This window comes from Phalangium opilio, unplaced genomic scaffold (genome assembly GCF_054372755.1).
Source record: "Phalangium opilio isolate 3A_F unplaced genomic scaffold, DU_Popi_V2 ptg000390l_1, whole genome shotgun sequence".
In the NCBI taxonomy this organism is placed as follows: domain Eukaryota; kingdom Metazoa; phylum Arthropoda; class Arachnida; order Opiliones; family Phalangiidae; genus Phalangium; species Phalangium opilio.
In genome coordinates this window covers 1,248,186-1,392,364 of record NW_028324234.1, presented here as the reverse complement: position 1 = coordinate 1,392,364, position 144,179 = coordinate 1,248,186, and the positions used below count along the sequence as shown (strand labels likewise).

The 144,179-nt window shown below is 39.0% G+C and overlaps 2 protein-coding genes, 6 long non-coding RNA genes and 2 other non-coding genes across 12 annotated transcripts; 7 read left to right on the top strand and 3 right to left on the bottom strand.

Moving 5' to 3' along the window:
- Positions 1-13,727: 13,727 nt before the first annotated feature.
- Positions 13,728-14,225, top strand: LOC149594195 (uncharacterized). The gene is made up of 3 exons (XR_016379343.1): positions 13,728-13,852; positions 13,913-13,982; positions 14,079-14,225. It is a non-coding gene; the product is annotated as an uncharacterized LOC149594195 (long non-coding RNA).
- Positions 14,226-14,249: 24 nt separating this feature from the next.
- Positions 14,250-15,106, top strand: LOC149594194 (uncharacterized). 2 transcript variants are annotated; one of them, XR_016379391.1, is made up of 3 exons: positions 14,250-14,439; positions 14,500-14,658; positions 14,733-15,106. It is a non-coding gene; the product is annotated as an uncharacterized LOC149594194 (long non-coding RNA). The 2 variants fall into 2 exon arrangements; XR_016379390.1 differs by having other exon boundaries at positions 14,497-14,658.
- A 38,039-nt stretch (positions 15,107-53,145) lies between these two features.
- LOC149594193 (uncharacterized) lies at positions 53,146-53,447 on the bottom strand. Its single transcript, XR_016379446.1, has 2 exons — positions 53,297-53,447; positions 53,146-53,227 (listed from the first exon to the last, which is right to left on the bottom strand). It is a non-coding gene; the product is annotated as an uncharacterized LOC149594193 (long non-coding RNA).
- Positions 53,448-65,184: 11,737 nt separating this feature from the next.
- On the top strand, positions 65,185-65,257 carry TRNAV-CAC (transfer RNA valine (anticodon CAC)). The gene has a single exon. It is a non-coding gene; the product is annotated as a tRNA-Val (tRNA).
- A 65-nt stretch (positions 65,258-65,322) lies between these two features.
- On the top strand, positions 65,323-65,395 carry TRNAV-CAC (transfer RNA valine (anticodon CAC)). The gene has a single exon. It is a non-coding gene; the product is annotated as a tRNA-Val (tRNA).
- A 20,173-nt stretch (positions 65,396-85,568) lies between these two features.
- On the top strand, positions 85,569-136,931 carry LOC149594186 (D(1) dopamine receptor-like). The gene is made up of 2 exons (XM_089861324.1): positions 85,569-86,253; positions 135,683-136,931. The coding sequence occupies exons 1-2, from the start codon at positions 85,618-85,620 to the stop codon at positions 136,370-136,372; spliced, it is 1,326 nt and encodes a 441-aa protein (XP_089717450.1). The 5' UTR covers positions 85,569-85,617; the 3' UTR covers positions 136,373-136,931.
- On the bottom strand, positions 89,708-90,894 carry LOC149594190 (uncharacterized). Its single transcript, XR_016379352.1, has 2 exons — positions 90,698-90,894; positions 89,708-90,632 (listed from the first exon to the last, which is right to left on the bottom strand). It is a non-coding gene; the product is annotated as an uncharacterized LOC149594190 (long non-coding RNA).
- On the top strand, positions 95,464-97,347 carry LOC149594189 (uncharacterized). The gene is made up of 2 exons (XR_016379351.1): positions 95,464-96,357; positions 96,423-97,347. It is a non-coding gene; the product is annotated as an uncharacterized LOC149594189 (long non-coding RNA).
- Positions 107,896-117,444, bottom strand: LOC149594188 (NFX1-type zinc finger-containing protein 1-like). Of its 2 annotated transcripts, none has more exons than XM_089861320.1 (3): positions 117,300-117,444; positions 115,821-115,902; positions 107,896-115,398 (listed from the first exon to the last, which is right to left on the bottom strand). In XM_089861320.1, exon 3 carries the CDS (start codon positions 115,370-115,372, stop codon positions 108,989-108,991), a length of 6,384 nt encoding a protein of 2,127 aa, XP_089717446.1. In that variant the 5' UTR covers positions 115,373-115,398; positions 115,821-115,902; positions 117,300-117,444; the 3' UTR covers positions 107,896-108,988. The 2 variants fall into 2 exon arrangements, with proteins under 2 accessions (XP_089717446.1, XP_089717447.1); XM_089861321.1 differs by having other exon boundaries at positions 107,896-115,393.
- Positions 118,110-122,414, top strand: LOC149594187 (uncharacterized). The gene is made up of 3 exons (XR_016379354.1): positions 118,110-118,431; positions 122,175-122,211; positions 122,275-122,414. It is a non-coding gene; the product is annotated as an uncharacterized LOC149594187 (long non-coding RNA).
- Positions 136,932-144,179: the final 7,248 nt, after the last annotated feature.

Below are 144,179 nucleotides of genomic sequence, written 5' to 3'. Positions count from 1 at the left end.
ACATGCCTAAAATAATTGAAATAACTTTCGTTCTATATGTTTTAGTCGTTTTACAACACTTTGAATAGTTTTTTTAGTTATTTTTCATCACTTAACTACACTTTAACCAAGTTTTAGTCATGGAACGACACTTTCAGCCACTTAAAAGTCATTTATCAACACTCCAACCATTTCTCTCATTAATCGAAACTTTTAACCACTATTTTATCTTTTGTTAACAACTTTTTACTCAATTAACAACAATTGTTTTTCATTTAAAAAGAGTTTAAAGCACATATTATTCAAAAAGCAGAACTTCTTATTGAAATTGGTTATACAACCGAATTTTTTTAATAAAAATTTGTCATCTATCCGCGCTTTTTAATGAAATTTAGTATTTAACAACGTTTTCAACCATATTTTAATGATAGAAATCTTTAACGTTTTCATTTCCGACGACTTCATCACTATTTAAATTAGTGATGTCAGGTGGACGATGCCCATCAAAAAGAAACATTTTCACTCTTTATACAAAATATCTGATCAGAACTGATTAAATCGATCTCGACGTTTATAATTACGTTAATGTACATAGAAGGGTGATAATTTACAGGTGGTTAAGACAAGGCTTATGTAAAAATGTTATAATGTGACACTTAAGGGCGTGGTACAATGTGGGAAAAGGTAAAATATAATTTAGAGTAAATTGGTTCTCATATGACCTATTTAGAAATCTTGAGGGCAATTTGAAGAATTGTAAAAAGCCTTATCTTTGGATCTGAATCTCTCTATGATACGATAAATTCGACACGCTGTCGTATCTTCTTATCCGTATATTCTATGTCTTGAATCATGGTAGAATTTTCTCTTATTTATGTTTTTGTTTCTTATTACACAGAACCGAAAATGACGGAATTTCTTAATTTAACGGGCTTTTCGTATCTTTTACACATACAGCTATGTTCAGCGCCAGAGCCCAAGGTAGGACATTTATCAATTAATCGCGCTGTAATTATTTAACAACACTCTCAAACCTCTCAGTTTTCTTCCCTTTAACAACACTTTAACCTTTTTTAATCATCTAGTAACACTTTCAATTTGGTTATTTATCAACACTTTCAATCACTATCTGGCTATTTTGCAACACTTTCAATCACTATTTGGTTATTTAACAACACTTTCAACCACTTTTAAGTCGTTCAACAAAATTGTCAACCACTTGTTTTTACCTTTGAACAAGATTTTCAACTTCTTTTTATTCATTTAACAACATATTCAACCCTCTTTAATTCCTCTAATGACACGTTCAACCACTTTTAATTAATTTAACGGCAATTGCAACTACGTTTTACTCACTTAACGACACTTGCTACTACTTTTTACTCATTTAACAAACCTGTGAACCAAGTTTTAGTTTTTAAACAACATTTTCAGGTAATTATTGTTCATTTAACGACATTTTTAAAAACATTTTATTAATTTACCGACACATTCAACCACATTTTGTCATTTAACGACACTTCGAACCGATTTTCAGTCATTCAGCATCATTTTCTTTTATATTATAGTCATTTAACCACATCGTCATTCATATTTTAGTTATTTAACGACATTTTCTTTAAAATTTTAATCATTTAACGACACTTTCAACAACATTTATAGTCGTTTATCAACACACTCATCCATCATTTTCACATTTATCAAACTATCGACTTTTCATTCATTTAACAACAATTTCATCCAAGATTAATTTAATTAACAATACTTTGATCTATTTTTACTTTTAACAAAACTGTCAACCACTTTTTAGACCTTGAACAACATTTTCAAGCACTTCTTTTTCGTTTAACAACACAAGCAACCCACTTTTATTCAAATAATAACACTTTCCCCCACATTGTATTCATATAATAACACTTTCCATCACATTGTATTCATATAATAACACTTTCAACCACATTGTATTCATTTTATAACACATGCAACTACGTTTTACTCATTTGACAACACTTTCAGGCACTCAATGTTCACTTAACTAAATTTTCATCAACTTTTTATTAATTTAACGACACTTTCAACCCCGTTTTGGTCATTTAACGACACTTTCTAACCCTTTTAAGTCATTTAACAACACTTCAAAGCGCTTTTCAGTCATTTAGCATCATTTTCTTTAATATTATAGTCGTTTATTCACATTTTCATTCATATTTAAGTCATTGAACGACACTTTCTACCACTTTTTAGTCATTTGACATAATTTTCTATCACACTATAGTCATGTAACGACATTTTCATTAATGTTTTAGTCATTTAACGGAATTTTCGGCTACCTCTTAGTCATTTATCAACACATTCATCCATATTTTTCTCATTTATCAACCCTTTCTAAAGACTTTTTATTCTTTTGACAACCCTTTCTAACGACTTTTTATTCTTTTGACAACACTTTCAACCAAGATTTAGTAATTTAACAACACTTTCGACAACGTTTTACCCTTTTAGCAACTCTTTTTATTTGTTTTAAAATAGTTTCAAATCTTCGCGTATCTTACGGGTTTTTTTTAATCTTTCCCAGCGTTGTTTATGCCTGGTCATCCTTTCCTAATTTTCTCGTTGGCTAAAAATATTGTCAACCTTAACAGTGTCTTTCTACGTGTGTTTTCCAGGTTTTTAAGTTTTTACGTCGCAATATAACACAGTATTACGGAATTCACATTGACGTCATCCGTCTCACTTGGTTCAAACTTGGTGTAATACGAAAAGAGCATCGTATTTGTATTGAGGTGATTGACAACTTCATCCCAAATCGGATTACTTTCTAGGTACTGTAAACTCAACATGGTTCCTCGACGTGTCAACTCCCTCTGTCAAAACTACGCTCTACTTTAATAAAACCAAGCAACCCCATCTTAAACCATAGTAATAGGTATGATTCTCTTAATACCTTGCCCATCGGCGGGCTACCACCTGATTTCCAAGCGTGATATGTGCCATAGATCAAGGATGTTTAACCTCTCGGTCGAGAAGTTAAATCGACATGGGAAGTCTAGCTGAATGATGACGTACGAGGCTTCGTCGCCAAGGTGGTTCGAAACGAGGGGTCGGATATGTACTATTTCATGTACTATTTCATGTGCCATTTCTTTTGAGTTATCAGTATAATCCGAACTAGTGAGCGACCACCCTGTGATTACACCTGATTTCTTACCGTTTGAGGGTTTTTTAGGGTTTCCGAAAGAACCCAGTGATTCACAGGCAAGGGGACGATTTTGAATATTTGGCCACAACGTTTTTTTCACTCCTAGAGTATAGTTAAATTTTTTTTTTGTAGAAAGATAGCTAGATCATGGTCATGGAGAAATTAGCGATGTCGGATTAGTTCCCAGTAGAAGAATATATTAAAGCTGAGGATATAGAGAATATCGTACTTGATATTAGTGACGATGAGAGCTTTATTAATTTTACGGATGCGGTTAGTGATGAGGGTGAAATTAATTTTTTCGGTGAGGTTAGTGATGAAGGTGATTTAAATGTCGGTGTTAACGGGGAAAATGGATTCAATGTTGTGGTGGAAGAGGTGGAGGAAAACAGCGTGGATACAATTCCAATTTTGAGCGTGGGAGACTTGTAAGTGATTTATATATAATAATATCGTGATACGCGTTATTTGGGTTTGATTTTATTTTGAACTTAATAGAAATTCATTAGACGATTACACCGGAAACCCTACGCCACAGTTTAACGCCAGCGTTATGAATTGTGATGGGTTTAAGTAAATAAACAGGGTGCTATAATTGGTGTGATAAATAGTACTAATATAATTGCAATTTTAGAATAACTGCCTTCATAAGGAATTTACTGTTAACAAGCATACTTGTTGAGGGTTTATTTCTTAAATCATAATTCACCCTATCTTCATACTCCAATGTATGTACTTCTACATCCGAGAATCGAACACGCTTCATTGACCTGTCAATCAAAAACACCCCTTGCAGGTGCGGGGATGAGAGGGGTGAGTCAATGATAAACGCCCTCTTACCGGTCTGGGAGAGGGGTGAGTCAATCAAAAGGTTCACGTTTTCTCTCCCGCCATCTTACAATCCTCCTCAACATCTCGGTAATAGTTAGTATAGGGTGCTGTAGGTTAGATGTGGCATAGGGGCTAGCCACCACCCCTCTATGCATTGTAAAGGGACCCACCTGTAAACAAGCCACAGACTTAGTGTGGAAATCCCTTCGTAGGCAAAGCTCAGATTATTATTATTATTACTTTTTTCACAGCCTAACTTTACACCACTAGCAAAGGCTGAAAAGGTATTGTATCTCATTTCTCGTAGTGTAAGGTTAACTTGGCCTTTTTGTATAGGTTTCAAAAAAAATATTTTTAAACCACGCGCTAGCTCACGCGCCAGCACGCATTGCATTTCAATAAAAGTTTCAATTCAAATCTCGCGCTTAATTTCACCATTTTGATTCTCTAATTAAGTTCACGTGATTTTTTTAAAACTCTTTGGGCCTATTTCTTGTCTTTCTAAGCCTAAGGTTAAATGATTACAAAGAAATAGTTGGAGAATTTTTATATTTTTCAGATGGTTTCAACGAATATTTAGCATAGTGTGTTTTTATACAGTGCATTGTATTATCCGACCATTCCAATTTCCAAATGTAAGTTACGATTTAGTGAAATACTATATAATTAGTCTTAAAAAATTGGACGATTGAGTTTGACTATTCCAGAACTAATTTATTCCCAAGTAACGTTTCTCCCCAAAAAGGGACAGATATTATACAAAAACGAGTTTTGCTTCGCAGTCCTTAAAAAACTGCATTTATACACAATCCGCGACACTTTTTTAAACCCACAAAGGGCCAGAAACTAAAAATTATTATATGTGTTGCAATTTTAAATGAAGTTTAATCGTTATGAGAAATTTGCTTTTAATTGCGTAGTTCAAACATTTGTTATGATTAGAAATTTTACAACAAAAACGGGTATAAATGCGGCGTTTTGTTTCAGGAGTAGTAAAGCGAAATTTTAATCGAAATAGGTGTTTTTCTTATCTGTTCCACTCTTAAAAATTGAAATGCTAAAAGCTCATTTTGTATATGTTCGCCTTAATTATTTAACATGGATACGTTTTTACAATTTCGTACGTGAAAATCTAAGCTTTCTTTATCTTTTTCTTAAACGTCGCATTTATACCCGTTTTTGTTGTAAAATTTCTAATCATAACAAATGTTTGAACTACGCAATTAAAAGCAAATTTCTCATAACGATTAAACTTCATTTCAAATTGCAATACATATAATAATTTCTAGTTTCTGGCCCTTTTTGGGTTTGAAAAAGTGTCGCGGATTGTGATGCAGTTTTTTAGGACTGCGAAGCAAAACTCGTTTTTGTATCATTTACATATCGTTCAATGGATGGTTAATGCTACCCCGTTGTAAAGAAACAAGGATGGTTAAAACACGAGGAACTGAAACAGTATGTAGTCACAAAAAGTACTATTTAAAGGTAGGGAGGATTAAGAGTAATCACTGTTGTTAGCCAGGTTATGACCTCATTACGGAAAGGATTAAGAGTTTTCTAAATCCTCTGGCAGAGAATGAAATTACAGTCATTGATGACTAGAGTGGTGAAACGGTTTTTGATTGGCGCTCGTGCCCACCTTTGACTTCCTTGTTTGAAGGAAAGGCCTTTGGTATGTGACAAAGAGACGGGAGTGAAATACTCCATAATGGCGCTGGGAGTGAAGCTATGCTCAAATTTCCAAGTCCCTATTTACATCTTCGTATCGATGCTCAAACATTCCCGTGGCTTTCCATTGAGCAATAGAACGGTATTAATAATATCAATTCAAACAACTTCCACATAAAAAATTCAGCAATACTTCAAAAGAAAAAAGCTACAGTCGCTAAAATTTCAACAATTTTCCAATTGGTCCATGTTTTAAAATTACAATGACTTATCAATGTCCCTAAGCCGTTTAAATTTCACTAACCAACCTTATGACCTTTCAACTATAATACCCGTAACATTTCTCGGAATTTAATTACTTGACCTTCACTCATTTTCCACAATCCTCAAACATCCCCAAGATTTTAGAACAAACAAATTTAATTACCGTCTAAAGGACGCCCGATATTTCAATCCAATTAAAATCGCAAATTAAATAACCAGAGAAATAATCTAAAAAATACTTACGGCGCAACAAACAAGCTTCGCCTGTCCCGTTGAACCACGCAAAACTGATAAAACCGTTAATGACTTCATCGGCCGCTCGACGAGACAACCGCTAAATTCACCACAGAGAGAGGACATTTCCCGCAAAAAAGGCCCACACACAAATAAGGCGGGAAATTAAAAGAATCCCGCCAATTTGAGAAAGAAATTTAATTACACCGAGAGCGGCTGCAAAGGGATTCTGAAGTTTATCTTCAAGATATTCTTTATTCTTTAAGCGCACTAAAAGCCAACTGACATTGTTGTGCAATTAAGCGTAACTATTCATTGAAGGAACAAGTTGGGAAACCAAAATAAACCTCTCCGAGCCGAGACGAATTTACTTTCCAAAAACAGGTCCGCCAGCCAATGAGACAAACCGGAAATACATAGTTCTAATCGGCGAGATATTGCCATGATCATTTGTAATATTTAAAGCGTTTAATAATTTCCTGCGTATCCTCAATAATTCTAATGAGGACCTAATATTTATCACTTAAATGTGTATTTAACTTTCGGCTCACTCTGAACCGTTAAGACCTTCTATAAGAGGACATGAAACAAGGTCAAATCTGGTTTAAATCTAGGTTTATCTTATCTCATAGACCCAGTCGTTTCAACACGTATGGAGAGGTGAAGTATTAACATCCTTATTATTTAATTAAGCTAAAAGTTACGTTTACACTATATATAAATGTAGTAAAGGTGAATTAAAAAGTAAACACCAAATTTTAAATGTTAATATCAAAAGATGTTCTTGGAATATTGAGATGAAACAGGGCTTTATAGCTACACAACTACTAAAAGAATCGTAATGCCGAAAAATATTTAAGTATTTCCATTTAACATTCTGCAAAAAGAAAATGTTATCGTTTTGTAAGAGATCTTTTCATTCTACTCGCTTTATATTAACTTTGATATGCGTGTAGTGTTTCGATTCAGATGCAATCTTCATTACTCGTTCTATATTAACTCTCACTTGTGTCAGTACATAATAAGTTTATCTTAAATAATTAATTAAATATAAATGATATTAATTATTTTAATCGCCAGTTAATAACTTTAAAAATAGTTAAATCGTTTAAAATAAAGTTCTTCCTATTATCTTTCGAAACTTTGCTAATATTGACGTTTAAAGTGAAGGGTACCCCTCTTGCCCGCTTTCTTCAAATTTTGGGGTATATATACGCTTCGTTTCCATTATAATAATAGATAAAAACGCATTCGCGTGAACCGATGGTGGAAGCCCTAAAATTGGGAGGCCAGACGTTTCTCGTAACCCTAGCCGCTCGCCGCGTAAATCTTAAACCTAACGACGACGACGATGCAGTAGAAGCCAATGTTACAGATTGGTGTCTATGTGGTATAGACGAAAGACCAGTAGATGGTGGTGGTGTTAGAAGCCATGGTTGCAGATTGGTGTCTATGTGGTATAGACGAAAGACCAGTAGATGGTGGTTGTTAGACGCCAATGAGGATAGATTAGTGTGTATGTGGTATACACAAACTAGTGTCCATGTGGGGTGGACGAAAACGAAAACTGGTGGTGTGGGCACTCAAGTAGAATAGCCAGCGGAGACAAACACAATTTTCCAAATTTCCGTGAACTGTCAATGCAGTCCGGAAATTGGGAATACGTTTGCTCCGATACGCAAACTGCGAACGCGGTCACGTGGGGTGTGACAGACAGACACACAGACAGACACACACACAGACAGACAGACAGACACACCCACATGTCCAGTGTAATACCTCTCCGTGACATACGTCACTCGGAGAGGTAAAAAGGAGGTGATAGATTTTCATAGCCTGTAGCTAACTTATATTAAAGAAATAATCCATAAGGAAGAGAGACCAAATAAACTTAACAAACTGTTTATTACACGAGTGAGTGAGTGAAGTGAGACTGATTGAAATTAAAACATAACATTGCTATTTATAGTAGTTACTAAAAAAAAACAGTATTAAGATATTGTCGTGTTCGCATAAAAAAACATTACCCTAATCTGACCTATTATTGTTATCTAATCTATTATTGACCTACTATGAAGTATATAAGCTATAGCCACAATATCTAATCATGTCAGTATCCCGGTATCACTCTATCATGTTAGCTATCTTTTAATGATGTAAATCAACGACCATAATTTATGTAATAAACTATTTTAATCGTATACCAAGTCGGGTTATCGTTACTTGTTGTAAACACAACAAAATGGCGACGGAGGCGAGATACAATTGAACGATAAAGTACCGCGAGTTTCTACACTGCCATCACAGTATCCATACGAAGGCCGATCAGAAGATTGTCAGCTAGCTGCAAGGACGACAGACGGAAAATCATGTCAGTCACCGCTCACTATAGTCCTTTCGATGAGGAAACAGATTCATGGACTCTGTACGCCGAAAGACTTGAACAATACTTCATTGCCAACGAGATAACTGATGACGCTAGGAAGAAAGCTACACTGTTGACCGTAATTGGCCCGGCAACATACGCTACTCTTAGAAACATCGTGGGACCCGACAAGCCGACTGACAAAGGGTATGCCGACCTAGTCGCAGCACTGACAGGATATTTCAATCCCATACCGTCGGAGATAGTCGAGCGCTTCAAGTTCAACACCAGGGATCGCAAGCAAGGCGAAACCATAGCTAAGTACGTGTCAGAACTTAAACGGATGAGCGAATTCTGCAATTACGCAGCATCTCTGGACAATATGCTGAGAGATCGACTTGTCTGTGGATGTAGAGACGATTCCTTGCAGAAAAGGCTACTGGCTGAAGACAACTTAACACTCGCCAAGGCCATGTCAATAGCGCAGGCCATGGAGCAAGCCATGCAGAACGTCCACGCCATGAAAGGACAACCGAATCAAGAGCCATCCGAAAAAGTACAAGCAGTCTCGGTACTCTCGAAGAGAAGACGCCCAGCTAGAAATAGCAAACATCAGACTAAGAGCCAAGCGTGGTCGAAACCTATTCATCAATCACGGCGAGACCAAACTCAGACAGCAACATGCTCACGCTGCGGTAGTCAAGATCATGTTCCTGCCACATGTCCGTTCAAGGAGTCCACATGTCACTCCTGTGACAGGAAAGGCCACATTGCCAGAGCATGTCGAAGCAGACTACAGAAAAAGAACGATCAAAGAACGCACTACGTAGCTGAGAATGATGATGATCAACCGGAGTACGAAGTCTTCGCGCTATCTGCTGCCACAGTACCCATCAAACTCAAAGACGAAGACGTCTACCATATACCAGCACGAGTAGAAGGCGGAGAATTGCCCAAACCTTATAAAATACGCTGTCAAATCAACGATGTCGAGACCACCATGGAGGTCGATACAGGATCCGCCGTCTCACTGATCTCAAGTCACGATGCTGTCGCAATTATCAAGAAAGAAGCCATCAAGAAATGCGACATACGGCTCAAATCCTTCTCCGGACATCAGATTGAAGTACAAGGCGTCACACAAGTGATCGTGAAATACAAAGCTCACACGGAAAAGCTGCCGATCATCATATATAATGGAAGAGGACCCACACTCTGTGGAAGATCATGGGTGTCATCGTCGCTACCAATTCTGCAAGATGCTGTTCTACCTCAAGTTGACGCAGTATCTCATATCGCAAGTTACGACGAAACTCTCTCAGCCATTCTAAGCAAACATAACGCCGTTTTTGACAAGGAGCAGAAAGGATGTCTGAAAAATGTGAAAGTCCATCTCCACCGGAAGTCCGGAATCGAGCCCAGATTCTTTAAAGCCCGAACAGTACCATATGCTTACACCGATAAAATCGACGCGGAGCTACAACGTCTGAAGGAGGCCGGCATAATATCGCCAATACCATATGCCCAGTCAGCAGCTCCCATTGTTCCTGTCATGAAAGCCAACGGAGAAGTCAGAATATGCGGTGATTTCAAGTTGACAGCGAACCAGCAAGGCGAAACCGAAAAGTATCCGCTTCCAAGAGCTGAGGATATTTTCGCTAAACTGGCCGGATGTAAGATATTCACAAGACTCGACATGCGAGAAGCATACAGCCAATTGGAGCTAGACGACGAGTCAAAGGACTTAGTGGTCATAAATACACAGAAAGGATTGTTTCAATACAATTACTTACCATATGGAATCTCGTCCGCATCCGCGGTGTTCCAAAAGCATATGGAGGCTCTGCTGAGGAATCAACCGGGCGTTATACCGTTTCAAGACGACATCTTGCTAGGAGGACAAGACAATAAAGACCACCTGAAGAGACTGGATTCGCTGCTGCAAGTTTTCGAAGACGCGAACCTCAAACTTCGTCGCGAGAAATGCCAGTTTGCAAAAAGTTCCATCGACTTCTTGGGGTACCATTTGGACGGAGAAGGACTCCATCCTCAAACAACGAAGTTAAAAGCCATTTCCGAAGCTCCGGAGCCGTCCAACGTAGAGCAACTGAGAGCGTTCTTGGGCTTACTAAACTACTATGCCAAGTTCATCCCAAACTATTCCACTCAACTTACACCACTATATCGCCTACTGGAAAAAGCCTCTTGCTGGAAATGGGAGACCGAAGAAAGTCAAACCTTTGAGAAAGCCAAGAAGCTGCTGACCGAATCGAATCTCTTAGTACATTTCGACCAAACCAAGGAGATACGACTCGCCGCTGACGCATCACCTGTCGGAATAGGGGTCGTCATCTCGCACAACATCGAAGGGGAGGAACGTCCAATCTCGTTTGCCTCACGCACGCTCTCGCCAGCTGAAAAGAACTACTCGCAACTTGAGAAAGAGGCATTGGCGCTGATATATGGAGTCACCAAGTTTCGCGATTACCTACTGGGGCGACGCTTTACTCTACTTACCGACCATCAACCTCTGGTCAGCCTTCTCTCGGAAAACAAACCGATACCACAGATGTCTGCAGCCAGATTACAAAGATGGGCGCTAGTACTATCAGCTTACGACTATCACATCGAATACAAGAAAGGGACATTACATGGAAACGCCGACGCCTTGAGTCGCCTACCCTTACCGGTACAACACACGGAACCACCATTGCCAACGGAATACGTTCTTTTGACGGAGAGAATTGACAGCAGTCCTACAACCACTGCAACTATAAGAAGAGAAACAGAAAACGATCCACTACTACTAAGAATTCTCGACAACGTAATGAACGGATGGAATCGTCACGACAAAGAAGCTGCGGAAATGAAGCCTTACTATACCCGACGTGACGAACTCTCGACTATGCAAGGCGTACTCATGATAGGACAGAGGGTAGTCATACCGGAAAATCTCCGAACGCAAATGCTACAGCAACTCCATGAAACCCACGAAGGCATCGTTCGCATGAAATCTCTGGCACGGTCCTTATGTTGGTGGCCAGGGATAGACGAAGATATCAAGGAAGTCAGCGAGCAGTGCACTACATGTAGATCCCACGCACCAGAACCCCCGAAAAAGTTTTCGCCATGGCCAGATCCTGCGGAACCGTGGAAAAGAGTTCATTGCGACTTCGCTGGTCCAGTGGAAGGCAAACTGTTACTGATCACTGTGGACTCTTACACAAAATGGATCGAAGTGGACATAGTAGCTTCAGCTTCAACGGAAACAGTCATCAGAGCACTAAGAAGTAAAATGGCCCGTTTCGGCATCATGACCACGCTAATAACGGACAATGCCACATGCTTTACCAGTGATCGATTCAAGGAATTCGCATCCAACAACGGAATCACGCACATGACAATCGCACCGTACCATCCGCAATCAAACGGCCAGGCCGAGAGAACCGTTCGAACCATAAAGGGATCGCTAAAGAAACTGTCTGGAGGCAGTAATGACGCTATCGACACACTTGGTGAGGGCCTGAAAACCTTCTCCAAAGGTCCACTAGAGCAGAGACTTGCTCGCATCCTGATGCGCTATAGACGTACACCTCTAAAAGGCGGAAAGTCACCTGCCGAACTCATGCTTGGGAGAAACATCGTCACATGCTTAGATCTTTGTCACCCACGCAACCAACGTAAAGACATAGAGAGACACGTCACAAATCCATCCGAATTCCAAGTCGCAGATCCTGTGTTTATACGAAACTACCATCGTGGTCCAAAATGGATTCCCGGCGTAATTGACAGACGAATAGGCAAAATGATGTACCAAGTGACCAGTGGCCATCTAACTCTTCGCAAACATCAGAATCAACTTAGAAAGCGGCACGCCACACCAGGAGACAGATCAAGGGCATCAAAACCTCCGACACCTACGTGCCTTGAAGACGACTGGTTCCCTATATCATCGCAGATAACAAGTAACGCACCTGGTCCAGAAACCTCGCTCTCATCCAAGGACGCAACCCGGCCGACATCGCCAATCACAGAAGCTCCGAAAGACGCACCTCGACGATCAACGCGACAACGCAAACCCGTTGAAAAATTAGGCACATAAAAAAAAAAAAAAAAAAAAAAGGAGAAAGTGATGTCGTGTTCGCATAAAAAAACATTACCCTAATCTGACCTATTATTGTTATCTAATCTATTATTGACCTACTATGAAGTATATAAGCTATAGCCACAATATCTAATCATGTCAGTATCCCGGTATCACTCTATCATGTTAGCTATCTTTTAATGATGTAAATCAACGACCATAATTTATGTAATAAACTATTTTAATCGTATACCAAGTCGGGTTATCGTTACTTGTTGTAAACACAACAGATATTAACCGGTTAAAAAACATATCGCCTTAATTAAATTACAGAGTTAATATGTTCCGAGTAGATAGGAGTCGCTTTCTCCAACACCCCTTCTCGACGAGTATCGGATAATCCGGCTTTGGACATCAAGTGCTTTAGTTTTTCTTTGGTTAATGGTTTGGTTAACATGTCAGCGGTCATTTCCTCGGTTGGACAATAGGTGATATCGATGATGTGGTTTTCTCTCATATCCTTGAGGAAGTGGTATCGTACGTCAATGTGTTTCGTCCTAGCGCTGATCCGTTCGGAAAGACTCATCTTGATGCATCCTTGATTGTCCTCAAATAGGTAGGTTGGCGTGGTAGCCGGGAATCCAACATCTTCGAGAAGCTGTCGTAGCCAAATGACTTCTTGGGCGGCATGAGCTGCTGCGACGTATTCGGCTTCTGTCGATGAGAGCGCGACAGTTGATTGTTTCCGACTTGACCATGCGATGGTTCCCTGTCCGAATTGGAATAGGTATCCGCTCGTTGATTTCCGGTCTTGATGATCACCGGCCCAATCTGCATCAACGTAGCCGACAAGTTCTGGTGTTTCCTTCAAAGCTGGGAAATGAAGGCGGACCTCTTGTGTTCCTTTGAGATAACGCATTACTCGTCTGACGGCCGTCCAATCTCTTTCTCTCGGCTTTGAGACGCTTCGGCATAGGTAGCTGATGCTAACTGCAATGTCTGGTCGTGAAACGGTAGCGATGTGTAGAAGTATTCCAATTGCTTCTCGATATCGGTTGTTGTTAGGTAGAATATCTTCGTCTCCAGACAATTTTGGATAAGAAGGATCCATAGGAGTTTTGGATATCTTCGCATCTTGCATGCCGAAGTCTTCGAGCATGAACGCTATTTTAGTTCCTTGATGGATTGTAATGCTTCCGTCAATTCCTCGCTCAATCTGGATACCGAGGTAATACGAGGCGTTTCCTAGGTCCTTTAGCTCGAAGTGCTTATTTAGTTTCTCGTACAGATTGTTGATGGTGGCTTCATTCTCGTTCAACACCAACAGATCATCTACGTATAGTAGGATATACGTCCAGGTACCGTCTTGTTCCAATTTCGAGTAAAGTCCTGGATCGGCTTTGCTACGATTGAATCCTTCATCAAGTAGAATTTGATTGGCTTTGGCGTTCCAGGCCCTTGCAGATTGCTTCAATCCGTATAAGCTGCGCTTGAGTCTGCAGACCTTCTCTTCATTTCCAGGTTGGATGAAACCCGAAGGCTGTTCCATATACAGGTCCTGGACTATGTCTCCATGCAGGAACGCGGTTTTGACGTCATAGTGTTTGACCAATAAGTTCTTGGCTGCGGCGATACTGAGTAGAAGTCGTACGGTCTCGTACTTCACGACAGGTGCAAACGTCTCGTCAAAATCTTCGCCAAACTTCTGAGAATAGCCTTTGGCGACTAATCGGGCTTTATATTTGCTGAGTGCTCCATTTTGATCATGTTTGGCTTTGAAAACCCAACGACAACCAATGGCCTTTCGATTTGGTGGTAGGTCTGTTAACTCCCAGGTGCCTTTTTCATGCAAAGATGATATTTCTTCTATAGCAGCATCTGTCCAGTTCTTCCTTTCTCTCGGATTTAAGTCGGCGAGTTCCTCCCATGAGCTTGGTTCGCGAGGATATTGAACCGTTGCCTTGTACGTCAATCTCTTTGGTGGAATGCCCTTATTATCCCTTTCCGATCGTCTTGGAAGAATAGGAACTGATGGTCTTTCTTCAGATTCTTGTTCTCCATCAGATGATGATTCTGATTGTTCCTTTTTCGGATGTGACGTGATCAAGGAGTCAGCTGAATTAGTCTCCTTTTCCCCTTCTGGCTCTGATATGATGCTTTCTTCAAAGGTGTTGTCTCCTGTTCCTTCGTCGAAAGTGACAGAACGACTGAAGTGGACTTTGGCAGTCTCAGGATTGAGAATACGATAGCCTTTCGTTGCTAAGCCATATCCGACCAGGACTCCTTTAAAAGCTTTGTCTCCGAATTTTACTCGTTTCTCCTTGGGAATGTACGAATAGGCTTTACTTCCGAATACACGGATGTGTCCAATACGTGGCTTTGAACCACTCCAAAGCTCATAAGGTGTTACGTCAATGGCTCTTGTTGGCAGACGATTTTGAAGATAGGCGGCGGTCGTGACAGCTTCACCCCAGTAACGGTTCTCGAGCTGTGCGTCTAAAAGCATGCATTTGGCCATTTCCGTCAAGGATCGATTCTTGCGTTCCGCAACTCCGTTCTGTTGTGGATTATACGGTACGGTCAACTGGTGTTCGATGCCAAGTTCCTTGAGATAATCTTCAATTTCATGGCTGATATATTCTCCACCATTGTCTGAACGAAGAGCTTTCGGGTATCTTCCGAATTTGGTCCTTACGGATGCAATGAAATCCTTGAATGCAGTTAGAACGGAGTTCTTGGTCTTCATCAGATAGAGCTGTGTAAATCTTGAGTAGTCATCGATAAATGTTAGTATGTATCGATTACCGCCAGGTGTCACTGTCGGCATCGGCCCGCATACGTCCGTATGGATTAGTTCCATTGGCTCCTTGGTCTTCGATGTAGATGTTGGGAATGGTTTAGCTGTCATCTTTCCCTTTAGACAACATTCGCAAATAAGCTTCCGTTGACATTCGGATAGCTTGATACCATCGGCAAGATTCTTCGATGAAAGAGACTTCACGGCATCTATGTCCCGATGCCCTAGCCGTCTATGCCAGAGGTGAATGCAATCGGCTGTATGCGAGTTGCTGGCAACTTTTGCTATTTGCTTGGTTTGAAGTCGATAAAGGAATCCATCCATCTTGGCGAAAGCTGCAACGTTTTGACCTTCCATGATTCTGCATTCGTCGCCTTCAAAAATGACAGTGTGTCCTGTCTGCGTCAAACGGTGTACAGAAATTAAGCTGCCTCCTAGTTTTGGAACATAAAGGATGTTCTTCACAGCTATACTATGTACTTCTCCGTTTGGAGCGAGGCAATCAATCATGCCATCGCCAATCCCTTCCGCCATTATGATTGAGTCGTCGGCGAGATGAATCTTCTCTGATTTCGGCGTTATGAATTTGAAATTCTTCCGATCGCTGGACATGTGACTGGTAGCCCCTGAATCCACATACCATGAGTTCGCTTGTGAGCCATTCGAAGCCTTGAAGGCTGTATACTCCCCGCTCGTTCTCTTTTCTACCGCTGCTTTACTTCGCTCACTTCGGGATGCAGCATGTTCTCGATCCAGCTTATCTTTGTAGCTTCGGCAGTCCTTCATATAGTGCCCTGGCTTGTTACAATGATAACAGACTCTGCTTGGACGACGCCGTTGATTATTGAATCTTCGACCTTTGCTTTGACTTGAAGTCTGCAACGCTATGTCATTCCTAGAGGAAGCTGCTCTAGTCTCTTGACGTCGATTGAATTCGTCCAGTAATTTCGCTTTCACTAAGTCTAGTGTCAGATCTGCTTCCGGTCTCACTTCGAGGGCTGTGACCAAGACATTGTAAGATTCCGGTAGACTGCAGAGTAGCATGGCAGCGACGTGTGTATCAGGCAAATTTTCTCCGATTCCTCTTAATTTTTCGACGATCTCCAACATGGACCCTATGTGGTCTTGCATACTTTGGTCATCGTCCTTGAAGCGCATTTGATGCATCTTCCGTAGCAGGAATAATTTGCTAGTGATGTTTGCTTGTTCATGTAACTTCTGAAGTGTTTTCCACATGGAACGGGCAGTCTTCTCGTGAACGATATGAATTAGTTGATCGTCTTCCACAGACAGTGCTATAGCAGCTTGGGCTTGCTTGTCTCTCTTATCCCAGTCAGCAGGAGGTTCCGACGTAGGTTTTGCTTTCTCGACGACTTCCCATAGATTGTCTCTGGTCAGTACCATCTTCATTTTGAATTTCCATAGTTGATAGTTAGTATTGTTCAACTTCGTGACAAGACATTTAAAGTCGCTTGAAGCCATCTTGTACGTGTTGACCGAAGACTAAGTCTAGTTATACTACTATACTAACTGGTACCCGACTTTCCTTAACATAAGTATTTATCCGTGGCTGAGCCCATAACCTGATAGATTTTCATAGCCTGTAGCTAACTTATATTAAAGAAATAATCCATAAGGAAGAGAGACCAAATAAACTTAACAAACTGTTTATTACACGAGTGAGTGAGTGAGTGAGTGAAGTGAGACTGATTGAAATTAAAACATAACATTGCTATTTATAGTAGTTACTAAAAAAAAACAGTATTAAGATATTAACCGGTTAAAAAACATATCGCCTTAATTAAATTACAGAGTTAATATGTTCCGAGTAGATAGGAGTCGCTTTCTCCAACAGGAGGTTTGCTTGGGTGGTGACGGAGGGGGGTGTATGGGGTCAAGTCACCACCGGGAGGGACAGACGGTACTGCCACCATGTGTCGTATTCCTCCAAACTTTGTCGCCCAGAAGTTTGGCTTACAGGAGTGCGTAACACTCCCGACAAATTCGAGATAATTAAGTACACGTGGCTTTGTGGCGCCACACGAGCGCCCGGGGTTAAAGTTCACTACAGAGAGATAGCGCCCTGATTTTTTAGAATGGTTAAAAAATAATTGGGTGGGATTAAAATCAGTCTTTGGAAATCCCCCGTTGTTATTTGGAATAGGGGGGAGGAAATAGGTGAAAGAATAATAATGCCAAATATTGGTTTTTTTTTCAAGGTTACCAAAGGTCAGGGAAAAATCCCGTAAAGGTCGCAACACGTCACGTGCTGCAAGAAAAAGCGTGAAAATAAATGTCAGAAACGATTCAAATTAATATAAATTTATTAATGAAACATTTTGCGTAATTAATTTTCGTTTGTTAATATTGATTTCAAGTTAAGCAAAAAAATAGTACAAAAGTAAATATGAACTAGATATAAAGACGCGTACAGTTTCGATTGTGTAATAAGTGTTTAAAGAAAAGCCTAAAAGAAAATTTTCCACCCAACAGTTTCACGTAAACCATATTTGAAAGCAAGAATTTAATCAAAGTAGAATTTAACTTCAATTAACCTTGATTATATTAAGATTAACTATTTTTCAAAAATAAAATTAATATCAAGAAATTTAAATTTATATTTGTGATTGTACCATTAGTTAAGAAGGTTAATTTAAAAAGATAGTATAGCGTTATGAAAAAATCATTAAATTTTTGTATTCAAATATTTAAAGCCCATATTATAATAAAAATAAAGCATTGTAATAAAAAAAGAGAGTACCAATTTAATAAACAAAATTAAATTTCGTATTCCATTTTTTAATTTTAGAATTTAATATAAAAAGGTTAGTACATAAATCAAAAAATTAAGTCGATATTCGTGTTTTAAACATTCAAAATATCTAGAAACAATTGAGAACTTTCGTCGGCAAATTTGCTTTAAAAACCAATAAAAAAGTATATCTTTTAAAGTGAAATATTTTTTTTCAAACAAGTTGGAAAAACCAAAATTTTACCTCTCCGAGATATAGAATTATTTCTCTTTTTTGAAGTAAAAATTTACGAAATATTAAAGCAGTATTTCAAGCATAGCGAATATACAGTAAAGCAGACGACATTTACATGCAATAAAGATATGTCTTTGACACATTTAAATCAGTAAATGGGAAAAAAACAGGAAATGAAATGTATAAATTTTGGATAGATATAACCTTTATGTGTTTGAAAAGGCCCAACTGTCAACGCCTCAACTGATAACCCTATATTCTTATAGCTACATCAAAGAGGGTAGAAAGAGGGGGAGTAGAAAGTTACAGCGTTGCTAAGGCATTTTGGGTGTTCTCGCTTTTCTTTTTTATTTATTTCTTGAATTTTCCTCCTAACATCCGGTTTATCGCGATTGGCTTATACTCAACCAATTAGAGGACAGAAAAGTTGCGGTCTGCTTGGATGGAAAAAGTTGTCGTCTGCTTATTGTGTAGGTGGTGGTCGTTTAACATTTATCACTAATTATCCAAGTTAATTTTAAATTTAAGCGCGCTTAAACGTCTTCTAATTATTTGCCAAGTTTGTGGTTATCCGCGATTGCTAAAATAATGCCAAGCTCAAGATATCGTTGCTGTTATGGGTCTTGTATGAGAAATGCGAAATCCAAAAAGAAAACAGTTTATTCCTTGGATGTTGGTTTTGTGCGTTTTCCGTCACCCATAACTGAACTAGAAAAATGTAAAAGATGGGTATCAGCATGTGGACGGCCAAACTTTGGAATTGCAGATGTTACGAAGTCCAGTCAACTATGTAAAATACATTTCCATGGGTTTCAAGGACCTACGATGGAGAGCCCCGATCCAGTGCCATTGAATGATATTCAAATAAGTCCTTGTCCTTCCAATATCCGAAATGATTTGGTAAATTCTGAAATTGCTATTTCTTATTTGAAAGCATAATGTAATTAATTCAGTATGAACTATATGTATTTAGATTGAAACATTCCAGGAAGCTAGTGTCGAGTTTGCACCAAGTTGCTCTCCCGAATTATCATTTGCCAGTTCATCATTTAAAGTCAAACCAAGTAATGAATTAATACTGAAGAAAGGAATTGGCACACACTCATTAATCCCTCAAGTTGGTTGGGCTATGGAAGTTGTTGAGAATACCGTTAAATTTAGCAAACTTGAAAGTGGTATCGTAATTATTGAGTGCATTTTTTCTGGACAAACTGTTAGCGTAAACACTGTAGATAAGTGTATAGATTTGCAGTGCATCTCTCCAAACTTCGTACTGAGTGAAAACAAGGATATCTATGATTTATTAGAAAAATTAAATAACTTTAATATGTGCCTTGGAAATCCAGACAAAGATTTTGTTAAGTTATTCAAAAAGGAAAATAAGTTTAACCGAACAAAAACCGGGTATTATTGTGAAAAACGTCAAACTATTTTCTGTAATGGTTGTCATCTCTTAATACCATCAGAGAAAAGAAGATGTTATGCTTGTATTAGATACAGGGGCTGCCTCAGAAAAATAAGATCGAATGTAAATTCGCAAGCTTTAGCAAGAGTGAAAAAAGGACCAAGTAAGCGGATTGATAAACATAAAATTGTGGCATCAAACTGTCAAAAAACTAAAGCAGCTATTTCAACAATGAGAGAGATATTTCAAGATAGACTGAAAATGGAACCAACAGGGTCTTTTTCTTCAGTGTTCATCAAGCAGCAATTAAAAGCTATGCATTCGTCAAAGTATGGGATGCGTTGGGATAAAACATTTTTGAAATCATCCTATGAAGCACTGCGAAAATCAGGTTGTATATATTTGCCAACCTCGAGAACGCTGTATAATGAGCGTCAAATAATGACAGTCAAAAGTGGATTTCATCAGGAAACATTTACTGACATGATTCGCAAAACCAATATTGCACATCGTAAACCTTGGGATTGTTATTTCACTAACTTGACGAGATGAAAATCAGAGAGGACTTAATGTGTCACAAAAATACAGGCTTCTTAACAGGATTTAAGGACTTAAATGATGACATTAACAAGTTAGATGATATAAAAAGAGAGGTAAATGGGATTGAGACACCACCATTAGCTACTCATATACTTCAGCTGATGCTAAGAGGTGTGACAAATATAATTCAAATTCCTTTTGAACACTTCCCAACTACTGGCGCTAGCAGTACTGAAATATTTTTTATAATGCAAGAAGCCATCGAAAGACTCGAAAATAGTGGATTTAAAATAATAGGGGTTGTTGGAGATGGAGCGTCATCCAATAGACCTAAAAATAAAATAAACAAGCTGGCCATATATATACGCCCGTTAAGGGGCAAATTGAAAATGAAGCAAGCGCCATCTAGTGAACAGAAATACGAACTCAAAGGTGACATTTTTTCATTGGCTGAAAACATTCTGACACTAAAATTCTGCCTCTGCGCATTTCTAAGCGAACCAATAAGATCACCCCTCATTCGTGAAAGCCCGGTTTAGAAACTCGTATGGCCGTTGTAAATTTTGAATGAATTTATTTTTATGTGTATAGGAAATATTTTAAAATGTGTTATGAAGCAGCCGGGAAACTTCAAGATGAAGCTGTTCCAATAAAATTCAGTACTCCGAACTTATTTGCTAACGATGAAGAGAGGAATATTTATTTTATATCAGATCCTCCTCATCGTATCAAAACGACGAGAAACTGCTTTAACAACAGTGACAAAGACTCAAAGATTCGCTCTTTGTGGAAGAATAATGAAAGTATTTCCTGGGAAGTGATTGTGAAACTCTATTACTTTCAGCTTCGCCGAAGAGGGGAATTGAAACATTTAACCAAGTTGACCTATGGCCATGTCTATTTAAACTCTTACGGAAAAATGAAAGTAAACTATGCAGCACAAGTACTCAGCGAAACTGTAGCATGCGCCATCGAAACATGTTTAGAAAAAGATAAATACACTGAGACTACAAAATTTATTAGAGTTTTCAATAAGTTTTTTGACATCTGTAATGTGAAAAACTGTAAAGAGGGATACCAAAAGAGAAAACCTGACAAAGCACCTTTCACATCCGTTAATGACGAAAGACTAATTGTATATCTAAAACCATAAAACTAGGGGGAGTGTTAATAATTTTGCCTTTGTTTTATAGTGGTTGGAATCCAATTTCATCAATTACCTTGATGATTGGGAAGCTGACGTCTTAAACCGCGAAGGAAACTTCTCTCCTGGTCAAAGGGCCAAGATGCTGCTTAGTAGAGAAACGATCGAAGGATTGAAAATGACTGGTATATTGTTTTTAATGACAGGGATTTTAGTTGCTATTTAATAAATTTGTATCATGTTTGTAGCTCACTCAATTGTCAGCGTGGTCAAATTTGTGCTTAATAAGGGTGCTCCCTTCGTCCTAACGCAGCATCTTAATCAGGATCCGTTGGAACAGTACTTCGGAAGGATGAGATCAGCTGGTGGCAGGAGTAACAACCCCTCCGTTTGGCACTACCAGTCAAATATAGATAAACTAGAATCGCTAAAAGGCTTTGTTTTGGAAGCAATAGGAGGAAACACAACACTATCTGATTAGCTCAAAAATCTTTATTTGTTTCAACATTGTAAAAATGGTTTAACTTCTTAATCATTTGGCAAGACTTGCAAAAATAAATCTTTATCAGGATTATCATCTAAGAAACTACAGTCATTTTCATTGTTTTTGGGCAAGAATTGTAAAAATAAATCTTTATCAGGATTATCATCTAAGAAACTATAGTCATTTTCATTGTTTTTGGGCAAGAATAGCAAAAATAAATCTTTGTCCGGATTACCGTCTAGGAAACTATAATCATTTGACTCATTTGGATTGGCGTTTGGCATGACATGCGTCAAAATGCCTTTATCAGAAGTTGGCATCATAATATTTGAGTCAATCTGAGTTACTGCGGCAGTATTGGTTTTGACACGTTTGGTTTGGCTTGCCATTGACAGTGTGTAAATATCACGAGCAATATATTTTTTATCACATTGGCTTGGGGTTAGACTAGAAACTGATGATGATGTGACATTACTATAAGTGGCCCTTTGATTAACTGCCACCTTAATTATCCTACTGGGCTTGTTTAGAGGAACTGGTAAAGTTATTGAATTGAAACCCTTTTTTGAGATCTTGGAAGGAGATTTTAGTGTCCGTTTAGGTGAGTTTTCTTTATTTGTGGACCCTGTGTATTTTGTTGGAGTGGTAGCTTTGGTTTTCGTATCACTGTTTGGTACATTTTGAACTATATCTTTAAGTTTTGATGCAGCAGCTTCACTTCGTTCTTTAATAGTTTTCCTCAATGCCTTCTTTGCTTTTAAGGATTCTTTTGTTTCATGTTGGTAATGTTCTAAAACGTCTTTCACAAGAACTTTACCACGTGTATTGAGGAAGGTTTCAATGATGCTCCTTAACCATTTAAGTTCCACATCTTTACGTATCACAGTTATCTTTTCCCATTCTAGTAAAAGAAGTTCATCTTTTAGTATTGCCACTGTTGCGCGTTGTTTTATAGCTTGATTCCTTAGATGAATTACGGATTCAGATGACGAATACATGTAGTGTTTATCAGAAATTATCTTCATTCGAATCACCATATTGAAGAAGCCCTCTTGCACTTTTATTAATCCTCCTCGATTTAGTACATTAACCCAGCGCTCAGATCTGTCTTGAGGTTCCTTAAGACAATCATCCTCTCTTTTCTTTTCAATGTTTCTCATAATTTCAACAGGGCAGTTTTTCCATTTTAAAGACCGTGCAATAAACCCAGCTACATATCTTAAAACATCTTCGTTTACTTTGCCGGACTCTTTACTCATCTTTCTCCATTCAATTTTTTTTGCCTCAGCCTTCTTCTCTTCTTCAGACTTCAAAGACAATTCTTTCGCATTTTTTTCACTCACTTTCATCACTAACTCCTTGATTCCTATTTTTGAACAAACCATGAGTCCAGAAAAGAAAATCCTATACATCATTTGCACGAATGTTTTTTGAAAAGATTCTGACAACAGTTGGAATGTTGATGAAGCCAAACAGAGAACTGATCGTAAACAACCCTCTTTTCGTTCCACCAAACTTATCTTTAACACTATTTCTATATATTTAGTCTCTGAGGAACAGTTGAGGAGGTTACCCGTTGTTATTTCGTTTTTTAAATGCTTCAAAATTAAATCCGACATGTGGCCAGCATTTATATCCTCAAAGAATTGGTTAATGTAGTCAAAATTTTCAGTCTTGTATTCCTCTTTACGCCTTTCAAGATGGGCCAATGTTTCGAATAACAATATTTTTTGAGAATCTAGTGTCCAAAATCTTATTTATTATATTTATTTCGATATACCTACATTTTAAAGTAAAAGAAAGTAAACATAAAAAATTACGAAAACTTACTGTCCATTTCGGCACGGCTTCGATCATCCATTTCAAAGGGTTAGCTGATTTAACGGTGGAGCAGACGACGACAACCAAACACGAGAAGTCGCGCACATACCGGAAGTTCAATGCACCGCCTCCTATATTAAATGAAATATATATAATTGGAAAAGGCATATTATTTTGGGAAGTCATTGAGATTAACAACAATATTTTGGAAAAGGCATATTTTTTTAGGAAGTCATTGAAAATAAAATACAATATTTTGGAAAAGGCGTAAAATATTAAAGTTATTTATAAAATATTACTAGCCTAACCTAGTCCAACCTAACCGAACCTAACCAACCTAACCTAACCTAACCCAGCCTACCCTAACCTAACCCAACCTAACCTAATCCAATCGAACCTAAACGAACCTAACCTAACATAACCCAACATAACCGAACAAAATCTAACCTAATCCAACCTAACCTAATTCAATCGAACCTAAACGAACCGAACCGAACCTAACCTAACCCAACCCAACCCAACCTAAACTAACCCAACCCAACCCGAATAAAATTAAAATATTGACAAACTGAACGTAAATATTGCATGTCAATGACACCACCAATTAACCAATCCAAAGCAAAAATTGTTTCGTATTTGCAAATTTTCACCAAATTTACGCTAATAACTTTTACGTAAACCTATTTTTACCCTAGAACTGAATGAAAGTCACAAATTTATTAGCAATAAGTCAAATTTCATTTTAATAATATTTATTTACCTTCGGGGAAACGATCCACCATCCTTCACTCCGCTGCTCAACGCTTTATCCACTTTGCCACCAGATCGCTGACTCTGCTAGTGTTTTAGATAATTTTGATATTGTATTTTTTACGACCTTTGTATTAAACACTGTCTTGGGATTATGACCGGAGGATTTTGTCTAGAGCGTGGGGGGATTTTGTACTCTTTCCTCGGATAGGGGGAAAAATGACCGGGGGATTTTGTCATGAGAGAGCGGGGATTTTGTACGTTTTCAAAAAAGGAGGATTATGACCGGGGGTCTTTTGTCTTGGGGGTATATACCCTCTTTTTGCATTCCCTGTTACGGGGGATTATATCGATGTTTTATCTTTTAGTATGGAGTGCGTATGCGTTGTTAAAAATATTTTAAGGTACCGTAAGAAATTCGCTATTGTTGTTCTCTCCAATATTTCATTTCGTTGTTGTCACAAGGTGAATAATCTAACACCAAGGACCTAGCTTTCCAGCTTAGGAATGAGGGTATTGTGTGTCAGGTTCTCTCTAACGAACGTCTCATCTCAAGTGTCCCTAAAACTTGATATCCCAAGGCTAGGCCGAATGTATCTACTGTAGAGTAAATGGTGGTTGAACACCCAAAGTTTTTCTCTCCTAACATTTTTTCTCGGCGCCAACTAACATCAGCCGCGGAAAGCTGGCTCTCACTAAAAAAATTCCACCCCCCTTAGCACTCCGCACGATACGCCGTCGCCATAAAAAACGTAAACACCGTGGATGAACCCTCCATGCTTGAACTTACTCAGATAAAAAAATTAGCCCCGCCTGTTTTACTTCACTCTCCACCGCTGTGGAGCGCTGCTTCAAAAGCTCGTTCTCGGTCGTGGCCGAGATTTTAGAAATTTTATCTCTCCATTCACGTTGGAAACTTTAAAAAGCTTAACGTCAGAACTTTCAGACACAGAGGCTACGGCAAAAAATCTTACATAGGAACTTGGTGTAAGATTATTCTACTTGTGTTGTTGTTGATCTCGATATTGTTGCACTTCGCTAACCTTGCTATCGCTATTATTGCATTTCACTGTTGTTGTTTTCGCTATTATTGCATTTCGCTATTGTTTGTTTAGATGAAATCAACTCGCTATTTTAGCATTCGACATTTTATTTACGATATTTTGACCTGATACCGTCCATGTGGGATGGACAAAAACAAAGACCAGAAGATGGTGGTGTTAGAAGCCAGGTGTACAGACTGGTGTCCATGTGGGATGGACAAAAGTAAAAAACAAGAAGATGGTGGTGTTAGAAGCCAGGTGTACAGACTGGTGTCCATTTGGGATGGACAAAACAAAGACCAGAAGATGGTGGTGTTATAAGCCAGGTGTACAGACTGGTGTCCATGTGGGATGGACAAAAACAAAGACCAGAAGATGGTGGTGTTAGAAGCCAGGTGTACAGACTGGTGTCCATGTGGGATGGACAAAAACAAAGACCAGAAGATGGTGGTGTTATAAGCCAGGTGTACAGACTGGTGTCCATGTGGGATGGACAAAAGTAAAAAACAAGAAGATGGTGGTGTTAGAAGCCAGGTGTACAGACTGGTGTCCATTTGGGATGGACGAAAACAAAGACCAGAAGATGGTGGTGTTATAAGCCAGGTGTACAGACTGGTGTCCATGTGGGATGGACAAAAGTAAAAAACAAGAAGATGGTGGTGTTAGAAGCCAGGTGTACAGACTGGTGTCCATGTGGGATGGTCAAAAACAAAGACCAGAAAATGGTGGTGTTAGAAGCCAGGTGTACAGACTGGTGTCCATGTGGGATGGACAAAAGTAAAAACAAGAAGATGGTGGTGTTAGAAGCCAGGTGTACAGACTGGTGTCCATGTGGGATGGACAAAAACAAAGACCAGAAGATGGTGGTGTTATAAGCCAGGTGTACAGACTGGTGTCCATGTGGGATGGACAAAAGTAAAAAACAAGAAGATGGTGGTGTTAGAAGCCAGGTGTACAGACTGGTGTCCATGTGGGATGGTCAAAAACAAAGACCAGAAAATGGTGGTGTTAGAAGCCAGGTGTACAGACTGGTGTCCATGTGGGATGGACAAAAGTAAAAACAAGAAGATGGTGGTGTTAGAAGCCAGGTGTACAGACTGGTGTCCATGTGGGATGGACAAAAACAAAGACCAGAAGATGGTGGTGTTAGAAGCCAGGTGTCCATGTGGGATGGGCAATGATCAGAAGATGGTGGTGATTAGAAGCCAGTGTGTACAGACTGGTGTCCATGTGGGATGGACAAAGACCAGAGGCTGGTGGTGTTAGACAGGCAATGGAGTGGAATACAATTTTCGAAATTTCCGGGAAATGCGGTCCGGAAATTGAGAACACGTTTGCTCCGATTTGCAAACTGCGAACGCGGTCACGTGGGTGTAACAACAGACAGACAGAAACACACACACACAGACACGTCGAAATTAGAACCTCTCCGTGACATACGTCGCTCGGAGAGGTAAAAAGTACGATCTTAACTTAACCTAATCTAAACCTAACCCAAGACTCACGCGCTTTCATTCTCTAATTATTAATGAAGACTTGGGATTTCAAAACGGCTTGGTTCAAAAGATTTAGATAATTTATTTTTACTAACCAAAACATTTTCAGTCAAACAAATTGCATTGCTTCTGACTAATTTAATTTGAAGGTGCTGAACACGAATATCGACTTAATTTTTAATTTAATTAAGTGCCCGGTAAACTGCACTTATAATCTTTCCCATAAGGCCGAACCGCCATTTTAATTATGCGTTATTATTTTAAAACCGAATTATAATAAAGAAATTGTTTCCATGAAAATCAAAAATACACGAGTGGCTAGAAGTGCAACTCATTTATTGTTTTGAATGAAACAAAAGGAACAAATTTTGTTAAAAATGTATCAATAAACAAAGCTAATTATCAATAATTTGGAATAAGTAGCAATATTTAGGGGGGAAAATATATCCAATTTAGTAATATTTTGGAAAAGGTAGAAATTAATTCAGTTGATAATATCAAAAACAGGCGCGCATTTAGTCGTTCATAAAAAACACGAACCAGTGAAAACTTTATCGGAAATTTCATGTAACATAACAGATTATACCTTAAAAGTCCGGCTTTTTTAAGAATATAAAAGGAATTCAATATTAAAATTAAAAACAATGATCTCTTATTATATTATGATAATTAGTTCATTTGTTTAGTGTTAAAAACTATCAAGGACTACTGCGCCATTCCCCCGCCATTGCTGAAGTGGCGTCTGTTACATCGAAACTCTTACCCCTAACTCTCTTAGCCTGTGGGGATTAAGCCAATCCCGTAGGGGTAAGGGGTTCGGGCTAGCAGACGCCATGCACTAAACCAATGGCGGGTGGCGTAGTAGTCCTTGATTATTTTTAAGACTAATTAAATGTACTAAATATCATATTGTAATAAGAGATAATTCATTTTATTGATTAATTTTAATATTTAATTCCTTTTATATATTTAGAAAATGGAAGTCGTTATTTTAAGGTATAATCAGTTATGTTACCTGAACTTTTCCTTTAACAAGGTCTCGCTAAGATCTTGAAGGAACATTGCAGTATTGAAACTCGATCTCTGGACGAAGTTAATGGCTTTGAATCTCGGTTACGTGAAAACCGGGCTTAAGAGTATACTAAAGTGAAGGCTTTCACGGCGGTATTGTCTCGTATAATTTGCTACCAATTTGGGGTGAGACGGATTATACACAGCAAGTCCTCTTTTTGATCCCATTCAGACATAGGAATTTAATAGTTTATGATTAATTTATGATCTCGTGTAGTTTTCTCTACTTGACAGACGACAATTATAATCATTTTATTCGATAAGTATTACATCTAATTTTTAGTACCCGACAAGCATTTTTCCACTAAGTTTTCTTAAACGGATACCCGATATATATTTTCTTTGAAATTTTGAAAATAACTAAAGTTATTTTGAGGTATTAATTAGGGTCAGGTTGCTCCTCCTGACTTGAGTCGGCAGGGACCCCCGAGGGTGTTAATCCGGCACTAGTTCCATTTTTTAAATCATCATGTAACTACGAAGAAGTTCCACTAACTTTTCATGTTTATATCGATGTGCTATGTCTAATGGCGTTTCTCCTATTTTATTTTTTAACTGGGGATTAGCGCCGCGTTCTAGTAACAATTTCACGACATCAACCTGGCCCAAATAAGCAGCATAGTGCATTGGCGTTGCACCGCTGTTACTCGTTAAATCGTAATTAGCGCCGCGTTCTAGTAACAATTTCACGACATCAACGTAGTTCTTATAAGTGATAACGTGGCCCCCAGTAGCAGCACGATGCATTGGCGTTTCACCTCTGTTATTCGTTAAATCGTAATTAGCCCCGCGTTCTAGTAACAATTTCACGACATCAACGCGGCCCAAATAAGCGGCACAATGCATTGGCGTTTCACCGCTGTTACTCGTTAAATCGTAATTAGCCCCGCGTTCTAGTAACAATTTCACGACATCAACGTGGCCCCCAAAAGCGGCACTGTGTATTGGCGTTTCACCCAATTTATTCTTTAAATCGTAATTAGCGCCGCGTTCTATTAACAATTTCACGACATCAACGTGGCCCCAATAAGCGTCAAGGTGCATTGGCGTTTCACCTCTGTCATTTTTTAAATCGGGATTAGCGCCGCGTTCTAGTAACAATTTCACGACATCAACGTGGCCCCGATAAGCCGCATGGTGCATTGGCGTTTCACCGCTGTCACTCTTTAAATCGTAATTAGTGCCGCGTTCAAGTAACAATTTCACGACATCAACGTGGCCTTCAAAAGCGGCACGGTGTATTGGCGTTTCACCGCTGTCACTCTTTAACTCGTAATTAGCGGCGCGTTCTATTAACAATTTCACGACATCAACGTGGCCCCAAAAAGCGGCACGGTGCATTGGCGTTTCACCCCTGTCATTCTTTAAATCGTAATTAGCGCCGCGTTCTAGTAACAATTTCACGACGTCAATTTGACCCTGGGATGAAACAAGGTGTAACGGGGTCCCTTTATCCTTACAGTCTCCACAGTTCACGTCAGCACCGGCATTTATTAAAAGTTCTGCAATTTTAACGAGGTTTTTTGAAGAGGCAGGATGTTTTCGAGTCATGTCTAGTTAAAAAAAGAGCATGTATAACTAATCATGCACCGAAGCATTGCCTAGGTCAGGAGTTCATAATAACCCCCTTGTTATTTAATTTAACCGCGCAATTCTCACTCACACCATGGGCAACTATGGTTGCGTTCAGAAACACTCATCAGGAAAAACATCGCTGTTTGGGAAAATGAAATCGGTGTTCTTTTGACGTCATGATGACGTTGCAGTTGTTGAACGGCACAATTTTGCGAAATCTATGCTTTTCAAAATGGCGACGATATTTTGATAACGTTATGGCAGAGGCTTAAATAATAAAACCCAACTATTTAAAAAGATATTATACTTCAATTTATCAACTAAATGAAAACGCCTAACTCTTAAAATTCTGCCATAATTCTTTTTTTTTTTTACCGAAATAATATATTTCTTTAAGTATTATTATCCATAAGAATAATATTTGTCAATTGTTCATTATTTTAGATTGCCGGAGATTTTCATGAAGTTCCCTCCTTTTTTTTGTCACGGCGTAAAATGACGAAATTTACGTCATGAATCTGATGCTCATCGAAAAACCTCCTCTCGCAGCTAATTTTTCTGATGGGCATCCGATGAGCATCATGACGTCACGCCCAAAGACGCGAAAAACCGTTCAGTAAGACATCGATGTCATCTTTTAGTCATCGATGTTCTTGATGCCTGTTACTGAAAGCAGCCTTAGATAACCTTCTTTCGGCGGTAGACGGCCTGCCAGCTTTACCCGAGCCCCATGTTAATAAACGACGAGCAAAGGCGCCCCTAGTTCCGACTTTCGCCGCTAGGTGCGCTACCAACCCAGTTTTCCTCGTAATGCTTTTTCCACGGATAAAGAATGCGCGTGAGGAAATTTGTTTTCACTCTATAGGATAGGCAACTCCCTATCTGGGACGACAGCTTATTCTATATATACGCTATTACAGCATCGGTTGTCAGCAGGCGCAAAGCTAGGTGTCTATGTAACGTAGCTTTGTAAGTGCTGTCAAGAGACGAAAAACTTCAGGATCTTCAGGATTTAAAATGTTCGCGAGTTTTTTCGCTCGAATGCACGGACCTCTAGGCCTTAGTTTCAAATACGTGTGAAATTGCCTACAGCCTACTACCGTCTCTTGTCAGTACGCACAAAGCTAGGTTACATAGAGACCTAGCTTTGCGCGTGCTTACAACCGATGCTGTAACAGAATATATACAGAATAAGCTGTCTTTCAAGATAGGGAGTTGCTTATCCTTTAGGGAGCTACCAACTGGATATGGGGAAGAGATAGTCTGACGTCGCGCAGCCACCATCTGATTGACATTTTTTGCGCGTAGAATACTGTTTCCAACCGTTAGGGGGATGAAACTCCAGTAAGAGATGGAAGAGTGCGACGTTTCAGGGTCAGAACTGTTAGCTCCCTATAGCGTGAAAACTAATTTCCTCACGCGCATTCTTTATCCATGATTTTAATGTAAACTTCCTTCGGACCAAGGCCTAAATCTAGACGGCGCATTTCTCCGCCTTAAAAAGAAGTCCAATTTCGAATGTTGATTATTCGTCAAATAACGAACGGAGAATTGTGAAATAGGTCTCAAAATATAATTTATAACTTACTTGACTTCTAATTTAAAATTCGGCCACGAAAAAATATCGGTAAATATATTAAAAACGCCCTAAAACCGAGACCACTTTCGAATTTTTTTCCCTAGCAAAACATTACGAGGAAAACTGGGTTGGTACTTGGTAGGCGATTTTGCTAGTCGTTTCTTAACATGGGGCTCGAGTAAATCTGGCAGGACTTCTACCACCGGTAATCTAAGTTGGCCATGCTCACGCATATCACAACATAACATTAATGACGATCGTTTGAAGGTTTTGTATAAAATTAGAAACCATCGAAAACCTCTTAGCCAAGGCTTAATTTCCACCGCGCCGACACTCCCGAGTCCGACCACCCCGACAGACGCAGACGCGAGCCATATTCGCTTCCAAAATCAGTAATAACAATATAAAATAGTGCTAAACCGGAAGTAAGTTAATGCGCGTGGGCGATAAAAATTGGGGTAACTATTTCTTATGGAGTTAAGCGGTGTATGAATCCGCTGAACTTTACGGCGACACTTTGTTGTTACGGGCTTTTTACTAGTTTCATACTTATTATGAACTCCTGCCTAAGTTTATAGTTAGTTGGGGAATCATTGCATTGAAGTTGTGTTTTCACGAAAAATTAGAAGCGACACTGAGAATGTTTCTGTCCACGTCTAGACTAAGTAAGAATGGTGAGAAGTGAGCGAGCACTGAGTACTCTTGTAAGCGTGGAACCATAAAGATTACTCGTGTCGCATCTAAATTAGGGATGTCAACTACTTGCCACAAACCCAGTTTTCGGTTAACAGGTTTTTAAAAAAGGCCGGTTTAACCGATCCAAAAATAAAAAAAATTGACAAAAACAGAAGCATTTAGCAGTGTGAGGAGTAACGAAACACTGAAGCTTTTTAACCCTTCAGAAATCATGCAAACAAACTGAAGTCGCTGACTCACTGCGTCACTACATAGTGCTGGGCATAAAATTCAAATGACTGAAACGTGAATAGTGATGCTAGAGAACAACGGAAAACGCTCCTGGCCCATTGGGCCGAATCCCATTAGACCGCATGTCCCATTGAACCGATCCCGTTGGACCGAATATAGCCAAAATGTGCGGGTTTATTATCTTAAAATTTTCATTGCTATTAAAAGATATATTTTTAACGCCGTATTTTAAAACTGAATTAAAAAATACCTCTTTTGGTTTAAAGAAAATACCGTTGTCCTTAAGCTTGCGTCTATCGATACACTTTCATATATAAATAATTATACTGTGATGGTCAAATCCCAAGTTTAAAAGGATGCCTCTATTGTAACCGAGCCGAATCAAAGCCAACCTGAAATGACCCGTAAAACAATCGATATTTTGGAAAATGCATTTATTTATTGTTCAAGGAACTTAATAAATGCAGCGTTAATTGCTCCAGAATCTTTTTAAAAATAATTTGTTGGAAAAGGCCCGCTTTTATTATGCAAAGACCTCAATGAAAATAAAAATATTATGGAAAATCGGTTATCCAACCTAACCTAACCTAACCTAACCTAACCTAACCAAACCAAACCAAACCAAACCAAACCTAACCTAACCTAAACTAACCTAACCAAACCAAACCTAACCTAACCTAACCTAACCTAACCTAATCTAACCTAACCTAACCTAATCTAACCTAACCTAACCCAACCCAACCTAACCCAACCTAACCTAACCTAACCTAACCCAACTTAACCTAACACAACTTAACCTAACACAACTTAACCTAACCCAACTTAACCTAACCCAACTTAACCTACCCTACCCTAACCCAACTTAACCTAACCTAACCCAACTTAACCTAACCTAACCCAACTTAACCTAACCTAACCAAACTTAACCTAACCTAACCCAACTTAACCTAACCCAACTTAACTTAACCCAACTTAACCTAAACTAACCCAACTTAACCTAACCTAACCCAACTTAACCCAACTTAACCTAACCCAACCCAACTTAACCCAACTTAACCTAACCTAACCTAAACTAACATAACAGTAATGTTTTGGAAAAGGCATATTATTTGAGAAGTCAATGAAGCTAAACATCAATATTTTGGAAAAGGCGTAACATTGTTAAATGATTTATAAAACTAATATACTTTCGGTTGAAGGGAATTCGTTCCAATGGGATTCGATGGGATTCGATTGAATGGGAAAAAATTCCCTTTTTTATAGAAAACCGCCATTGGGCTAGATTTTAAAATACTGGCTAGAAATTTTCGGACGAATGGGATTCGTTCCAATGGTATTCGGTTGAATGGGCAGACTCCACGGAAAACGGGCCTTTTTCCAATTTTTTGAACTAAAAAAAAGCCGTTTCAATTTTAACCAAAGAATTAAAAAACCGAAAAAGGCGGTGCCCAGGTGTTGAAAAACGGTTTTCGGTTAAATCGGGCTGTTTTTGATATCCCTAATATAAATATTGGTGTCATTAAATATAAGGATATAAAATTCAGTAAAAACAATCAGTAGATAAGAGAGAATTTCTGTATTATTAATTTTGGCAAGAAATTAATTGCCAATGAAAAAAAAAACAAAGCATTTTAACAGAAGTGAGATGAGACTAGAAGTGAAGGGCTCTAGCATTGATAGTAGATCCTGGCACTAGTGAACAAATTTGAGGATTTTATGCCGCTTCCCACGGGCTAAAACTAGAGAGAAAAAATTGGTCGAGTTCCAAAAACATTTCCTACCCCCTTCCCCTCAACCTAAAGCCGCGGAACACGCACGCGGGTGCGTGAATCTAGTTCGGCCGTCTACCGACACGAGCGTCTCACGTTTTGGAGGGAAAATTCAGAAACCGCTACCAGAGGGCCAACCGTTCATGTGTTATCAAGAATATTGACTTTCGCCAAGCTTTCGCCGAGTGAAGAATTTGGTTAGCACAGTACATCTAGTCTCATCTCACTTCTGATTTTAATTAATGCAGAAACAAATAAAAACATTTTAAATTACCTATATCAGGCCTTGTTTCAACATCGGCACCATTCTGCATAAGACTAAATTCGCATGCTACATACAAGGGACTAAATCTGTCACACTCTAGTGGATTGAGGTCACTTCCGGCTTCTAATAGCTTCTCGACGATTTCAATATAACCAAACCGGCAAGCCAAGTACAAAGGCGAAAATAATCCACGGGAGCCATCAGATTCCCACCGTTCAACTTTTTCGAATTGTCTTTCCCGATACTGAACTAAAAGCTTTAACAGACTTTGGTTATCTTTGGATAAAATGTCGATCAAGTTGCTGAGTGTGTCAAATTGACCTTCGCGGATTAGTACGTGTAGAACGGTTTCTTTCAAGGCATTGTGGCAAGCTGATGGATTAGTGCGATAATTTTCATCTAAAAATTTTACGTAACTTTGTAAAATCTTCTCAGTTTCCTTGCAATTTTTGCCATTTCGAATGAGCACATCGAAGAAGGTTCGAACCACTGCAAATTCCTCTTTTAACATTATTCCTCTAGTCAAAATTGACAATTTATTCCAGGCGTCTGCGTTTCTATTCGAATTTTTAGCTAGATACAAAAGGTAATCAACTACGAAATATTCAGCAAAGGTTCGATGCATAAACGTCTGATTTCCAATATAAACTCCCACCTTTAAAAGTGAATCCTCAACTTGACCACCTTCATCCTCAAATTCGGGATAATTCAATTCTTCATTTAAGTTTTCAGACAGTAAAAGTTGAAGAGCGTATTGTCTATGTTTCTGAAGTATTAGTTTTTCCGCAATTTCTTGCGCGTTGGTCAAAGGTACGTTACCGTCCGTCGAGGCACTTTTTTGAGTATAGTAAATTTCTATTTTACTTTTGATAAAATTTTCGTATAAATCCATTAACGATACGTTGTCAATCATTTCGAATTGACTATTTAAAATTTTACGGAGCATATATGACGCTAATAATCTGCATTGTAATGGGACTCCCATGAACTGTCTTTCGTTATCTTTTATAGAGTTGGATAATTTGTCAATTGATGTTGAGACGTATTTTTTCAAATCTTCATGCGTTCCCGGGAATTTCATATTCATAATATTAAGTTGTTTTTGCAAAAATTTAACAATGAACTCCACTTGATTTTCTTTCGAAAATGGTACCATAGTATGAGCCCAACAGCTGAAACAATTTTCTAACTGTTCCATGGTGTATGGCCTAGTTGATATTATAATTTTCTCGACACGAGTTTTCATCAACGCTACTAGAATTTTTATGACCTGCCTATCATAAGTCGGACTAATTTCGTCAAATCCGTCGAAAACTAACACCATTCTCCCGTAATTGGTTAATGAATTTTCGAACAACTTTTCTTCAAAAGGAGTTTTCAATTTCGTGTTTTTGCCGCAAGGCAAGATATATTTCAGCATAAAATTCGATAACTCTTTTCGATTTGCCATGGAAATTTCCTCTTTTTTCGCCGATTCTAAAGCCTTGGTGCAAGTGTTTAAGTTGACTCTAATAACCCAATAATTTGGATATTTAAGTTTGATTTTTTGGCCCAATACAGAAAGAACAGTTGATTTTCCCATCCCAGGAGTGTCGGAAATAATCAATGATTTGCCGGATTTTTCAATCAAGGTTTCTTCAGAATAGGAAGAGCTCTGCTCTTTGACCAAGTACTTTCGTAAATAATCCAGTTTACCACGTGACTCGTACCAAATGAACTTGGAATTTGAATCATACTTTAACCAATGAATGTTCTTCTTGGGATTTTCTTCGCATAAACGTTGAAAATCCTCATCTTCCGTTATTTGAACGCAGTTTTTTTTAATTGCGAAACGCGGATCGTTTATACCTATTAATTCGGAAGAGCCCATTTTGTTTAAACATTTTAAATCAAGAACGTCTTTTAGTTGGAACTCTCGTGGAATATAATAATCTTCGACGTCACCCAAACTCTCCAACTCCTCTCCGACAGTTATGACTTCATTTTTAATCAGTTTAACTATTGTCATTGGATCCAGAATTTCTTCATATCGATCAAAACCCTCTTCGCGATAAAATCTTGTTAAAGTAAAGTTTTCTTTTCCTTGAAATTTGATTACTTTTCTCTTCGTAAAATCTTCCTGAGCTTCAATGGTCAATTCGCTCCACGTGATTCCGTCATGTTTTATCACATGCTCAATCTTTAAATCTTGGTTATTTCCATCCGTTATTAAAACAAGTTTGATATTAGTTTTAGTAGATTTAATTTCGTTTCGCAAATCTTGTAGAAATTTCCAACGTTCGGTGTTCGAGCCGAGTTCGCCAGCGCATTCGATTAATATTATCGTTTCTCCCAAATTTTCGTGTTTTAAAAATTCCTTCAAAGTGAAGAAATTTTCCGTTGTTAGTAAACTTTGCAATTCAAAGGCCAAAATTAAATTATTTCCCTGTGAACTTGGAATTGTAGTCAGAACCTTTGCCATTGCGATATCGGTTCCATACTGAGCCTGAATTTCACAAACTTTATAAGGCTTATTATCGAAAAAGTTTATCAAAGCATGCCAAGGATGTTTTGGGTCTTCGACCTTTAATTTGATTAAATCGTTGATTTGTTTTCGGTATGTTTGGGATATGTCGTTGTAAATCGTTTTCCTGACTTCAAAATCGGTTAAGGCAATTTCAGCTCGCTCACATAAATCAGGAAAAAGTCTAAGCAAGCATTTAACGTATGGCACAAGTTGACGGATATCCGAATCAGAGTTGCTGCTAACGATATCACCTTGAAGACATAATTGTTGCAATGTACGTTTTATTTTGTCTTGTAATCGACCCATAATTTGATTGTAGTCAAAAATTCTATTCGGGATTATTTTCAATTGCTGGAAGCGCTGCAAAAGCGTCAGTTCCAAATCCGTGAAAACTCTGGAGTGAAGTTCATTTTTCGCAACAGGTTTCAATTGATAGCGAACTTTTATTGTTTTGTGGTCTTTAGAATCAGTTCCATCGGTTATTGTTACCTCTACCGCCATTTCCTCGGGATTTGGGTCAAATTTCGTTGTTTTGGCCCAATCGAAAAAATTGGAGTATTCGTTACCCAAAAGTGACTTCCGGATTTTCCAAACTGCGCAGAAATTCCACATATCGACTTCAATTTTGGGCCAATCAACCACTTCCATTATTTCAACCGATGATAAATTTTCCAATGTTTTTAAGATCCCGTCAATGCTGTGAGAACTTAACGTGTAGCTTATATACTTCTCGGATTTAATTTCTGGGAAAATTCGGGTCAATTTTCCAACGTGCAAATTGCAACAGTTGACGAAATTCGGTGACGAGAGATAGGTCGTAATGTCCAGGCGATCTACGTCCACTTTTTTTCCATAACGCTCGTAAAAATCACTGGCCATTTGTAGCAACATATCTTTGCAGCCTGGGCTATCAAAAACTTCAGTGCGCGCGTGGTAACCTTTGTAAGTCACGCCTGCATCTTCTTGGTTTCGAATTTGGCTGAAAAATCTTCTTTGACGCTTGAAGAACTTTATGAAGAAATACGTCGGTTCTTGAACCACCATCAAGTACTTGAGTGAAAATGTCGTTATTTGGGCCAACCAACCTCCCAAGGAATGTCCCGTGAAATATATTTCGAATTGGACGTTGTATTCTTGCTCAACTGAAGTGACAGCTTCGTAAACTTTGTGCGTAAATGTGCAAGCGGCATTCATCTGTTTAACATATTGATTCCTTACGATTCCATTTACATCGGCTCTTAGCGCATCCAAGTTGGTGAGTACGGTTCCTCTGTGGGCTATGACAATTCTGCGTCGCTCTGGATGCCAAAATGCGGCGCCAAAATATCCCCAGATTGCACCCTGGAGCGCCCTACTTTTAGCTGTTGTAAGAAGTTTCCAATCTTCAGGTATGTCTTTTACTGTTTCATTCTCCTCTCTGTTATCGCAAGGCCTTTCTGCGATTTGGCGTGGCATTATTAACCAAAACGCAGTAGCCAAATATCCCCAGATTGTTTTCGTGAAGGTCTTAATTTTACGTTTCCAATCTCGAGGTTTATCTTCTTCAATTTCATTCTTTTCCAAGTCTTTGTAGGCCTTTGCAGCGAATATCGCGAGAGTTTTACGATCCAAGAAAGCGGTGACGTTGTCCAGCTGTACTTCTTTAGAACTAGTCTCTTCTGTCGTTCCTGCTTTGAGGTCGTTAAGAAAATTTCCGTTGCTTAATTTTAATTCTTCGTCAAAAATTATTTTGTCGCAGTAGATTGGTAAGGGATTTCTCGCTTTTGAATCAGACGCTGTTAAAGAATCCCGATTCAATATATTTAATATAATACCATGGTCCTCTAAGCTAGACGGTCATAGCAATGGTACTCAAAAGAAATAAATTAGAGTAGGAATTTGCTTCACTCTATTAAACATTTGTCGTCTTTGAAAGGTCAAGGGAACAAGTTTTTAATTATTTTTAAATGTAAATAGGCCTAGTTCAAATTTAAAAAGAATTTAAAAAATCTCGACTCTGTTATTATAGAACTTTTTCTGAAAGTCAACGCAATATTTTTAAATTATTTTTACAATTGTTTTAACTTTAAAAACTAAACAAGGTAAAAGAAACTACAAGGCGCTTTCTACCTAAAATGGAAAGACCTTCAATACCTTCACCGTACTGTGACCAACTGTTTTCGCACTAGGACCATCTAGCTTAAAGGACTATGAAACTACATTCGGAGCATATTATAAAATATCCTACCTGGCCCTGCCATTGTAGAATTTCTTAAGTTTCCGCAGAAACTCGAAAACCAAACACGGCAAGCTTATGTTATAATTTTACACTAAAAAACCACAAAAAAAGAATATAAATTCATTGACAACTATAAGTGTAAAACATGTTTCTATTAAAAATAGCATTGAAATCACTCACGTGGCGTGGAATTATTCAATCCAAATTCTTCATCCGCCATTAATGGAGTACAATTTCTATTGGTTATGAAGTAGGTATCAACATGAGGTCGTTAATTGTAAATCATGTTTCAAATATTTAAATCAAAACCTACTTTTCATCTTGCTAAGCCTTTTCACGAACAATCTCCGGAATCTTGAAGATTACGCTTTCAGATTAGCGAAAGAACAGCGCAGATTAAAATAACTTTTAACTATCATTACAATTTTCTTATTGAACGATCTACATCTATTTCAACTAATTTTACGCAATTAAACTAAATATTCCGAATTTAGCGTTAATTTCCGTTAATAAGGCTATTGACACGACTGAACTAATTTAATCTTTCAAAGTCCTTATCAGCTTGCAAAATTTCACATCATTGTGTAATAACATCAGCCGAGATTAGTAACGAGGTGAAACTTACCTTTTAAAGGTTAAAATAAGATAAGAAGACTACAACACACAGAGCTTGGTTTTATCATAGTGAGATAGCAACAGCATAATCCAATTAAAAAAGAGTTTCAACAATTAATTTCTTGTTACTAAGGCAAAATAAAAGAATTATCTTTGAGATTTGAAAAAGTATTATGACTCAAGATGCTAGCAATTCCCAAGAATAGCAAACGAAAAAAGACTTGAGTGTTACACTTATTGTTGTTATGTTTCTTATAATAATAATAAAAATGTTGCAATAAATATAGTATTAATATTATTTATTTACAATTTAAATGTAGTACAATGGATCGTTAATGCTACCCCGTTGTACAGAAACAAGGATGGTTAAGTGTGGAGCGGAAATAAGACGTCATGAAAGATAAAATAAAGGATGATTAATGTTGTAGTCATGTTCCCCCAATAATAATACAGCAATTGATTTAAGATTAACTTTGACTTTATTATGTCTGCGTTTCCCTTTCACTGCATCGCTTGTAAAGGCGAGTTATATATATATATAATAGTTAAGTTTTTTAATACCGTTCGTTGTGAATGATTTTTTTATGATCTACGCTTAGTAGTGTTTTTTATGCCCGTATACAACAACTTTTTTTTATACAAAACTACTTGATGTGCATCGAATTGGTTTTTTGATGACACGGCCGTAGCTTGTCGTGGTCCTTCCTGTTGGCGTGGGGGTTAGTGATGGTGTTGGGTTTCCCATGGTCGACGGGGGTGACGCTGCCGCTTGTGGATCTGCGATGGGGTTATTGTATGTTCGAGGTTGAGCGACTCCTGTTCGTGTTGGTGCTGGGAGGTGAGTTGTAGCCCTTGGTTGGCCAATCGCATCTCCACCATTCTGTGTTCTTCGTTGCATGTGAGGATCTCCTTGCTGTTGATGTTGTGGGTACGGTCTGAGGTGTATGCGTGTGCGTCGGAGGAGTTTGCCGTCCTTGGTACGTATTTGATAGGAATCGTGCTGGAGCGTGTGCTGGATATCCGCAGGTTCCCATCAACTTGGTCCGATCTGATGGAATAATTTACTGCCAGGCGTAAAAGGGCCTAGGGTTTTCTGTGGCCTTTTCCCATTTTGATTCAACATACTTTCCTGCCGTTGCTTTAACGCTGCTGTCGTTTGGTGGATAGGATAGTGTGGAACGAGGTTTTTTTGGTTTATGGTTATGGGCGTTCTCAGTCTTCGACCCATAAGTATCTCCGCTGGTGACTGCAAGTGGTCCTTGGGGGTTGTGTTGTGCTCCAGTAATACTTCGTGGATTCCTTTTCCATCTATCATCGCTTTCCGTAGTAGCCGTTTTATGGTTTGGATGCAGCGTTCTGCCAAGCCGCTGGTTTGTGAATGATAGGGGCTGGCTGTTATGTATTCGACACCCCATTGTGCCAGGAATGACTTGTAGGCAGCCGGGTTGAACGGTGGTCCGTTGTCGCTTATAATCCTCTGCGGGGCTCCATGTCGTGCCTTATGTGGAGTCATCGCTGCTATTATTCCCTGAGCGTTAAGAGACGATAGTTCCTGCGTTTCTATGAATTTTGAGTAATAGTCAACGATAATTATGAAGTTGCTCCCTTGATGGTGGAACAGGTCAGTTCCTAATGTATGCCATAGGTATGGTGGTATGGGTAGAGGTTTTAGGGGTGTTTTCGTGTTGGCGCGATCGTGCTGGCGACAGACCGTGCATATGCTTGTATGTGATGCGTTAGGTCTTTGGAGAAGTTCGGCCAGTACACGTGTATCCTGGCCTTGGCTAGACACGCTGTGATGCCCTGGTGAACCGCGTGTAACTGTTCCGTGGTGTAGCGTTGTAGACTTTCCGGTACTATCAAGCGATCGCCTCTGTATAATAGGCCGTTTTCCTCGTGAAGTTCCTCCTGAATTGGCCAGAATCTGCGGACTTTTTCGTTTGGGAGGCCATGCATTGTCTTAGGCCAACCGTTCTGAATTAGTTCGAGAAGCTCCTGGAGTAGCTTGAGTCATATCGCATATCTGGGTGCGGTGCTCTGGAGAGCGTGTCGGCGACATAGAGTTGTGTCCCCGGTACGTATTTCAGGTTGGGGTTATACCGGGTTAGGCGTAATGTGAGGCGTTGTATTCTTGGTGACATCAGTTGGAACGGTTTCTTTGTGACTGCTAGTAGTGGTCGGTAGTCCGTCTGTATCGTTACCGAAGCAGCAGCAATATAGAAATGGAATCGCTCGCACGCATAGAGTATTGCCATAAGCTCTTTTTCTATTTGTGCGTATCGGATCTGGGTTTGGTTAAACGTCATTGACGCATACTCCACTGGCCGGTTATTCTGCAACAGGACAGCACCTATACCATGTTGGCTAGCATCCACTGAGAGCACGCACGGTAGTCCTTGATTATAGAATTGTAATACTGGGGCTGTTATAAGGGCGTTTTTGATGTCTTGAAAGGTTGCTTGTAAATTGGGGTTCCATTGGAATTCAGCCGTCGATTTCATTAGGGCTTGTAATGGTGCGGTACGTTCTGAATATGATGGTATGAACTTTGCCAGGTAGTTCACCATACCCAGAAAGCGTTGAAGTGCTGTCTTGTCGGCTGGTGGTGGCATGTCAGTGATTGTCTTAACTTTGCCAGGGTCTAAGCGTAGGCCGGCTTCGCTGATAATGTGGCCGAGGTACTTGATCTGTGGGACAGCCAGTTGTATCTTCCCGGAGCTGAATGTCAGGCCTTCCCTTTGGGCTTGTTTGAGCACGGTTATTAGCGCTACGTTGTGTGAATCCAATTCTGGGCCATGAATGATGAATTCATCCGTTGAGATGTGTACGTTCTTGAAGTGTCCGAAGAGTTCTTGCATTACCTCTTTAAAAAGCTGCGAGGCGGTGGCAATGCCGTAGGGCAGTCGTTTGAATCGGTATCGTCCGAATGGGGTGGCGAAGGTACAGATATGGGAGCTGGTATCCGTTAGGCGAATTTGCCAGAAGGCACTTTGCGCATCGAGAATAGTGAAGAATTTTTACCCGGATAGGTTGGCAAATATCTTATCTGTGGTGGGCATCGGGAATTGCGTTCGCTGTCAGCCCTCTAGGATCAATGCAGATTCGGACCTTGGGCCTTGAAGGGTCGGTTGTGGGAGTGTCCTTCCTGACAACCACCAAGGGGTGGACCCAGAAGGATGGTGCAGTGACCGGTTCGATTATTCCTTGCTCGTGCATCTGTATTGATAAACAGTTAGATTTATTCTAAGTGTTTATCTGTTTGTTTTAAACTATTGTTTTGACCTAATAGTTTATCTATTCAATTTGTTTTTTATATAAGTTTTCGTTTTCACTGTTTGGGTTTTACTCGCAGTGTGGTTCTGGACGCGAACTAATAAAGACGTTTAAAGTTCTAATTGTCGTTTAATTATTGAACTAGATTAAGGACTAGTTGCAATAGTTTAGTTAAGACGTTTAAAGTTATAATTGTCGTTTAATTATTGAACTAGATTAAGGACTAGTTGCAATAGTTTAGTTTAGGTAAATACAAACAAAACATGGTGTCAGAATCATAAACTACGTTCTCGTGTCTCGCTGTGTGTTAGTTGTTTCACGCGATGGTCGGTTTAAAGACTCCACCAGAACTCAGTTTCGCGGGTAATGCAGATCACGCGTGGTGCGTTTTTCTCCAACGATTCGAATTATTTGAGTCCGCGACGGGTCCGTCCAGCGGGGCGAGGTCGGACTCTCAGAAACTTGCGTTATTTCTTCACGTGGCAGGTCAAGCGGCCATTGACGTTTACAACACTTTTGAATTCAACACCGAAGTCCCGCGGTCCTACGCCAACACAGTCGCGAAATTTACAAAGTACTGTACGCCGAAAAAAAGTGAACCATACGAGCGATACGTCTTTCGTTGCCGTCTACAACATAAGGGCGAAACCATTGACCAGTATGGCGTTGATCTTCGGACGAAGGGCAAGTCGTGTAATTAGGGAGATCTCTTGGATTCGTTAATTAGAGATCAAATCATCTACGGTGCCAGCTCTAAGTTGCGTAGAACTCTCCTCGCGGAGGATAATACATCATTAGACAAGACTATACAAGTGTGCTGTTCGGCGGAAACGGTGTCCCAGCAGATGAAGAGTTGGGTTGACGCAGCACCCGGGAATAGTTTGGTGGACATGGTAAGCAAGCCGGGTCCTCGGAGCAAAGTACCACACAAATCACCGGCATATGGTGGAGCTAACATCAAAACGTACGGGCAGGTGAGAGTCCAGAGTAGCGTCAAAAATAGGACGGTAGCCACAAGCATGGTGTTAGTTGACGATACGGAGAAACCTATTCAGCGACGAGTAACTTGCGTTGAATTAGGCCTGGTGAAACTTGTATACGAAGTCGTCCAAGACAAATTCAATATGAAAGTACAACAAGACGGTGTAAACCTTGAAGATTTGCCAGTTGAACAGCCAGCTAGAGAACAGATGCCTAAGGGAGATCAGCTATTCAAAAATAAAATGTTAGCAAAGTTTCCGGAAGTATTCAAAGGAATTGGCTGTTTGGAGACGACGTGCCGAATACAGCTACGAGAGGGCGCGCGGTTCCTGTTGTCATACCGCCCTGAAGAATCCCGTTTGCACTTAAGGAGCGGTTAAAAACGGAACTGCATCGGTTGGAAAGTCAGGAAATAATTCGGAAAGTCTCAGAGACAACGGAATGGGTGAGCCCGTTAGTTATTATTGAAAATAACAGAAAGGGATCAGCCAAGGACAGGTCTGAGTCGGGGTCAGTGACAGGAAAGACAGGGTTACGTTTGTGTTTAGACCCAACAAAAACATTGAACCCGAACATACTACGAGAACATTACCAAATTCCAGTCAAGGAAGAGATTCAAGCTGATCTCGCAGGGGCTAGATATTTCTCCAAGCTAGATGCCGCATCGGAATTCCATCAAATTCCGTTGGAACAGGACAGTCAGCTGCTAACGACCTTTAACACTCTGTTTGGACGGTATTGTTTTCAACGGTTGCCGTTTGGGATGGCTTCGGCCCCGGAAATATTCTTTAAAGCATTCAGCCAATGCCTTGATGGGTTGCCTAACACAAGGCCACTCCATGATGATGTTCTGGTCTGGGGTCATTCACTTCAAGAGCATGAAATTCGATTAGAGGAAACCTTGCTGCGGTTAAAGAAGGCTAACGTGACCCTGAATGCTGACAAATGCGTTTTTCGGGCCACAGAAGTCACTTATATGGGTGAAATTATATCAAGACAAGGGATAAAACTAGATCCAAGAAAGACCGAGGCAATATTGAAGATGCCTACACCCACAACCAGATCGGAAGTTTTACGAGCGTTAGGAGTCTTGAATTTCGTTGGGAAATATATTCCGAATCTTTCGGCCAATACGGTTCATTAACGCAGCCTTCAAAACAAAAATACCGATAACGCAATACAACCAGAACATCATCGAGAATGGAATTACGTCAAGCAAGTTTTAACGAAAGAACCGGTCCTATGTTTTTATGACCCTTGTAAGCGCACTAAAGTATCTACCGACGCATCTCAAGATGGCCTCGGGGCAGTACTAATGCAGCTACACAAAGAGGGATGACGACCTGTAGCATATGCTGTAACGCCAAATTTTATTAATTTAAATAATTCCCGCCAAAATCAGCAAATTTAAATAATTCCCGCCAAAATCAAGAACACTTATAAAAATACCCTAAAACATCCAAAAAGAAAATACTTTTTAAAACCCAGCGTGTGGTATGCGAGCACGGTACCAGGCCGCATGCACTTCACGCTTTTCAATGGTAAGGTCGGGGACGACCCGCTGGCCAGGTCACGCACCTGCCTTGCCATTCTTCAATATTTTTCGACCACAATCCCTCTTTAGAATATCTCTCGACCAAGCCCTGACCTCTTAGTGCACGTGCACGTGTCTTGTCCTAAGTCAACACGTTGTTTTTTAAGTTGTATTAAGCATTTGATTGGCTGAAGTCGAATTCGTTGCGAGTAAACTATTGGTGCGCCTGAAGTCACCAAAAAGGGATAAAAGCCTGGCCCACACAAAAGAAATCAGAGTTATCAACCGGACCGTTAGGCTGGAGGGTTAGACTCTCTCGCCCGGCCGAAAAACTTTAAAATTACCCGGGATAACTTAACACGGATCTACCGTGGTGCGCGACGAGAAACTTCAATAATCCATTCTCGTGGGCCCAAAAGGACTTAACTTCGCGACGCTAAATTAACCGTTCGCGAGTGCCCGAAAGTATAGGCAGTCTAACGCAAAAGACTTGACGCGCGTGAAACTAAAATAATTCATTCTCGTGGGCCCGAAAAGGACTTAACTTCGCGACGCCATTTAACCGTTCGCGAGTACCCAATACTTCTAACCGGAGAATTAATAATCGTTCGCGGGTACGCGAAAAGAAGATCTCGTCTAAAGCCCGTCGCCACATCTCTCAACCCGCTACGCCGCTACAACGAAGGACGTAACGCAAGCCCGTCGCCATACTTCGATAGAATAGCCACCGTACCTCGCCAAACGCCACGACAAAGGGCGAACGTAAAGCCCGTCGCCACATCTCGTAAAACGCTACGACGCCACGACGAAGGACGTAACGTTAAGCCCGTCGCCACATCTCGACGAACTACTAACCGCGGACTCACCGTATCGCCGCTTCCACAACACAGTATCGTTGACCGTATTTCTTTTTATTTTATTTTGATTTATTTTCAAAAGGGTCATAGTACCCCTAAAACATTTGTTTTCAATCTCGTCATTAAACTTGCAACTACTGTTATATACTGAGAGCTGTTCTATTTATTTATCCAAATCATACCCCTAGACACCTAACTATTACTAACTTAAGAACCATCCCCCAATAGAGCTATTTCAATCAGACTATGTGAAACGTCACTCTTGGGGGGTGGGGGAAAATTCAAGAAAGGTATGCTACGCCATCTAGGGCTTTTTATTTCTCTACTAATCTAGTCGCGTGGTCGCCATTTTAAGAGGGTTTTTGTGTAAGAAGTCGTGCTAAAGCGCTAGGAAATGTCAAAAACGCATCATCGCTGTTATGTTCTTAATTGTAAGGGCGGTAAAAAAGGCTCTGAACAAGGAGATCATGTAGGATTCTTCAAAATACCATCCGTTATAAGAAAACAAGACCTAAAAACGGAAGAATTATCAAGTAAGAGAAGAAGCCTATGGTTAAAGAAGCTAAGGCTTAGTGCTTTTAAGGATATTGAGAAAGTGAAAATATGTTCTAGACATTTTTACTCAGGTATGTTATGTTATACAAAAAGTATAGTTGTTATACCCTAGGAATATATCTATTTAATATTGATTTTAGGTAAACCCTCAAAGCTTTATGATACAACTCATCCAGATTGGGTACCAAACTTGAATTTGGGTTATGAACACAACCAATCCATGTCACACAGCAACAGCGTTGGTGATGGGCAAGCGAAACTTAGAAGGCACGCGAGAAGAATAAAGCGTTTTCAAGGCGTAACACCTGTTTCTTCAAAACCAAAGGAATCTTTATTCAATCCGACTGCCGTATCAACACCCATAGCTCGAGTGCTTAGATTGGAGGATCCATTAATAGATGTTAGCACCATTTCAAAATCGTCATGTTTAACTCCCTCAGAGGAAGCTACAAGTTCGTCATTCTCCAAAGAAGTTGATATTCCTCTATTTACTGATGAAGCTGAAGTTTCTTTTCTTTGGGAAGATGCTCCTACTACACTGGACTCTTTGTTGATTTCTGATGAAGGCATAGCTTCATTGACCTCCACAAAATACCAGGAGGGTGAAAATTTGAAAGTCAGCAATGCCACTCAAACATTTTCTAGTTCTATTGATAAAAGCACCCAGATAAACCCGAAATATGTTGAAATCAGTACGCAAACTGAATTAATGGATTTAGATGTAATCGTCAACGAGGTAGAAAGAGAAATGGTAGATTGTTCCACTCAAGCAGGGCAAATATCAGTAGAAGGCTGTTCTCAGACTGTAATCAGGGTTTGCGAAAGGTTCGAGTTGGATTATGCAGAAATTAAAAACAAAGAAGCCTGTCAAGAAATTTCGGACCTTACTGTGAAGCTAGAAGAAACTCGTAGTTTGCTTACTACTTGTAGAGAGAATATAAAACAATTAGTATCTGAGCTTGGCACACTAGAAGAAGAGTTAGGACAGCATAAATACACCGAATTTTATTTTAGAGGAGACAGGGGTAATTTGAAAGTGAAGTACTTCACTGGTCTTGAGAGCTTGGATGTTTTATTAGTTTTAGTTAAAGAAGTTTCCCCGTACTTATTTCAATGTTCGAAGTTGTCAATTTTTCAGCAGGTTGTTTTAACTATCATGAAACTGAGATTAGCTCTTACAAACAAAGATTTATCTTTTAGATTTTGGGTGTCAGAAGCGACAGTAGGGAGAATTTTTTATAACTGTTTAAATGTTTTGTATAATAGACTACAAAAATTTGTGAGATGGCCCGAAAGGGACGAATTATGCGGTACGATGCCCATGTGTTTTCGTGAGAAGTTTGGGAAGCAGTGTGCCGTCATCATAGATTGTTTCGAGGTTTTTACCCATAAACCATCAAGCGTTAAGTGCCGGGCTGAAACATACTCCAATTATAAAAGCTGCAACACTGTAAAATTCCTGATTGGCGTAACCCCCCAAGGATCAATAAGCTTCATTTCTAAAGGATGGGGAGGAAGAGTCAGTGACAAGCACCGAACAGAAAATTCTGGGCTTTTGAAAAATTTATTACCGGGGGATCTTGTTTTAGCCGATAGGGGATTTAACATTGATGATTCTGTAGGCTTCTATTACGCAACTATAAAATACCCAACTTTTACAAAGGGAAAGAGCCAGTTATCCCCGCAAGATGTAGAATCTACAAGAAAACTTGCTAACGTCAGAATACATGTTGAGAGGGTAATAGGGCATCTCAGACAGAAATATACAATATTATTTACCAAGCTTCCAATTGATTTGCTTAACGTAGCCCCTGATGAAGAAATGGCTACACTTGACAAAATTGCTGTAGTCTGCGCTGCTCTGACAAACCTCACCCCATCAGTGGTTCCCTTTGATTAGATTAATTCCTTTGTTTTTTCTTCCCTAACTAATAAGAAATACACGCTAGCAGTGGAATATTTTTAGTACTAAAGATTTGTAATAAAGTAAATACACCAATATTATCGAGAATTCTTTTTGTTAGACTCAAAAGAACCTTAAATTTATTTTTTAGAAAAAATTGTAATAGACCTTTAAATCTATGAAAATAAAAATTGTCAAAAATTTCTCAATCGCTCTCAATTATTTAGTTTGCATGATTTTTGATGTAATAGTTCTTGGTTTTTTCATTTTGGCTTCTCGAGTAAGCTTCGCACAATCAGGGCAAAACCATCTCCCTTTCGGAATTGTTTTAATTTTTAAACATTCGGTATGAAACCAATTAATTGGGCAATTTTCCCCTTCACAGAAAATCATTTTTCCTGCTTCATCTCCCGCACAGTAGCACCACTTTCTATTGATAGGATTGTCTTTCTGACGGGAAGGTTTGATAGGTGATAAAATATCTTGTAACGACCTCTTTGGGTGGCCACTTTTTTTCGGTGATAAGCAGTTTTGTGGAAATTTTCTGGGCGATGAACTGACGTTTTGGTGTTTGCTGGCTTCAGGGGTAATAGTCGTTGGAAAGGTAGTCGCACAGTTTGGTTTCGATACAGTAGCCACATTAAAGTCAGGTTTTGATATTTTAGGTGAACTTTGTTTACACTTCAAGTCGGTATTTGAAATTCCGTTTACTTTTGACATGTTGACCAAATTTACCTTTGTTGACTGGGTGGCTGAATCTAACTTTGCTTTTGACTGGGTGGCTGAATCTAACTTTGGTTTTGACTGGGTGCCCGAGGGTAACTTTGAGGGTGTGGCCGAGGGTAACTTTGAGGGGGTGGCCGAGGGTAACTTTGAGGGGATGGCCGAGGGTAACTTTGAGGGGATGGCCGAGGGTAACTTTGAGGGGATGGCCGAGGGTAACTTTGAGGGGATGGCCGAGGGTAACTTTGAGGGGATGGCCGAGGGTAACTTTGAGGGGGTGGCCGAGGGTAACTTTGAGGGGGTGGCCGAGGGTAACTTTGAGGGGGTGGCCGAGGGTAACTTTGAGGGGGCGGCCGAAGATGACTTTGTTTTTGAGAGGGTGGCCTAAGGCGACTTTGTTTTTGAGAGGATGGCCGAAGACGACTTTGTTTTTGAGAGGGTGGCCGAAGGCGACTTTGTTTTTGAGAGGGTGGCCGAAGGCGACTTTGTTTTTGAGAGGGTGGCCGAAGGCGACTTTGTTTTTGAGAGGGTGGCCGAAGGCGACTTTGTTTTTGAGAGGGTGGCCAAAGGCGACTTTGTTTTTGAGAGGGTGGCCGAAGGCGACTTTGTTTTTGAGAGGGTGGATGCATCTACCTTTTTTTTTGACAGGGCAGCCGAATTCAACTTTGGTTTTAATATAGTAACAGAAGTTAGGTTTGGTTTTGATATGGTAGCGTTACTGAAGTTGGTTTTAGGTACTATGGGTTTTGGAAGTATTAAAGCTGCTTTTTTTGATTGTGAAGCAGTTTTTGTTGGTTTAGAGGTATGTGTGTTCGAAATTGTGTCGATGCTTGTAGGGCTGGTTTGATTTTTCCCAACGTTCACAGAATTGTTGCAACTGGGTTTAAGAGGAGGAGCATTAGATGTTCTGGTAAAAAACTTGGCCAAAAGCTCTGGCAAAATTGCTAGTTTAAAGAAAGCATCAGATTTTGGGTCCACAGCGCTCCAAAACTTTTCATCTGGGTAAATTCGCTGAATGTGAAAATCCACGTTAGTCCATACACAAAAATCAACATAAGAACTTCCCGTTACAAACAATTGTGCCTGAACTTAGTAAAAATATTCGTGATTGTTTTTTAACGCCAATTTTCCAGTGTCTGTTGCTTCTAAACAGTGTTTTGAATCAAAATCACAGCATGCTTTGTTTCTCATGGTATAAGGGCACTTTATCTCAAGCACTCCTTTACCACAACAATCACAGCTTATTGACCCATCAGGTGATGCGCCAAGATGAGGATATGCAGCATTCAAACACAAACCTGCAAGCTCAACCTTAAAATTTTGATGCTTTCCTTCACTGTTAAAAAATGTTGTCCAAAATTGGATGTAAATGGATCCAAACGGCTGACTCTGAGACAGCACAGTTTTTCGTCTATTTTTGGATAACGTAATTTGCGTCCAAAAAGGGACGGTCAAATGATAAGCCAGATTTGGAGTCTCATCCAAAATTGGATCCAGAATCATCTATTAAGGGATCAATTATTACCCAGAAATGGTCAGGATGTCATCCAATTTTTACGCAAGTGGGCAAAAATGTTCTAGTATCCTCCCAATATTGGACTAATTTCAAGCCAATATTGGACTAATATCAAGCTTATATTGGACTAATATCAAGCCAATATTGGACTAATATCAAGCTTATATTGGACTAATATCAAGCCAATATTGGACTAATATCAAGCCAATTTTGGACTAATATCAAGCCAATTTGGGACTAAATTCAAGCCAATATTGGACAAATATCAAGCCAATATTGGACTAAATTCAAGACAAGATTGGACAAATTTCTAAACGATATTGGACTAATATCAAGCTCATATTGGGCTAACATCGAGCCCATATTGGAGTAATATCGAGCCCATATTGGAGTAATATCGAGCCCATATTGGTGTAATACCTAACCAACACTGGACAAATGTCGAAAAATAATTGGCTCATATGAAGTCAATATGGATGCTAGATTCTTTACTTCACCGAGTGATGTATGCTATGGAGAGGTTCTGTTCTCGACGTATCCATCTGTCTTTGTGTGTGCCTGTCTGTCTGTCGTTACACCCCAAGAGTTTGCTTTCGCAGATTCCTAATCTGAACAAAAGTGTTCTCAATTTCACAGTTCATGTGTTCAAAATTCACAGTTAGCGGAATTGTGGAATAATGGAAGGTACACTGACCACTATTCTCTTTTCTGTCGTCCCCAATCTAACTACACCATTTTCTGGTCTTTCAGACACTCGCGAAAGAGGCGTATTCTAGGAGTCAAACGTCAATAATAGCTAGGTTCAAATGATAATAGGGAAAACCTCTCTTAAAACGATACAACTAAAAGTATGATAAGTAACTCTCGATAAAAATAAATAATATCGAATAATTTTAATAAAATATTTGAGAAAAACCTATCTTAACCAAAAAATCTGTAGTCAAAGTTTATATGGGACGAGTAAGGAAGATTGGGTCACTGGATACATTTCATAGTTTATATAAAGCGAGTAATTAAGACATGAAGCTCTTTCCAAAGTTAATGTATGACTAGTATTGATATCGTTAGTTAATAAAAACGGAATAAAGAAGTCGTTTTGAGGTAAATGACCAAAAGATGTTTCAAGCGTGACTCTCTGAAATATTGTAGGGCAGTATTTTTTTTACCTCTCTGGGGGAAGGCTTTCTTGTCTGTGTTTTGTTTTAACTTCTGCAGTTGCTTATCAATAAAGAGAAATGATTGATGAGAAATAGGTAAATATTTATGTAGGAGATCCTCAAATATGATTTCGCTCTCCCTTTTTTTACCTTAACCCTTTTATATACATTAACCCCTCTTTGTTCGAGTCTAGGGTGTTTATGTTGAGATATGGATGGGTTTCGCATCAAGAATCGAAGACATGCATTTTTGGATTAAAGCTACCATTTTTGGACCTTTACATCACTTCCCATCCAAATTTGGACTATTTGTGCAAATTAGGATAGTTTTAGCACCAAGAATCGAAAGCATCCATTTTTGGATTAAAACTACCATTTTTGGACCCTTACATCACTTGCCATCCAAATTTGGATTACTTTGTGCAAATTTGGACAGTCATTGGACTCATTTTTCTAACAGTGTTCCATTTCCGTTACATAAATTCTTCGCATGGTCTCTTCATGCATTTTTCCCCATTTAGTCGCTTCGGTTTCAAATATTTTTGTATTTGGGTAGCATATTAAGGCAATTAAAGAAGCCGAAGGCATAGCCGGGTCACTGTGGCATGCTTTTTTGAAATTTGAGGCTGTTATGCGTCCTGCTCGAAAGCGGTGCCATGATTTAGTTGCTGCTTGCTTCTTTGTTTCCCTCTCTACTCGCTTAGCTTGTTCCTCCGTAAATTGAACTTGAAGTTTCTCACATTCGTTTAGTAGTTCATGGAATTTTAAGACGCGCTTACTTTCATCATAAAGTTCAGTTAAAACAACTGGGTACCCAATGCTCACACACTTTGGAATGTAGTTTTTTTGGAATTTTCTGTGGATGCTAAAGTAGGAGCATTTAAGTCCAAGATTAAACAGTTCTTCTTCTAATATTGATTGTTCTTTTTCTGTTATTAAGGGAACTGTTTTTTGCTTTAAAACGCATGATTTTTTGGGAACATTAATAACATCCTGTACAGCCTCCTCCAGTATGCCATCTAGTTGTTTCTTTTTAGCCGAAGCTGCATTAAGGTCCATTTTTGAAATTTCCGAGTAGGAAGGTGTCTTTGTCACAGGCACAGACCAGTAGGCTGCAACACCAGTGACAGTTTTTACTTCCCTATATCGAACCGAATACTCAATATAAAAAAGCAACGCACCTACATGCGTGCAGGACTCAGCGAGCCCAGCCATGCATGTACAATGTGCAGAAAATATTGTCCCTTTCTCATCAGCGATTATCCACGGTTTAAGAGGGGTTTCCCTTAATCTCTGTGAATGCATGACCTATAAGAATCAGAGCATTAGACTGTTTAGTTAATGTTTTTAGCGTAAATATAGCACAACTTACGGTGGCTAAAACGAGTGTTTTAGAACAAATCTTTTTTACTAAGAGGTCCCTCACGAACCCGCATACAAATAAGTTGTAAGAGTACATACTCTTGTAGTTTTTAAAGTTCTCTTTCGTAAATGGCGAAATACCCTCAACAAGGTACATATAAATGTCAGGAAACGAAGTTGGTGGTAAAAGTTGAAATGTCTCACATTCCGTTGGAATAATTTTATGAAAGTCTTTTGGTTTTAAAAGATACGGATCGACATTGTTAATTGTGGCAATCTTTTCCAAATATCTTTCTTTAACGTTTTTTTCTTTTAAATTTTCATAATAAATTGAAAACTGAGCCATATTTAAAAATTGCGAAGGCTTAAGAACCTACGCGACACAATCTGTAACCATACAAATAAATAGCCAAGGCTAAACAAAACCCCCACGTAATGGCGACCGAAAATAAGAACTTTTATACCATGGAGAAAGGATACTATTCTAGAGTATTTTACTCCTTGGTTTCAATAAGCAGTCAACAAAATTTCATCCCCTTTCCCCCACTGAAATATCTCTATAGTGAAAGGATAGGTAAAACCCGGGACGGCCATAACGAACTTTAAATTAAAGTAAGCGGGAATTTAATTAACTAAATTAACTAGTTATTTCCACGTTACAATGGGGGTCCGTCCGGGATTTTATTATATGTAACCAATTAAAAAGAACAGTAATCAGTTAATTAAAAAAAAAATTGCAAGTTTAACTTAGTTATTGCAAGTAAAAACTAGTTAAATATCGGGTTAACACACCTTAAAGTTAAAGTTAACGCGTAACTTAATTACGTGATTTATTTTCAAGTAACATTAATGGGCTTTGTTTTTGCAACACCGTTAAAGGTGTATGCTTTGTTAACTGATTGCCCCGTTATTTTAAGTAATTAAGTTTAAGGTTATCAGTTTAAAGTAGTTGCAGTTGCATGAAGAGATAACAACAGGGTTATTTTAAATTGATAGGATTTTGTGGTTTCAAACTGTCTCAATGGTACCGGATGTTTGGTGCTGTTTTCTATTATGGTTAAATTTGACCATTAGTTTATATTTATTCAAGTTGCTTTGGTAATTTGACCTTGGGGGGTGAGATTGTCCCGAGGTATTTATTTTGATGCCCCGCTCCTGTTACTTTGGAACCTTGTTCATCACCTTATGAACAACTATTATCGCTTTGACGAATTAGATAAACTAGATTGCCAGAAGTCCCGTAGAGATAGATATTTGGCTCGCTCAACAAAGCCAAACATGCCTTTAACTGCGCGTAGCAATCCTTCGTCGCGAAACAATTCTCCCACGAGAAATCCTCCAAACAGCGCCACTAATACCACTGGCGGTTTAACCAGCACGGTAAATGCTCTCCCCGTAATGGCCAACACCCTCCCGCTATCGAGTAATGTGGGTACCCCTAATCCATTGATTAACCAGGCTGCCTCCGGCTCAGGCCCGAGTAACCAGCAGCCTTTAACCCCTGCTACCGCCAATGCCTCCAGCACCCCTCCTTCCGTTACGGATGTGCTGACCAATATCATGGCTCAGTAGACCCAGCAATCGGCTAAACAAACACAGTTAGAAACTATGTTACTCCAAGTATTAGCCAGTCAGACCCAAAATTTGAGTAATGTAAGTACCCCTCCAGGGTTAGCACAAACCACACCTATGTCAAATTCGATCTCTCCAGGGTTAGCACAAACAACACCTATGTCAAATTCGACCCCTCCAGGGTTAGCACAAACAACACCTATGTCAAATTCGGTTAGTAATGCAGGCACCTCTCCAGGGTTAACACAAACGACACTAATGTCAAATTCAACTAATGTAGGTCCCTCTACAGGATTAGTGCAAACACCACTAACGACAAATCTAGTAGGTTCCCCTACAGGGTTGGTGCAAACACCAAACCCGCCAATTTCAAATAATGTAGGCCCCCCTACAGGGTTAACACCAACTATGCTGCAGCCTACCCCGGCCAATTTAAACTGCCCCACGAATGTAGTACCCTCTACAGTGCTAGTGCAACCTTCAACTGGTTTTCAACCAGCAAACACAATGGGCACCCCGAGCTCAATGGCCACATGGTCACCTAACGTTTCCGTGAATGGGCCTCCACCTTCCCAAATGTTCCTATACGGTCCCTATGGCGCCCCCAAGTTTGCAATCGGTGAACGCCGCAGGTAGCAACTTCACAACCGGCCCAATTATCTACGCCACCCCCTTTCAAACGGCTCCCTACTCTGGAAACCCTACGGACCCCGGTCCAAAGTATTTTCTGAAACGCGCCCTGCAGATGCGTCTCGCTCATAACGTCCCTGACGCGGATTTTCTTAATCGCGTGTTGCCAACCATGCTCCTTGGTCCAGCCCTTGATTTATATCTCGATAACCGCCCCTTTAACACGTGGGAAGCCTTTGAGAGAGGGTTGCGATCTCGCTTTGAGCGAGCCGGTAATGACGAACGAGTTCATACCAAAATTAGGGAACGCATCCAAAAACCGCAAGAAAGCGTTTGTGAGTTCGTGGAGCAAATCCAAAAATTATTTAGACAACTGAACACCCCCGTATCAGAGTTAGAACAGACAGCTACTATCAGAAGTAATCTCCGAAATGAGATTAAAAAGTATCTCATGACCAAATCCTACACAAATAGCAGAGATTTGCTGGATGATGCCATGGGTATTGAACAGGTGGTTCGTAGCGAAAAACGGGAAGAAGCCGCTAGTACAGGGACCAATAAGAAAGTTAATAATTTGCCCCCAGCTCGTACTTATAGCAACGCTCCTAATAATAGTAATCGCCAGAATAATACTTATGGGAATAGCGGACGTCAAAATTCCCAGACCTACCGACCACCGCAAAATAATAGTTTTCCTCGTAGAAACAATGGTCAGTTTAATCAGGCCACTTCGCACCCTCCTAATTCACGCTCATGGGCGGAGAATACTTATTTTAACCCCAACCTCACCTGCAGCAACTGTCAGAAGGTGGGACACATTCGCCCTTATTGCCCCGAGGTGGCACCGAAGTCAGTTTCGGGAAACGGAGAAGGGGGCGACGAAAGTCAGGGGGGTCGTCTTCCAGCGGAAGCGCCCCAAACGCACTAACACCCCCAAATATGAGCGCGGGAATTTCGCCACCAGGGAACCCTTTACTTTTAGGGAAACAAGATTTTCTTGAAAAAAAAAATTTATTGGCGCAACCCGCTGCTTAGCTTTAATCGACCCTGGACCGACACATACCCTTATTCACAGTAACTTGAAATCTCATTTAGAGCACTTAAGATATTTAACCCGCCATACAAATTTAGCGCTGGAGCAACCAGATTCAACGCAGTCCCAATGAATTAATGTTTGGTAGGGAAATCCGTAATTTATCTAGCGTAGTCTCCCCTACTGATCCCACTAACTATATCTCTGACGAGGTTGAACGTAATTACGGCCTTCCAAAGGTACACAATGCCTTGGACGTGGCGTATCGAAATGTAAAAACGGCCCAAATTCGCCAGAAAACCCATAACGATAGGAGACATACAGATTTTGAGATGGAGGAGGGAGACTGGCCCTCAAGCGTACGCCCCAGCTTTCACAAGCTGCGGATAATTTTGCCGCAAAACTGGCGCCCAAATATGAAGGTCCCTTTAGGATAAGCAAAAAGATTAGTCCTCGGACTTATAGGTTAGAGAATGTCGATTCCAAGAAGCTACTTTTCGGTACCTATCACATCTCGCAGTTAAAACCATATGTTAAGCGAACCAATCTTCACCTTCAGATTAACGATTTAGATACGTCCCCTGCTGCCCCAGATATGGATCAGAATGATGAGGCGGACAAGGTGCCAATCCCATCCGGAGGAAGGACACTCCGTCCCAGAAATTCCCTCACGGGAAGGGTCAATGACCCGCAGTAATTTTTTTGTGTCACGACGTTATTAATGCAGTGACGTCAAAATTTGTTAGGGAGGAACAAGGTGCACCCATGCCTGTTTTTCTGTTGAGACATTTTGATTTTTCTTTTTATTACGTAATTTAGATTGCCCTTTGGTATTCTATTCAGGCCTGTTGTTTCTTTTCATGTATATAGTGTTATTACCATTGCTTAACCTTTTTTTGGCATGTCATTGCCCGGTATTACTCAAGTTTACTTGATGACCTTGTACAGTTTTTTTTTATATTTGTAAGTTTGACATGTTCGCGAATCTCAGTTTTGTTTACAAGTGTTAAATTCTTATGTTTAAGTTTTAGTTAGTTGTAATTTTTTTATTGGTTGAGGGTTTGGTCGCCCGAGGACGTTCGACGTTAAGTCCGCGGGAGTTGTAACGCCAAATTTTATTAATTTAAATAATTCCCGCCAAAATCAAGAACACTTATAAAAATACCCTAAAACATCCAAAAAGAAAATACTTTTTAAAACCCAGCGTGTGGTATGCGAGCACGGTACCAGGCCGCATGCACTTCACGCTTTTCAATGGTAAGGTCGGGGACGACCCGCTGGCCAGGTCACGCACCTGCCTTGCCATTCTTCAATATTTTTCGACCACAATACCTCTTTAGAATATCTCTCGACCTAGCCCTGACCTCTTAGTGCACGTGCACGTGTCTTGTCCTAAGTCAACACGTTGTTTTTTAAGTTGTATTAAGCATTTGATTGGCTGAAGTCGAATTCGTTGCGAGTAAACTATTGGTGCGCCTGAAGTCACCAAAAAGGGATAAAAGCCTGGCCCACACAAAAGAAATCAGAGTTATCAACCGGACCGTTAGGCTGGAGGGTTAGACTCTCTCGCCCGGCCGAAAAACTTTAAAATTACCCGGGATAACTTAACACGGATCTACCGTGGTGCGCGACGAGAAACTTCAATAATCCATTCTCGTGGGCCCAAAAGGACTTAACTTCGCGACGCTAAATTAACCGTTCGCGAGTGCCCGAAAGTATAGGCAGTCTAACGCAAAAGACTTGACGCGCGTGAAACTAAAATAATTCATTCTCGTGGGCCCGAAAAGGACTTAACTTCGCGACGCCATTTAACCGTTCGCGAGTACCCAATACTTCTAACCGGAGAATTAATAATCGTTCGCGGGTACGCGAAAAGAAGATCTCGTCTAAAGCCCGTCGCCACATCTCTCAACCCGCTACGCCGCTATAACGAAGGACGTAACGCAAGCCCGTCGCCATACTTCGATAGAATAGCCACCGTACCTCGCCAAACGCCACGACAAAGGGCGAACGTAAAGCCCGTCGCCACATCTCGTAAAACGCTACGACGCCACGACGAAGGACGTAACGTTAAGCCCGTCGCCACATCTCGACGAACTACTAACCGCGGACTCACCGTATCGCCGCTTCCACAACACAGTATCGTTGACCGTATTTCTTTTTATTTTATTTTGATTTATTTTCAAAAGGGTCATAGTACCCCTAAAACATTTGTTTTCAATCTCGTCATTAAACTTGCAACTACTGTTATATACTGAGAGCTGTTCTATTTATTTATCCAAATCATACCCCTAGACACCTAACTATTACTAACTTAAGAACCATCCCCCAATAGTGAAAGGATAGGTAAAACCCGGGACGGCCATAACGAACTTTAAATTAAAGTAACCGGGAATTTAATTAACTAAATTAACTAGTTATTTCCACGTTACAATGCTTCCCGGGCTTTAACGGATGCACAAACTCGTTACGCCCAAATCGAGAAAGAAAGTCTGGGGTTGTGGTTCGGTTGTCAAAGATTCCATAATTATATTTACGGAACCCATTTCGTTTTAGAAACGGACCACAAACCGTTGTTGGCGATGACCAAGAGAACTCTAGCTGAAGTACCACCACGTCTTCAAAGGATTTTCCTGAAATTAATGAGATATCAGTTTTCGCTGGAGTATACACCAGGGAAAAGCCTAATACTGGCGGACGCGTTATCTAGAGCGTGCTCTCTCGCCGAAGAAGGGGACAACGACGTGAGCAACGAAATTCAAGTCCACGTGAATGCCATATGTAATGCTCTATCAGTTAGTAGTTCAATGATGGATCGGTTAAAAGAAGAAACTTCAAAGGATGGGGAGTTAACCAAACTACGACATCAAATACGGACGGGTTGGAAGACTCAAGAGTGTAGTACTAACAGTTACACGGCAATGAAGGCGGAATTATCAGAGGCCAATATGGTCTTATCCTCAAGGGCAGTCGCATTGTCGTTCCCAAGTCACTACGGGAACGCATGTTAAGGGTCATTCATGATGGACACATGGGCATAGAAAAGTGTCGGAGACGGGCTAGACAGGCGATATATTGGCCCAATATGAATCAAGATATTGAGAATAACTGCAAGCGTTGTCCGACATGCAATGTTTATCAAAACACGCAACGTCAAGAGCCATACATTTTAACAGAAGTCCCCGAAAAGCCGTGGGAAAGAGTAGCCGCCGATATTTTTCAACATGCCGGCAGAAATTATTTGGTAATTTTTGACGCTTACTCAAACTTTCTTGAAGTAGAGGAAATTAGATCAACCACAGCCCATGTGGTTATCTGCAACATGAAACGAACGTTCGCTCGACATGGCATACCGTACGAAGTATTATCCGATAACGTTCCGTTTGACTCGTCCGAGTTCAAAGCATTTGCAAGAGACTACGATTTTGTCAACACAAAGTCAAGCCCCAAGTATCCTCAGTCGAACGGTTTGGCCGAAAAGGGTGTCCAAATTGCGAAACGGTTGCTTAGAAAAGCGGAAGATGCGAAGTCAGATTTCCAACTGGGTTTATTAAGCTAGCGAAATACGCCGCTGGAAAATGGAAAATCGCCGGCAGAACTGCTAATGGGCCGACATATTCGTACGAGACTTCCCACATATCAAAAGGAAACGGCAAGGCCACTCCCTATGAAACGAAAGCAGAAGTCTCAAGGGAAAGATTTGAAACCCTTGAACTCAGGTGTAACAGTCAGAATTCAAAATCAAAATGGACTCTGGAAAGAAAAAACTATGGTTGTGGGAGAGAAGGCTCTCAGATCGTACGAAGTCAAAACAGAAGGGGGTAAACGATTGCGTAGAAATCGAAGACACCTTAAAGAAGTCGATGAGCCGTTCGAAAGAAATATACGAGACGATTGTAGTTTTGAAAATTATACTCGTTCGCCGCTAAGAATGATTCTAGACGACGAGGAGGACTCTCTGATTTATAAAATGCAACAGGACGTTGATCCAGTAGAACCAATCGGGGAACCTATAGAACCAGATGAGGTTTTAAACACGCCGCATACTGAACCAGAGGAACAATGGTTCGAGACATTAGCACCCATCGCTGAGGCAGCGTCACTTCCAGATACAGTACCAGACGTTGATCCAGTGGAACCAATCGTGAATCCTCTAGTCAGATTTGCGGATTCAAAAACAACAATTTCCAAACCAGAAGAAGAACAGAAATAGTGAAACGCCGAACAGAAATAGTGAAACGCCGAACAGAAATAGTGAAACACCGAACAGAAATAGTGAAACACCGAACAGAAATAGTGAAACGACGAACAGAAATAGTGAAACGCCGAACAGAAATAGTGCAACGCCGAACAGAAATAGTGAAACACCGAACAGAAATAGTGAAACACCGAACAGAAATAGTGAAACACTGAACAGAAATAGTGAAACTCTGAACAGAAATAGTGAAACTCTGAACAGAAATAGTGAAACGCCGAACAGAAATAGTGAAACGCCGAACAGAAATAGTGAAACACCGAACAGAAATAGTGAAACACCGAACAGAAATAGTGAAACACTGAACAGAAATAGTGAAACTCTGAACAGAAATAGTGAAACACCGAACAGAAATAGTGAAACTCCGAACAGAAATAGTGAAACATTGAACAGAAATAGTGAAACTCCGAACAGAAATAGTGAAACATTGAACAGAAATAGTGAAACATTGAACAGAAATAGTGAAACACCGAACAGAAATAGTGAAACACTGAACAGAAATAGTGAAACTCTGAACAGAAATAGTGAAACTCTGAACAGAAATAGTGAAACACCGAACAGAAATAGTGAAACACTGAACAGAAATAGTGAAACTCCGAACAGAAATAGTGAAACATTGAACAGAAATAGTGAAACTCCGAACAGAAATAGTGAAACATTGAACAGAAATAGTGAAACATTGAACAGAAATAGTGAAACTCCGAACAGAAATAGTGAAACTCCGAACAGAAATAGTGAAACTCCGAACAGAAATAGTGAAACTCCGAACAGAAATAGTGAAACTCCGAACAGAAATAGTGAAACGCCGAACAGAAATAGTGAAACGCCGAACAGAAGTAGTGAAACGCCGAACAGAAATAGTGAAACGCCGAACAGAAATAGTGAAACGCCGAACAGAAATAGTGAAACACCGAACAGAAATAGTGAAACACCGAACAGAAATAGTGTAACACCGAACAGAAATAGTGAAACACCGAACAGAAATAGTGAAACTCTGAACAGAAATAGTGAAACTCTGTACATAAATAGTGAAACTCTGAACAGAAATAGTGTAGCTTTCAGTATTATTCTCGTCATCTTTTCTATCATTCTCCATCACTTTAAATAGTATTTTGTTTATCTTTTCAATTATTTTCCACCACTTTTTATTGTAGTTTGGTAGGTTCACAACACTTTAAATCGCATATTTTCCCATTTCGATACACTTTTGACTAGGTGCTTAGGGATAGAATCTAAGATCTGTATCTTGCTTTATCTTACAAATATTTTTATCCATAGATTCACCAAATAGAATAGAGGGTATTTGATTTAATTTTATTCCGCTTTATTATGATATCCGATATTTGCTCATTGTATAAACATGATAAAGATATTTATGATACGGTGCTATCGGAATAAATGTCTTTAATCAATAGAAAGTAGGTTTATTAGTATCTAAACATTGTTTTAAGGACGACAACACTAGTATCCGGTGTTCATATCGGGATGGGAACATTAATAGGGAAAGTATGAACAATAATAGGGAAGGTTTGAACACTAATATGAAAGTTTTCTCTAATCATGTTGACTTTAGAAATGAACTAAACGCATGGACTAAAGCGTGGGTAGTTCGAAAGTCTACCCGCCATATTTCTGAAATTAGTTCACTTCTGCACTTATCAATTTAACCTTTGCTTGCTCACGCTCGGAGGAAATTTACCGATGATTTTGAAATGTGTTTTACCCTTTTATCATTGTTTAGTATGGTTTGAATTTGATTTTGTTTGTGTTTAGGAGATACAATTGCCATCTTTTCTATTTACTGTTAATCCATACTTTTAGGAAGATCAAATATTTGTTCATTTCCTCGACATGTATGTGAAAGAATGGGTAAATCGAGGCATATGCTTTTATCATTTCAAATCATTATTGGTTCTCTTATCAGATCGAAAGTTCACTTTACTGTTGGCAATGTGAGACAAAGTTTTGGACATAGAGTTTATTTCCCTTATCAGTTCAAATAACAATATAATATGATAAGAGAAATTTTTTGTTTTTAATAATAAAAATTAATAAAATTAATATTTTATGGGTGTTATAAGATTTAAGATAGGCCAACCAAAAAAATTAGAAACACAAAATATTTAACGTAAGCATCTGCCTACAGAACGCCGAATTTAAAAATGTTTATTATTAAACCAGTTAAACTACTTCACGTATTTCCCCAGCCACGCCATGGTATTTCTCCTACAATTTCCAAGCCATTCACAAAGTCAACATGGTGTCAGGGGGCGCCTGATTCGCTGACGTCATAGGAAGACTGTGGCGCGTCATATACGTTTCACTGACGTCACAACAATATTGGGGGAAAAATGTGACACCGTGTTTGATTCATTGACGCCATATTTACTGGTCCCATGTCTGATTCATTGACGCCATATTTACTGGTCCCATGTCTGATTCATTGACGCCATATTTACTGGTGCCATGTCTGATTCATTGACGCCATATTTACTGGTGCCATGTCTGATTCATCGACGCCATATTTACTGGTGCCATGTAGATGCATAGGCTAGATTTCAAACGTCAACAATAGCTATGTTTAAAATGATTTTACGTATAACGTTTCTTAAAACGATTATTAAGGTAAATTAATGACGATTAAAATAATTAATATCAATTATATTTATTTAATTATTTAAGAAAAACCTCTTGACTCGGAGAGGTTAATTTTGGTTTCCCAACTTGTTTCTTTGGCTGCGAGGCAGCTTGTATTCAATTAAAAGCAGAAGTGGATCATATTACAGCTCCCTAGAAGTACAGGACGATATAACATCGCTGTGCATCAGCATTGTCTTCCAGTACTGAAGTTTAAAGGGTATATGCGAAACGCAGCGGCGAATTTGTGAACTAAACCAGAGGAATGATTTTGGCGCGAAAGAAATTTTTAAAAAGCGGGGCTAGCAAACGGAAGTAAGTGCCAAGTGGTAGCCAATGAGGAAAGGTTTGAGAGAAAAGAGCGCGGAAGGAAACAAGTTGTTCCATATATAGTGAATGTAGTAGTAGAAGTCCACTTTATTTTTCCGATTTTAAAAAATAACTGGCGCAATTTTTAAACGCTTGTGTTGAAAAGGAAATTAATATGAATTCAAATGTTCAAAATAGCCTTCATCATGCTAGAACATTTTTAAAGCATCCTATACAGCACTGAGTTTCCACCGATTTAAAGGTTTTAGCGGGGATAGTTGGACCGTCTTATTACTAATAATAGGTTATGTGCGTCGACATAGAAATTTGATTTCCTTTTTTAAGTCTGACAACTTTTTTCAATGATTTAATGTTTTCCGTTTGTGAAAGACGCTGGTCAATATTATTCAGTTTTACAAAACGTTTTAGTAGTTTTTAATATCATACAAATCGTGTTCAGATGTGTCTTTCATTTGGGCATGCGACGATTGTAATTAGTTACATTGATCCTAGGCGTTTTCCTAATTAGCAAGCCATTCTAAACAAAATTATAACGCGATAACAAGCTTCACACTAATCACGACACTGGCGGCGGTCTGACAGCCATTACCATCAACCGGAACTTCCGTAGGCTAACGTAACTCCAGATCCGGGTTAACGGGCAAACTAAACTTGTAAAACTGAGCTATAGATGGCGGGCTTGGATGTCTTGGAAGAAAACGCTGTTTACAAAAGCACAACCTACGTCCAGTACTTATGGGGAGCTGTAATATGATCCACTTATGTTAAAAGTGATTTATTAATTCTACAGGGCCTACCGGCCCTTGTAGATATGACTTGATACCGTTTTGTAACGTTAAAGTAATATTCATCCGCTTTTGCTAATTTCCTATGGAGATTAACATGGGTTTTTCGTGATTTTTCCCCACCGCTAACTTAAAAACTACAGCGAAGTTACTTTTCGGAATTATCTTAAATTAACAATTAAGTATTCAGGGTGTGCTATCAGCCTGTTTGATCAAAACAATTAAGTCTAAGTATGTTAATTTTAGTTAATTACAGAAGTACGGCTTTGACCATCGTGATTGGACAAAATAATTAGCTAGATCTCTTGGAAAACTCAGTGTTACTACGTGTCTGTAGTGTGGTGGTTATCACGTCCGCTTCACACGCGGAAGGTCCAAGGGTCGAGGCCTGGTAGGTACATGTATTGACCATCGTGATTGGACATAAGAATTAGCTAGATCTCTTGGAAAACTCAGTGCTACCACGTATCTATGGTGCAGTGGTTATCACGTCCGCTTCACACGCGGAAGGTCCCAGGTTCAAGCCCTGGTAGATACATGTTTTGACCATCGTGATTGGGCGCTTGAATTAGCTAGATCTCTTGGAAAACTCAGTATTACCACGTATCTATGGTGTAGTGGTTATCACGTCCGCCTCACACACGGAAAGTCCCAGGTTCGAGCCCAGGTAGATACATGTTTTAACCATCGTGATTGGACATAATAATTAGTTAGATCTCTTGGAAAACTTAGACTTATTACGTGTTTGTGGTGTAGTGGTTATAATAGATATTTAACAATTATTTCACTTCACTTGGTTTAATAATGTGACATAGGTAGCGTACTTTTTCCCTACTTTTAAAACCATTAAACTAAGTAATATTAGAAGTTCAACAGATTTCCAAAAAAAGGTGTTAAAAGCCACTGTAAATGGTGGTTAAATGCCTAATATTCCCTTAATACTTCCAAATAATATTAGTAAATGGCGTGAATTGATCATAGAAATGGGGTTAAAGTACACCCTAAATGATGTCTTTTTTGGCACCGGAAAAAACAGCGTATATGGTGTTTGAATGCACCATTATATTTTAGAGTGCAAATGTATGACGGTAAAGCAAACATAATTATTCAAAATTTAATTACATTAAGACTGAAGTGACAGATATTACATAAAAACGTCTTCGTTTGGACCAAGGCCGAAAAAACAAACGATATGTGTGAGGTTTATCAATTGACTGAAGTTTCAGATATTGAAATTTTTTCTAATTATTTTTATCCACTCAATCCTTAATCAATATTTAATTCAATCAACTGATTTTACTGTTAATCGATCTAGTCCCTCTAAATTAATAGAAAAAATTACATATCTACGCTTTTTCAATAACAATTAATTTCATGATAAAATGTTTTCAAAAATGGAATTGTTCTTGAAAAAGCGTAGATATGTAATTTTTTCAATTAATTTAGAGGGACTAGATCGATTAACAGTAAAATCAGTTGATTGAATTAAATATTGATTAAGGATTGAGTGGATAAAAATAACTAGAAAAAATTTCAATATCTGAACTTCAGTCAATTGATAAACCTCACACATATCGTTTGTTTTTTCGGCCTTGGTCCAAACGAAGACGTTTTTACCTCTCCGTGTGACGTAGTCCAGGAGAGGTTCTGTAACGGCCGTGTCTGTCTGTCTGTCTGTCTGTGTGTATGTGTGTGTGTGTCTGTCTGTCCGTTGTTAAGGTGGATTCGCAAAGGCGCTGAAACCACTCAAAAAGCGTAAAGCTGAAGCTGAAGCTGAAAAAAACTGAGCGCTTTTTTTTCCAAAAAAAAAGTTTCATCTTCAAAAACCAGTTTAAGCTTCGCGCTGTACCTTTCGCAAAGCAGCAGTTTTTATTAACAGCCGCTAGGGATTCATCACAAAAAATATAGAAATAAAATGACGTCGGTGAATCGGAACTTGTTGCTGTTATTATTATTAAACAAGACGGCCCAAGGGCTCGTAATAGTAGCCACATCGTACGAGTGAATAGCCCCTCTATACCCTACCCTAATGAGTGGATAACCCCTCTATAACTTACCCTAATGAGTGAATAGCGCTCTTTTACAATGCTTAAATGATTTACCGTGCATAAAATCAGAGTTAATAGCCCCTCGATGCCCTACTCTAAACAGTGATAAAATTATAACCGTATAAACTTACTTACGCTGTAATTCTAATATTCCGGCGAATCGAAGAACAGATATTTATGCCCAGAAACGTTTGAAAGCGAAAGTTTAGTTATAGTGATTATCCCCTCGAATTACCTTTAGCAATGCTAAAATGATCAAACGCGTAACGCTCATTTAACACTATGTTAGCTCTATCTAAACCCATACCCCAAAGATACAAGTTCAGAAGTATCCGACCCCAAAGATACAAGTTCAGAAGTATCCGACCCCAAAGATACAAGTTCAGAAGTATCCGACCCCAAAGATACAAGTTCAGAAGTATCCGACCCCAAAGATACAAGTTCAGAAGTATCCGACCCCAAAGATTCAAGTTCAAGTTCAGAAGTATCCGACCCCAAAGATACAAGTTCAGAAGTATCCGACCCCAAAGATTCAAGTTCAAGTTCAGAAGTATCCGACCCCAAAGATTCAAGTTCAGAAGTATCCGACCCCAAAGATTCAAGTTCAGAAGTATCCGACCCCAAAGATTCAAGTTCAGAAGTATCCGACCCCAAAGATACAAGTTCAGAAGTATCCGACCCCAAAGATTCAAGTTCAGAAGTATCCGACCCCAAAGATTCAAGTTCAGAAGTACCCGACCCCAATGATTCAAGTTCAGAAGTATCCGACCCCAAAGACACAAGTTCAGAAGTATCCGACCCCAAAGATACAAGTTCAGAAGTACCCGACCCCAAAGATACAGGTTCAGAAGTATCCGACCCCAAAGATACAAGTTCATTATAGTGATTACCCTATTTAGTGATTATCCCCTCGAATTACCTTTAGCAATGCTAAAATGATCAAACGCATAACGCTCATTTAACACTATGTTAGCTCTATCTAAACCCACATTTGAATTAACCGCCAAAACGATCCAGTCAATCATAACATAGATGGCGATAGCTACCGAACGAGAACGAAACGGGGAAAATCGTTATCTATTTAATTAGCACATAAATAAAAAGAAAATAAATATAAAAACCCCAAACATACAAATTCATAAGTATCCGACCCCACAGATTAAGAGGTACCCCACCCAGGGCCGGAAATAAGAAAAATTTCTTATGGGACATCTGTCCAGTGACCCCCTGTTTGACTGGAAAATTTATAGGACATTGTCCACTTAAGTGTGCAAAAATTGTCTTGATACTCCAGAGTCAAGGTATCAAAACCTCGGAAAATTTATTGGTCAAAATGTCCAGTGACCCCCATAATTTCTAAAAAAATTATGGGACATTTTAAAATTTTATTGGACAATGTCCAGTGTCCTGTGCTTATTTCCGGCCCTGACCCCACCCCACATCACCCCGACATTTTAGAGATAAAAATAAATAATAAAAAACTCGGGGTTTCTATCAAGTCTCTATGGCTCAATGGTAGAATATTTGCTTACCACGCCAACGACCCGGGTTCGATTCCCGGCTGCGATCCGAAAAAAATTTTAATTAAAATTAAATCTCTAACCGAGCCCAGTTACCCCTATGGGTGGGTTGTGGTAATGTGGAGTTCCTTTTAAGCCAAAAAATAACGATAACGAAAGCGAAAACTCCGGCCACGTGTACTACTACTAGTACTACTACTACTACTACTACTACTACTACGGCTCGGGTCAAACTAAGAGCCTCATCGTATACTACGATGTGGCTAAAAAGAAATTATTACTTTTGAAACGAAAAAGAAGAACCCAAAACCTTTTGCGGAAAAAGCCTCGTTGGTGGGTTCATCCCATCCTGAAAAACAGAAAAACTGAAGGAGATTATCAAATGTTAAGCCTTGGCTGTTAATGGGGAAGAATAGATGAGTGGCTAAATGTGCGCATGTTTTGGTTATTATCAAGGTTTATCAACTGAGTAAATTTCTCCCTTTCCAAAATATTACTCAATTGGATATGTTTTAACCTGAAATTATTGCTACTTTTCCAATTTATTCTAATTAGATTGTTTATTGTAACCTCTTTCCACAATATTGTTATTTTATCTCATTTCTATCCTTTTTGCTATTTTCTTCTCTCAAATATATTTTGCTTTTTGTTATCGTTTTCTTGTTTAATTAAAACATTTTCAAGAAAACGAGACACGATATTCACCGTTTTAAAATACCCGCGTAAATAATTTCAAAACCGTGACCCCAGCGCCCCCTTTTTTGATTGGCTCTTGGCATAACGTGGTACGGCGCTGAAGCTGAAAGATCAACCTCGGTTTGATCTTGGCTGAAACTTAAAATCATCTGCTTTCAGCGTTTGCTTTGCGCTTCAGCTTTAAACAAGTTGGGAAAACCAAAATATTACCTCTCCGAGTCAAGACGACTACTTACAAACTTATTTACCCAGATATGGAAATGTTTCTTAAGTTAAAATTTATGAAATATTAAAGCAGTATACAAAGCATAGCAAATATACTGTAAATCAGACGACATTTTACATCCAATAATGATATACTTGTACACATTAAAATCATCCGATGGGGGAGAAACGGGAAATGAAGAGATAAAACTTTGGAGGGATACTACCTTTACGTGTTTGTAAAGGCCCAATTTTCTACTCCTCAACTGTATGCCCTCTATGTTCAAAGCCATATTCACAACAGGGTTGCCATATAAACACTATCCTCTCGTTTCACCTCAACGATTTTCTTAGTTTGTCAACATGACTGTTAACGTTACATAACACCAAAGCTTATTTGTGGCTACACACACTAAAAGTAAATGCGTACCATAAAAAGCATGAAAACACGAAACTATTATCCGATTACGATCAGACCTTTCACTGGTCTGGGCTGCGTTCAGCAGAGCTCACCAAAAAAGACAGCGGATTTTGGAAATGTTTACCGGTGAGCTCTGTCGTCATAGCTTCTCTCCGGTCATCGGCGTTTTATAAATGACGCTAGCGCAATAAAGCGTGCAAGGTACCAAGGCTTAACAAAAATTGTATGATAACATATTTATAGAGATAGATAACAACTTTTATAATTAAAATTAGAAACTAGCATATCTCTCAAAATTCTCGCGTGATCAACTGGTTTCACGCCAATTAAATAGCTATAGTCCCAAAGAGCTATTTGTATTAATTCATCCATGGTTTTTTCGCCAAGCTGAGAACTACACGTTTTACGTCACGTTATCCAAAAAGCCGACTATTTTCTTTGAAGACCGCGCTAGCTCAGCGCTAAGCACCGTGACGTCAAAATTCAAAAACAAAATCCCGTTATGTAGGACACTGTTAACAGCGCTGGGCTCTGCTGAACGCGGCCCAGATTTCCACCATGATTATAATATCTAAGTCTAAAGTGTACTTAACTTTCGGCTCACTCTGAACCGTTAATGTCTCTGCATTACAGAAACGACATTCAAACCCAAGCGTTTACTTTTTGGTTCACTAGGCCTATTGACAAATCAAAGTTCATTTGACCAACATAGTAGCATTGTACTTGTATTCACTTTAGAAAGGATTATGCTATAAACAGATGTAGTATAGCTTAGGTAATATATAAACATCCATTTTAAATAAGAATATTAAAAAACATTTTTGGAATATCAAAATGAAATAGAGCTTTAAAGCTACAAAAGTACTAAATGCATCATAATTACGAAAAGTATTTCCACATATTCACTTTATATTAAGGATAAAGGGAGTATTATGGTTCTGTAGGATTCCTTTACACATCAAAACAAAACGAACTTCTAACGCAGCGCACTACTGTAACAACGGACGGACACACACAGACAAAAGCATAGACTGCTTTTTAACTCTTTCCGTATTAATTTTGAATTGAGAAACAAGATTATCTTAAATATTAAAATGAATATAATTAATATTTAATATTTTCTTCGTTAGTTATTCGCCTTATTGAACGTTACATCGTTTTAAAAAAGAACAATTAAACATTCTTGAGAGACTTGACTAATATTGGCATTTGAAATGAAGCATACGCCGGTTGCTTCGCCTTATTCAAATAGGTAGTATATAAGGGTGTCGAACTACAGTTAAAAGCAAGAACAACCGCAATTGCGAAAACCTATCGTGGACAACCCACCCTAGGGAGGCTAGACGTTTCTCGTAACCCTAACTGATCGCCGCGAATGTCTTAAACCAAACGATGACGATGGAGTAGAAGCCAGGTGTGCAGACTGGTGTCCATGTGGGATGGACAAAAACAAAGACCAGAAGATGGTGGTGTAGAAACCAGGTGTACAGACTGGTGTCCATGTGGTATGGACAAAAACAAAGACCAGAAGATGGTGGTGTTAGAAGCCAGTGTGTACAGACTGGTGTCCATGTAGGATGGACAATGACCAGAAGATGGTGGTGTTAGAAGCCAGTAAGTACAGACTGGTGTCCATGTGCGATGGACAAAAACGAAGACCAGAAGATGGTGGTGTTAGAAGCCAGTGTGTACAGACTGGTGTCCATGTGGGATGGACAATGACCAGAAGATGGTGGTGTTAGAAGCCAGTGTGTACAGACTGGTGTCCATGTGGGATGGACGAAGGCCATAAGATGGTGGTGATTAGAAGCCTGTAAGTACAGACTGGTGTCCGTGTGGGATGGACAAAGACCAGAAGATGGTGGTGTGAGAACTCGCCATAGAGTAGCCATTTCCGTGACTGTGAAAGCAGTTCGGAAATGGCGAACACGTTTGCTCCGATTTGGGAACTGCGAACGCGGTCACGTGGGTGTAACAACAGACACACAGACAGACACACAGACACACACGATCGTTACAGAACCTCTCCTTGACATACGTCACTCGGAGAGGTAACAAGTTGGGAAAACCAAAATATTACCTCTCCGTGTCGAGAAGATTATATAAACTTAAGTATCCAATGAAAACGTCGACCTTTTTGCCCTCATCCTTTCCCGCGCTTTGCCCTTCCGCATTTCATCCTTACTCTCAACATTATCTTCCTCCATTTTACATACAAAAATCAAATACTCACAAAAAAAAGTGGCAAAAACTTGCTGGCTCTTTACAACCACTTAATTTGACTTAATATCCAATTTCCAACAATAATATACCGGTAGTTTAACTGACAACCTACTAGCATCGAAATTCTCATTAAGAATGGCTCCCGCGGATAAAAAAGGGCAATTTTCAACTAGGTGGGCGTTATCTCATTAGATTTGAAAAATATCATCATGCCTAACCGTTTGGATTTTTTTAAAGCAATCTTAGCACCAAAAAATATTTTTTGATACAAAATAAATGTTTTATATTCTTATTAAGAATAAATCAAGAGGATAAAAAAGGTCTGTCCTCTCGTAATTTTTTAAGCTTTTATCATGATTACTCTATACTACAGTAACAAGGAGTATAAACCCATTAGTGGAAGCAGTATTTTTTTTCCGAAACAATCTCGCTTATGTTTATCCTCTCTAGACTTCGCTAAAAACGTATTACTCCTACGTAAAATATTAATAGACAGGCGAGGATTCATACCATTAAAGGAGCGCAATATTATCCATATTTTCATTTCATATACAGAGAAAAGAAATTATTATGTTTCTGCGAGGAGCTTCCCATTTTTGTTGTTGTTTTGAAAAATATATCGCAATGCACGGGCCTTGATAGATATAGGAGGCAATGAATGAAATATATCACAATGCACGTGCCTTGATAGATATAGGAGGCAATGAATGAAATATATCACAATGCACAGGCCTTGATAGATATAGGAGCCAATGAAGGAAATATATCGCATGCACGGGCCTTGGTAGATATAGGAGGTAGTGATAATCTCTCTCTTTGCACGAGAGGTTTATCTTTAATATTTAAATAAATATAATTAATTTTAATTATTTTAATCTTCAATAATTAACATTAATAATAGTTAAATCGTTTAAAATAAAGTTATACCTATTATCTTCTCAAACTTTGCTAATATTGACGTTTAAAGTGAAGGATACCCCTCTTACCTGCTTTCTTCAAATTTTGGGGTATATTTACGATTCGTTTCCATTATAATAGTAAGGATAAAGCGCAATTGCGAAAACCTTTGGTGGCCGATCCCACCTTAGGGAGGCTAGACGTTTCTCGTAACCCTAGCTGATCGCCGCGTATATCCTAAAACCAAACGATGATAATGGAGTAGAAGTTTGTTGTCTATGTGGAATAGACGGAAGACCAGTGGATGGTGGTGTTAGAAGTCAGTGTAAGTGCAGACTGGTGTCAATGTGGGATTGACAAAGAAGAGAAGATGCTGGTGATTAGAAGCCAGTATGTACAGACTGGTGTCCAAGTGGAATGGACGAAGACCAGAAGATGGTGGTGATTAGAATCCAAGATGGTGGTGATTAGAAGCCAGTAAGAATTCAACACAGGTGGTGTGAGAACTCAAGTAGAGGAGCCATTTCCGAGACTGTGAAAGCAGTTCGGAAATGGCGAACACGTTTGCTCCGATACGCAAACTGCGAACGCGGTCACGTGGGTGTAACAACGGAAGACAGACAGACAGACCGACAGACACACAGACAGACAGACACGGCCGTTACAGAACCTCTCCTGGACTACGTCACACGGAGAGGTAAAAAGCAGTTTTTGCCTCTTTGCGAAAGAGTCCGCTGAAACTGATTTTTTCATTCAGCTTCAGCTTTCAGCGCCTTTGCGAATCCACCTTTACACCCACGTGACCGCGTTCGCAGTTTGCGTATCGGAGCAAACGTGTTTGCCACTTCCGAACTGCTTTCACAGTCACGGAAATGGCTCCTCTACTTGAGTTCTCACACCACCATCTTCTGGTCTTTGTCCATCCCACATGAACACCAGTCTGGTACTTTTCTGGCTTCCAACACCATCATCTTCTGATCTTTGTCAATCCCACATTGACACCAGTCTGCACTTACACTGGCTTCTAACACCACCATCCACTGGTCTTCCGTCTATTCCACATAGACACCAATCTGTATCATTGGCTTCTACTCCATTATCATCGTTTGATTTTAGGATATACGCGGCGATCAGCTAGGGTTACGAGAAACGTCTAGCCTCCCTAAGGTGGGATCGGCCACCAAAGGTTTTCGCAATTGCGCTTTTTCCTTACTATTATAATGGAAACGAATCGTATATATACCCCAAAATTTGAAGAAAGCGGGCAAGAGGGGTACCCTTCACTTTAAACGTCAATATTAGCAAAGTTTGAGATGATAATAGGTATAACGTTATTTTAAACGATTTAAGTATTATTAATGTTAATTATTGAAGATTAAAATAATTAAAAATAATTATATTTATTTAAATATTAAAGATAAACCTCTCGTGCAAAGAGAGAGATTATCATCGCCTCCTATATCTGCCAAGGCCCGTGCATGCGATATATTTCATTCATTGCCTCCTATATCTATCAAGGCCCGTGCATTGCGATATATTTTTCAAAACAACAACCAAAATGGGAAGCTCCTCTCAGAAACATAATAATTTCTTTTCTCTGTATATGAAATGAAAATATGGATAATATTTTTAGCGAAGTCTAGAGAGGATAAACATAAGCGAGATTGTTTCGGAAAAAAAAATACTGCTTCCACTAATGGGTTTATACTCCTTGTTACTCTTGTTGTCTGTGTGTGTCCGTCCATTGTTACACTAGTGCGTCGCGTTAGCAGTTAGCCTTGTGTTGATGCGTTAATAAATCATACAGAACCTTAATATTCCCTTTTTCCATAATATAAAGTGAATATGTGGAAGTATTTGTTATTTGAAATGGCTGTTTATATATTGCTTAAGCTATACTACATCTGTATATAGAATAATCCTTGGTTTAGTGATTTCATGAAGAAAACTAAGACCTAGACTCCGGCGCGTATAACAAGTATTATCCGCAATAGCCTTAGTGAAACAAAGAGTATATAATTGAGGCCTGAGGTGAAGTAAACTTTTGGCTTTGATTTTCGTGTCTGAAATGAACAGACATCAACGGTTCAGAGTGAGCCGAAAGTTAAATACACTCTTAAATAATAATAATAAGATTAGTAAAAGGGCTAATGGTAAACGGGTAGTATCTACAGGCTTATTATTCTCTTTATGGTGCGCATTGACTATTAGTACGTCTAGCTACAATTTAGCTTTGGTGTTATTTAACGTTAACATTCATGTTGGCAAACTAAGAATATTGTTGAGGTGAGACGAGACGATAGTGTTTACACTGCAAACCAGTTGTGAATGTAGCTTTCAGAATATAGGGTAAACAGCTGAAGCGTAGACTTCATTTCCTGTTCTTTTCCCCATTGACTGATTTCCATGTGTCCAAGATTTATCCTTATTGGATGTAAAATGTCGTCTGCTTTACTGTACATTCGCTATGTTTGGAATACTGCTTCAATATTTCGTAAATTTTTACTTCAAAAAAGTGAAATAATTCCATATCTAGGTAAATACGTTTGTAGTAGTAGACCTCTTGACACGGAGAGGTAATATTTTGGTTTTCCCAACTTGTTATATATCAACTAGTGTATTTACATTTAGACTTTAATTAGTGGCGTTATTCAATGTTACACACGTAAATGACAGACCGAACTGAGCCGGTCTATTCTATTTATATACATCATCATGATTAGAGATAAGGCACAGTGAGAGATATGAAACAGTAGGTGGCACCCTGATGCTTATCTAACGCTAACACAACAGCGTGAATCAAATTTGCCAACACCCTACCAACTTCGTCATTTCCTTTATTTCTCTTGGTTATTGATTTTACCGTTACTACTTTTTTAACAAAAGTACTAGTCCCAATATACAATGAATGAAACCAAAAAGACACTAATAGACCCATGTGCATAACCGTATTAGAGCGCGTCCATAGAACGAACCCTCACCTGCTCGGACTGTTTCTTTCTCTCTCCTCTTTGGTTCTTTTACCTCCTTTCTCTCTCTGTTCGGGCTCACGCAGCTCAGCACGGACCACTTCTATGAAGTTCTATCTCCTTTCTCTCCCTCTTGGAGGGGTGAGGCTAAGTAAATCCCGTCGCAACGCTGCTATACATAGGTTTAGAAGTCCATTAAATTAGCCTAGGAAGTAACCAAAAGAAGGGTTTGGGACTCCCCTCTCTTGTGAAGCAATACTGAAGAAGGCCGACACATTCGCCACCTCGCGATCACTTTTCCCGGTGGGCCGGGTTATTTGAACGCCAATAGTATTAGGTCAGGTAACGTTAGGGTTGGCTATTTTAACTTCCAGAGTATTAGGTCAGGTTAGGTTAGGTTAGGTATTAGCTAGGTGTGGTTTGGGGTGGGGAGGGCGTGTTAGTTTCGTATGTGCTAGTGTAGTACTGTATACATGTTTTCTATTTCGCTAAGGTAATATTCGAATATCGAGGTGTCCAACTGTTGGGGTACAGTAAGGTCTTACCACACCTAGCTGAAAAGGTCATTTCGTCTATCCAAACTCCACAAACGAGCCACAAACATACACACTCACAGACCATAACCGTAAAAGCCAGTATGTATTTCACACTCGTAGCTAAAAACATATTACAATACTAGCTGCTACCCGCGGCGTCGCTCGCGTGTAGTGAGAACCTCCATCAAAATGTTATAAAGAATGGGTAGATTTTACCGATGACTAATATTTTAGGAGCGAAGGCACTCGGCGTTGCCCGTCAGCCCGTCGGGACATTTTTTATTACTTTTCATGCGGACTTTATCCCATAAAGAAGGGGTTTTAAATTTAAATATGCCCCCCCCCCCAAACATTGGCCCCTAAAACAAGGAAATATCCAACAATGTAGAGTACGACTTTAATCCCCGAAACCGTCTTGTTTAGAAATATGAGACACTTCCAATTACCTTCAATCTAAAAACGTTTTGTATCTTTACTCAGCAGAAGGGTATTAAATGCGTAGAAGTATGCCTACGACGGTAATATCAAGCCAATCCCAAGTTTCATGGTGTTTAGCTAATTAGTTAGCGTACAAGAGCGCAGTCTGTGATGTTAAAGACTTGACAGGGATCCAACATTGAATCCAAAAATTGTTCGAATGTAATGGGTGCTGGGAGGTCTCCAAACACCATAAAACTTACCGTCCGTAGGCATACTTCTACATATTTTATACCCTTCTGCTGAGTAAAATTATAAAACGTTTTAGATTGAAGGCAGTTCTAAACAAGCTGCTTACTTGGTTTAAAGTCGTTTTTGGATTAGCTAGGTGTTGTTTTAGGGGCCAATGTTTGGGAGCCATATCTCCGTAACCTATTGTTGTACACCCCATGTTCTTTGATACTTTCCACTCAATTGGGCCCAATAAACACGCTCCTTCGTTATTGATGCACTCGAAGGGTTGGTCACTTGAAAACCGCAGAAATCGATTACCTGATTTCTAAAATTCTTAGATAATCATCAGTATTGACAGTATTCAAAATCATTCTTGTCCCATATCTATTTATGTTCCGATTGCGGTTTAAACCGATACCGATATATCGGTTCAACCAAATATCGATACCGATACTGGTATCGGTACCGGCCCATCTCTATTTCTGATTACCTTTGATTACCCACAAGTATGATTTTGATTCCTGATGATTTTGTAAGAATTCTAGAAATCAAGTAATCGATTTCTGCGGTTTTGTACACCTGATTATTCAAGTGACTAACCCCTCGGATGTAATTTTATTGTCAGAACGACAATTGTATTTTCCCCAAAATTTGAGTCGGTGATGTACTGCTGTTCACCACTCGACTTGTTTCTGAACTTAGAGCTAAATTCTAATTTGCTTTTAGGAGATTCAAATACTCGGATATCTGAAAACATTTTGCTTGAAGAGTTTTATATTTTATATTTTTAAAATGGAAATAATGCGAAGCGGAAAATAACATAGGCAGTTTGACTGTGATGTAGTTATTAGTGTCGAAAAGATCTGTATATGGATTGTGATCTCTTGAGAGCTAAACAACACGTTAATTTTTAAAACATCGAAAACTTTACAATTAACGAATACGTTTTGTTAAGTTTTAATACTGATTTTATTTTATCAGCTGTCAACAATTTTCTGTCCATTTTATTCTCTTTATAGGGCCGAATTCTCTACCTAATTGTAAATTTTTGATAGAAAATAAAATGCAAACGCGTACTATTTTTAAATTGATGCCCATGTTTCATGTTAAAATATTTTACTGAAGTAATTTTGAAGAAAAAAGTAAGATAAGAATTTTTTCAAATAATTGATGTTTTATAATCATGTCTACAAAAGTGAAAATTTGAATATCTATTACTTCAGGCAATTTATTTCCAACACTTATCTTTTACACTTTCCGGTCTTTGTCTACAAGGTCAGTTTTTATTAATTATAAAATGAGATTTAATCCATTCGCTAACAGCTTAGAGGGGGAAGGTAATATTATATTTTGAGAAATGAACTAGCAGTGTAAATCACTCATCGACCCACGAATCTTGTTTACACACTTTCAGTAGCAACACCTCTCGCACTTTCTCTCTCTCTGGCTTTCAATTGCCCTCCGGTTTAACAGGGATACTAGATGTTTTAAGAGGGATTCGAAGGGAGAGGGAAATTGTAGAAGCGTTATCGGCCGCCGTGTCATGCGCAGTAGGGCCGTCGACCGGATTTATAGTTTTTATTACCACCATCCGAAGTCCATTAAATTAGCCTAGGAAGTAACCAAAAAACGGGTTTGGGATTCCCCTCTCTTGTGTAGGAGTACTGAAGAAGGGCGACACATTCGCCACCTCGCGATAACTTTTCTCAGACCTCCAGTTTAGGCGCGACTCGTACGCCAAAATTTGCACTATTGGGACAGAAACAGCTATTGGCTGAACATGAACGCGGAATCTCTAGAGGGATCGGAAAACGGCCTCCTCCCACTGTACAAACTAAGTTCTCTCTAGCATACCACCGGGGAAGGGATGGGGCTGTGAATTTTGGTACAGTGAAGGCCTTTCGGTCTTTTGCGACTCTTATATATCAATAAAGCAAACGTGCTGTAGAGAGGAATCTACCCCGTTTTCCGGTCCCTTTAGGGATGCAGCGTTCATGGGCTGAAGAAGTCACGCCCCGCTCACGTGAAGATAGATTTCCAAGAGAGGAGCTCGAGATTTCAAACAGGCTTAGGAAAGGAGGAAAAAGCTAAACCCCCATCCATGGAGTTAAAAGGAGTCTTTACCCTAGCAGAGACGTACGCTATACCAGCTATTGTAATTATTTACTTCCTAGGCTAATTTAATGGACTGCTGTTACCACCATTCATGGCCAAATCAAGGATGATGGGGGGGAGGAGGATGCGAAATCTGAGAGAAATAGGGGCGCGCTAACGGTGGAACGGCTTAGGTCGGGTGGGACGCATCAAAATGGGGGAGGAATACTAAGACGGGATACGACTTCTATTTGCCCTTGAAATGGGAAAAAACAAACGAGGGCACGCTATTTAGACTCCCGTTAAATGATAACCCTCTGCCGCAAGCGCGTCGGAATGTACGTGAAATGAATCAAGTTGCTCATCCCTCTTTAAACATCTAGTATCCCTGCTTCCAGCAACACCTCTCGCACTCTCTCCCTCTGGCTTTCAATCTCCCTCCGCTATAATAAGGGGCCGAGGGGCGAATCCCCTTACAAATGACGTAACTCTGCACGTGACCACTCCGCCGACGACGGTTGAATCAAAGCCGATGCTAGCTCCAAAGCTTCAGTTTCTGATCGAGAACGAAGAGCGCGCGTTATGAAAGGCGCTTAGGATTTACAAGACTGAGTGCGATCCACTAACAGCCGAGGGAAATCATAAGTTGCGAAAGATGAAATGAAGAGGTAAGCTCAAAGTGTTTTATTCCGCTTCCGCTTTGTTGTTCGAGTTGGGTTCCCACGAGGAAGTGGGTAAAGTGGAAATGTGTGTAATATCATTTCATGAGATCTAACCTTTTTACAAGTTTACCCTTATTTTATCGAGAGCACGACTATTAGGTGACCGACAATTGGGAGCGCGACAATTTGGAGCTTTTAAAATTGGGTGTCCGGAAATTGGGAGAATTTAAAATTGGGTGAGCGACAATTTGGTGTCAATGAAACTGGCAGAGCCTCAATTGGGTGATTAAAGTTTTATTTTGTAAAAACTAAAAATATCTTATCACATGCTCAATTTTATTTTAAAACAACAGGTTAGGTGAGATAGGTCAGGTAAGGTCTAATTAGGTTTTAATATGGATGAGGTAGGTCAGGTAAGTTTTGGTTTGGTTGAGATGGTCTGATTAGGTTTAAATTTGGTTGAGATAGGTAAGGTTAGGTTTGCTTTGGTTTGGTTTGGTTTGGTTGAAATAGATCAGGTTAGGTTCGGTTCAGTCTTGCTAGGTTTTGTTTGGTTAGGTTAGGTTAGGTTAGGTTTGTTTCGGTTTGGTTGAGATAGGTTACGTTAGGTTTGGTTTGTTTGAGAAAGCTCAGGTTAGGTTAGGTTTGTTTGAGATAGCTCAGGTTAGGTTAGGTTTGTTTGAGATAGCTCAGGTTTGGTTTAGTTTGGTTAAGATAGGTCAGGTTAGGTTTGGTTTGGTTTGGTTGAGATAGATCAGGTTAGGTTCGGTTCAGTCTTGCTAGGTTTTGTTTGGTTAGGTTAGGTTAGGTTTGTGTCGGTTTGGTTGAGATAGGTTACGTTAGGTTTGGTTTGTTTGAGATAGCTCAGGTTAGGTTAGGTTTGTTTGAGATAGCTCAGGTTAGGTTAGGTTTGGTTTGGTTGAGATAGATCTGGTTTGGTTCGGTTCAGTCATGCTAGATTTGGTTCAGTTAGGTTTGGTTGAGATAGGTCACGTTAGGTTAGGTTTGGATCGGTTGGGTTGAAAAATTGTCGCTCATCCAATATTTGGACACTCAATTTTCAACCCTACCAATTGTCTGACACCCAGTCGTTGTCACCTTATGATCCTTCTACCCAATTGTCGTAGACCCTATTTTATCATAGTTTTGAGACATATAAAATTTTTAGTGGGGTCACTTTCCTTTAGAACATTAGATGTTCCGTAAGTTTGTTATTGGTTACTGAGAGCTTGCCATGAAGTGACGTAGTTGAAACGTCATAGATTCTCGTAAAGCGACGCATGGTCAATTCTCGCTTCCGTCGTTCTCGAACTAGTTATCTCGAGCTGTAATTCTCTCAGTAGCATTACGAAGCATAGGTGATGGAAATAACATAACCGGCATCAAAAACATCGATGACTAAAAGATGACATCAATGTCTTACTGAACGGTTTTTGGCGTCTTTGGGCGTGACGTCATGATGCTCATCGAATGCCCATCAGAAAAATCGGCTGTGAGAAGTGGTTTTTTGTGAGCATCGGATTCATGACGTAAATTTCGTCATTTTGCGCCGTGACAAAAAATGGAGGGAACTACATCTCAATCTCCTGCAATCTATATCTATATAAATCAAAGTCCTGACTGACTGACTGACTGACAGACTGACTGATAATCAACGCCCAGCCCAAACCGCTTGCCCTAGAAGGCTGAAAATTTGCAGGAACGTTACTCATAAGTAGTAGGCACGTACTAAGAAAAATTTTTCCAATCCGCCGCCATCTTAAAAAATGGCGCCTAGAAATGTAAAAATATTCTCTATGCAATTAAGTACGCGCGTTTTAACCGATTTCATAAATTTTAGTACACTGGTTTGCTTTAACCTATAGACGGGCTGAATGGTATTTTGGGTTCGATTTGTTGCCATCTTTTTAAATGGCGGCCAAAAACTTAAAAACCTTTTTTTATGGAATAATGTCCGCGTGAAAAGTAATAAAAAATATCCCGACGGGCTGACGGACTGTGCTGAGTGCCTTCGCTCCTAGGGTGCTACAAAAATATTAGTTATCAGTAAAATCTACACATTCTTTATTTCATTTTAGATGGAAGTTCTTATTACACGCGAGCGACGCCGCGGGTAACAGCTAGTCTTAAATAATGAAGAATTGACAAATATTATCCTTATGGATAATAATACTAAAAATCAACTTGGAAATATAGTATTGCGGTAAAAAAAGGATCATGACAGAAATTTCTTTTATCTAATACTAGCTGTTACCCGCGGCGTCGCTCGCGTGTAATAAGAACTTCCATCAAAAGGATATAAAGAATGGGTAGATTTTACTGATGACTAATATTTCTGTTGCACCCTCGGAGCGAAGGCACTTTATTACTTGCGGACATTATTCTATAAAGAAGGGTTTTTAAGTTTTTGGCCGCCATTTTAAAAGATGGCAACAAATCGAACTGAAAAGACCATTCAGCTCATCTATAGGTTAAAGGAAGCCAGTGTACTAAATATTTGTGAAATCGGTTGAAACGCGCGGACTTTGTTGCAGAAAATTTTTTACATTTCTGGGCGCCATTTTTTAAGATGGCGGTGGATTGGAAAAATCTTTCTTAGTACGCGCCAACTACTTATGAGTAACGTTCCTGCAAATTTTCAGCCTTTTAGGGCAAGCGCTTTGGGCTGGGCGTTGATTATCATTCAGTAAGTCAGTCAGGACTTTGATTTATATATTATCTAATATAAAGGTTTTCGGACTTTTACATTTTGCTGTCCAGAACATCTCCCCGTCAAGTGCGTCGTCGCCATTTTGAAAAGCATCGATTACACAAAATTGTGCCGTCCAACAGCTACGACGTCAAAAGAACACCGATTTCATTTTTCCCAAACTTCGATATTTTTCCTGATGAGTGTTACTGAACGCAGCCTAGATGTAGTGATGGGCACAAACCGATATTATATCAGTGAGTACAGATAGAAAGGAGAGCCAACATGGTTCTCACATGCACCTACCTCGGCCGAGGAGTAAGACGTCACGTCATCCGTTGAGAAGGAAATTCAAAAAGGGTAAACACGAAAATACGGATAGAGGCTCACACCTTGGTCGTAATACTGGCCGAAACGTAAACACACTTTTCTGATTTTTTCCCCTCTCCTTTGCGCCGATTGCGCATGTGCGGCACGCTCTTTGAGAGCCCCAGCACTTATAAGGTTTTTGAAGGGGGGGTGACGGAGAATTTGGTCTCTCCGAATCTCCTTTCTATTTGTGCTCACTAATTATATCGGTTCAAATACGATTCCATAAATAAAAAATAAAAAAATATTTTTCAAATAGTCCAAATTTTGTCGAATTTGGATTAATACGGTCTTAAAATTATTCATGCAATCAGGAATCAGAAAATTAGAACCCAACTTTAATATTTTAAGGAACTAGAAGTGTGATTGGGCTCTCTAATCTATATCTATATAAATCAAAGCCCAGACTGACTGACTGACTGATAATGTCCGCGTGAAAAGTAATAAAAAATGTCCCGACGGGCTGACGGGCAACGCCGAGAGCCTTCGCTCCTAGGGTGGTACAAAAATATTAGTCGTCAGTGAAATCTATCCATTCTTTATATCATTCTGATGGTAGTTCTTATTACACGCGAGCGACGCCGCGGGTAACAGGCTAACAGCTAGTGTATCGAATATGTCTTTGCCATAGAAAAAACTCAGTGTAAAAGCTGCTGATTAATGATTATGGAAAGTAATTAAGACAGTTTAACTTTATTTATTCAATAAAAGGTCTAATCTCTACGACTAATAAGCGTAAGCATAAGTTTATAACGAATATGTTCCTTCCATAAGTAAGACACTTCCTATTCTTCGTAATGCTTCCTAAGAGACTTACAGTTCGAGATAACTAGTTCGAGAACGACGGAAGCTAGCAAATTGAAGTCCTACACTCGGTGGTTAACTAATTTTGCAGTACTTACATCTAGGTCCTATTTAGTATATGCATTAATAAGCCTTTGACAGCAGCGCCTCACCACCAGGCGTACGTCGCTTTACCTCGAATCAATGACCTACTTCAATCACTTCATGACAAGCTCCAGTTTGTAATCAGTGACTAACTTATGGAATGAACATATCTTATAAACTTATGGGGTAAGTGAAATAGTCAGGTTGCGACCGAGTTCGTCCCACAAGCTAGATTCAATAAAGAGGTAGCTATTAAGTCAAAATAAACGGTAAAGATAAAACCGGTGATGGGGTAACTTTGAGGTGGGATGAGGTCCGTTTCATGGCAAGGAGTCAATAGCGGTGACGCTCGGAAGTTGAATGGAACGGAAAGGGTTAAGCCGGTGACGGTTAAACTTTCAAAATGGGATAAAGCGAAACAACTAAAAATGTCCATGATTTCAGAAGTATATAAGACTTCTTTTCGAGCGGGGTAAGTGTAACGTCATTCTTCCCAACATCAGAATTAATATTTGGAGTGCACAAGGTTTCTAAATCGAATCACATACGCCATGTAAATAGTTCCTTCGTCATTACTCTATTAGCGGTGCTTAACTATTTGCCAAGGTGCATGCGCTGTGTGTGTTTTTGTCCCAGCCACGTCAAGACAATCAAGGTTTACGCCTACAAGATTGATGAATATTTAGTAAATATAAACAGTTATAGAATCCAACCCCTAAGGCGCGATAGTTACCCATCTGAAGTTTGATGAGCGGGAGATCTAACAAAAATGGTTCACTCGACTGGGAAGAATCATGTTACATAACTTAAGTATTAAGAGAATGCAGAGTGTCACCCTTCTTCTATTATCCCCTTCTGATTTTTTCATGACTAGATCCCTCAGCTACATTGATAAGAACAATCAATTAGACGGGTTTCAGTTTAAAAATCGTCTTTCTTTTAAAAACAATCAGAAGCCTTTTCAACTCAAACCGTAGCCGTAACCAGTTTGGAAAATAGTAATATTTGTTCAACTAGTCCTTAGTACCCGTGGCCACCCCCCTAGTGTCCCAAATAATAAAGTGGTGTCAGGACTACTCCCCCTCCTTAGTTTTACTATAGATTTTTCAATTAATAAACTGGTCCCAAGAACCAGTAACCCCCACTTCATGAATTTAAAAACTAGTTCAACCAATTAATAAACTGGTTTTGGATAAAGAAGAAGTGTTCTATTTCCCAAACTGGCCATAACATGATCTATGTGTCTAAACGTTTTTGGGACACTCCCACTAGGAGCGCCAACAGGCGATGCCTTTAGAAGAAGCTTCAGTAGTATTGCGCCGAATCGAATTCAACCGAACCCAATCCCATTCGACCGAAAACCCGCACTTTGGCGGATTTACGAGTCAATCCAATGGGACAATCCCATTGCAACGAAAAACACGCACTTCGGATTTTTCCCAATGGAATTAAAATAAATAAAATTAACTAAGAACAATTTAAGGACTACTTAAAATGAACACAAGATCCAAACTTTATCTAAATTATTATTTTAAAACCAGGGATTGTAAGAACAAAATAGTAATAAATCAGCGAAATATGACATAATAAAACCAATTGCTAATATTTATTTTTTAATGTTATATTCATCATGAAAATACTTTAAGTCAGACGTTTCAAGTGTATAACCGCTCCAAAGAGGTAGAGACGTCCTCCTAACCTAACAGTAATTTTTTGGAAAAGGCATATTATTTGAGAAGTCAATGAAGATAGACATTGATTCGACAAATAGCGTCGTTTGAATTATAAATACCAAACCCGCCGTTGGGCTAAATTCATTAAAAATATTGGCGGGATTCGGTCTAATGGAATTCTGTGCAATGGGAAGGTACCTTAGAAGAACGTTGGTTTTAGCTTATCATTCCAATCCATCCGAGTTTAATGGTCTTAGACGATTGACGAGACTGATCCGTTTCTTTTGATCTTATTCCTTAACAGGTCCCTTTGGTATCCAGTCTACTTCCCCAAGTATTAATCCGCTTTACACCCGAAATGGACGGTCATCCTGTAAAAGGCACTAACCCTTGGTGGGAAGCCTTAAATACTACTACTACTACTAGCAACTGGAGCGAAAACGACATAGATCTCGATGTGAAAATGGCGGCGCAAGATCTATCCATAGCTGATTCATCACACGGATTCCGGGCCTTCAGAGCATTCGGCGCCTTACTATGCGTCATGGTGATCGCTGTAACGCTAGTGGGCAATACCCTGGTGATTGTGGTCGTGGCGCGTTTCCGTCGTTTGCGATCGGTCACTAACTTCTTACTGGCCAGTTTGGCCACAGCGGACATTACAGTGGCGCTTTTCGTTATGCCCTTTTTGGTCGTGTATGATATAGAACGGCGCTGGTTGTTCGGTGCCATTCCGTGCCATTTGTGGATATCTTGTGACGTAATGTGTTGCACGGCTTCTATTCTCCATTTGTGCGTGGTAGCCCTGGATCGTTTTTGGGCTATAATGAGACCCTTACGGTACAGGTCTTGCGTTTCGAAAAGGCGCGTGTTTTTCGCCATTGCGTCAGTGTGGTTGTGTTCAGCAACAATATCATTCGTACCCATCTTCTTCGGATGGTATAGTGATCAACCTGTTTCATTGTATGCTCATATGGAACATTGCACATTAAAGGTAAGGCCAAGAGTTAAAAGGTAAAAACACAAAAGTATAGTTCTTTTAAGGTTGCCAGAATTGACTGTAGACGCTACCTAAAATGCGAGGGGTTAACCGTTATTTACTTGAATAATCAGGTGTAAAAAACCGCAGGACGATTACTTGAATTCTAAAATTGCTAGAAAATCATCAGTTATCAAAATTATTCTTGTGGGTAATCAAAGGTAATCAGTAATTTCCGATTATCACAGCAAATCACATGAAATCTTGAGAAAATCAGAAATAATCACATGATTTACTAGTAATCTTTTGTAATCACCTCGGTAATCACACATTTCGTGAAATAATCACACATAATCAATCGTGGAATTCTAAAATTCATAATAAAAATCGTAATCAGTTGAAATAGAAATAATGACTGCATTCGTCGTAATTCACGAAGAATCCAGTGGTAATCACGGCATATACCAAAACATCACCGGAATTCAAACAGGAATCACAAGTTATCTGCGGCAATAATGGGAAATCCGTGTAAAGGATACGGAAAATTATCGAAAATAATCTTAATCCACTACCTCCTATACCTCCTATATAAGAATAAAGGCCCGAGTATGCTCCCTCGTCAGATGGGGATTTGAACTTGTATATAATTGTGCGGTTTCCCCGTGAGGTGGAGCTCGTTTCAGGATTTCTTATTTAAAATCACGCCCGTTCGCATTAGCACAATGACTTTGACTATTTGGCCAACATTGGTTAATTAGAACTATTTTATGTTTAATATTAATAGACTTAATTCAATACCAGTTTCATACTTTTAATTTATAATTATAGGCAAGCTTAAAAAACAGGTGTTATTAAAGTTGAAAAATAATTTTATTAAAACTCAGTGCATCAGTTTTAATTTTAAACTTTTAATAAAAACAATATCTATTAAAATTCAAAATTATCTTATCAAATTTTTACTTTTAAATCTCATTTAAATTAGTTAACTTAAACATCAACTTATCTTGTTTAAATAATTATATTCAGGGAACCATTTTGAACCTAAATTAAAAATACTGTTTAGAAAGAATTGAAAATTTATTTCTACATTTCCTATTATGAAAATAGACCAAGGGTTAAATGCAACCTTCAAATTTTAAAAATGCTATTTAAGTCAATATTTAATACAAGCAAATCGATAAAAAAATAAATATTTAGTACTTCTTTAGTATTTTGAAAGAAAAAGTTAAAGAAATTACCTTAACCAAAAGTAATATAAGAAACGCAGTGCTGAACGCATAATTCACAAATGTGACGAACAAAAGGGTCTAGAGCAGTCCCTCGGACTCCCTCCCAATCCGCCAAGACAACCATGAGAGCCTCTCGTCTGCTACAGACGACACAAACACGTGATAAATGTGACGTCAAAGTCTGGAAACGAGCGCCGCGCTGCGTCTAAATCCCGCGAATTAAAATGCCGCATTTCGAAGATAAAAAAATTCCCATACTCGGGCCTTTATTCTTATATAGGAGGTAGTGCTTAATCACTGAAATCAAGGAATTCGTTCAGTAATCATCGGAATTCGCGCAACAATTCAGAAATCAGTAATCAGGTGTAGAAACGTTTGGCGAATGACTAGCCCCTCGGTAAAATGAGAAGCAAATGAGCCTCCTATCAACCTTTAAGCATTTAGTTATCGTAACTCACCTCAACTTTTAATATTTACCACACCTTGATTTGAAGTTTAATTAAATAATTAATTTGAAAATGATTTAAACAGACGCCTGGTGGGGCGGTGTCAAAGGCTTAGTACAGAATAAAGCACGGTTTTCACTTGGCGTAAATCACGACGTTTTCGCCCGACGTCAAGCGACAACCGAAAAAAAAACACACTGAAATAACGTTGCGCGTAGCGATATTTGCTTTCTAAAGATTCATTTTCGACCACACGTGTTCGGTTAAGAACGTCCGGGGTCCGCCATGTTTCTATTTATTTAGTTCCTAATCGAGTCAGTTACATACAAATCCCTGAGAATGCCGAAGGTCAATGCTGAAAGTTTTATTAACCCATCCATATCTTTATGATATGGGACACAAAGATTACAAAGTCCAAAAAGGAAAGACAATAGATGGGCCGCAATTGGTGTAAAAATGTTCAGTTTATCTGGTAAGCCTTGGTTCCATTATTTGTGGGACTACGCTAAGTGAAAACATTATAACGCTGGGCGACAACGTAGAAAAGAAATCCAGCCGCAAAGTAGTTTTTTTTTTCGGTCAAGTGAAAACCGTGCTTAAGGTAATCCCTAGCGAGTCTCCAAATTTTAGATTTGAAATGCCATTTTAGACTATTAGTTTAGTGGTTTGTGTCTAAACCTATTAAATGGATCTAGAAATGGACTTTTCTCAATCTTTCTATTGCTTTCGTCGCTAGGCCTAGGCCTACAGCAATTCAGCCTTCACAGCAAATCTACCATGAGAAAAAATGACACAAATGACTCGTGTAAGAAAATTTACCCTAGAGAAACAGTTCAGACTTCGGCTTGATACACACCCTAAAAACATTTTCACATTTACATGGAAACGAGGGGGAAACCACTTGTGAAATCAGGTGTACAAAATTTTTGAAATCACAATTGAAGTCCATAAATTGTTTTTGAAGTCTCTATAAATCGCAAAGTTTAGTTGAAATCTCGGAAATCTTAGGAAGTCCCTAGAGAATCCCTTGAAGTCATGCGAAGTCCTTGGAAATCGCTTGAAGTCAGTCGAAGTCTCTCGGAAGTCTCTTGAAGTCATACGAAATCGCTTTGAAATCCCTTTGAAATCTCTCTGAAGTCAAGAGAAGTCATACGAAGTCCCTTTGAAATCTCTTGAAGTCTCTTGGAAATCTCTTGAAGTCTCTTGGAAATCTCTTGAAGTCTCTTGGAAATCTCTTGAAGTCTCTCGGAAATCTCTTGAAGTCTCTCGGAAATCTCTTGAAGTCTCTCGGAAATCTCTTGAAGTCTCTCAGAAGTCATACGAAGTCCGTTGGAAATCTCTTGAAGTCAAATGAAGTGGTAGAAAAATCCCTTGAAGTCTATTGAAATTCCGTCTTTCATAAGTGGAAATTTCCTTTTCTTCAAATTTTATCTTCAATAGTCTTGATCAGGGCCGGAAATAAGCACAGGACACTGGAATTTTAAAATGTGCCATATTTTTGTTAAAAACTAAGGGGGTCACTGGACAGTTTGACCAATAAAATTGTGGAAGTTTTGATAGCTTGACTATGGAGATGTGATACTATTTCTGCACACTACAGTGGACAATGTCCTATAAATTTTCCAGTCAAACAGGGGGGGGCTGGTCTTGATCCCTCAATTTTCGGCCGTTTTCGGAGGTGCAATGCTACCAGACTCTTGTGCCAGACACTCTTCCCCAGAATTTTTTCCTTTTTGGACTTATTGTCGGCTGCTAATCATTCCGTTTTCAAGGAATATTCGTAAAAACGATATATTTTTGTTTGTGGCGAAGTTTAATTGGCTTAATTTAAACTACTATTTAACTAAATTGGGAACCTTCGAAATACAGCATACAAGCAGCCAATTTAAAAATTGTGTCTTCTAGTTCTCTGAACTATGAATTCGAGTATGAATCAGACGATAATCAGTTTCAAAAACCTGAGGGGTCGGAGGTTTTGGAAACAGTGTACGGGATTTCGAAATCCAATTTGATTTCTTCGGATTTCGTTTGATTTCGTCGGAATTCAATTGATTTCGTCGGATTTTGTTTGATTTCAAAATTCGATAAAATCCAACGGATTTTGCAATTTTTCCCGTGATTTCCTCGGATTTTTTCCATGATTTCGGCAGATTTTGGGATATTTCAATTGATTTCGTTGGATTTTGTGATTTCATTTGAGTTTGGATTTCGTGAATTTTGTAATGGATTTCGCGATTTCGTTACTGATTTTGTGATTTCTTTGTTGACTTTGTGGTATCTTTACTGATTTTGTAATTTCTCTACTGATTTTGTGATTTCTCTACTGATTTTGTGATTTCTTTACTGTTTTGTTATTTCTTTATTGATTTCGGATTTTTTATGAGATTTATTAAGTTGGATTTCGCGGGTAGCGTACGGGATTTCATGAATGACCGACCCCTTGCAAAAACTACTGCCCAAGCGCTCACTGGCGTGATTGAGTTAGCTATGCCACGACAAAAACTTCTTTCCGTAAATAGCGGCCGATCACGTGATCATATTTTCCCGCGTGAAACGTCGCAGAATTCTTGAGACATAAGCGACGATCAAATGGATCAGTATACTATCCGGGCTTGTATCTGCGCCATATAATCAAGAAGGAATTTACTATAAGAAGGCCTAAAAAGGCGTCCGGTGCGCGCGTGATAGTCGACAATCCCCCCTCATGGGTGGGGGGAGGCTGGAAAAGAAGGCGGGACTTAATATTTTATCTTACTCTATGTTTCCACCATCTATCTCTTTTACCTTCTCGTTAAGCCTTGGTTTGGTTTTTGGAACTCACGAAATCATAAGTATAGTACACTTGATTCGATTTTGAAACAATTATAGAACGAACGATTTTCACGTAGAGACAAGTATTCAAACTCCATTAAGTTAGGTTCAAAACCTTTAACTAACTTGTTAATGGCAATTAAAAACCATTCCCTAACCGTTTCAGCACCGCTGGCCAGTGATGGGCATTTTCCTGATTTTTCATTTTCTCACGCTCACGCTCACGAGTATTTACTCAGAGAGTAGGAGCTCTCAGCTCTCGCTCACTTTTGGTTTTGCGAAAAAGAGTAGCTACTCTTCTCCGCTTTCTTTTACAATATATTTGTCATAGCCTCTCCTCTCATAAAATAATATGTGCGTGTTCTCCAAGATGGCGCTGCTCTCTGCTCAATTACTCTAGTAAATAAATGGCACAAAAAGCTCTCGCCTCACACTGACACAAAAAAATATGGCGAGCTCACAGTGCTCTCCGCTCTTCCATATACCAAGTCCGTCAGCTCTCAATTATTGGGCACATTTCCACAAGGAATTTATGGGTTTCATCTCATCTCATTTCAACTGGTTTTTTCGATACTCGAAGCTCACCTCTCTTTATGGTTTTTGTGAACTCAATAGCTTATGACGCTCATCTCATATTTCGCTCTCAATTCAATACCAAATATCATCTCATTAAAATTTTAAGGCTTCTCTTTTTTTCTTTTCATTTATTTCTGGAGTTCTTCATATATTTTACCGCTCGACTCATTGTCAAAGCTCATATTAATGAGCTCTTTTCAAAGCTCATCTCATCTCATTTTAAAATTGTAATCGTGTTGGTACTCTTCTCAATTAAAAATTTGAACAGTATAACTAGAAATGTGAGTCGGTAATTTACCGTCCGTAAATTACCGGTAATTTACCAAATACCGCATAAATTACCGTTTTATATCTTACCATAATTTTACAATGGTAATTTACCGGTAAATTACCGTGGTAAATTACCAAACATTTTAATTGCGCCTTAACACTTCATTTTACACTTAAGCGATCAATTATTTCTGTGCTTACTTGCAAAATGACTCACTAGGCGCTACTCGCTAGCCAGTACTTACAAAGTTGCACTACAAATTAGTCTTTTAATAAATATTTAGTTAGAGTTCAGATTAGAAAGGCCACGGCTGCCGTCTTGGTAGCAAAAGCCGCAAATACGTGTAAAGCAGTCAAGATAGTGCTCACAATTAAACGTTGTATAAAGTAATGGATTGTAAGTAAGGGGCAATATAAATTACCAAAAATTACCGGCTGAACGGTAATTTTTGTTTTCCCTAAATTTCAATCGGTAAATTACCGGTAATTTATCGGTAATTTACCCGGTAAATTACCGTTTTTAAAAATTACGGTAATTTCACATCTCTAAGTATAACCGCCTGTTGTATCTCATTTATGAAATTCTCTATGTACCACCATTCATCTCATCTCATTTATGATATTATTATGTCTAAAATTTTCCCCAAACTGTTTTCCGTCTTTTTTGCTCATTACTTTTTATAATTACTTCCGATAAGTCTCTCATAAACGAAAGACTAATCAACATTTCTAACTTTTCCCATGGTTTTGCGGGAAATTGGGGTCAATATTTTATGGTCCATATATCTCAGTAACATAATTGCAGACCCCAATATCTCGAACACAGCATTTAATTTATGGCGGACAAATCAGTAACACCCTGTATAAGCCTTCATTTAACACTGAAAATTACTTTCCTGCCTTAATCAAGTGTGGGAATGAGAATTTTGAACCAAAGTATTCAGTACTCATAGGAATCTGGAGTTGCAATTACAGGGACACTCACCTAAACCTCATCTCTTGAAGCCGCAAAATAGTTCCCTCACCAAAGACCCATTTTTCGGAGTTCCAAGTCATTGCCACTCACAAAAATATCATTTCTTGGAGGTCCAAATTTATTTTTACTCGCCACAAACTCATCTCTTGGAGCTCCGAACAATTGCTGCTCACCAAAACCTCATCTCTGAGAGCTCCAAATATTGCTGCTCAGCAAAATTTCATCTCTTGGAGCTCCAAAAAATTTCTGTTCCCCCGTTAATCATTTCATGCAGTTGCAAATAATAGCAGCTCACGTTAAACTCAACTCATTGAGCCATTAATAATTGTAGCAAAGGAAAATCTCATATCTCGGGTGTACAAAAGAAATACCGCTCACAAGAGTTCACCTATTCTGGTTTTAAATATTTGGCGCTCATCTTCAACTCAACTCCAGGAGTTCTCAAACATTTGGACTCGTCGCAACTCATCTCTTGGAACTCCAAAAAATAGCACTCTCATCTCCAACTCCGTTCCATTATGAAATTTTACCCCTCTCCTCTCACGCTCCTCTCACATGTAGAAAAAAACTATCTACTCATCTCTCAAAATACTCCTAGTGAGCGGAGCTTTAAGGAGCGCGCCCATCACTGCCGCTGGCAGCCTCCATTTTCTGCTTACTTTGCTAGACGTTTTCTTTCTCTATTCGGAATACGTCAATCGCGTCTGTATGACCTATCCCCGCGGGATCCAATAGGAAAGCGCAGAGCAATGAGGGACATGAAAGGGGTGGGGCTTACTTGTCCACTAACACCGGCGTAAGAGTAGAAGCGTAAAATCTAGTGACTTAGGCATTCTTATAGTAAATTAATTCTTGATATAATTCTGCATAGATAATTGCTTTCGGTTGCTCTGCACCTTAGTACTTAATAGCGAAGTACATAGATATTTTTTAATTATTACAATTTAATGAAGTCTTGAGAAAAAAATAGAAATCGGCTTTAGTCTATAAATTCTATTGAAGTCACTTGAAGTCTTTAAATTATGTTGAAGTCACTAGAAGTCTTTAAATTATGTTGAAGTCACTAGAAGTCTTTACAAATTCTATTGAAGTCACTTGAAGTCTATAAAATGTAATGAAGTCACTTGAAGTCTCTAAATTATATTGAAGTCACTTGAAGTCTTCATAAATTGTATTGAAGTCACTTGAAGTCTTTATAAATTGTATTGAAGTCACTTGAAGTCTTTATAAATTATATTGAAGTCCCTTGAAGTCTTTATAAATTTTATTGAAGTCATCTGAAATCAAATACAGTTAGTGAAGTCTTTGAAGTCGAATGAAGTCTTTGATAGTTCAATTGAAGACATTTGAAATCTGAAATCAGGTGTACAAAATTTTCTTAGTGGTTTCCCCCTCGCATGGAAAACCGTTTCGAAACTGTCCAAATATTTTCAAAACTAAACAAGTTGGGAAACCAAAATAAACCTCTCCGAGTCGAGACGAGGCCTATATCTACACAATTAAGAGGTTTTTCTTAAATAATTAATTAAATATAATTGATATTAATTATTTTAATCGGCAGTAATTTACCTTAATTCTAGTTAAATCGTTTCAAGAAACACTATTCCTAAAATCATTTTAAACATAGCTATTGTTTAGGGACCGTCCATAAACTACGTCACACTCTTATGGGGGGAGGGGGTTTCTAAATTTTTGACGGTCCGTGACAAGGGGGAGGGAGGGGTTCTTCGATGCGTGACGTCACATTTAGCATTGATTTTGTTAGGAAGTCAGTAAGGGGCCGATTGGCTCTCTTATGTTATAGAAGAAGAAAGACAACATTCCATAGTCCACCGTTACAATAATTTACCAAAATTGTTATTCCATCATCACTTAAATAGTAGAAAATTTAAGCAATTATCTACTATTTACACCTTAATATAGCCAATTTAAATAGCGCATTTAAAATAAACAGCGTAAACTCTCTTATGTCTCTGTTTATTCGCCCCTATTATTTGTGAGGATGAATCAAATCCCGCTGCCGATTGAAATGGTTTCGATTCTTTGGCAAATTTTCAAAATCTCAAGCTCGATTAGTCTGTTTTCGGTGACAGTGTCGAAACCTAAAATTGTGCCCCTTTAACTAAGCCTTATGGAACTTTTTTGAATCTTATAAAAAACACATCCAGACATTAAAATTCTAAAGGTCAATCAGAGGGAAAAGGCTTAAAACGGAAGCGAACTTGAATTTTCAGCCGAGCAAAATATTTCTGAGAGGGCGGCATCATTCAAGAAATTAATAAAATTAAATTTGTAAATTAAGACAAATCATAGTGCGGAGGGGGGGGGGGTTAAAGAAATGTGACGTGGTTTTTAGGGGAGGGGTCTGAGAAAAGCGTGACGAAGCGTGATCTGGGGGGGACGGGGGGTCAGAAAATGCTTTTTTCGCGTGACGTAGTTTATGGACGGTCCCTTACGTTTGAATTCAAGCGTATGCCTCTTTAACAATTTTTGGAAATTTAGGGTATATAAGGCGATTGATTCACAGTTAATGATAAGAAAAGCCGCAATTGCGTGAACCATTGGTGGAAGCTTTAGCTGACATAGGGAGGAGGCTAGACGTTTCTCGTAACCCTAGCCGATCACCACATACATCTTAACCCTAACCGCATAAGCATATCAAACCACCCGTAAGCGTGAATCGGCGGGAAATTAGCCACAGGCATTGTCTTGGTAAAACTCGCGACACAAGTCTTCCTGGTGGCACAAAAGGGAAACTTTATTCAAATCGCGCAAGGGATGCTACCGAAAGCTTGGAAATAAATACAAGGATTAATATATATCTTAAACTTACCTATTATAAGCTCTACCTCGAGGGGGAAACCACTAAGAAAATTTTGTACACCTGATTTCAGATTTCAAATGTCTTCAATTGAACTATCAAAGACTTCATTCGACTTCAAAGACTTCACTAACTGTATTTGATTTCAGATGACTTCAATAAAATTTATAAAGACTTCAAGGGACTTCAATATAATTTATAAAGACTTCAAGTGACTTCAATACAATTTATAAAGACTTCAAGTGACTTCAATACAATTTATGAAGACTTCAAGTGACTTCAATATAATTTAGAGACTTCAAGTGACTTCATTACATTTTATAGACTTCAAGTGACTTCAATAGAATTTGTAAAGACTTCTAGTGACTTCAACATAATTTAAAGACTTCTAGTGACTTCAACATAATTTAAAGACTTCAAGTGACTTCAATAGAATTTATAGACTAAAGCCGATTTCTATTTTTTTCTCAAGACTTCATTAAATTGTAATAATTAAAAAATATCTATGTACTTCGCTATTAAGTACTAAGGTGCAGAGCAACCGAAAGCAATTATCTATGCAGAATTATATCAAGAATTAATTTACTATAAGAATGCCTAAGTCACTAGATTTTACGCTTCTACTCTTACGCCGGTGTTAGTGGACAAGTAAGCCCCACCCCTTTCATGTCCCTCATTGCTCTGCGCTTTCCTATTGGATCCCGCGGGGATAGGTCATACAGACGCGATTGACGTATTCCGAATAGAGAAAGAAAACGTCTAGCAAAGTAAGCAGAAAATGGAGGCTGCCAGCGGTGCTGAAACGGTTAGGGAATGGTTTTTAATTGCCATTAACAAGTTAGTTAAAGGTTTTGAACCTAACTTAATGGAGTTTGAATACTTGTCTCTACGTGAAAATCGTTCGTTCTATAATTGTTTCAAAATCGAATCAAGTGTACTATACTTATGATTTCGTGAGTTCCAAAAACCAAACCAAGGCTTAACGAGAAGGTAAAAGAGATAGATGGTGGAAACATAGAGTAAGATAAAATATTAAGTCCCGCCTTCTTTTCCAGCCTCCCCCCACCCATGAGGGGGGATTGTCGACTATCACGCGCGCACCGGACGCCTTTTTAGGCCTTCTTATAGTAAATTCCTTCTTGATTATATGGCGCAGATACAAGCCCGGATAGTATACTGATCCATTTGATCGTCGCTTATGTCTCAAGAATTCTGCGACGTTTCACGCGGGAAAATATGATCACGTGATCGGCCGCTATTTACGGAAAGAAGTTTTTGTCGTGGCATAGCTAACTCAATCACGCCAGTGAGCGCTTGGGCAGTAGTTTTTGCAAGGGGTCGGTCATTCATGAAATCCCGTACGCTACCCGCGAAATCCAACTTAATAAATCTCATAAAAAATCCGAAATCAATAAAGAAATAACAAAACAGTAAAGAAATCACAAAATCAGTAGAGAAATCACAAAATCAGTAGAGAAATTACAAAATCAGTAAAGATACCACAAAGTCAACAAAGAAATCACAAAATCAGTAACGAAATCGCGAAATCCATTACAAAATTCACGAAATCCAAACTCAAATGAAATCACAAAATCCAACGAAATCAATTGAAATATCCCAAAATCTGCCGAAATCATGGAAAAAATCCGAGGAAATCACGGGAAAAATTGCAAAATCCGTTGGATTTTATCGAATTTTGAAATCAAACAAAATCCGACGAAATCAATTGAATTCCGACGAAATCAAACGAAATCCGAAGAAATCAAATTGGATTTCGAAATCCCGTACACTGTTTCCAAAACCTCCGACCCCTCAGGTTTTTGAAACTGATTATCGTCTGATTCATACTCGAATTCATAGTTCAGAGAACTAGAAGACACAATTTTTAAATTGGCTGCTTGTATGCTGTATTTCGAAGGTTCCCAATTTAGTTAAATAGTAGTTTAAATTAAGCCAATTAAACTTCGCCACAAACAAAAATATATCGTTTTTACGAATATTCCTTGAAAACGGAATGATTAGCAGCCGACAATAAGTCCAAAAAGGAAAAAATTCTGGGGAAGAGTGTCTGGCACAAGAGTCTGGTAGCATTGCACCTCCGAAAACGGCCGAAAATTGAGGGATCAAGACCAGCCCCCCCCTGTTTGACTGGAAAATTTATAGGACATTGTCCACTGTAGTGTGCAGAAATAGTATCACATCTCCATAGTCAAGCTATCAAAACTTCCACAATTTTATTGGTCAAACTGTCCAGTGACCCCCTTAGTTTTTAACAAAAATATGGCACATTTTAAAATTCCAGTGTCCTGTGCTTATTTCCGGCCCTGATCAAGACTATTGAAGATAAAATTTGAAGAAAAGGAAATTTCCACTTATGAAAGACGGAATTTCAATAGACTTCAAGGGATTTTTCTACCACTTCATTTGACTTCAAGAGATTTCCAACGGACTTCGTATGACTTCTGAGAGACTTCAAGAGATTTCCGAGAGACTTCAAGAGATTTCCGAGAGACTTCAAGAGATTTCCGAGAGACTTCAAGAGATTTCCGAGAGACTTCAAGAGATTTCCAAGAGACTTCAAGAGATTTCCAAGAGACTTCAAGAGATTTCAAAGGGACTTCGTATGACTTCTCTTGACTTCAGAGAGATTTCAAAGGGATTTCAAAGCGATTTCGTATGACTTCAAGAGACTTCCGAGAGACTTCGACTGACTTCAAGCGATTTCCAAGGACTTCGCATGACTTCAAGGGATTCTCTAGGGACTTCCTAAGATTTCCGAGATTTCAACTAAACTTTGCGATTTATAGAGACTTCAAAAACAATTTATGGACTTCAATTGTGATTTCAAAAATTTTGTACACCTGATTTCACAAGTGGTTTCCCCCTCGCTCTACCTCTATTAATACTTGTAATCATAACAAACATTGTCGTCTGCTAGTGGGGCTAAAACGTGGATTTTGAAGTTCGCGTAATGAAGGCATGCGGCAACCTACACTTTTCTCTTTTGTACTTATCCTGTTCGTAAGAAACCAGTTGTACTGTGTACACTTATCACTAAGAGTTTTTCCCATTTTCTTTAAAAATTCGAGGTAATTTGCTGTTCCTAATCTTAAACAAACATCTTAAGTCTTAAAAGCCCCTACTAAACCGATTACCGCTGCCATTTATTGCAGAAGCAGACGACTGCTTAGATTTCCGGGTTATAAAGTGGTAGGGGGAATCGGGAAGGAGAGAATTGCTTCGTTTTCCCTCTAGGTGGCGTAGAACCTCAAATTTCTCTCTGGCGCCCTTGTACAATGGTGATTACCCGTGGTCTTATTGTGAATTCACGCTTACGGGTGGTTTGATATGCTTATGCTAACCGTGATGATGGAGTAGAAGCCAAAAATTGCTTTCTGCTCCATTTGCCAACTGCGAACGTGGTGACAGATACACTCACTGACACCCACACAGACACGTCCAGTGTAATACATCTCCGTGCCGTCATCGTCACTCGGAGAGGTAAAAATAGGTCTATAAAGAAGTTGGGGACCTTTGGTTTTTTTCTTGAAAAGTCGTTAAGCAAACTGAATGTTTTTCCTACTTACCAGAAAAATAGTGTTGAAGTATTTTCCAATTTTCTTGTTATTGAACATTATCCATCAGGTGATACAATTGGGCCAATCACAACGCGTTTGCTATAGAGCTATTTCAATTCGGGGGAAAGGAGAGCTTTTGAGAGGGTGCTTCGCCAGTCCCCGCCCAAGCGCCTTATTGTGCGCGAAATTTAAAATAGAGTTCTTCATCAGCCCGCACGGAGGGAGGGTGGAAACCGGCTCCGATTATTGGCAGGCCCAACTGTGACGTTTCCCTCCTTCAACTGATATAGCTCAAAAGTTTACCAAGGCCTAACTATTCGGTAATCGATTTGGAATAAACTATAGAGTAATGGCAGCTACTTGCCTTTGACTGTATTAAGCTCTATGGGTAGTTAACATGGAGTGCCACTACTCTATTCGATGCGGTATTTGATAATGAAAAATTTTGGTATTCGGTAACCGGTTCGATACCCAAAAAGTGGTATTCGCAAACCCTTTTTTGTTAATATGGATGACTTGAAGGGGGACAAAGATACCAATTCAGAGTGTGAAATACGGAAACCACTCAAATCCGTTACGTGACCCAAAAATATTTTTCGCCAGACTCAATAGTGTGAACTGTCTACCGGCGGACGCCGGTGTAAGCTAAAATTTCTACCGTCGGCTGCCTGATTTCCGCCGGGTTTTTTTCCGTCGAGGGTGAATCTAGCTTAAAGCGTGAACTGAGGAAAAGTCAAATCGATTCAAACTCGTAATAAAGAGAGTTTCAAAACTAGTTGGGCTAACGTGTTCTGAACCTACCACCGTATAAAACTAAATTCCCACTCGAACGAAAAACAAGACGACCCAAGGGCTCGTAATAGTAGACACATCGTACCGTACTTAACAGGCTTACATACAATTTATGTGAATAGCCCCTTGATGAGCTACTTTCAACTGCGCTAAAATGATTACCCGTAAACCTTACTTCAATAAATTTATTTATGTTATAAATGTAATAGTGGGACACAAAGAGAAATTTTGAGTGAGTGGCCCCTCGATGCGCTACCCTTAACATTGCTAAAATGATTACCCGTAAGACCATTCTAAAAACAACAATGCTAAAATGATTACACACAAGTAACCCTTAATAGAAGAACATGAAGTTTTAGTGATTACCCCCTCGATGATCGAGTTACCTTTTAACAGTGCTAAAATTATTACGTAATTAACGCTCAATTAATACACGTACCGAAAGTTTTAGTTAACAACATAGACTTATGCCGACGCATAATTTTCGCATCTTATAAATTTATAACATGAACTTATGGCCAGAAGCGTTTGAAAGAGAAAGAATTCGGTAAAACACAATTGTGATATCCCGGTGCCTTATGGCCATTCTAAAAGTAACATCAGTATTGCTTTTGCTTTTAAAATTTCCCTTGATTTCTTTGAAAGTTGAAATAGGTGATAGGGACTCAAGGGGAGCGTGATTGTTAGCGTAAAATCCTTATTGTCGACGGGTGACAGAAAATTGAAAGGGAGTAGGAAACCTCCCATTTAAATTAAGGCAATAAAATAATGCTCTCTCTCGCTTTAAATATATCGAGCAAACGTAACACTCAATTCACAATGCTTAACCACAATTAAATGCTATGCTTAAACTTACTATTATAATCACGAAAAATATCACTTCACCCCAATTCTCTCTCATTCACTCTCCCTTCGATGACGAACGAAAAATTTTATACTGCCAAATTCGGTACTCTTTCACGACAACGACGCCGCTCACACCCACCGACAACAACAACAACAGGCCAGGTCAAACTAAGACCCACATCGTAGATGTTCATCATACGATGTGGCTAAAAAAAAACGGCGGAAATCACGCGGCCGTCGGCCGACGGTGGAAATTTTAACTTATGTCGGCCTGCGACGGAACACCGTTCACACTACGACTGGATTTTGAGTTTGGCGGTAGATAATTTTGGGTCACGACTCTCACGAGACAGACTCTGAATTGGTATCTTTTTATCCTTAGTTGCTTAGATTGTACACGAAGGGATATTTTCTAACCTCCTCAATAAAGCTTCTAATTAAATCTAATCTCTTTTTACTTCCATTAATTAAACTTAATTTATCTTTCTTGGTGGCGTTAAGACTTGATCAACCACTACTTGCATATAGCTCTAAAAATGACGGCTATCAATCTATCTCGCGTATGCACATGTGCTCTTGAAATTTATGACGTAGTCAGTGGGAAAATTTAAAGCAGGGTTTTCACGAAGAGGAGGGAAATAGGGAGATAGAAACGCGCTCTATAAAATCCGCCGAAAAATAGGGGGGGGGGTAGTAACAAAACTTTCTGGTACGATAACATTTAGGACGCACTTCTTTAGCGCAGGGGGGGACCTAACCGCCTCTATCTTGTCATCCCCTACGTAACTGAAATTTCTCTCTAGTATTGGTAGCCCGAAAGAGGAGAACCTGTAACGTCAACTGTGCGCGAATAAGTTGCGCGTTAAGAGCCGCGGCGTACCGTACATTTTCCCCTCTTCTCACTACGCATGGATCACGGCTGCCTATGCTGATTCTCTCTCCCTATTTCCCTCCTCTTTGGTTTTCACTTGACCGAAAAGAACTACTTTGCAGCTGGACGTCAAACGTCAGATTTGTTTTTTTCGTTGTCGCCCAGCTTTATAGCGTTTTCACTTAGCGTAGTTCCCGCAAATAATGGAACAAAGGCTTACCAGATAAACTGAACATTTTTTAAACCAATTGCGGCCCATCTATTGTCTTTCCCTTTTGGTCTTTGTAATGTTTGTGTTCCATATCCTAACCTCCTCTTCTACAGATTTTCAGCATTGACCTTCGGCATTCTCAGGGATTTGTACTAGTAACTGACTCGATTAGGAACTAAATAAATAGAAACATGGCGGACCGCGGACTTCCTCTTCCTAAACACTCATGGTCGAAAACGACGTCACGATTTACGCTTGTTAATGATTGGCTCGCGCAGAGCGTTAAAGTTGAACTCGGCCGAAAAAATAGAAAGCTAATATCGCCACACTCGTAATTTCTGTCCAGCGTAACTATCCTTTTTTCGGTTGTCACTTGACGTCGGGCAAAAACGTCGTGATTTACGCAAAGTGAAACATAAGCTTAAATGGCTGAGACACCGGCGTAACGCGGAACACAACTGAAAAAATAGAACGCAACTTACGCCCGGCCGAACGGTAATTCCGTCGGGCTCGGTGTGAAGATTTTTTGATCGAACCCCTTTCTGCCGTGCTTTCGGTTGAGTGGGAATCTAGCTTTAAACAATAATTGTTGTTTTGTATACAAAACAAGCATTTCAATTTTGGTATAGCCACCAACCAGCCAATCAACACCCGCGATTTATAGGAAGCAATTCCCACAGGTTTTCGTCTGCATTAGCTTCGGCAGTGATCACAAATAGAAAGGAGAGTCAAAGATAGCTGAAGGGGGAAGGTAACTATAACGGCCGACCAACATGGCTCTGACGCGCATCTACCTCGGCGCACAGCCGAGGAGTAAGATGTCACGTCATCCGTTCAGAAGGAAATTCAAAAAGAGTAAACACGAAAATACGGTTAGAGGCTCACACCTCGGTCGTAACACCCTTTCGACGAGTCTAAGAAGGAAAGGCGCGGGGGTAAAACTCATCCTTCCATCTCGCTTTTTAACGCCTGCGCTGTAGGCGTTTTGGATCTGAGAGAGCGCAAACACGGCACTGGAGCAGCCCCCTTGTATCTCCCGATACTAAGGGTTGACTACCCCTCCCCCTTTTCCCGTCGAAAGGGTGTATTTGCCGAAACGTAAAAAACTCCACCGATTTTTCAATCCCCCTCCGTTGCGCCGATTGCGCATGTGCGGCCCTCTCGTCCCAGCACTGGTACTGTTTTTGTAAAGGGCGAGGGGGGGCTGACGGAGAATTTGATCTCTCTGACCCTCCTTTCTATTTGTGATCACTGGCTTCGGAAATCAATATTCTACTCCCCATAACTCTATAAGACGCGACTTTGATCTTTTAACGATTAGCGGATTAGAAACGTTAATAATTAGTAAGTTTATGATTTTACATTGCAGTCAGATTACGCTCGTAATCTTAATATATTAAAATGTAGCGTGTTGTATTTTGCTGTCTATCTGAGTATCTAGTTATTAGTCTTTGGAATGAGAAGAAATGTTCTGTGTGACCTTCGAGATTGATAAAAAAAAACCATTATCTTTTACACTCCAGCAGAGTCCAGCTGCTACACAATTACTGTCGTCCTCAAACTTTAGCAGACGACGGGCCCTGGGAATAAGCCATTTAATTTATTCTAGAGCAGGGGAGCAGTCTGCGTAAGCGTGGGACATAAGGTGGTGGCACAGAGCCACTTTAAAAATTGCCTGGTTTATTTTAAAAATTAAAACGGAGGGAGTCAGTGGTCCACGAGACCACTAACAAAATTTAAGGGTAACCTGCTAAACTAAAGAAGTGGATAATTAAAATATTTGAGTTAATGTCAGGGCTCTGATTACCCTAGAATTTTTTTAGCGGTCTCGTGGACCACTGACCCCCCTCCGATTTAATTTTTAAACTGGACCAGGCAGTTTTTAAACTGGTCATTCGGATCATCTCCTTTTGCTATTGCTAAGCATAACAAATTCAAAGAAATTAAAATTTTCATTTTAAAATTGCTAAAAAAAATTTGAAACATTTAAAGACTTCATATTTAAGTTATATATTTCAAAATTTCCCGTTCGAGAAAATTTGAGAAATGGTAGCGAGGAAATACATTACCACCATAAGTACCATAATTACCCAGGGGTAATTATGGTACTTATGTTACCACTAATGGACACATTTCTTCAAAATCGGAAGTTTTGAGTAATAAAGGTGGGATTCATAAACGTCGGACGCAACGCAATTTAGTACAAACGAGGGCAGGGCGTCATGCGCTAACGTTCTGCCTCTACCTGTACTAAATTGCGTTGCGTCCGACGTTTATGAATTCCACCCTAAAACCGTCGATAGAGTTGTAACAGATTTTACAAGTTGGGAAACGAAAATAAACCTCTCCGAGTCGAGACGCAATTAAGAGGTTTCTCATAAATAATTAAATGAATGCAATTGATAGTAATTATTTTAATAGACAGTAATTTACATTAATTCTAGTTAAATCGTTTTAAGAAATATTATTCCTAAAATCATTTTAAACAGAGCTATTGTTGACGTTTCAATTCAAGCGTATGCCTCTTTAACAAGTTTAGGAAATTTAGGGTATATTAGGCGATTGATTCACAGAAGAGCCGCAATTGCGTGAACCTCTGGTGGAAGCCCAAGCTGCCATGGCTAGACGTTTCTTGTAGCCCTAGCCGAACGCCGTGTACTTCTTAACGATGATAATGGAGTAGAAGCCAATATTGCTTTCTGCGAACACTTTTACTCCGATTTGTTAATTGCGAACGCGGTGACAGACACACATCCAGTGTAATACCTCTCCGTTACGTCATCGTCATTCGGAGAGGTGAAAATGAGCTCAAAACATTGGAGAACGATCTAACATCAAGGTCATATGTCAGACTTTTTACCATGGCCTCTAGTTCTGAAAGTTGTGACGTTGAGGTTTTTCTACTAAATTGAGCACTGATTGACATTAATTATCTTATTTAAATTTTAAAATGAATGTGAAAAAACTTAGCTAGCCAAGGCTTAACGGTTTTTCCACCCTGGCGGCACGATCGCGAAAAGCAGACAATCTGCTAACCGGAAATAAGCGTAGCGCACTCGCTCACGCTTGTTACTCGTGCAGCCAACGTGATCGATTAGGCTATGCTTTAAGGAAATGGTCGCCTTTCATTGGCTTTTGCGAGATGACGTAGAAAATGACGTCCGGGGCAACATTTTCTCTACAAGCTCTCCCTATTTTATAAAACCATCTATTGCAATTGGTTCGTCTTTAGCCCTTCTTGACCAATTACCAATGCGTCCGACATTTTGGAGTCCCACCCAACCTGAGCCGTCCCACAGTTAGCTCGCAAGCCTATTTCTCTCAGATTTCGGATCCACCCCCATCATCTTGTTACTTAAAACGAGTCACGTATAGAGCTATCTCAGTTGTGACGTCAGTACCTAGGTAAAACGTCATAGGGCTTAGCTTTAGAAGTTGGCGGCCATGTTTGGTACCGCTTTGATTATATAGGAAAATAGCATGGGTGACGTCACACTAAAACTTATGAGATAGCTCTATATGGTGATTTTTGAGATAAGACTTGAATACTAAAATAGCTGACACACAATACCCTCATTCGTAGGCTGGAAATACGTCTCCTTAATGTTTATAATTCCCTTATGATACTACCTAAGCTGACCAATATCGAAATTTTATTTAAAAACAAGCTGCCCCAGCAAAAACGACATATGTAAGATAATAAAACGGGATATGTAAAATAATAAACAAGACGACCCTAGGCTGGGCTCGTAATAGTAGCCACATCGTACAGTACTTAACAGGCGTACAGAAAATTTGAGTGAATAGCCCCTCGATGCACTACCTTAACTGTTTTAAAATTATTACTTTTTTTTACTTCTGTTATAATTAAAATGGTGCATGTGACACGAACGGAAATCCCCACGATGCGCATCCTTTAACAGTGATAAAACCAAAACCAAAAATAAATAGGGGAAAGTGTTGACTCTCTCCTTCGTTTGTGACATGCATTTGGTGGGGTGAATGCATACTCGAGAAATATGTTTCATCCCCCTCGCCTATTCACCACCTACCTAAGATAATTTGTAATATTGCGCGTGTAGAAATAGTGCGGTTTTATTTTACATTAGCTGCTATTGATTGAGGCTTAGAGAGCTGCACGAAACGGAATTTTTTCCGTTTTCCGCGGAGTCCGTTCCGTTCCCCCGGCTCAAAACGAAATCGGAAGTAAAAAAAATCTATATTACGGAAACGAAACAGTTAATAAAGGAGTTGTGGAAACGGAACGGAAATGGAAGAGCTAATGAACGATTTTATGGAAACGGAACGGAAACAGGAAAAAAATGTCTTGTTAAGGAATTGAAACGGATCGGACACAGATATTTGTTCTCTGCAGCTCGCTACTGAGACTAACCGTGGTTACTGCAGTTTATCGCCACAATTTAATTTGATGATGTACATGTTTGTATTAATTTGGTTTGCTACTATTGATGTTATTTTCTAATAGAAAAAGGTTTTAGCTGCAAGGCCTAAATTTAAACAAAATTCTAAACGATTTTAACGATGAGTTTTTTTTAATTAAACGATGATTTCAAGAACATCTGCGGCATTTTTAATTTAAATTCGGCGTGCTAAGGTTTTAAGCAAACTTTAACCTCGTTGAAACGCGTAAATAACACTAAAGAAAATAGAACAGAGCGCGGAGGTCCGAGGTTGTGAGTTTGTGACTCTTCTTTGAGATACGCTTATGCCAAATTCTCCCGTTTGATGGCGTAAGAGCGTTTCTCGCGCGCTTGAGCGTCTCGAAATGCATGTCAAGCTAAGGCAAAGGCAGGAAAATATGGCAGTCCGACACTTTCCCTTTTTATTTTTGGTAAAACGAAATACCCATTAAAAGAAGTAAAGAAGGTCAGAGTGAATAGCCCCTCGATGACCCAGCAAAAAACTAAAACCCTTAATCCTTACTTCAATAAATTTTCTTGCGTTATAATTGCAATATCTGTGCCCCAAGCTAGTACTTTCTTTTAAAATTCTTCTCGGTTTGTGGAGAAATACACGTTATAATTGTAATATCTGGGGCCCCAAGCTGGTACTTTCTTCTCGATTTGTGGAAAAATAGACGTAACTTCTAATAATAAACACCACCTTAAGACCGTTCTAAATATAACGTCGGTATTTACTTGTTTTTGCTTTTTAAAAATTACCCTCGATTTCTTTCAATTTTGATATAGGGGAGCGGGATTGTAAGCGTGAAACCCTTTTTTGTCGACGGGTGACAGGAATTATAAAGGGAGTATTAAACCGTCCATTTAAATTAAGGCAATACCATAATCCTCTCTCTCGCTTCAAATATATCGAGCAAACGTAAAACACAATTCACAAAGCTTAACTTTACTAGTACAAATAAATCCAATGCTTAAACTTACCATTATAATTCCCTTCCTTTCAAAATACACGAACAAAAAATATCACCTCACCCCAATTCTCTCCCATTCACTCTCCCTTCGATGACGAACGAAATATTTTATACTGCCTAAGGCAGTTTTCTTTCACGACGCCACCACCACCGCCAACAACAACCCGGGTCAAACTAAGACCCACATCGTAGCTAAGAATGGATTTAAGGATAGGACAAAAGATATTTGTCTTTGTCCTATCCTTATATTTGCCCTTTGATCTTATTAGCATAAATCCGTTCTTGGTATTACCATTCTCTAGACAAAAATGCACGCTTCATGTGTGATAGAGCTGGTACAATTTCCTAGAACGTATGAGAGACGAACTGTCAGAACTGTACTGATTCACTGAACGCACGCGTGACGCGTGTTTAGCCACAGTCCTTTTTCGCGGTGTAGCTGTGGCCGCGGCGCGGCGCAATCGTAGCCCCCCTCCCCGAGGTAAGAACTTTCGATAAAACAAAATATGTGTCATTCATTCACCGTTTGATCAAGGGGTAATGGATGGGGGGCATTAACAGCCTCAACCCCCGCCCTGGGCATCAAAATCCCTGGCTACGCCGCTGGCCTTCAAATTTAAAAGGGAAAATATTAGAAATAAATTATCTCTTAATACAAAATAATTAGGCCTAGCGTTTAATTAGTCTTAAAAACGAGGACTACTGTCCCACTATTGGTTTAGTGGCGTCTGCTGGACCAATCCCGTGCGTTTTTGAGACCAATTAAAAAAAGACATCATTTATTTTTCTAATATTCTACCATGGATAAAGAATGAGCGTGCGGAAATTTGTTTTCACGCTATAGGATAGGCAACTCCCTATCTCGAACGACAGCTTATTCTGTATATACTCGATCTGTTACCGCTTCTGTTGTCAGCACGCGCAAAGCTAGGCCTCTATGTAACGTACCTTTGCGCGTGCTGACAAGAGATTAATGAAATACCTTTCTTTTAAGTTGGAAATATTATTTAAACTTTATTTTTGGCTTACATGACAATAAAACACTTCTTGAAAAAGTCTTCAAACAATCAGTTGTTAAATTTAGGATTAAACATTAAAAGGCACATGGTTTTTTAAACTTAATTCTTAACCAAACGCTTTTGATTAAGAAAATTAAAGTACTTAATACGTTTCAGTAAACATGGAATTTTTTTTTTGGTACAAAAAGCTATGTTCTTAAACTGTAAGTAATAACAAATTTTAATTAATAGTAACTAATTTTAAATTGGGCAGGTAATTATAAAATGAAATGTCTTTGGCTTATTAACATTAAAACACTTTGTCAAAGTTAACCTTCAAATTAAGAAAAAATTAAACATTTCACGAAATAAAAAAATTAAACATTTCAAGAAATAAAGAAAAAAAATTAAACATTTCAAAAAATAAAGAAAAAAAATTAAACATTTGAAGAAATGAAGAAAAAAATTTAAACATTCCAAGAAATAAAAAAAATTGAAGTTTTAAGAAACGAAGAGAAAATGGGCAAAAGTAGGCTATTTCAATAACCGAACACCCAATTGGTAATCGTGGTTCTTTTTAACCAAAGCTTTGATTCACAAAATTAAGTAACACGGTTGGGTAAACATGGAAAAATTTCAATTTTCTGGTACTCAAAAATATTTTATTAAACAGTAAATTATAAAAAATTTAATCATCTAATGTTAACTATTTACTTTAGTTACTTTTTAAGTATTGAAAAAATAATAAATGACATTGGTTTTAAAACGTAACATAACTTTGTTAACGTTAACCGTGAAAAAAAAATTGTAGTATAAAGCAAATATGAAATGTTTTAAGATATCAAGAAAAAAACAAACCTTTTAAAAATAATGAAAAAATGGACAAAGGTTGCCACACCCTTTTGGCAATCATGGTAATCAAGAAATGGTCTAGTAGCGTCTGTAGTTTGTTCTGCGCGAATGATTTGGCATAATTATACCAGGAAAGGCAGTGGTACGATTGATACCACCAACAGCAAGTGGTCTATTATCATCCCTCAATCTGTGACTTTGTCCACCAATGGTAGATTTGCATTCGTTACAAGTACCTTCTTCCATGGGTCTTCCGCATTCGGTGATGCAATAAACGTGTCCATTTGGGCAGGAATACCAATGACCTTGTACGGTACCCATGGCCTTTACCACTTGCAATGTCTCTTCTTGACTTACATCCAAATACCTGGGACCAATTAGCTTCTTCAGTTCTTCTGTCCAGGAATTAAGAATTTCGAAATCTGACTCAGTCATCGCCTTGCAAGATGTCAACATTGTCATAATTTGGTCTAATAAATCTACTCCTCGCTTGGTGAAAATGTCAGGAATGTAAAATCCGTTCGCGAATTTTGTAATCCATTGCAGACGTCTTGTTTCGATGCTTACGTCATTTAAAAATTGAATCGTTTGACGGTTGTGGCTGACGTTCGCAATCTTCGCTATAATTTTCTCGCGAGAAATGCTCACGTATTCTTTAGTTGACTTTCGCTCCCCATCTTCCTTAACGAGATAACGAGGATTATCTGGAATTTTGTCCAATTCCTCGAAAATGGCAAAGTTGTTTTGAATTGTAACCAGAATATTACGCGACAGTACGCGTTTGCATGAAAGACGTTTCCTTGTAAATTCGAATGTGTTTCTGCTGATATACTCCGAATAAGTAAAATCCCCGGATTTGGACGCTAACTGCCTCTGCAACTCTCTGTTTTCCTCGAGTTTTCCAAAGGACTTTTCTTTAACCAATTCGATTAGCGACAAACTCTTATTGACATCCTTTCCGAATCTAAGATTCCTTCTAATAGGAGTTTTGCATTTTGGACACGAGATGGCTTTTATCGCCCCGCCTATTTGTTCCTGGACCCATTTCGTTAAGCCTTGGATCTCTAATACGTGGTGGCAATCTTCTAATTGCAGATATCTCGCGTCGGGTTCGTCTTCGTTGCCAAAGAAAATCTCTGTTAATTTTTTCTTGTCGCATATACGGCAGAGTTTAGGGCAAGGCTCCCCGCATAGACCGACACAAGGATGGCGACATCTTCTAAGGCGTTTGTTGCAAGGATGATCGCAAGGTGGTCTGTCACAAGGCTCGCTGCACAGTTTACCGCATTTGAAGTGCTCGCATTTCCAACTGCATTGCTCGAGACACGGAGAGCAAGGGTATCCGCATAGTTGAGGACATCTGCTATGAGGACATCGATTTTCGCAAGGTCTACCGCAAGGCGGACAGCTATTCGAGCACCAAGACTTGCACGGATGGCCGCATACCAGTAATTTCTGGCATTTCATTTCGCAAACGACGTGCAATCTCCCTTGGAAACATTGGCCACAAGTACCACTACATTTGTGTTCGCATTTTAGTTCAGTGTTGCAGATTTCAGGACAATTTTCCAGCAAAAACGCCTCGTCTTTCGATTGGTAACAAAGACATTTCGTTAAGTGACCACAAGGTAGTGACACCTCAACTCGTACTTTACAATCGCTTCGGCAATAGCCTCCGCATAATAGGCCGCATTTGTGTCCGCATTCAAGAATTTTATTACATTCCTCGCGACAACGTTTCTTGAGTTCATTTTCGTCTTTGGACAAGCAGCAAGTGATGGTGATAGTGTGCTTGCACGTTCCAATCACTTTTTGTTTTACTTGGCAACCACCACATATTTTTCCACATCGTCGAGGACAAGGGTGTCCACAGTCCAAAATTTTGGGACAAGGTGATTTGCATCGGAAAGTGGTTATGTCTGCGGAACATTTTATATCGGCTTCGTGTCCGCATCGAGGTAAAGTCTTTGTAACCGTTACTTGACAAGGGGGGCATTCGTTGTAACATAGTTCAGAACATTTATGTCCACATTCAAGTGTTTTAGGACAAGGGTGCTCGCAACTAAATGTTTCAACATCAACGTGACATCTCATGCCAGATTCGTGCCCACATTTTGGTACTGTCTTCGATACCATGACCATACAGTCACCACAATCGTCTTGACATCTTTTGTTACATTTATGTCCATTCACGCAGGAACTCTCGCAAGGCTTCGGACAATTTACTTCCTCGTGCTCTCTGTCCAATGGGTGACACTTCTTAGGACATACGTGTCCACACTCCATCCTGTAGTCGCATGGCAAAGGGCAACCTCCGTCGGGGACTTGGATAAAATTGAACGGGCTCTCGGCTTCGATTGAGGTTTTGTGTACTTGGCATCGCAAATCCAAACTAGGACCAATGGCGGACATTTTAACAAGTTCATTGGTGATCTTGGTCCATAGAACACTTTCTTGCGCAAACAGATCGAAATTGCCGATACAAAACAGAGCCTTCTTGGCTCTCGATAACGCTACGCATACTCTGTTCTCCGTTTTAAGAAATCCGATACTATTCTGGTCGTTGCTTCGAACAAATGACAGCAAAATAATATCATTTTCTTCGCCTTGGAAGTTATCAACAACCGTCGCTTTGACATCTTGGAGTTTACCAGTCAAAAGTCGTTTGATTTCGAACAACTGCCCAGTGTATGTAGTTAATATGGTTACTTGCGATGGCATATAGCCTTGGAGTAAAATATACTTGCATAATCCAACGATATACTGGGATTCGTGCAAATTGAGGCGCGTTGTTGTGTCGCGTTCTTGGAGTTCCTGTTGGTTATGGTTCACGAAGAATACGCTCTTATTGAAACCAAGCACTTGGTCGTACTTAAGAACGGATTCGTGGTCTTCGAGATCTTGGTAAATATGCGGTACAAGCAGTCTGGAAATCTCTGGTCGCATTCGATGTTGGATACCCAAACGGACAAAGGGAATACCATTCTTGATAAGGCGTTCGAAGAGCGATATCTCCAAGTTGAACTTCTTGGCGAGTTCGTAGACAACCGGGTTGGGTCGTAACTGTTGATGGTCCCCAATGAGGATCAAATGCTGGGTGTGCTTACTAAGTGAAGTCACGATCTGAGCTTCGACTACTTCAGCCGCTTCTTCAACGACGACTATTTTGGCCTTGATACTGCTGACCAAGTGGCGGTACTTGGCGGCGCCCGATGTAGTCATGCCGATAACGTAGGCGGATTTCGCCAAGGCAGCGTCTTCCTCCGCTCTCATCTCGCTTAGTGTAACCAGTTTCTGTTCGTACTCTTTCTTGAGATCCTCTATTTCGAGTAATGTTTGTTTCACGAAAGTATTTAACCATGTTTTGTATAAACGCCACCTATCGTGATATTGTAAGCTCCAGATATTCCTTTGACTGATATGTCTTAACTCGTTACTCGTGAAATCTCTGGTTGATTTTAACTTTTTCGATAAGTTATCGGCACCTTCGTTAAGACTCGTTCGTTTTGAATTCTGAGTTCTCCAGTTATATTCTTCCTGAAGTTCTGATTGCTTAAAAATAACCTCTCTCTTTTTGTGATAAAAATCCGATTCCTCCATTCTCTGGTCAATAATATACTCAATGTCGTGCCCATTTTGATCATCTGGTACTTGGCCATTCTCATCCTGGTCTGGACGTTTGGTAACTTTTACATTTCTCCAGGGCTGATCCGTTGGATTTTTGATAACCGATTCTTCCTGGGCCTTGGTACGTGACTTTGCACTTTCATTGTCAAACCCGAGCCATTCCTTCATTACGTTCCTGCTTTTAACAGTCGAGTCCTTAATGAAATGAGGTACTTCAACTACGAAGTTATTGCAATGATGTTCTTCCATTACAGCCACTAAATTTTTTTCAGTTAGAAGGCAAGAGTCAGCCGTTCGAACGAGTCTTTCGTTGGATTTAATTTTATCCATTATTTTTTTAACTTCATCCCTGGTGGAACGGAATTGCGAAGAAAGTAACCCGCGGTTATTTCTAAGTTCGTTCATGGAGTATGGCTTGATTGTATCACTGCGGGATTTACCACCGACTCGAATCAGTTTGTTAGTTATCTTCAAAACACCCTCGAGGAATTGGTCCAAGGCGTGATTTGTGTAGCAGACGATCAAGATAGGAGATGAACACTTCTCGTTCCATTGGTCTTTATTGTGCAGCAATGCCTTCATTATCTTTAGTCCAACATGTGTTTTTCCCGTTCCAGGAGGTCCCTGAATGATGGACAATTTCTGAGTGAGAGAGGACTTGAAGGCCAAGTACTGAGATGGATCCAACTTCAGTTCTTCAGCAGAAGGCCATGTGTTCTCATCGAAAAGTTTAACTTTCTTTTCGGTTTTGCAATGGGGTTCCAGTTTTGGTTCAGTTTTCTTGACACGAGCTCTAGCTAACTTCGCCAACAATATCTCTTTTCTTCTCTGATGTTCACTTTTTTCTGTATCAAGATAGGGATCTGGGTTTTCAGTTTGAGCCATTGCATCCGTTTGTTGTGTGACAAGATCAGGAATAGTCGCATCAAAAAGGTTACCGAAACAATAAACACTGTCATCGTTAAGGTACGCAGGCTTGTCAATCGTTTTGCGCAGCTCTACAATATGTTCCTTCATGGGAAAAGTGTCTTCGTCTACATTCTGCAATGCTGTTAAAACGTAACGACTGGCTTCGAAATAAGCTTCGGTTTCAACCATGGTGAAGATCAAAGTTTGTACACTCAATATTTTGACCTGATTCTCGAACTTAACTCCCACGACACCTTTACGTAGTTGTTCATCGACACGTTCCGAAACTGTACCAAAGTAAATAGATTTGAAATTGTCCGGAGTTAGACAGACTAAGGCTCCGTAGAGCAGACGTTTACTGGTTTCCCAGGTGACATTACGAGTAGCTTCCGCGTCGAATGCGACGTAATGAGCTACTCCATCGTCTCCGAGTGTAGTTTCGATTATTCTTACACCCTCGTAGACTTTAATATCCATGACGCGTTTCTTGTTAGTTTGAAGTTTTTGATTTTCCAAGTACGTGGCGATGCCGTTTCTAAGTGGCCGAATGAAATCCTCCCTCAAGAGTCGAAATTGGACGTCAAGGTATTGGTTAACATCTAAGTATCTTCCTTCGACGATATTTGGTCGTAAAAACGGTCTGACGTTGTTAACCAAGTCTTGGAGTTCCGGGAAAATTGGTATGGTTCGAAAATCATTGGGTACTTGGTCAATGTTCTTGCGATTCATGTTATGTACAACGTTGTAACTGTCCAACAAACTGTTCATTTTGAGTTCCATTCCTTCGAGACGTTGTAACATGTCTTGTCCGCGCTTCTGAGCGTCAGCCAGCCGAGTAATCGTGATTCTGGCAAATGGAATCAAGGTTTGCGTTGTTTGTAGCGATGCCTCAGGTTGGAATTTTTGCAACGCTTCAATAAGATCCATGATGTAGTACATTGACTGCAATCTGAAAGTGTCCGTCGGGCTGCTTTGAGTTTCCAGTAAGTATCTGGGCAGTTTTACGGTGAAGAACGTTTCGCATTCTTTAAGTGCATCGCCTAAGAAATTCCTCAACGATTCCTTGTGATCGCAATGGGACGCTAGCGATAAGACGTGCAAACACATTGCAAATTTTTCTTTGGAAAGATCAGAATCACTAAGACTTAATTTGAAACCACTGCGACGCGCTTGAATGGTAAAAATAACTTCGTTGGGGGTTTTTATAAGCAAGTCTTGCAAGTTTTTGTAGCCCATTGGGTACTTGCGATCAGTGGAATCACTATTAGAGTACATCGCAACATTTTTAAATTCAGGTCCACAGTTATTGAATGTTTTGGGTCTGGCCCCACCGAAACATTGTGACTGATTGCCATTTTCCTTTGAGACATTGCGATTTATTGGATACCTTTGAATCACTTGCAACTGGGTTGGTAACTGTCTCTCTTTCTGTCGTAGAACTTTGGGGTTGACAGCGTCTAATTGGAGTATCGAACGCAGTGGCTGGTTATTTGATTCCAACTTAAGGTTCGTTCGACTGACTGGTTTCTGTGTCGCTTTCTGCGGTACAACTTTGGGACTGGCAACATTTAACTGGACTTTTGAACGCTGCGATTGGTTGATTGATTCCAAATTCCTGTTTTTGAGACTGGTGGGTTTCTGTTGACTACGTTGCGACTCGCCGGGAATCTGTTTCGCATTTTGTGAAGGGCCTTCTATTGAACTATTTGATTCCATTAAATCGCTAAATCGGCTGCTGGGCGTCTGTTGACTCAGTTTCGACTTGCTGGGGAACTGTTTCTTTAGTTGTGACTGAACTTCGAACAAAGCTTCTAAAATACTTTTTGCGCTCTGGTTACCACCATCACTGTTGAGTATTGGAGGTAGTGATTGGTTATTTGTATCCTTTGTATCATTTTGATTGGACGATTTCGGTTGTGATTCCATGGTTCGATATTTTGACGACTGCTAAACTATGAATTGGAATTACTTCGTGATTTTGAAATGTGAAATAAGTATATAAAATTACAGATATTTATTTGCCCTGCTCATGTGATCAAATGTGGAATTCATAAACGTTGTTGTAACGCATTTGAGTACAGGCGAAGGCATGGCGTCGTGCGCAAACGTCCAGCCTTCGCCTGTACTAAATCGCGTTGCGTCCGACGTTTATGAATTCCACGTTAAACCTTCAAATCGTTAGCTCAAGAAACCTTCCTTTCCTAGATACTTTATTAAACGACAATAATGAATTTCAAAGCTAATTTCGTAAACACACCCGCGATAAACTTCCAATGTAAAGAAAGCAAATAAATTTTTATTTTAAAATTATCTTCATATAAACTTTAATTGTATTGGTAAAACGTTAGACGACAAAGCTGTTTAAATTTCCTACCTTTAATCAATTCATGAGCTTGAATAAGATTCTTTGGCTTCGCATTTCAGCATTTAATTGGAATTTGATCTTTAAAACAAACCTATCATAAACAAATGCGCAAACCTTACTCTAAAAAGGTAAGCATAGAAGCAACACTGGGAATCTATATGATGCCGCGATGTTTGAGGACCTTTTAAAATGCCAGAAGTTCATAAGATATGTTCCATAAGTTTGTCACGGGTTAAACTGGAGCTTGTCATGTAATGACCTAGGTGACTAGGTCATAGATTCAGGGTAAAGCGACACCTGGTGAGGCGCTGTCAAAGGCTTAGTACTGTACCGACTAAATAGGAAGATGGACCGCAAAACCGAGCGTAGACAATCGTTCTAGAACTAACTCTCAGTACGTCTCTAGCATTACGAAGTATACGTAGTGTTATACTTATGGAACATATCTTATAAACTTATGATCATAGCTCATTATAAATTTCCCAAGCACCGCGAGTTTCCTAGAATACTCCCCCACATCTCGAAGCGTCATATTGGAGAAAGGGACATAAGGATTCTCTGTGCCGCTTGCATTTGTTTTATTGTAATTATAAACATTTAAATTTTTCTTTAATGAATCATAAATTTCCCGGTATAGAGGTTCCAAAGTATAATTAGAAATATCAGATACAAATGGAGACGTTTCAAAAGTCGGGATTAAAAAAGAGTCTGGTGTTTAACCACCTTGTTTTCTTAAGACCAAAGATTGATTGCTATGTGTACAACAAAGACGTTAGATATGGCTACAAACAAAAAGACCAAATTGGTAACGTTGAAGCCCTATTTAACGTCTTTAGATTCACAAACCGAATGTTCCTTCTTAACCCTATATTTAGCAGACGACAATGCGCCCCGATTTTTAAAAAGCGTTCATTGGACATTTAATTAATATCTGTCATAAATAATAAATAAACAACATAATCTGAATAGAGTCAGAGGTAGGAAGACATCATTAGAATAAACGTGATAAGCAAATTTTCGTCTTTTATACGAATGGAACCATGATTTATTCCCGTTCATGTTCATGAATAACAGCCCTTACACGCCCTAATACCCTCACTGTCAAAAAGAGGTAGGCCTTAATACAGCATGCACCAGTTAAGAGGTATGACGTGGCTACGTCAAAGATCAATGGGGTGTTATTATCACAAAGGCGCACTCGGTAACGGCAATGGTACTATTTAGGCTCTATATTCATGAGTCTAAAGTATGAATTCATAATGAAACTCAGCAAAATTAATTACTACATTAATATCTAACTAACGATTCTCCTACAAATAATCCCTACTAACTAAATTGCGAACAAATGTAGGCGAAAAGCTGACCATTTTTACAATCATAGAAAACACAAAGGCGATCTGCGCTTCAGTCAAGTGAGTCAACGCGTGGCCGGGTGATGCAAGGCTTAACTAATTGCATTACAAACAAAAGATTTTCAGAAAAACTTACGTGTTTTTTGAACTTTTTTCATTTTCGTAAAATCAAGGGTTAATTAAGTTTAGTTTACACTAATTTTAATGTTCCGATGTTTATCTTAATCAGCGGTTATTAATTTTCTTTTCTTGCGCCTCTCGCTACGCAGTTACAGCCATGATCCATGGAGCAAGCACGTGCGAGGTTTGTTTAGTTTTACTTTGGTTTTCGAATTTCTTGTCCAGGAATGGACATAAGTAAATATTGATTTTGTCCCGCTCTTAGTATTAAATTTTATGGGACAAGAAATAATACGTATTAAGCATGGTTAAAAATAATCACGGAAGTTTAATTTTCCAATCTTCAAACTTCTTTTCGAGTTGCCTCGATAAAGTTACCCGTAAACATCCTTCGAAAGTACTCGCAAGTTGATACTAACACGGTCTTATGGGCATTAAATTTCCGATTGTCGACAACTATCACAACATCGCAATTAACGTTGCTCTCTCTCTATCCTTTCTAAGGCCATCAACGATGCTAAGGGCGCGGTCAACCCTCAATTTGCAGCTAAAATCTGATGAGGAAATCATATTGCTATTAACTACACTAAACTTTAAAACTCGAAAAAAAGTTAGAGTATTTAAGTCCAGAGAATTAAAATAATCTGATAACTTTAGCGGGAGAAACTAGATCAAGCAGCTCTTTACGATGACTGACTGATACAAAGTGATTTCATGGATGTTCACTTGGCTATCAATATGAAAACTATGGCTTTAATCGACAGCCAATAAGACAATGTGACCATCAGCTCCATTTGTCCACACATTCAACTTGAAAAAACCCGTACAAAAATTTACGGCTGCATTTTGCTGTTATTTAGATTTTTTAGAATCTGCAATATATTGCAAATAAACTGGAATATTCTGGAAAAATACTGGAATAAACCTGAAAAAGGTTCAACTTCAGACAAAATTAAGATGCATTCCAGAGAGCAATGCAGAACATTTTAGACGTTTTGCAGAAAAAATATCTTCCGTTGGAAAACTCAGTACAGCAGTATACAAAATTTAGCTACTCTAGAGTCATAAAAGAGCTACCTTACAGCTAGAAAACAGAAGGGAAATAGTAACTACCGTAAGAAATCAGGATGTTTGTAGGCTCATTGCAGGTACTGTACCTTCCAGATATATTGTATGCATGTTACAGTCGGAAATTGCTAAGTTTGTAGGATAATGGCAGGCGGGTTTCGGATACTTTTTAGGATAATTGCAGGCGCGTTTCATATACTTTGTAGGAAAATTGCAGGCGCGTTTCAGATACTTTTTTGGATCATTGCAGGCGCGTTTCAGATACTTTGTAGGATAATAGCAGGTGCATTTCCGATTCTTTGTCGGATAAATTGCAGGTGTGTTTCAGATACTTTGCAGGATCATTGTAGGTGCGTTTCATATTCTTTGTAGGATAATTGCAGATGCGTTTCAGATACTTTGTAGGATAATTGCAGGCGCGTTTCAGATACTTTGTAGGATCATTGCAGGCGCGTTTGAGGTACTTTGCAGGGTCATTGCATCTGCGTTTCAGATACTTTGTAGGATAATTGCAGCCGCGTTTCAAATACTTTGCAGGATCATTGCAGCCGCGTTTCAGATACTTTTAAGGACCATTACAGGCGCGTTTCAGATACTTTAATTTGTACGATAATTGCAGGTGCTTTTCAGATACTTTTTAGGATAACTGCAGGCGCGTTTCAGATACTTTGTAGGATAATTGCAGGCGCGTTTCTGATACTTTGTAGGATAATTACAGGCGCGTTTCTGATACTTTGTAGGATAATTACAGGCGCGTTTCAGATACTTTGTAGGATAATTGCAGGCGCTTTTCAGATATTTTTAGGATATATGCAGGAGCATTTCATATACTTTGTAGGATAATTGCAGGCGCTTTTCATATACTTTGTAGGAAAATTGCAGGCGCTTTTCATATACTTTTCAGGATCATTGCAGGCGCGTTTCAGATACTTTTTAGGATCATTGCAGGTGTATTTCGGATACTTTGTAGGATAATTGCAGGTGCGTTTCAGATACTTTGTAGGATCATTGCAGGCGCGTTTCTGATACTTTGTAGGATCATTGCAGGCGCGTTTCAGATACTTTGCAGGGTCATTGCAGCTGCGTTTCAGATACTTTGTAGGGTCATTGCAGCTGTGTTTCAGATACTTTGTAGGATAATTGCAGCCGCGTTTCAAATACTTTGCAGGATCATTGCAGCCGCGTTTCAGATACTTTTAAGGACCATTACAGGCGCGTTTCAGATACTTTAATTTGTACGATAATTGCAGGTGCTTTTCAGATACTTTTTAGGATAATTGCAGGCGCGTTTCAGATACTTTGTAGGATAATTGCAGGCGCGTTTCAGATACTTTGTAGGATAATTACAGGCGCGTTTCAGATACTTTGTAGGATAATTGCAGGTGATTTTCAGATAATTTTTAGGATCATTGCAGCCGAATTTCAGATACTTTGTAGGATAATTACAGGCGCGTTTCAGATACTTTGTAGGATAATTGCAGGTACTTTTCAGATATTTTTAGGATAATTGCAGGAGCATTTCATATACTTTGTAGGATAATTGCAGGCGCTTTTCATATACTTTGAAGGAAAATTGCAGGCGCTTTTCATATACTTTTCAGGATCATTGCAGGCGCGTTTCAGATACTTTGCAGGGTCATTGCAGCTGCGTTTCAGATACTTTGTAGGATAATTGCAGCCGCGTTTCAAATACTTTGCAGGATCATTGCAGCCGCGTTTCAGATACTTTTAAGGACCATTACAGGCGCGTTTCAGATACTTAAATTTGTACGATAATTGCAGGTGCTTTTCAGATACTTTTTAGGATAATTGCAGGCGCGTTTCAGATACTTTGTAGGATAATTGCAGGCGCGTTTCAGATAATTTGTAGGATAATTACAGGCGCGTTTCAGATACTTTGTAGGATAATTGCAGGTGATTTTCAGATAATTTTTTAGGATCATTGCAGCCGAATTTCAGATACTTTGTAGGATAATTACAGGCGCCTTTCAGATACTTTGTAGGATAATTGCAGGTACTTTTCAGATATTTTTAGGATAATTGCAGGAGCATTTCATATACTTTGTAGGATAATTGCAGGCGCTTTTCATATACTTTGTAGGAAAATTGCAGGCGCTTTTCATATACTTTTCAGGATCATTGCAGGCGCGTTTCAGATACTTTTTAGGATCATTGCAGGTGTATTTCGGATACTTTGTAGGATAATTGCAGGTGCGTTTCAGATACTTTGTAGGATCATTGCAGGCGCGTTTCTGATACTTTGTAGGATCATTGCAGGCGCGTTTCAGATACTTTGCAGGGTCATTGCAGCTGCGTTTCAGATACTTTGTAGGGTCATTGCAGCTGTGTTTCAGATACTTTGTAGGATAATTGCAGCCGCGTTTCAAATACTTTGCAGGATCATTGCAGCCGCGTTTCAGATACTTTTAAGGACCATTACAGGCGCGTTTCAGATACTTTAATTTGTACGATAATTGCAGGTGCTTTTCAGATACTTTTTAGGATAATTGCAGGCGCGTTTCAGATACTTTGTAGGATAATTGCTGGCGCGTTTCAGATACTTTGTAGGATAATTACAGGCGCGTTTCAGATACTTTGTAGGATAATTGCAGGTGATTTTCAGATAATTTTTAGGATCATTGCAGCCGAATTTCAGATACTTTGTAGGATAATTACAGGCGCGTTTCAGATACTTTGTAGGATAATTGCAGGTACTTTTCAGATATTTTTAGGATAATTGCAGGAGCATTTCATATACTTTGTAGGATAATTGCAGGCGCTTTTCATATACTTTGAAGGAAAATTGCAGGCGCTTTTCATATACTTTTCAGGATCATTGCAGGCGCGTTTCAGATACTTTGCAGGGTCATTGCAGCTGCGTTTCAGATACTTTGTAGGATAATTGCAGCCGCGTTTCAAATACTTTGCAGGATCATTGCAGCCGCGTTTCAGATACTTTTAAGGACCATTACAGGCGCGTTTCAGATACTTTAATTTGTACGATAATTGCAGGTGCTTTTCAGATACTTTTTAGGATAATTGCAGGCGCGTTTCAGATACTTTGTAGGATAATTGCAGGCGCGTTTCAGATACTTTGTAGGATAATTACAGGCGCGTTTCAGATACTTTGTAGGATAATTGCAGGTGATTTTCAGATAATTTTTAGGATTATTTTAGCCGAATTTCAGATACTTTGTAGGATAATTACAGGCGCGTTTCAGATACTTTGTAGGATAATTGCAGGTACTTTTCAGATATTTTTAGGATAATTGCAGGAGCATTTCATATACTTTGTAGGATAATTGCAGGCGCTTTTCATATACTTTGAAGGAAAATTGCAGGCGCTTTTCATATACTTTTCAGGATCATTGCAGCCGCGTTTCAGATACTTCGCAGGATCATTGCAGGAGCATTTCAGATACTCTGTAGGATAATTGCAGGCTCGTTTCAGATACTTTGCAGGGTCATTGCAGCCGCGTTTCAGATTCTTTGTAGGATCATTGCAGGTGCGATTTAGATACTTTGTGGAATAATATCAGATGCGTTTCAGATACTTCGCAGGATCATTGCAGGTGCATTTCAGATACTTCGCAGGATCATTGCAGGTGCATTTCAGATACTTTGTAGGATAATTGCAGGTGCATTTCAGATTCTTTGCAGGATCATTGCAGGCGCGTTTCAGATGCTTTGCAGGGTCATTGCGGGTTTTCCTATCAATTATTGTGAATCAGTCGCCTTATATACCCTAAATTTCCAAAAAATTTTAAAGAGGCTTACGCTTGAGTTCAAACGTCAACAATAGCTATGTTTAAAATTATTTTAGGAATAAAGTTCCTTAAAACGATTTAACTAGAATTAAGGTAAATTAATGACGATTAAATTAATAAATATCAATTATATTTTTTTTTAATATTTAAAAATAGCCTCTAAATTGCGTCTCCACTTGGAGAGGTTTATTTTGGATTCCCAACTTGTACTCATCTCTTACAAAAATATTAAGCTGTAATTCATCTGAATACACGCTTTTCTGACTTGCTAAAGTAATATCTGAGATGGTCCAACTGTTTAGGTACATGTACAAGTTCTTACCACATCTAGCTAAATAGGTCTTTTCGTCTATCTAACATCCACAACATACACACTCACAGAACATAATCGAAAAAGTCTTTAAAACTTGCAGCTAAAAACCGATTACATCTGAAGGGAAGGGTCCCGACAGGCTTGTTTTACGTCTATTCGCAACCAGGAAAACTGCTGTAGACTTATAAAACAGCGCTAAAGTACTTTGGTTAGCAATTTCCTTCACATTTCGAGCGCCATGGTGATAGTAGATCTTGTCTTAATCGGTGAAGTTGGACTGCAAAACCGAGTGTATTCAATTCTCGTGTCATTCTCTAACTAGCTCTCAGTAAGTCTCTAGCATTACGAAGTATAGGCAGTGTCATACTTATTGAAACATATCTGATAAACTTTTGATAACTGTATATACAATACTGGCCCTTTTATGACCAAAAATGTTTCAATTTTCTATCTTTTATGGTGGTTTAAATATATTTAGGATCGAGACGTGACAGTATTAGATCAAAAGATCTTATTGAGATGAATGAGTAAAGCTTTTTAAAGATGCCTTTTTAGGCCTAACCAATTGTTTATTCAAAGTTTAGGAAAATAAAAGCAGTAATATTAATGCCTAACAGAAGCAGATAAAAATTTATGGAGCGCTCGAAGTTGACTTCCCGTACAAAAATTTTAAGCTGTAATTCATCTGCATACGCGCTTTTTTATCGCTACCACGCTGTAACCATTAAGGCTACATTTCTGCAGCTCAAAAAACGGGAAAATTTCACAGCAATTCTAGAACTGCAAATTGACTGCCGTTTCTACATTTCTGTTTGTTAACTGTTAACTGTCTAGACTGGCAGAAATATGAAGGGCAATTCTGCAAACGCTATGCAAAGGTAGAAATACCAGCTGTTAGTTTAAAACTGAAATTTGACCGTTTTTATAGATATGTTACAGGTCTGCAAAAGTGATGGAAAAGTAGAAATCCAGCTGCTAATTTAGAACTGTAATTTGACCGTTTTAATAGACATGTTACAGGTCTGCAAAAGTGATAGAAAAGTAGAAATACAGCTGCTAATTTAAAACTGCAATTTGACCACATTTATAGACATGTTACAGGTCTGCAAAAGTGATGGAAAAGTAGAAATGCAACTGCTAATTTAGAACTGTAATTTGACCATTTTTATAGACATGTTACAGGTCTGCAAAAGTGATAGAAAAGTAGAAATCCAGCTGCTAATTTAAAACTGCAATTCTACCACATTTATAGACATGTTACAGATCTGCAAAAGTGATGGAAAAGTAGAAATGCAGCTGCCAATTTAGAACTGTAATTTGACCATTTTATAGACATGTTACAGGTCTGCAAAAGTGATAGAAAAGTAGAAATCCAGCTGCTAATTTAAAACTGCAATTTGACCACATTTATAGGCATGTTACAGGTCTGAAAGAGTGATTGAAAAGTAGAAATCTAGCTGCTAATATAAAACTGCAATTTGACTACATTTAAAGACATGTTACAGGTCTGCAAAAGTGATGGAACAGTAGAAATACAGCTGCCAATTTAAAACTTAAATTTGACCTAAATTGACCATTTTTATAGACATGTTTCAGGTCTGCAAACGTGATGGAAAAGTAGAAATTCAGCTACCAACTTAAAACTGTAATTTAACCACATTTAGTGAGATATATTGCAGGTATTCAAAAGTAGGAAATTCTACTTTTGAATTCCTGCAATATGTCTACAAATGTGGAATAGTTACAGTTTTAAATAGGCAGCTGGATTTCTACTTTTCCATCACTTTTTCAGACTTGTAACATGTCTATAAATATGGTCAAATTACAGTTTTAAATTGGCAGCTGGATTTCTACTTTTCCATCTCTTTTTCAGACTTGTAACATGTCTATACATGTAGTCAAATTACAGTTTTAAACTAGCATCTGGTATTTCTACTTTTCTATCACTTTTGCACACCTGTAACATGTCTATAAAAATGGCCAAATTACAGTTTTAAATTGGCAGCTGGATTTCTGCTTTTCCATCACTTTTGTAGACCTGTTACATGTCTATAAATTTGGTCAAATTACAGTTTTAAATTGGCAGCTGGATTTCTGCTTTTCCATCACTTTTGTAGACCTGTTACATGTCTATAAATGTGGTCAAATTGCAGTTCTAAATTGGCAGCTGAATATCTACTTTTCCATAAGTTTTGCAGACCTGCAACATGTCTATAAATGAGGTAAAATTACAGTTTTAAATTGGCAGCTGGATTTCTACTTTTCCATCACTTTTTCAGACTTGTAACATGTCTATAAATATGGTCAAATTACAGTTTTAAATTGGCAGCTGGATTTCTACTTTTCCATCTCTTTTTCAGACTTGTAACATGTCTATACATGTAGTCAAATTACAGTTTTAAACTAGCATCTGGTATTTCTACTTTTCTATCACTTTTGCACACCTGTAACATGTCTATAAAAATGGCCAAATTACAGTTTTAAATTGGCAGCTGGATTTCTGCTTTTCCATCACTTTTGTAGACCTGTTACATGTCTATAAATTTGGTCAAATTACAGTTTTAAATTGGCAGCTGGATTTGTGCTTTTCCATCACTTTTGTAGACCTGTTACATGTCTATAAATGTGGTCAAATTGCAGTTCTAAATTGGCAGCTGAATATCTACTTTTCCATAAGTTTTGCAGACCTGCAACATGTCTATAAATGACGTAAAATTACAGTTTTAAATTGGCAGCTGGATTTCTACTTTTCCATCACTTTTTCAGACTTGTAACATGTCTATAAATATGGTCAAATTACAGTTTTAAATTGGCAGCTGGATTTCTACTTTTCCATCTCTTTTTCAGACTTGTAACATGTCTATACATGTAGTCAAATTACAGTTTTAAACTAGCATCTGGTATTTCTACTTTTCTATCACTTTTGCACACCTGTAACATGTCTATAAAAATGGCCAAATTACAGTTTTAAATTGGCAGCTGGATTTCTGCTTTTCCATCACTTTTGTAGACCTGTTACATGTCTATAAATGTGGTCAAATTGCAGTTTTAAATTGGCAGCTGAATATCTACTTTTCCATAAGTTTTGCAGACCTGCAACATGTCTATAAATGAGGTAAAATTACAGTTTTAAATTGGCAGGTGGATTTCTACTTTTCCATCACTTTTTCAGACTTGTAACATGTCTATAAATATGGTCAAATTACAGTTTTAAATTGGCAGCTGGATTTCTACTTTTCCATCACTTTTTCAGACTTGAAACATGTCTATACATGTAGTCAAATTACAGTTTTAAACTAGCATCTGGTATTTCTACTTTTCTATCACTTTTGCACACCTATAACATGTCTATAAAAATGGCCAAATTACAGTTTTAAATTGGCAGCTGGATTTCTGCTTTTCCATCACTTTTGTAGACCTGTTACATGTCTATAAATTTGGTCAAATTACAGTTTTAAATTGGCAGCTGGATTTCTGCTTTTCCATCACTTTTGTAGACCTGTTACATGTGTATAAATGTGGTCAAATTGCAGTTTTAAATTGGCAGCTGAATATCTACTTTTCCATAAGTTTTGCAGACCTGTAACATGTCTATAAATGAGGTAAAATTACAGTTTTAAATTGGCATCTGGATTTCTACATTTCCATCACATTTGCAGGCCTGTAACATGTCTATAAATGTGGTCAAGTTGCAGTTTTAAACTAGCAGCTGGTATTTCTACTTTTTAATCACTTTTGCAAACCTGTAACATGTCAATAAATATAGTCAAATTGCAGTTTTAAATTGGCAGCTGGATTTCTACTTTTCCATCACTTTTGCAGATCTGTAACATGTCTATAACTGTGGTCAAATTACAGTTTTAAACTAGCAGCTGTTATTTCTACTTTTGCATCGCGTTTGCAGAATCGCGCTGCATATTTCTGCCAGTACAGACAATTAACAGATAATAAACAGAAAATGTAGAAACGGCAGACAATTTGCAGTTCTGGAATTGTTGTTAAATTTTCGCGTTTTTCGACCTGCAGAAAATGTAGTCTTAATGTATACCTATTACAGCGTGATAGCGATAAAAAAGCGCGTATGCAGATGAATTACAGCCTAAAATTTTTGTACGGGAATTCTATTAGAAAATTCCGAGCCCAGTTGAAACGAATTTTTGATTGAACTCATTTTGATTCCTTTTTAAGTCAATTATTTAACTGTGATATTTTATACCGCTTTATTAAAATTCGAAATTTCAAATGTTAATTCGTTGAAAGCCCCTATGCACAAACAGTACTCAAAGGCCAAGCAGGGCCGGATTAAGCAATTTTGCACCCGGTTGCCGAGATAATGTGCGCCCCCTTAAGTCGAAAAAAAAGGAACAGCAAATGTTTGCTAAGCTGGGGAATAGTTTAACTCAATGTCCCCCCAGGGAGGAGGAATGTTGTAACATTCCTCCTCCCTGGTGCCCCCAACAAGCGTTGCGCCCGTGGGCCAGCACCCCATCGCCCCCCTCTATTCCGGCCCTGACTATAACATACTCAAAGGACATCTCCCATTCTCTAGTAGAACCAGAGTTATGAGCCTCCAAAGTTGGGTGTAATGCTATTCCTATGGAGGGGGGTATGTTTGTGAATATTTTCCTCGATTACTCGGCCCCTATTTACTCGATCCCCAAGATTTTAGTATTATTGGATGGGGAACTCAATGCGCCCCCAACAAGCCTTGCGCCCGGGGCCAGTGCCCCCCTCAGCCCCCCCTTTAATCCAGCCCTGAGGCTAAGTCTTATTTATTCGGAAAATTTTGAGCATGCCATTAAACCGAACTATAACTTTTCAATAATTTAAAAAACGTTAGAACCAAAAAAGAAATATTGTCCACTGAAATCAAAAGTTTTAAAACTTCGCGCAACCGGAAGTTGATGTAAGTTTCCTGTGACGTAGAAAGTGAAAAGTATGCAAAGAAATTTGGCTTAGCCTTATTGTTATTGCTAAGCTCATTTTCACATTTTAAAGAGAAAAATACTTCCCATACCCCAAAAATTTTAATTTAAAACGTGGCCTTGCCCTTTAAAGGTAAAGGGGGAAGTGGAGAGTCTAGTGATTTTTTATCGATTCTTTTTCTAATTATAAGACCAGTCTGCATATTTAAACGTCCAGGAAACACAGTCTCCGAATGATTTTATAATTGAAAATTGGTTAAGATTTTAGTTATAATTTGAAATAAGGACCTTCGACCTATCGCGTAACGCCCTGCCTTCTTGTTACCAAAATTCTAGTTGCACGCTCTACACTCGCACCACGATTGGCAATTCACATCGCGCGCAAATTTTATCAAATCTCGTGCTATATTTCATTCGACATGGAGTCTGCGTGCCACGAGAATTTTGTTAACAAAAAGGCAAGGCGTTTCGTGATTGGTTGGAGGGCTTATTTAAAATTACTGTTAAAATCTGAACCTACTTGTAATTTCAAAATCATTCGGAGACGGTATTTCCTGAATGTTTCACACTATGCAGACTGGTCTTTTAATATGTAGAAGACACACTTGATTATTCCCTTCACCCTCCCTTTAAAGAGTATAGCTGAAAGTTAAAGCTGTCTGACCAGAAATGTGGAGCAAAGTAAAGGGTCCGAGTTTTCGTATTGAGTCAATTTTCCGCGTGGTTGGTCTGCAGTACGTGTTGCTATCGTTCCGCTTCAACTCCATTTTCCGTCCTAATTCACTTACAAAGCCACACTTTTGTTAGAGACAAACCTTTCTTTGGTATGTGCATAGCAGTGAGCACAAATAGAAAGGAGAGTCAAAGATAGCTGAAGGGGGAAGTAAACTACAACGGCCGGGCAACATGGTTCTCAGGCGCACCTACCTCGGCGCACAGCCGAGGAGTAAGACGTCACGTCATCCGTTCAGAAGGGAATTCAACAAGCTGCCCCAGCAGAAAGGACACTTGTGCGGGATATGTAAGATCATAAAAAAGTGAAACAATGGGGGCTAAAAAATCGAGCATGAGATAAAAATTTTTACTAGACGGAGTAGACGCCACACCTCCAGTTGTGAGCGAGACTAATAATTATTAACTTAACAGTAGAACTCGCAGCAGACAACTTTCCTTCTAAAGACTTAAGCTATCCTCTAGCACCATGCCTAAACCATCGCGCGCCACCATCCTTAAACAACCGCACCATCGCGTGCTTGGGAGGAGGCGGAGTCTATTTATCCATTTTTGTGGCTTCAACTAGAGTTCGTTCAGGTAGAGTCACCAAATAAGTGTTTACTTTGAAAAATCGAAATCGGAATGATGCAGATGAAAAGCCCCGAACACACGGTATTCCTGTCCGTAGCTATGCTAGAGAGACCTTGAAAAGCCGGAATAATACTCGTGCGAGGGGGATTCTCCCCCGCACGAGGAAAGAGGATCAACACGAAAATATGGTTAGAGGCTCACACCTCAGAAGTAAAATTGGGTGGGCCGAAACGTTAACAAACTTCTCTGATTTTTTCCCTCTCCGTTGCGCCGTTTGCGCATGTGCGGCACGCTCTTATAGAGCCCCAGCACACTGGTAACGTTTTTTGAAAGAGGGGGGGGGGTGACGGAGAATTTGGTCTCTCCGACTCTCCTTTCTATTTGTGCTCACTGGTGCAAAGAGAGAGCAGGGATATCCTCTTTGTTCTCTTCCCAGTGTTTCCTCTATGCGCACAAAAGATGTTTACTATCTGCAAAAGTATAAAGAATAAAAACAAAAAGTGCACTTCACTAACAATTTCCTAGCTGCCTTTGGTTAACTGTAGACGACATGTAAACTGAAAATGCATACTAACTACCTCTAAATTAACCTCCTACATGAACTAACCAATCAGGGAGGAGCTTCTTGACGTCATAGGTTTATAGAAAGTAGTACATTATGCTAGCGAACCAAACGTTAATTTTTGGTACTACTTTATCAGCATATTCACGGAACGGCTTGTTCCCTGTGCCAAGCAGAGGGAAGATAGTCATACGCAGGGGGCGGGGGTCGACACTATTCTGGTTGGGATAGAGGAGTTAGGGCTTCTCATATTACACGGCGTCAACAATTTTCAATTGAACGAAGTGTAGGATACTTTTTGTTTTTAGGTCTATATACTTTTGCAATCTGTAAAGGTGAAAGTTACATTGTGAAGTAAATTGGCTTTTACTTTGTCCAGGAATTTATTATAAGGGAGTTACCACCAGAAAATCATACAATAATGGGAGTAATTGATAGAGGAGATCGACTAATCATTATATATTGTAAGCTCGCCCCACGTGGCCATAAAAGCCTTTACTCAAACTAAATTAAAGACTTAGTTTCCTTAAGTACATTCATGATTTATATTATAAACTTCTATTCAGTAAAACCAGAAGTTCATTAAATTAGCCTAGGAAGTAAACAGTTACAATAGATGGTATAGCGTCGTCTCTGCTGGGGTAAGAACTCCTTTTAACTCCATGGTTGGGGATTTAGCATGTTTGAAATCTCGAGCTACTCTCTTGGAACTCTTTTTTCACGTTTGCGGGGCGTGACTTCTTCAGCCCATGAACGCTAAAGGGACCGAAAAACGGGATAGATTCCTCTCTATAGCACGTTTGCTTAAATTGGTTTTTTTCTTCCCTAAAGCTATGAGAGGGCTCGGCTTGTACAGTTGGAGGCGGGCGATTTCCGGTCCTAATTATTTACAACATAACATAACATGACATAAAAATTAAAATGAATGTCGCAGCCCGTTTGCTTTATAAAAAAGAATCACAAAAGACCGAATGCTCTTGACTGTTCTCAAATTCACAGCCCCCATCCGTTTCCCCGATGTTTTTAAGCTAGAGGGAACTCGGTTTGTACAGTGGGAGGCGGGCGTTTTCCGGTCCCTTTAGAGATTCCGAGTTCATGTTCAGCCAATAGCTGTTTCTCTCCCTATAGGGCAAATTTCGGCGTACGAGTCGAGCCTAACCCAGAGGCCTGAGAAATGTTATCGTGAGGTGGCGAATGTGTCGCCCTTCTTCAGTATTGCTACACAAGAGAGGAGAGTCTCAAACCCTTATTTTGGTTACTTCCTTGGCTAATTTAATGGACTTCTGTAATAACTAAATACCGACTTGTATTCAGTAAAACTAAAGAACTGCTGCTTTACAAATAATTACTAATTATAATTATGAAAATGAAGTTTTATTTAAGAAATTAGAGTAATTAGGAAGAGTTAAGAACCCTTAGGTCGAGAGACCTACTACATCTTAATAGTGGAGAGTGACTGATCATTAGCTGTCAACCCTTTTATAGTAACGGAAAGGTCAAAGGTAACAAAGAGTGTCAATCCTCTATTTAAACCAACACCCCTGTAGTACAAGCTCAGGAGGTCCCCCAAATATGGCGGAAGGTTACCGTATGATAATTTTTCCTTTACGAATAATTTATTTCACTGCGGGTTGCACCTTGCGCCCGCGCCTGACCTCGCGTAGTGATGTTGCTACGTCACAGTCATATGCGCTCGTGATTTTATTGCCAACGCGTTAGAATTATGACGCGTGACGAAGAGCATTCAAGCCCCGCCTGCAAACCTCTCGTACAAATTAACATCGAAGATATGGGAGCATAGTGATTCCTGGAGTTACTAAGGGCAATGCTTTATACTGTGAAGGGCGTTGGCGATAGAAATTTTCTGAAGGCGTCGACATGTAGTACACACAGTGAGCACAAATAAGTAGGAGAGTCAAAGACGTGGCTCTCACGCGCACCTACATCGGCGCACAGCCGAGGAGTAAGACGACACGTCATATGTTGAGAAGGAAATTCAGAAAAGGCTTAACTAGGAAATACGGTTAGAGGCTTACACCTCGGCTATAACGGGGTTGGCACGTTTTTCCTGGTAAAAACCGAGTGGAAAAAACCTTTTTGGCACGGTTTTTTCCACTTATGTGGAAATATCAAACTAAACTATAAAAATAAAAATAAAAAAATTCGGATTTGAAATGAAAATAAAACGTCCACATAATCATGAAGTTGGGTACATTCCCTGTATAAATATGGAGGAAAAAACCGCGTGGCAATTTTTGCAAAGAACGTTTTGACTTTGTTATACAAATAAATGAAAAATCAGATCTTATTTTTCGCTCAACACTATTTTTTGCAACTAGCTAATTTTGAGTTTAGCACTCGTAGAGAGTTTGTAACAGTGAAACAATTCCGAGTAGCTTTACAATATATGGTTCACGTCGAAACAGGTTAAAGCTAGAAACTGCTTAAAAATTATGGTTTACCTATCAAATGCGAAGCAACCAGGATCATTCGAATGTGAGCAAAATTTCATAAGTTGCAATTTTAAAGTGGATTTATCTCGAACGTTTAAAACAAAACAAGTTGGAAAAACCAAATTATTACCTCTCCGAGTCAAAAGGAGGACTACTACTACAAACTTATTAACCTAGATATAGAATTATTTCGCTTTTTTGAAGTAAAAATTTTCGAATTATTAAAGCAGTATTCCAAGCATAGCGAAAATACAGTAAAGCAGAACACATTTTACTCCCAATAAAGATACGTCTTGGACACATGGAAATTAGTCAATGGGAAAAGAAACAGCAAATGAAGTGTATAACTTTAGGAGAGATATAACCTTTGTGTGTTTGAAAAGGCCCAATTGTCTACGCCTCAACTGTTAACCCAATATTCCCATGGCTACATTCACAACTGGTTTGCAGTATAAACACTATTGTCTCGTTTCACCAACACGATATTCTTAGTTTGCCAACACGACTGTTAACGTTAAATATCACCAAAGCTGATTCGTGGCAAAGACAGTCAATGCGCACCGTAACAAGAACGAAAACTCCGAAGCTACAACCCGATTACGATTACCCCTTTGATTTTTATCGTTAGTAAATTACCAACATGAAAACTTTTGATTCAAAATTAACAAAAAGCAAAATAATCAGGACATTTAAGCAGCTATTGGATATTTTCTGCAAAGTTATTCTTATCGTTACTATTCAAATGCTTGTACAAAAAGACTAGCTTGACCACTATTTCATTTTCCAACCTATTTTGAATCTTACTCCAGTTAAAATTGACCATGAGTGGCAGGACAAACTGGAGTTCTTGGAAAAACGAAACTGAAATATGCCAAAAACCATGATTGTTTTTAATTATAGGTCTTTTCTAGTTAAGTTTCTTAAACTATTTCTTGGAATCATAGAAAACATTTTTTTTAAATAAATAATAAATACTTGATTTTAATCAAATGATTTTTTTTTAAAAAATCACTTGATTTAAATCATGATTTAAATCCAAATGGCTAAAATCACAAGGTGAATAATCTAACACCAAGGACCTTGCTTTCCAGCTTAGGAATGAGGGTATTGTGTGTCAGGTTCTCTCTAACGAACGTCTTATCTCGAGTGTTCCTAAAACTTGATATCCCAAGGTTAGGCCGAATGTATCTACTGTAGAGTAAATGGTGGTTGAACACCCAAAGTTTTTCTCTCCTAACATTTTTTCTCGGCGCCAACTAACATCAGCCGCGGAAAGCTGGCTCTCACTAAAAAAATTCCGCTCCCCTTATAAAAGGTACGAAACTTCAATTTTTGGATTGGAGGTTGGGTCCGCTTGCGATGAGCTTCTCGGCCAATAGAGAGACGGAGATCTGATTAGACGATCGGAGTTTACGTTACGGCGGAGCAAGTTACAAATAACGAAACGGATTTAGGGCTCTCAAAACAAACTCAGTATATCCGTGCCAGAAAAAAAATAATTCTGTCGGCTTCTAATTTATCCATTATGTCGACTTAATCACCCTCTTTAAAAACGTTAGCACTCCACACGATACGCCGTTGCCATAAAAAACGTAAACACCGTGGATGAACCCTCCATGCTTGAACTTACTCAGATAAAAAAAAATTAGCCCCGCATGTTTTACTTCACTCTCCACAGGGACCCTATTCTGTAAGCGTTTTTGGCCGTAAAGTTTTCGTGAACCGTAAAGATTACGGTCGGCTAAAACCGTTTTGTGAAAAAGTCTATTCTGTAACTTTTTGGACGAAAACTTAACGGTAACGGTGAACGTTAACTTTTCGTGAGCTCGAAGGCATCCGTTAGGGACTTAACGGATTCAAAAAGCATTGCTAAGCCTATTTCAAAAACAATACTATAGTGATAGAAACTTAATTGTTTACAAACGTGTCTATTTTTTACCATAATTTCAATTACGTTTCGACAGTGATATTTAAATTGACCTACCGATTAATACAAATGGAAATTCTTCGCTTTTTTGTGCAAGAAAGAAGGCAATGCTTTGCGTGTCAACACGTTTTTCGCGATAAATGAAAATTAATTTAATTAAGGTGACAATTTATAAATAATTAAATAGTGAAGAAAAATCAATCTAACTATCTCTCAATAGTTCAACTTAAGCCTAACGAAAACGGTTTGATGAAATTTCAACGGGAATTTAAAAATTAACGGGAAAAATGTTTTTACTTAACGGAAACGTTATAGAATAGCATTTTTCTGGAATTTTCATTTGGCCGTTATGCTAAAAACGGAAAATTGTAAACTTGACGGGAACCGTAATGTTTACGGGAGGGATGGAGAAAATTACAGAATAGGGTCCCTCTGGAGCACTGCTTCAAAAGCTCGTTGTCGGTCGTGGCCGAGATTTTAGAAATTTTATCTCTCCATTCACGCGAGCTCCGTTGGAAACTTTAAGAAGCTTAACGTCAGAACTTTCAGACACAGAGGCTACGGCAAAAAATCTTACATAGGAACTTGGTGTAAGATTATTCTACTTGTGCTAAAATCAAACAACCCTGAAATATACTTCATGTAAAATTTTTTCAACTCTCGAAATCTTGGTTTTGGGTGAAATTAAATGGATTACAGCGAAAAACGTTTATGGGTGACCCATTCCTTTAAAGAAACGTCAATTATATACAGGGTGTTTTTGAAAAGTCCATCAATAATGAAGGGACGTGTTTATTGGAACATTTTGAGTCGAAAATCTTCTATGACTATTTTCCGTCCGAGCCACTGTTTTCAATTTGGAATTGGCGTAATTTACGTATGACCCCTTAAATTTAATTAGAAAATTGAAATAGAACTGTAATCTAATTAAGGGATCATCCCTAAAACATTCAAATCATAACTCAAAAACAGTGGCTCGGACGGCAAAATGTCATAGAACATTTTCGACTCAAAATGGCCCAATAAACACGCTCCTTCATTATTGATGAACTTTTCAGAAACACCCTGTATATTCTTATATTCTTATAACTTTGAAAGGAAAGCGCAGCTCCATGATCACCCCTATCATTCTGGCTAATCTTCTGGACACGAATTTTACCTTGCCAAAGGCAGGAACCAATGAGACCTAATGCACTAGTCCCCATTGGTTTCTGCCTTTGGCTTTACTAGCCTTTAGCAAGCTTAGCCACTGTGTAGCAGAAAAGCCATCTATAAGGGGCATCAACGGATCAGCGCTTATATCGCATTATGGTCCACTTTGCTTTTTTACCACTGGCGCAATTTCGGAAAAAATATTTAACCTCGAAAATGGAGATAAGAATGACATTTTCGATCACTAGAAGTCGCTATATACAAAATTCGAGAGTGGAGTCAAAGTATAAGCAGACGAAGTTCCTCAATAGAGTATGCGAGCCTGCGAGCAGGGCCGGAAATAAGAAAAAATTCTTATAGGACATGTTTCCAGTGACCCCCTATTTGACTGGAAAATTTATAGGACATAGTCCACTGGAGTGTACAAAATAGTGTCGCACCTGCATAATCAAGCTATCAAAACTTCGGAAAATTTATTGGTCAAACTGTCCAGTTACCCCCTTAGTTTTTAAAAAAATTATGGGACATTTTAAAATTTTATTGGACAATGTCCAGTGTCCTGTGCTTATTTCCGGCCCTGCCTGCGAGGATGGTACCAGACAGGGTGGGAAATATGAATTTTTTTAAACTGGACACGGGGCCAGCGACCCACGTCGTCTGCTAAACGAATGAAGTGGAAAATTAAAATATATAAATTAATGTTTGGACTCTGGTTACCCTTGAATTTTCTTAATGGTCCCGTAGACCACTGACCCCACTCCGATTTAATTTTTAAACTGGTCATTTGCCCTGTGCCACCGCCATATTTGCCACGCTGGTACCAGAGGCTAAAGCTATGATCCGACATTCTAAGTACATAAATCAGTTTTTAATATATGGTTACTGTATTTCTAATTACAAAATGTTTCTTCTTTTTTTCTCTTTAAGGTCAATCGGATATACGCGGTTGTGTCCTCGTTGACTTCGTTTTACCTACCACTTCCGGTTATGTTCTACGTGTACTTCCGTATTTTGCTGGTGGCCGAAAAACAATCTCGAGAGATTCGGCAATTGGAACAGTCCCTTCAAAACACAGACCAACGAATTCGACGCAGTCTTCGAAGACGTTCGCGTCAACTTATAACGGACACTAAAGCCATTCGTACACTAGGGATAGTCATGGGTGTATTCTGCGTCTGTTGGTTGCCCTTCTTCCTGATGTACTTGATCGACGCCTATTGCGAAGAATGCCAATTAGCGTACGAGGCCCGCTCCGCCATTACTTGGTTAGGATACTTCAACTCGTCCTTCAATCCGTGTATATACGCTTTCTTAAACCGTGAATTCAAGGAGGCCTTTAAGAGGACTCTTTGTTGCCAAGAAGAACCCAAAAGGGAGTGTCCAGGCTTTGATGAAATTAGTACTACTAGTAGAAGTATGCAAAGAATGGACCGGCTATTCTTGGACGCTCCTTGCACTCCAGACTGTAGAACGCCGAGCATTACTCCGGATACACCTTGGACTGGACTACAAACACACCATTCTAGCGTTGTGTTCTATAGCGGTAATAGTTTACAGCCACCATCGCCTGGTCGAGGTAACTTAGGTATTGGTAACGAGGAAAGACACTACCTTTAATGGGCACATTTGTTCAATATCGTACAATAAGTTTTGTCCACGAAAAATTCCTGCAGGTTTTTAAAATGAGCTCAAAAACATTTCGAAAACAAAAGATTTATCATTAGCCCTATTTTTAATTACATTCCATCATACGTTTAAAAGATATGTTCGATCCATAAGTTTGTCACTGGTTACCGAGGGGTTAGTCACTTGAATAATCAGGTGTACAAAACCGCAGAAATCGATTACTTGATTTCTAGAATTCTTAGAAAATCAACATTCTTGCGGGTAATCAAAGGTAACCAGAAATCTCCGATAATCACTGGAAATCACGTGAAATCTTGAGAAAATCCGAAATAATCACTGGAAATCACGTGAAATCTTGAGAAAATCCGAAATAATCACTGGAAATCACGTGAAATCTTGAGAAAATCCGAAATAATCACTTGATTTTCCAGTAATCTTTTGTTATCACCTCTTGAATCACGCATTTCGTGAAATAATCACACAGAATCAATCGAGGTATTTAAAAATCCCAAAATAAAAATCGTAATCATTTGAAATAGAAATAATCACTGCATTCATCGTAATTCACAAAGAGTCCAGTGGTAATCACGGCATTCATCGTAATTCACAAAGAGTCCAGTGGTAATCACGGCATTCATAAAAAGAAAATCACCGGAATTCATTGAAATTCAAACGGGAATAGCTAGTAATCTGCGGCAATAACGGGAAATCAGTGTAAAGATTATGGAATTCGTTTAAAATAATCGTAACCACGGAAATCAAGGAATTCATTCTGAAATTATAGGAATTCACATAAAAATTCTGAAATCAACAATCAGATGTACAAAATTTTGACTTGTTAAAAACTGGAGAAAGCTTGTCTTGAAGTGATTGACGAAGGTCAAAGATTCGAGGTAAAGTGATATGCGCCGGGTGGTCAGGCGCCGTTGTCAAAGGCTTGGTAATGCAGACTAAATAGGACCTAGATAGAAGTCCTGCAAAATTAATTAATTAACCGAGTGTAGGACTTCAATTGACTCGATTCCGTTGCTGTAAGTCTCTCAGTAGCATTACAAAGTATAGGTTGTGTCATACTAATGGAACATGTCTTATAAACTTATGATTCTATTAAAAATTTTATCCAGGCCCAGTTCAAAGAAACCATTTTATAAAGCAGCTTTCGATTCCGTTTTAAATCAATTATTAATAGCGATTTCCACTGACTGCTCGCGGAGCGCTCCCATGGAGCCATATAAGTGGGAGAAACAGTTCTCGGCTTCGTTAAAGACTGTTTTTGCTAAATCAGGGTCTCCTTTATTTATTGCTCCATGGGAGCGCTCCGAGAGCAGTAAGTGGAATTCGCTATTAATTGTGATATTTTACCCCGCTTTTATAAAATTCGAAGTTTAAAATGTTAATTCCTTAAAAGCCGGGGTGCAAACAGTATTTAAAGGACTAGTCTCATTTAATCGGAAAATTTTAAACACGTCTAGAACTATGAATGTTATAATACAATAAAATCTTCTTAATAACTTCAAAAATTTTACCTTGGAAATTTGGTCCCTCAAATCAACATCTCAAACTTTCCCTCTACCGGAAGTTGATGTCAATTCCCAGTGACATAGAAGGTGATTTAATGTATACAAGAAGCCTTGTTTGAAACTTTATATTGAAACGTGAAATTTTAACCGATTTTAACTAAACTTGATTTATTTTAAAGACAAAAATACCCTCTACCTCATAAAATTAAGATTAAAAATGTTCATTTTATATTCGAATTGTCGTTTAATAATTCACTCTCTTTGTTGTTAAATACTGAAAGATATATTACAATACGCTTCCCAAAAATGACTAAATATTTACAAAACTAACTCTTGGTATTACCAAAAAGTGTATAAAAAATTACTTAATATTTATAAAACCAAAAGTATATAGATTAAAAAGATAAAGTATATTTTATTACCAATTCCCTAGCTTCCTTTAGTTAACTGTAGACGGCATGTGAACTGAATTAAGCAAATTAACTACCCTCCTCTTAATCAACCCCCTACAGGAACTAACCAATCAGGGAAAAGCTTCTTGACTTATAGAAAGTAGTAGTAACATGATGCTGGCGATCCAAACGTTAATTTTTGGTACTAGAGCTAGCATCTTCTATATTTTATGAGCCTGTTCACTGAACGTCTTGTTCCCTTTTCCGCTACGCAGAGGGGGTCGACACTATTCTGGTTGGGGGATAAAGGAGTTAGGGCTTCTCATATTTTACGGTGCCAGCAAGTTTAAACGGAGTGTACTTTTGGTTTTTTTTCAACGGAGTGTACTTTTTGTTTTTAATCTATATACTTTTGATATACAAGACTTCGGTTCTTGCAAAAATGTGTACTTCACTGAAGCTTGCTCGTGCCCTCCCCTTTACCCTTAGAATAATGTTGACCCCAGCACAGAGAAACCTATAAATAGGCTGAATATAGTAGTAGTAGTACCAAGAACTCAAGTTTGTATCGCCACCATGGTGTACTATTTTCTATAAACCTTTGGCCTCAAAAAAGCTTTTCTCTGATTAGTTGGTTCGAGCAATATGAGGGTCGTTATTGCTTTTCTTCTTACATGGCGTCCACCGCCAATGACTGGGGACTTTGACCTTTTGAAAAACAAGTTGGGAAACCAAATACCCCTCTCCAAGTCGAGACGCAATTAAGAGGTTTTTCATAAATAATTAAATAAATATAATAGATATTAATTAATTTAATCACCAGTAATTAAGAAACGTTATTCCTAAAATCATTTTAAACATAGCTATTGTTGGCGTTTGAATTTATGCGGATGCCTCTATAACAATTTTTGGAAATTTAGGGTATAAAAGGCGATTGATTCCCAATAATTTATAAGAAAAGCCGCGATTGCGTTAAAATTTGGTGGAAGTCCTAGCCACCATAGGGAGGAAGCTAGAGGTTTCTCGTAACCCTAGTCGATCGCCGCCTATAGATAGTTTTCACAGGTGGAGGATTCATACCATTTACACCAGGTAGCCTAGCCTCCTGGTGTAAATGGTATGAATTCTCCATGCGTGAAAACTATCTATTTCTTATCCCTTAACGGCGATAATGGAACGGCGAACGCGTTGCAAATAAAGCATGTACGATTGCTCCGATTTGTCAACTGCGAACGCGGTGAAAGACACAGACAGACAGACAAGCAGGGTTGTTTGATTTTAATCAAGCGATTTTTTTAAAAAAATCATTTGATTAAAATCAAGAATATATTTTTATTTTTATAAAGTGTTTTCTAAGATTCCAAGAAGTAGTTTAAGAAACTCGAGAAGAAACTTGGAATAGCGACGTGATTTAAAAATTATCTCAAATCTAAAGAAAACCTTACTTTTTTGAGAGTTTAAACTCTTCTGATTCCAAAAATATGCTTGATTAATATTTAAATATGAAGGGAAACACAGAAAAAACACTTTGAAAACTTGAAATTTGGGGGGCAAAAGCAAATTTGCGAAGAAGATTTTTGGCGGGTTTTCTCCTTGCTACGTCACTCACGGCATCTCGCGGAAAAGCCAAGCGCTCGCGCCCGAGACTCCCGAGTCTACTAATGCTGCGCGCGCGCGAGCAAAGAAAATATAGAACTATCTCTGCGCGCGAGTCTGAATAAATTAGGCTTAACGCGGCGCGGCGACATTAACAGGCGCTTCACGTGAGCGACATCTAGAGTGAAAGTTTCTCCTTACTACGTCATCAAGCGAAACAAAATTTTAACTAGGCCTTTTCCAAACACTAAACTTTGATTGCAATTTTACAAATTTCTACGAAACCAAATACAAAAGTAAACATATCATAATAAACTAGATTTTTCAAGGATTTTTTTAGCATTTTAAGTTTGTGGGTGACGAAAATTATGTCACTAACACTTTAACTAGAAAAGACCTAAAATTGAAAAATAATCATGGTTTTGGAATATTTCAGTTTAAGTTTTTCCCAGAACTCCAGTTTGTCTTGCTGGACAGGCTAGGAAATGAAATAGCGGTCAAGCTAGTTTTTTATACAAGCATTTGGATAGTAACAATATCCAATAGCTGCTTAAATGTCATGATTATTTTGCTTTTGGCTAATTTTGACTCAAAAGTTTTCATGTTGGTAATTTACTATCTAGTAGTTCAATAAAAATAAAAAAAATCAAATAAATCAATTAAAATCAAAAAAATCAACAACCCTGCAGACAAGCACACAAAAACGTCCAGAGTAATATCTCTCCTTGACGTCATCGGCACTTGGAGAGGTTATAACAAAAGATCATAGATTAAAACAAGAAAGTGTACTTCGTTCGCAGTTCCCAGCCTTTGAGTTTAGACGCCATGTAAAATGAGAAGCAATCGACCCTTCTATCAACCTATACACTAACCAACCAATAAGAGAAGAGCTATTTTGAGGTCAAAGGTCTATGGAAAATAGTACCCTAAGGTAGTGATGCACACGTACATTTTTGGTTACTATTTTGAGCCCACTCCCACGTGGTCCCTGTACTAAGGTCGATAAGGTAATCCTAAATAGAGGGGGGTCGACACTATTCTGAGGGGTAATGGAGGGTCTGTCACGCTACACGACTCAAGCAAGCTTCAGTAGAGTATACTTTTGGTTTTAAGCTATGGACTTTTGATAATAATCAACTCATTCATGACTTCAGGCTTTCTAAATAATATTAGTGTTATTTCATTAAATGCTACAATGGCAATAATGGTTTATTTTATAACCAAACAAAGGAATAAAAAGTTTTTAATGATAATGAAATAAATGAAATTCATTAACACACCAACAGTGGTATTTGTTAAAAACTTAAAATGCAATAACACATCTTACTTCAATTTTCATCAGACTTCGTAAAAAAAATTGTCAAATATAGTTTTTCATAAAAATTAAATTCAGAAAGCTATTTTGTGAATATCAAAAATTGTTTCAATTTTAATAAATTACTTTTTCATTAAGCATGGTTTTCACTTGGCGTAAATCACGACTTTTCGCCCGACGTCAAGCGACAACCGAAAAAAACATAGTTACGCTGGACAGAAATTACGCTGAGTGTGACGATATTAGCCTTCTATTTTTTTGGCCGCGTTCAACGTTAACGCTCTACGCGAGCCAATCAGCAATAATCTAGAGTCATGAAGTCATTTTCAACCACGCGTGTTCGGAAGAGGCCGTCCGTGGTCCGCCATGTTTTTATTTATTTCGTTCCTAATCGAGTCAGTTACTAGTGCAAATCCCTGAGAATGCCGAAGTTCAATGCTGAAAGGTTTATTGAAGAGGTTAGAAACAATACAAATCTGTATGATATTAGAAACAAAGATTGCTAAAAAGAAAGACAATAGATGGGCCGCAATTAGTGCAGTGTTCAGTTTATCTGTTAAGCCTTGGTTCCATTATTTGCATGAACTACGCTAAGTGAAAACGCTATAACGCTGGGCGACAACGTAAACAACAAATCTGAAGTTTGACGTCCAGCTGCAAAGTAGTTTTTTTTCGGTCAAGTGAAAACCATGCTTTAATCATTCAAAAATTTCCAACTTTATCTTTTAGTTAATTTCTTCTGATTTTGATGTTCTTAGTTTCAGTTTAACTGTCTTATTTATTTGTAGATAATGCGCTATCATATGCTCCGTATCTTTATCAATTCAAAAGGGCAAATAATTATAAATCGTTAAATTAATTATACTTTTCTCATATTTTCAGAGCGTAAGAAAACAAAGTAAAAACGAACCTCGTCTTTATTAGAGAGTAAACTATTCACGAATGATGTTAAATATGAGTGCGAGATTCATATATTTTTGTCAGTTGAAAAGTCTTTGTAATAAAATTCAACGAGGATTCATTCGATCACTCGAGTAAAATTTAATTAAAACATGTATTTAACGTTACATAACTTGAAGAATACCGTTATAAAATAAACTTTGGAAGTAACTAACTGTATTGTACCAAATGCTCATATCAATAAATTATACTTAATCAATTTCAATTAAAGTTTGCTTTCAAATTCGTTCCACATACAATGTAAAATTTGGATTATCTATGTATTTAAAATCCTAACTCTGTTTTTCCTTACAATCAGGAATAGTGGATGTTTGAAGAGGGATGAGAAGCTCAAGCCTTTTCATGTAAATTCCGACGCGCTTGCGACCAGTGAGCACAAATAGAAAGGAGAGTCGGAGAGACCGTCAGCTTCCCCAACCCCTTTCAAAAACTTCACCAGTGCTGGGGCTCTCTAAGAGCGTGCCGCACTTGCGCAATGGACGCAACAGAGAGTGAAAAGAATCTGAGAAATTAGTTTACGTTTCGTGTGAGCCTCTAACCGTATTTTGGTGTTTACCCTTTTTACTCGTGCTGGGGAGACTCTCCCCTCGCCCGAGTATTGCACCGACTTTTCAAGGTCTCTCTACTAGTCTCTAGCATAGCTTTGGCAATGTATGGCGAGAAGAATACGGTGTGTTCGGGGCTTTTCATCCCCATCATTCCGATTTCGATTGCGCGATGGTGCTAGGGTCGGAAATAAGAAAAAATGTTTATAGGACATGTATCCAGTGGTATCCCCTTTGACTGAAAAGTTCATAGGACATTTTCTACTGGAGTGAGTAAAAATTGCGTCACGTCTTCATATAGTCAAGCTGTCAAAACGTCGGAAATATTTACTGGTCAACCGTCCAGTGACCCCCTTAGTTTTTAAAAAATTTATGGGACATTTTAAAACTTTATTGCACAATTTCCAGTGTCCTGTGCTTATTTCTGGCCCTGCGCCAGATTTGACGATGGTGCCAGTCTGGGAAATAGCACACTTCCTCTAGTCCAAAACCAGTTTATTAATTGCTTGGACTAGTTTTTTAATTCAAGAAGTGGGGGTTACTGGTCCTGAGGACCAGTTTATTAATTGCAAATCTATAGGAGAACAAAGGCTGGGACCAGTCCGGAGACCAGTTAATTATTTCGGGGACTAGGGGGGTCACTGGTCCCAAGGACTAGTTTAAAAAATATCCTTATTTCCCAGACTGGATGGTGCTAGGGCTAACTTTCCTTCTAAAGACTTTAGCTGTCTGCTGCGAGTTCTCCTGTTAAGTTAATATTTATCAGTCTCGCTCAGAACTGGAGGTTTGGCGTCTAGTAAAGCCATTTTTTCAAAAACATTTATGGCCACAAGATGTTAAAAAATTAATGTTTTTAAAGCACCGCGAGTCTTCTGATCAGATTATCAAACTTATTGCCTTTGCCTATCCAAAGAGGGTAGAAAGAGGGGGAGTAGAAGCTAGCGGCTTTCCAAGGCATTTTGGGTGTTCTCGCTTTTTTATTTATTTGTTATATTTTCCCCCTAATATCTAGTTCACTGTATTTCAACCAATAAGAGGGCAGAGAAAGATGCGCGCGCACACCGGAAGCTTAGAGGTAAACTTTCGAAGCGAGAAGACTCCAGCCAAGCCTTCTACTCCCCCTCTTTCTACCCTCTTTGGCCTATCTCAATGGAGCACGAGTGTATTTTCTGGCGGGGGCAGCTCGTTGAATTTCCTTCTCAACCTATGACGTGACGTCTTACTCCTCGTCTGTGCATCTTGGTTGGTGGGCGTGAGAGCCCTGTTGGCCGGCCGTTATAGTTTCCTTCCCCCTTCTACCTTTGACTCTCCTTTCTATTTGTGCTCACTGCATGGTTTGTAGAAGTGTAGAATCATTTTTGAAATCGTACTGTAAATGAAGAATTTCGCATTGTTTGATAGTCCCAAAAAAGAATATATTGTCTCTGACCCACCAGTTTTCGTACAAATAAACATATATAGACCAGTCTT

What these genes read in the sequence shown, in the direction of transcription:
- LOC149594186 (XM_089861324.1), top strand. Translation starts at nt 85,618, where the DNA reads ATGGACGGTCATCCTGTAAAAGGCACTAACCCTTGGTGGGAAGCCTTA. An exon ending in TGGAACATTGCACATTAAAG is followed by an intron (nt 86,254 to 135,682) that starts GTAAGGCCAAGA and finishes TTTCTCTTTAAG; the next exon opens with GTCAATCGGATATACGCGGT.
- LOC149594188 (XM_089861320.1), bottom strand. Translation starts at nt 115,372, where the DNA reads ATGGAATCACAACCGAAATCGTCCAATCAAAATGATACAAAGGATACA.